Below are 118446 nucleotides of genomic sequence, written 5' to 3' on the forward strand. Positions count from 1 at the left end.
CGTTTAGAAGCTCCACATTCAAAACTGTGAAATGTTTGTTAACCCTATGATTGATCCTTGATGGTTTCTTACAATATTTTGCACACTGTACTGCAGTATTTAGTATAATATCTGTGCAGAGGAATGTCAGTGTGGATCTGTTGTGTCAAGAAGCATCCTTTCTTTATCCGTTTTGAACGAAATACAGCAGCGCAGAGGGTTCTGATTCCCCTGCAAAACCGAAAGAAACGTTTAACGGCTGCAAACAACGTGTTATTGCATATTTTCCTCATAATCCGTTGATGCTGCTCAGCAGCTCACGCTTACCGGCAACCACTGCAGCTACTGTGCCCTCTGTTCATGCCCTCATAGCTGCAGTCCTCAAGGAAAGAGAGACTTCAGCAGTTTAACAGACTGAACCCCTGCAGAGGACAAAATCTGTTTTGTATTTCTGCTTGTCTTGATGAAACACCTGGCCATAGTTAAATGCTGTTTGTACACATTAATTTGCAAACACTCAGCATGCTTCAGTTAGACATGTACAGGCAGGAGTCGAAGATTCAGTGCTGTAAAAATCCCAATTCTTGTGCTTGAAAATTTAAATGATAATGTATTACTACTTGTCTCAATGAATTACCTCTAACCGCATTTGCTTCATCCTTGGACCACCCCTCCCCTTATGATAATGAGCATGAATATGCAGTTTCAGCAAAGCCAGCAAATCAATAAACTAATCATTCTTTTGAGGCAACGCTGTCTTTCACCAAGCACTTAATAATGGAGTTTGGCTCAGACACTGGAGTTCTTTTCTCTAGGTGTAGAAAATAAACAGGTGCTATTCTTGTCAGGTATGCATCATCACAAAGATACCTACATTATGTTTCAGTGCAGTGTCTGCATGAGTGTGTGTTGGGCCAGGAACACTCTCAGCAGAGCTCTCCCCCACCCTTCTGTGTTGCTGCTGACTCATTGTCACAGCTCCTGAATCTGCTGCCTGCTTGCATTATTCACACACACTCACCTTCCTCCGCTAGAGCCTCCTCAGCACCTGGAGCCCGAAACTAGAGGGGCCTGAATCTGGAGGGGGTGAAACGAGAGGGTCCTGAATCTATTGGTGCTGAAACCAGAGGGTCTGAAACTAGAGGGTCCTGAATCTATTGGTGCTGAAACCAGAGGGTCTGAAACTAGAGGGGGGGGGGGGGGGGGGTAATCTAGAGGGTCTGAAACTAGAGGGGCCTGAATCTGGAGGGGGTGAAACTAGAGGGGCCTGAATCTATTGGTGCTGAAACCAGAGGGTCTAAAACTAGAGGGGGGGGGGGGGGGGGGGGTAAATCTAGAGGGTCTGAATCTAGAGAGGCTGAAACTAGTGGGGCCTGAATCTAGAGAGGCTGAAATTAGAGGGGCCTGAACCTAGAGAGGCTGAAATTATAGGGGCCTGAACCTAAAGAGGCTGAAACTAGAGGGGCCTGAACCTAGAGAGGCTGAAATTATAGGGGCCTGAACCTAAAGAGGCTGAAACTAGAGGGGCCTGAATCTAGAGAGGCTGAAACTAGTGGGGCCTGAATCTAGAGAGGCTGAAACTAGAGGGTCCTGAATCTATTGGTGCTGAAACCAGAGGGTCTGAAACTAGAGGGGCCTGAATCTAGAGGGTCTGAAACTAGAGGGGCCTGAATCTAGAGAGGCTGAAACTAGTGGGGCCTGAATCTAGAGAGGCTGAAACTAGAGGGTCCTGAATCTATTGGTGCTGAAACCAGAGGGTCTGAAACTAGAGGGGCCTGAATCTAGAGGGTCTGAAACTAGAGGGGCCATGACCTAGAGAGGCTGAAACTAGAGGGGCCTGAATCTAGAGGGTCTGAAACTAGAGGGGGGTTTAATCTAGAGGGTCTGAATTTGAGGACTCTGAATCTAATGAGGCTGAAACCAGAGGGCCTGAATCTAGAGGGGGCTGGATCTAGGGGGGTTGAAACTGGAGTGGCCTGAATTGAAAGGGGCTGAAACATAGAGACACCCTTTTATTGTATTTGTTGTGTACTTTTTCTTATCGTATTGTATAATGTGTACTGTTTTACTGCCAACTGTTATTGTCCTGTCCAGCTCTTTTAGGGAACTTTGGTTGTTCTGAATGTGCTTTATAAATAAAGTTTGATTTGAATGGATTCAATAAAAAAAAAGGCCCAAAATGATTTGATAGTCACTTAACATATAAAGACAGATGTCTTTCTTTCTTTCATTTGTCTTTATTCTACATTTTTGTCGGCCCATATTAATACAGAAATATCATGTGTGTATTTAATAACTATTATATTATAACATTTTGAGTGATTTGTATCAAGTTTCTTGTATTTTGGGTTCCTGGTAGCTTAATATCTGTTAAATTGACAAAATGCAAAGTCAGCCACCACGCATAAATGAAGTTGCAATTGTTGACAATTTGTACATTAACAAACACCTAAAAATGTATTATGGTGTGTTATCAATCTAAATGTCTGTATGCTGCTTATTGCTTTACAATGCTTAGTTTAATGTTGGAAATTTGGTTAAATATAAAATCAGGGCTCAACTTCTAGCCCACAGCTAACTGACTCCAAAGCAACATTACACTTCCTGCTTACATCCTCCAAACTCCCCCAAATTCTATGAATGCAGTAGTATTCTTCGTCAATTGGTGTGGTACTATGTCAGACTTGTGATTAAGCATAATTACATTTCAAATCATGTGTATACGGAGTCACCTGATTCAGATATTCAACGGTAGAAATAGTGAAGCCACTGTATGAGTATCAACTGTACTTCTTTCTACGTCTGTGAGAAGACCCACGGGACAAAAAAATGAAAAAGTCTCTGCTGCAGGTATCTACTGCTGCATTTGCAGAGAGTGCAGAGCTGAAAACTGAAGGGCTGTGATATGCACACATGCCCCCACTTAAAAGACAACCCTCAGGCACTGATAAATGTGAAAACACCTCATTCCTACCTGCACCACAGTTGCATTACATCAATGAGTATGCCTAATGAATACTTGGAAGTGTTGAAACCATTAAGTGGGAAAAACAAGGTATATTTGAAAAACCAAAACATCAGTCATTGTGGAACCTTGTGTGTGTGCTTGGTTGAAGTTTGACTGCAGAGCTTCATCACTGACAGAAAGTGTTCCCCCTAGTGGAAGACATTAGAATGACAAGCAAAGAGTGATTTAGAGTTTAAATATTTATGAGTGCACATGTTTGAATCAAGGTGCTGAGAACACAACATTAGACAAACACCAGCTCTGAGTTTTCAGTTTTATTTAAGGTTCATTTTTCCAGACCTGCAGAGGACAGTTCACTTCCTTTAAGCGCCTCAATTGTTTTTTTTTTCTGCGCAACATCATGTTAAAACCCACTGAATGACTCTGTATTGGCTTCTCCTGGATGAGTTTGTTCATTTTTGTGAAATACTGTTAAATAGGGAACAGCAGGAGGAATGGGGTGGGTGGGGTGGGGGCTGGGTAAGAGAGAGAGAGAGACAGCGCAAATATGGATGAGAATTAAGACTTAAAAAAAAAGAAAAGGCGGTGGTTGGAGAGGTCGAGAGCTCCATAAATCACTACTACAGTACTTGGTATTCTTTCTGCCCAATCCTTTGGGAAACACACTCACATACAGTTGCTGAAGTCACATACAATATTGCATATTGTTCAGCAATCATTTACGCCTGGCTCCTCCAATCATGCAAGCTCCTTTCTCTCACCTGTCCATGTTAAGGCCTCGTTTAAGCCCTCATGGGTCGAACAAAGGGACCTATTAACCCTGTTGCTGCCCTCTTTAGTATTTTTGACATATCCTCATCCATCCAGTCATTGTCCTATCTACTTGGTGGCTGTCCATGTTAGGGATAGCTACTGTAGGTACCACACAGTGGCACTGTGAGTAAGAGTCTAACCCTAGTGCTCAGGATGTGTGCCACAATCTCCCAAAGCCCTGGCGCCCCGCAGTTAGGCAGTGCTCTATCCTCTGATACAGAGGTTCAGCAAAATGTTCCCTCAAGCAGGACGGGGCCAGTGGGAGCCATCCACTAAAGGGAATGTGGGCCAAGTGGCCTCTCAAGCAGGCCATCTGTGTCCCTACCTAACAGGGAGCCCATGCATAGCCTGTGCCCTCAACTCCCCTGTCATCTGCATTCACTCTCTAATAACCAAATCTCAGCTTCTTTTTAAACCGTTTTCTTTTTGTTTAAAATCACTCTCAAAAAAAAGCAAAGTGCCAACCCTTTTTTCTTTCTCTCTCACCTCACCCTTTTCACAACTCAGCTGTAAGGGTTAACCGCTTCACAGTCTCCTGTTCAAGTGGGGAGGATGAGGGTCTTTGGGGCAAAGCTTTAAGAGCAGATTCACAGCTTGCTTCATTCCTCAAAAACTTATCGTGACTTCATCTTTCAAAAACACAAATGTTGTTCATGCTTAATCATTAGTTACGTTTAAAAATATCTCCCTTCAGCTAATTTGTTTGTCGTCAGTTTGTGGTGTTAACTCTTCGTGTCACCACTGGGCGCTCGATGCTAGACCGTTTCTTGCGCTCTCTGTTAAAAGTGAGCTACACAATGAATCCCATATTACGCCCAGAACTAGGTCTAAGGAGTGGTGATGGTAGCAGGTTACGGGTGCGGATAACTTGTGTGCCACAAACAAAAACAAATAGGCCTTCAGAGTAGACAAAAAGGAAGGAGGAAGAGAAAAAGAAGAAAGCATGTTTGTTACTTTGTTAATAATTTTCATACTCTGCAGATTGGTGTGTATTGCATTGGGGGGGGGAGGGGGGAGGGTACAGGATGAGTGGGTATAGAGTGGTACTGGGGGAATGGATGGGTGTCTGCTGTAGTCTGTGTTCAGTGGCGGTCCACGGCGGCACTCTGTAGCAGCTCTGTGGCGGGCTGTCCTGCGGGTCTGAAGGCGGTCTGGAAGCCTGGGGGAGGGGAGTGGAACTGACTGGAGGGGTTGGTTGTGGGAGGAGGCAGGTAGGGAGCCCAGCCGCCGGCGGCTCTGTGGTGGAGGGGGTGGTGGCCGTCGAGGAGGCCACTGTGGAGGGGCTGGGGAGGAGTGGGCACCGCTGAGCTGGCCGGGCCGTCCATCTCTGTGAGCGCCTGCAGGGACTTGAGCCAATGTGGTGGGTTGTCGTCCTGGAGACAGTCTAAACTGTTGCCTGCGGAGGCAGGGATGCCTGAGGAGGCGGGAGGGGGGCACCGAACAAATAAATAATGACAAAACACAGGGGAAGAAATACACACATTTCAACAGCACTGCAATACAAATAATGATGATTTAGTTTTGTTGACACAATGTGGCCTTCTGGTACTAGAAGTGACTTTGTGTCGGACGGATAAAGCAGATAAATACTATTTATCATTACTGAACTTAATAAGAATCGTAAAAGTGACTTCAAAGCTGAAACGATTAACCAATTATTCAATTGACTGAAAAGTAACAATTTTTCAAGCAAACATTCACTGGTTCCAGCTTTTCAACTGTGAGGATTTTGTGTGTTATAGCTTTGTAAATTGATTATTTTAGTCAGACAAAGAGATTAATCTAGATTAAAACAAAAAAGAAAATAATAATTGCAGCACTGGCTGACTTTTCATTGGGATTAACATTAACTGGTTGTACTGAAGGTGCATTATTTGAAGAAACTGCACTTTTGTAATGTACCAAGCAAAAATGACTTGAAAAATAATCCAGTTTCCAAAAGTTTCTTGTTGAACACCTCCTCCATATGCTTCCTAATAACCTCATGAAGGAATAATTCAGTTTTGTCATGCAAATGAGCTTTAAACCAATAATAGTTTTTACCAAAACTGGTTTATTGTTATTATAAATCTATTAACGATTAAGAAAAAATACCCATCACTATTGTCCAGAGGCTAAAGTGCATTTTAGAATTGTTTTGTTTGTTGTGAAGTCAAAAACACAAAACTATAATAGAGCTGAAAGGATTAATCTATTAATTAACAACTATTGCCAAACAGCTGATGGTCTTAACTTCTCCAGTGTGAGATTTCTTTGTCTTATATTTTAGTGTACAGAATACAACTAGCAATTAAATAAGCAGCAGTTTAACTGAAAAAGACAGCAGCAAAGACATTTTTGCTATATAAATGGCATTAACAATGAATCAAATATCAAAGTTATTGTAAATTAAATTTTTAAGGATGACCTTACACCTGTAAGTCACAATTTCTACCTGTGATGATAGCAGGGTCCATCCAACTGGCTGTGCCGTCCCAGCTAAGGCTGTGTGAGATGCCTGCTGGCCCTACCGGCCCACCGATGTGGTTAACACTGTTGGAGGATGAGGAGGATGAAGAGGAAGAGGAGTTTGGGAGGCCCCCGAAGTTGATATTGATGTTAGGCAGGAGAGCTCTCAGACCATCCTGCCACTCTTTCACATTTAAGCCGTCTATAGAGCCACTGTTTTCTGCAAGAAGAGAGGAGAACAGGCATGTCAGTTACTCAAGTGTTAACTAGTGGTTAGTGGCAGAACTGCATCTACCAGGAATCCCTCCGTCAGGACAATAAACGTTTATCAAAACTAGTATCAATGCATCGACAGCAATTACCACCATTATACAAGCTCTGTTATAACATTGCTTTGACAGGTCAGAGAAAGATGCCACAGTGATCCAGGTGTACCTGAGATAGGGATGCCTCCCAGGCCTGTGTTGTGCGGAGGGGGCAGATTCAGGTCCAGAAAATTACTGTGTGAGGCAGCACTGGCTGAGTGGTTCAAGTGTGTGAGGTTGTTTCTTGTCGGGACGCCCATCCAGGGGTGTCTGGCGGCTGGCTGCTGCTGACTGGCCTGGTTGTTCTGACTGCCGGGGAAACTGAAAGAGCTGTAGATGGCTCTGTGGTGGAGCTGGGGGAGGCGTGGCAGGCCGCTGGGGAAGTGGTGAGAGGAGCCAGGGTTAGGATTGAGAGGGGGCAAGCCAGGTCCATGGTTGCTCAAACCATGGGAGAGGAGCCCTGGGGACAAGGGGCTCTGATCCTGCACTGACAGCTCCTTCTCGATCAGATCGGCTAAGGCCTTGCGAGTGACGTCGAAAGGATCGAAGCCCAGATCGTCATCCTGCTGTTTGCTGGACGAGCCAAATCCAAAGGCCGCCTGCCAGTCTGTGGAAGAAGACACTGGTATTGTGTCTGGGGGGAAAGAAGAGAGATGCATTAATTGAGCTGTCCTCCATGTGATCCTCTTAGTTGACTAGCTGATTTCTTTGACTTAATGATTAGTTGGCTGGTGACAAGGGGCTTTGTGATTATACATTTTTCCTTTTAACTTTGATTTCAGTCTTTAGTATTAGCAGTAACAAGTTTATCATATTATTGATTTAAATGAACACTCAAACTGTCTCTCAAACTGATTCATTGTTCTTCTTAAGATGAACGGCATCATGCAGAAGAATCGTTTTGAAACTGAAGTGTAAGAACGCATTGTCAACACTACAGGGATGCCAGAGATGCACCATTCAGATATGACTGGGGATATTTTTCTGTGCAAGTTTTTTTTCTTTTCTGTGCTCTCACAATGCAAAAAATGTATCAACCAATTATGTTGTGTGAAAAGGACATATTCTATATGTAAACTTACATTTCATAACAACAGGAGGCTCCGAAGTCTGGACAGTAAACATTATTTCGCCTTTCATCCTTGGAAAAGGCAGCATATACTAGATCTACTCCTTCCATTCTTACCTTTCCCAATGAAAGCCTAGACAGATGCACTGTACAGTTACAGGTACACTGTAACAGTTTACCAGACTCTGTTTACCAAAATTTAAATTAACTTGCAGTATTTCGCTAAAAGGAAACTCAATAAAATAGCTTATACTGCTCTGTGTCAATAGGATCCCTGTAGTTGGTCCTCTGCCTCCACAAATCTATTCAAACCTTTTATTGAAAAAGTTCTACAAAAAGTGTCATGCATTCGCAGCGCTATCAGTGTGAATTGTTGTTTGCTGAGGATTTTGCATTTTTGTGTCATTTATTCAACATGTCCCTGGTGTATAAAGGCCTTTACAGTACGTGTATTATGAAAACACTGTGGGTTGCAGGTCAAATCACTATTTGAAAATTGATAAAAAACACAGCCAATCAAGCACTAAAGACATACAAAACGATTAAATAAAATGCCACAGTACCGGACGTGAAGAGGCTCTGTGGTTCAGGAGTCATGGGCCAGTCAGAATTGCCGCGGGGGGAGCTGGGGAAGGGGGGAAGGCCCGCGGGGAGAGGGTTAGGATGTCTGAAGTTACTGTTGTCTGAAAAGAGCGACTGGGACTCAGCTGCCGCGCCCTCGAAGGGTGAACGGGCTGTGAGGTCAGACACGCTGATGGGGACCACCAGGCTGGGCTTAGTTAAACCCGGCGGAGGAGAAGGAGAGTCACTGGTCGGCATCTGGAAAAGAGAGGAGTCTTTGATTTGATTGTCCCGATTGAGATTAATTTATATGTAAAACAGAGAGTTGAGGTTTCTGACCTGTTGTAAAGTCTCTCCGTTCACCATACCAATCGACTCTGGAGGTTTGTCACTGGGACTGCAGATAATGACACATTTAGATACATATCAATAAAAACACACAAACATGAAAAACATAAGTCAAGTTATTTTATAGGATATGTTGGTGCTATTGTCTATATTACCTGTTGCTGTCACAGTTAGAGGAGAAGGGAGACAATGCAGTATGCTGACCAGGAACCATGTCTGTTTCTAGACCATCTGAAGTAAGAACTTCTTGATCTAGATAGTCTAGCAGCGGAGGAGACTTGCGGTCCTCTGAAAGCCCGTTGACCAGTTTGCTATGTCCGGACAGCGTCGGCCACCCTTCTTTACCATTGCTACTGTTGGTTCTGTTACAAAATAACAGAACAATCAAGCTCAGCATGAGTGGAAGTAATAAGAGAAAGAAGAACGGAAGAAATATATTTAAAAGGAAACAACCTTTGTGCGGAGCTGGATTTACTCTTTGACTTCTCTGTTCCACATGCTGGAGGTTGTAGAAAGCTGGGGTTAATTTTATAGAGGTCTTGGAGGAGTTTCTGCTCATACTCTTGATGTTTTCCCGCCTAAAAAACAAATGTATCATCATTATCACATTTATTATCAAATGACAACAATTACCGCACAAAGCAAACGGCAATAAATATAGTCCACAATTCAGAAAGAGAATAACTATTTTACCTGCATCTCCTCTTTAGTAAAGCTAGCTGCTTCATCCCCCAGCTCATGTAGATACATACAATCAGGTTTGGGACACTGCATACTTTTAAGGAAGTAACTGCAGTACTTTGTTGTGCCTAAAGAAGCCTGTGACAGAGAGACCAAAAGAGCAGTGAGAAATGATAGTTAAGGACTTTTCTTTCAAAGACATTCAGTTTAATCACATTATTTTACATTGTAGGTTGTTTAATAAAACGGATCTTTGTCTCACAGAAAGGAAAACATACAGAATAATGGTTAGTAGATAGTTATCACATGGTTTCAAATAAAACTTATAATCATAGCCACATACAAGCTCAGAAGTCGATAACTTCTCACCTTGAGGGTTCTGCCATCCACAACCACATTGTTCACACACTGTATTGCTCTTAAAGCATCTTCAGAGCGGATGTAAGTGACATAAGCACTGGCACTCGGCCCCTGAAAAACCAGAAAATAAAGTAAACAAACAAGGCAAACACATCTACTGGAGTGTAATTCTTAGCCATGTTTGTTCTAGGTAAACAATGAACAATAATTTCCATAATAGTGATAACTAAGAAAATAATATATGTAACTGGTATCCCTTGATCCGATCTCTCACCTGTGAACCTGCGTAGGATGTACTATTGTTGATGACCACTTTATGGATTTTCCCAAACCTCCCAAAATACTCTGGTCGTTTTAGGACCTGGGGGAATAATGCAAAAATATTTATACCAACCATCACAAAGTGTGGGGTACCCTGTTAACTCTTATACACAATATTCCAACACAAACGTTTCACTTTAGGCTTCAGAGGGGAAAAGACATTTAAAATGTGCATTAAATACTTCCCTATCAATGTTTATGGGTTTCAGTGTATCCGTCAGAAACATTCAAATTAAACCTAGCGGCAAGCGCCTTCAGTTTGTCCGGTGCAATTAATATTAAATAGAGTTGCAACACTCCAAAGCCACAGATTCCAGTTCCATGGAGACACTGTACCCACCTCCGGGTCGGCGAGTCGCTGTGAGAGTCCCACCACAAACACCAGGTTTCTCTGGACCACTCTGACACTGGCCAGATGCTTTCGGTTTTCTGTCACCTTCTGCTTCTTCTCATTCTGTTTTTGCTTCTTTTCGTTCTTTATCCTTTGGATCTCCTCCTGTGACAGAGGTTTATACACGGCGGGATCCTCTGGGTACGGCTAAACAAAAACACAAAAAATGATGATGGTGATATCCACCAATTGAATAAAATGTTTGTATAGTTCAAATAATGTGGCTTTGTAAAGGATAATGGGTAACTGAGAGCTTTTGGTTGTAAATATGGAAGTTGAGCAGACATCACTGTCCAAATTGCTGAGACTGCGATTGTAAATGATGATGAGCTGATGTTGACCTCTCTATATTAGTCAGTTGTGATCAGTTTCTCTGCTACTGTGTCCATGTCATCATTGCCTCACCTTTCTGCAGGCGGGGCAGAGGCCGTTCTCATCTGTGCGGATGCGATGCCAACAAAAGCGGCAGATCTGATAGCCGCAGGTGCAGGGGAAGAAGTTGACGTCATCAATCTCCAGCGGCTCCATGCACAGAGGGCACTCCATGGGGTCGTCCTTCATTTCAGGGCTGTGGGACATCCTGTGACGTGGCGAGGGTGAGTGTTGAAGCTGGTCACAGAACACAGCGCTAAGAAAACAAAGGCTAAGTTGAAGAGATCCATAATGACATGATTGACAATAACATCAACTGAAAAAATAATTTGTAACAACTTAACATGTAGCAGGTATAGACTCTCAAAGTGACTTTATGAACACCAAGGTCACAGTATCAGACTGAGCACACTGAAATGTATGTATAGTATACACATGTTTTCAGCAGCAAAGGAAACAGTACACTCAGTTGCCAGTTTATTAGGTTCACCTCGCTAAGCTAGTGCAGTCTACTGCAATACATTTAACTTTAATGATGGATATAATGCCCAGAAATGTTGATTCAACTGCATGATCCTTTTGGAAGTTGTAGTTTGTAGTGATGGTGAACTGCATTGTACTGTAGGCAGAAATGTTTATAATGTTTAAACCACTGAGGGTAGATTAAATGCTAGAAACTGCCTCAATATATGTCAGAGCTGAAACATATCACAAGCAATTTAAGTATTTTGAAAATCAATTAATCTCTTTACATTAATAACTGTCGCCGAAGGAGGTAACACAATTACGCCTATGGCCGACTAATGAAAGTATTGCAATATTTATACATTTGCAGATGTAAAAACTGGGTTCATGTGGTGACATTCCCAGAAAAGAGATGCTGTACTGCAGTTTCTCTCCACATTATAGGCACAAGAAAATGGAAGTATGCACATCATTCGGAAAAATTTAATCTAATGTATCAAATGTAACAAAAAGTCCCCAGACTGCTAAACTCTCAGGACAATGCTATTTTTTAAAAACACAAATAGAAATTCTAAATGACCAGGTATGAAATTTTAATTATAGTCATTTTAATTCACGGGTTCTTATATTTTACATTTTTAATATTTGGTGGTTTTTAAAGTCATTTTTGATAGTAAATTCAATATGTTTTGAGTTATTGACTCTATGTAAACAAAAAAAGAAAGAAATTTAAGGAAGTCATCACAGGAAACTGTGATGGGTGGCAAACTACAGTAAGTGCAAATGATCAAATGTTGAATCAATGCCTCTCTTAAATTGTTCCAAGAAAAACGGAAAATGTAACCTCCATGGCGGTTTGAGTAAGAGTTATAACTATGTATTAGACTGCATTAGTTTAAGCTACATGTCACTGATAAAGGGACAACTGACAGTTCATCTCAGAAAACAAGTCAAAACAGTTGTCATTGTGTTCATGCGGACATGGTAGTATCTTTCAGGGGTTGACAGATTAGACACATCATCATAAGGGAAATGCAACAAACTGCGTTTAGCGACCATTGAAACCTCCCGTTGTTAAGCCAAGGCAGCTAAAAGCCAGCCTGGTTTCTACGTGACAATACCCCTGCCACCAGGCGAACTCATGACAAACCCAGATTAATAAAACCTGACAGTGTACAGTGGAATTAAGACTAAGCAACAGAGGACAGAATCCCAACAATTCAAGTACTTGGCAGCATTGTGCTGACAAATTAACACGTACAGTGTCATCGTTTTGCGGCTTCGCCTACAGATACCAGCTGATTGGCAAAAAAGTAAAGTCGTGTATGAATCCAGAATAACCCACGTTAGTCAGCCAGGTTGATAACTTTAGCTGCTTGGTCTACCGGATCGTACATTATGACAGATGTTATTTGACTAATGTTAGGCTAAGCTAACATTAGCCACGAATTGTTAAAAGAAGCCGGTTTCACTAATAGCAAGTCTTGTGGAGCAATTGTGTGTTTAATCACAAAGCCAAAATATACAGCGGTGAATATTAACTTGATATTGACACTTACTGTTTTGAAATATGTACGCCACAACGGTACACCTTCTTCTACATATAAACTGACAGCTTGCTTTATGCTAACCGCTAGCATCGGCGTAGCTAGCATGCTACATTATCATCAAAATGTACGGGGTTTTGGAGCCAAGCTTACGACGCGGCCTCCTCAAGCTAACGCTGCATTGGGAGCAATTTGTTGGCACTATAAACAACTGACATTGCTCTCACGACATTATGATTACCCGCAGAGCGATCTACTAAGCTCGAGAATACTCTGATGTTAGTCTGTAAAATCGTGACAGACACAACTGCCCTTCATTTTAATAGAGAATGGAAGATGGCTAGCACCAACTAGCACCTTGGCTACATTAGCGTTACTTACCCTGTCCGTATTTAGCTTTGGATTCCACTCCAAGGGAGTCACACCAAATTGGGCGGGGACTGCGAGCCAATGTGTCTGAAATGTCAAAATTTCTATAACCGGTCACTTAAGATAACCGTTGTTATGTTGTTCTGTTGTAATTAAAAGGCTATAAAGATGTTTGCCCCTTTCTTTTCTTGGTATTGTGGAGACAATTTACGCTCAAACCACCATCTTAGCTAGCATTAAAGTAGGGAGGAGGGAGTGGGGCAAGTGTTCAGTGCGACTGAGTTTGCGCAGATGGACAGATGCTTTGTGGGAAATACAGTTTTCGGCGATTTTAAGCTAGGACCTGGGACACATACAGACGTGGATAGGGCATCTTAATTAAAATACCTAAATGTGTCGTATTTAATAAATATTTGAGGTACTTATTGAGGTACTTAAATGCATTTAAGAGGGCATTGTTGACCAGCTTATACATATTACCTTCTGTCAGTAGTGAAACACAACAGTATTAATAAAATTAAATGCATGACTTTCATCCATGAGTATTTTCCTCCACCACTTTCTTCATTATGAGAAATTAAAATACCTTGTTATAATGTTAAATAATTAATTCACAAGTGAATTTGTGATCATAAACTAAAACAAAGTTTAAGAAAATGTGTTTCATTTATTCATCAATTATTATAGAACAATTCAAAATATTAAATAAAAAATTGGAGAAAAACTGTGGCATCTTTTCATATACATTTACTCAGTCAGTACATGTTGGATTCTCAAGAATACAATCACACATTTTAATTAAATTAAATTATCAATATATAAACAAACCAATACATAATAGACCAAATCTCTCCAGCAATATTATTATAATATTTTTAATTTATCCACATGAAGTTGGGTTTGGGCCAGTACTGTCTCTGGACTTTGTTGGGATCCACAGAGTCTAAAGTGAGTGTAGGGGCAATGGGGTGCGATGACACCAGGGACAACCGTGCAGCCAGGAGCCCCATCCGTATACAGTGGTCTGTGTCTCGCCACTGGAGAATTCCAGCCATCAAAGCACCTGTGAGACTACAGACAGAGCAAGGATGAGTGTTGTTTTGTTTCAAACGTTAATGAGTCACAACGATATTGTGCGTGAAAGAAAGTGTGACAGGAACAGGAAGAGAGAGAGAGGTCATGGGAAATAACAACTGGATGAAACTGAAGCAGATAACATTTGGAATTAAAATAAGAATTGGGAAGAGGTTGGTCAGGTAAATTTTAGCACCTGTCTCCTGCTCCAGACACATTCATCGTCTCCTCCGCCGTCACAGTCAGTGCTGGGTAGTGGACAGCACAAAGCTGCCTCCTCTGCAAACACAGATGCAGTAAACATCTTCACTCTCACTGTCTCTAATCATCTTCATTATCAGTTTAGGTATAAATTGTCCTTACCCTCTTCTGTTTTCTTGGCTGCAGCTTGACCGAGCCTGCATCATGCTCTCCACACACCAGTACCCCATGAGCCCCCAGAGTCACCACCAGACAGTGGAGATGCTCCAGTAGGGGGCGAGAGAGAGCCACAGCAACACTCAGCATCTCCCCGAGAGAACTCGGCAGCACTGTCATCCCACAAGACAAAACCACATCCTCAATCACTTTCACAATTTGTTTGCGTTATGTGTGTGTGTTTGAGAGCATGAGGGAGTAAAAAAATAAGTTGAACAACAAAATGATCATAGAGTTTACCTTCTGGTGTTGGGAAACCCAGTGTTTTGTTCATGGTGGACAACTCTGCCAGGTTTGGAGATGAATAGGAAAGAGACTTCCAGGCATCAGAAAGGAAAGGCTTACAAGCCTTTTCTGAATCTGTTGGCTCATACCAAACTGTGACACACATTGACCTTGTATTAAAATCAATGAAAGCTTGTGATAACAATCATTCAAAGTAACCAGGTCTCCACGCTTACCATTGATGTTGTGTTCTTTGGCAACGGAGCAAACATAGTTGATGGTGGGGATGGGAAGGTTTCCATCAAGACACACAAGAGTAGCTGATGAAAGCTGTTTCTCAAACTGTGACACCTACATAAAGATATTCAAAGATAGCATTAAGAAATAGTAATAAAGTAACCAAACTATATTTCTATTGCACCATTCAAAAGAAGAGGTTCAACAATAATTTCAGGGAATGGCAAAATCTAGAAAAATAAAACAAAATCTAAAACAATTTAGGTGTGCAACTACTAATTAGTCTATTATTATGGAATAATATGTGTCATAAATCCAAGAAAATAGTACACTTGACCAGTACATGCATGTCCTGTCTATTCCAAGGCTATTCAAGGATTATATTGTCAAATAGTTAATATGCAGTTCTGAACATGGTATTGGAACCCAAATATTGGGCTGTCCTTGTTAAGGCATTCATAACTTTGTCAGTAATACTTACATACTGCTCTGTGATCTGCTGATGGACGGCCATGTCTCCCAATCCCAGACTCAGTTCTCCACTCTCAGTGAAAACAGCACAGTAAGTCGCTGTGTTTTGCTCTTTTAGTCTGAGCACGGCACTTGTGTTCTTACAGAAACAAGACAAAAAGTTAATAACTTTAATTTAGAAATGGAGTATAATCATGCTTGGTAATACATAACTGTTTATGTTCACATACCATATGTGTACAATTGTTTAATACTGCTTCGCTGTGTGAATCAGCTCCAGTAGCTGAGAGGAACAGGGGGTTATGGCCTAATCGACTCAGAGAGTCTGTGAAAAAAGCACCAAAGTGTGAGTGTGACACAATCAGATTTGAAGTACCGATGAAAAAAAGGGCATGTACATTAGGGAAACGCACCAGCGATGTTCCGTCCTACACCACCAAATGACTGACAGACACTTCCTGGGTTGGTCTGTCCAAACTGAAAGAGACAGCAGGTTTACTCAGAAGTAACCTACAATAATAAGCCCTTACATGATATTCAGTAGTGTGGGTAAATCAAACTTACATGCAGTGTTTTGCTCTTTCCTTTTGCAATAAAATCAACATTGATTCCCCCTATGACAACCTGTAAAAGAAAAGCATTATGGGTACTGCATAGAGTCAATAATATTTGACTGAACAAGTCCATCATTTGTGTTTATACTCACAATATCAAATTCTGAGTCAGATGATTGTTTTCCATGATGATGACTCTTGCCTCTTAACTTTCTCTCAGCCATTTGTTTTGACAATGCACAGGCTATGTGACTGCCAACTTTAGCATTGTTACGAATGAGAGCAATATCTAAGAACAGGTTAAGGACATTTTAGTTGTTATATATAATATATACTACATTGTAACATTGCCTGGCCTATGAAAAAACACCTTTCTCAGTCTTATTTATGCCTTTAAGTTAGAAAGAAATTGATGTGCTCATTTTATTGGTGATTTAGATTTTCAGAAGGATACTGGCATGAAGGGACTTTCCTTCAGTCAGCTCATTGACTTTTTGAAGAATAAACGGCGTCACATCTCTTCCTGCTATTCCTTTAGCACTGAATTCAAAAAAAGAGAACAGAAAGGGTTAGTTTCTCCAGATGAGATTAACAGTTCATTAGATACACTTTGTCATGACCACAAAGAGATCCAGACAGGAATTCTCCTCAAATGCTATTGAACTAGTATCTCAGGAGTTTAGAAAGAAAGAGGACGACAGATTCAAAGCCACAAAACTTTCTGTACCTTGCCTCTGTCACTGCAACCTGTATGGCTTCCTCTATCAGCTGGCCGGCTACTGCATGCTGCTCTGGGATGGGCACCGCTAACAGGACACCACTCCGGAGACCCAGCAACAGAGTGCTCGCTGAACGCCACAAAAAAAACCCAAAACAGATCAACATTCGTAAGTGTTGGTTAATATTGAATCTTGACCTGTGTGTTAAGGGTCAAGGATGTAAAATGTTGATGTACCAATTAGTTTTGCAGCCTCCTCAGGGTTGCAGACTTGGTATGGAGAAGTGAATCCGCTTTGTGGAGAGTAGAAGCCTGGGAAATTCTTTGACGGTCCATAAGTGGCCACGCAGACACCCTGCGTCTCCTAATAAAAGATACAATCCATTTCTGCTTCATTATTTAATTCATTCATTTTGATGTGACAAATCATATTCATCTACTCTCTTCTCGCTTTCCTTCTATTTATTATTGATTGTTTATTTTTTAAATTTCTATGAAAGGAAATCTACATCAGTCTCAAACACATATAAACTAAAATGATAGGACATTCGGCACAATGTCCACTTCACCTTGCACTGAGGCCCTATCGTACGTCTTTGTGATGTAAAGCCTGTCTTATTGTAAATGTTCTAAGACCCCTAAGATTGGTGAAGTTTTGGCTTCACCAATTACATCAGAAACAAAAACTTTACTGCGGTGTAAAAATCTAAAATAAAGTAATTACAAGTCAATATGTTACATAAAGTAAAATACTTCTAAAACATATTTGGCTGACTAAAGTACACACTCAAATGGCAAACATAGTATCAGTGTCATTGCACAGTGAACATCAATATTCTTACGAGGAACTCCAAGGTCCGACCGATGTCCAGAATAGACTTGACACCAGCACAGACGACGACAATCGGAGTCCTGCCAAGCTCTGTCAAATCTGCACTGATATCCAGACCTGGAGGAATAATCATTTACAATCATAACTTGTAACATGAGACTACCTTATTCCTCCCAACATACCAAAAAGACAAAGTTATTGTCCTGACAATTTTGGTGTCCATGGAGGCCTCACAGGATTGTTCACTCTCCATTTGAAAGGAGGCCAAAACCATCCAGTCAGTGAGTATGTTGTCATGCTTTGTTAAGAGTAAGTCAAATAAGCGAGTGTCAGCATGTGTAAAGTACTTATCAGTCTGCTTACTGTTCTCTCCATCTCTGTGAACTCCCCCGATGCCCCCTGTGACAAACACAGGGATCCCGGCTTGATGTGCTGCTATCATCGTGGCCGACACTGTCGTTCCCCCAGAGACACCCTGAGTAAATAACGCACAGGACAGCAAAGCAAACGCCATCCTAAGTCACAGACTCAAATCAAAGTGGCTGCCGCCATTATCAGCCTCCGTGTTTTAGAAGATTATTTAGAGATGAGCGTGTTATGGTCTCACTTTGCTCATTACATAGGGCAGATCACGACGGGACACCTTCAGGAAGCTCTTGCAGCGGGCGAGGTGGTCGAGCTCTTCTGGTGACAGACCGACACGGACTTCACCCTCGATCACTCCAACCGTGGCTGGAGTGGCTCCTTCAGCTCTCACGATGGCCTCCACCTCCTTCGCTGTTCTGCATTAAAACATTCATAGCATATATCATTAGTGATTTAAGCATATTTTAGCTGCAGTTATCAGAGTTTACCAACATGTAAAAGGTACCTCAGGTTGTGTGGATACGGCATGCCATGTGTGATAATCGTGCTCTCAAGGGCAACCACTGGTTTGTTGTCTGTCAGCGCCTGCGATACAGATGGATGAACTCTGAAGAGGTCATCTAAGAGAAGGGGTGCCATTTAAAATCATAAATTATCATTATTATTATCAGTCTGTTATGTAATATGTTGTACTGATAAAATGAAAAGATGGATTTACCATTTTTCCAAATTCTTCTATTAAAAGTTGTAATTCGTCTTCTAAAGATGTGTGCAGAGACTCTCTTCAGGATCCTCATTGTGTTCAGATTTCAAGGATAACCCTGAAAACAATTGTTTCAGTATTTAAAATGAGGAGAACCCATGTCAGCTGATGCTCTCCTTGGAAGCTGGATGAGCGTGTCTGTTTTTGGGGGGGGTTTGATGGCTTGTTGCGATGATTGTCGGTTCTTTGATTCACTGAATCGTTTGAATCGGGTGTCGACAGCAGATGAGTAGGATTTTTGTCAAACGTACAGTTCCCTTTCGTAGAACGAATTTCCGGTTCTAAAAAGTAGTGATAAACGGAACCGCCCGGTTCGCGACAGGAGTCAGGTAACCCATCGCTAAAAGTTTGCCGGCGATACGGTGGCTCTGAGTGGTCAAACAATTCGCTAAACGCCTTTTGCTCAGGCCTCGGCATTGAGAGACAGCAACATATACTTTTATTGGTTAATTATGGTTAAATACATGTCCCATATTAATTTACTAAAACAATGTCTCAATCAAAGCGTACTATTCCACCGTTCTTCAGAATAAATCTCAAACAATAGGATTATTTATATTCCCAAATTCATGTAAAACATGTCATATGTATACGGTGTGTCTTACTTTAATCTAATGTAGACCAATCTTAAACAAAACACTGAGAGGATCAGAAAAACATCAACAAATCATTTAAATTATAATGAAAACATATGAAAGGCAGCATCATATAAAGGAGCTATCATACACTTCTGCTCACATGCGCTCTACAGAGGGAGGTCATTTACTTGCGGTGCAAATACAGACTATTACATTAAATATATCCAGCTTTGTAATATTAAAAAGTTCATCGTGCATTACATTCAATCAGCTCATTATAGCATATAGCAGTATGTAATTATAGTGTCCCGTTAACACCCGGTTTTATTGCTTACCTTCTCCAGTGCAACCAAACTTTGCCCTGAAGTGCAGGCCTACACTTTGCCCTAAACTGTGTTTACACAGCCCAAAAGCAACAACCACAGATCACTGGACTCTAAACTAATCAACATTTACGCACAGGGGACATAAGTCACGTGCTTGAGGCGCACTTAATGAGAGGAACGGCCTATCGATTAAAGCCTAGTACCGCCCTCTACATGCACGTACGTTTTTTTGTGTGTGAATGGGTGAATGACAGTCATTAATGTAAAGCTATATAAATGAGGCCATTTAGTGCTAGCTTTGAAACTAAATGCTAAAAATGGTTAGCTTTTTGATGGCTGCCTGGCATGGGGATGGTTACAACCTTCCCCATATGTTGACATTCTGTACTGGTCTCCTGTTTACAGCATGCCTAGGCAGTGGAAGCGTAAAACAGACAGGGGTGTCCCTGCAGAAGTTCTCCAGAAGGCAGCAGCTGAAGTCATCCAGGAAACATCTGTGAGAGGAGTCGCCAAGGCCCACAAAATCTGCCATGTTACCTTATACAGATATTGTAAGGCTGCAGAGAAGCTAAGAAAAGAGGGTAACAGTGAGATACCCCATGTAGGCTACCGTAGCAGCCAGAAGGTCTTCAGTGAGGAACAGGAGGAACTTGTGGCTGAGTACTTAAAGTAAGCAGCTGACCTGTACTATGGCTTAAACCCTCGAGAGGTAACAAGATGTTTAAGTGCTTACACTTTGCAATATGATTCACAAAAGAGCAATAGTAATAAATAATAACAAATAAATAGTTGATAACGTGTATTTCTGATGTGTGTCTTAGGTCAGGAAGTTTGCCTACCAGTTGGCAGTTCAATACAACTGTAAGCACCCCCACTCCTGGGATGAGAACTCCATGGCAGGACCAGACTGGTTTTCAAGTGTGGATCAGCTGTCAGCATTGTAGATTTTGGGCCCATGAAGCCTGCACCCCAGGCAAGGACAACTACATTTGCCACAACTGCCTATCTAATTAAACATATGTGCCTTAGGCAGTTTGCTATCTTCTGCACCTTAAAAACACACTGTTCAAAATAGGCAGTTCAACTATTCAAACGCCTTTTAGTACTTACTAAGTAAGTCTTCTAAAGATGCTGTTGCAATACTGTTCAAAAGTGGTTTGTTCCACAGAAATTCAAGTGTTCAAATACTTTTTCACATTAACGTGTTTCAGGCTACAAAACACACAAACAACAGACACCAGTTTATACTTTATTATTCTTTATTTCATGTTATATATATGTATTTATTTTATTGTCTTTATTTTAATTGTATTTACCTTGTACCTTTTATTTATTTGTTATCATTATTTTTGTATTCTGCCAAGTTTATGGTTCCTTCTTTATTATTCATTAAAGTTCTTGCATACATTTTAAGTGTAGATCTTTTTTTTTTAAGTATAATAATTTAATTGTTACATCCATCCTCAAGTAGTGTTACAATTCACCCCGGTATTGGGGTAGGTTGTAACAACATACCTCTTTGTGTTTGACATTAATTTACATAATCTGTGATGGTGTAGTAGAAGTCAAGTGTATGTCATTCACAGCAGACAAATATGGGTACCACATGTCAAAATTTGAGATCTCTAGCACCAACAACCACTGAGTTACACTTGCTTAAACAAAAGGTGTTACTATCATCCCCGGTCTCCCTATAGGAAGAGAAGCAGGTAAAATACACAAACCAAACCACTAGCACTGTTGCCTCACATCGAGAGGGTCTTGGGTTCAATTCCCAATTCTGGTTCCTTCTGTGTGGAGTTTGCATGTTCTCCCTGTGTAAGCGTGGGTTCTCTCCAGGTTCTCCGGCTTCCTCCAAAGACATGCAGGATGGGGATAGGTTCATTGACGACTCCAAATTGCCCGTAGGTGTGAATATGAGTGTGAATGGTTGTCTGTCTCTACATGTTGGCCCTGTGATAGACTGGAGTCCTGTCCAGGGTGAACCCTGTCTTCGGCCAATGTCAACTGAGATCGGCTCCAGCCCCCCGCGACCCTGAATACAGCATAAGAGGTAGACGATGGATGGATATATTTTTTTTTTTTAACTTTTTTATTTCACATTGAAAACAGAAAGCTGATTGGTGAAAAGTTACACAGCTTAATTTCATTTGTCCATTGCCCCATTAGTTGCATGAGTTTAATATCCGCTTTATATCCACTGGTGATTTCTCTCAGCAGATTTCTGATGCTCCTTCAGAGTTGTCATGAACTTGCAGAACATGAATAACATCAAACTGATTGCCTGCTTGTGACAGTTTCATCAAACAGAGAAGATCTTCAGTGACATCTCAAAACACTAACGCAGTATCCAACTGGCTGCATGCTGAACTCAACTGAGTTGCACGTTTGACTCTCCAGCCATGTAGTCCAGTTGAGTCTACAGTGAACTCATGTTCTTGTGTCTTTGCATGACGTAATTCCTCTTCAATTTCCAGTAATTCCTCCTCAAACCATTGTGGATACTCCAGCTGGTATGCATGAAAAGCCTCTATGGCATCCCGCAGGGCTCTACCCGAGGGACAGTGATAGTAGTCGTCCTCTGAAAGCCCTTCAATGTGATTCACCCTACCAGGTTCGTGCTTCTCAGTGTCCAGGATCCTGAAAAAGAGCTCCTCAAACTGTTTCATAAGGTTGTATCGCACTGTAACGTTGAAAGGTGGAGGAACATCTTCCTCAGAGCAAACATCATCAAAGTAAGCCACGATGTATTTTTCAAATGATGCAGATCGGATAAAATGGGGGACCATGAGGCTGAGGGCTGGGCTGAGCATGTCACCCACAGAAGAGCTGGCATCCTCTCTTAGAATAACCTGTTTGCCACCACACATGGCTCTCCATTTGGCTTTTACTCCTCGTGAGCACAGGATTAGTACCTTATCTGAAGACCTTTCTATTTGTTCTCTGTGCCAGTCCAACCACTGGATGTTTCCCAACACTCCCAGTCTTGTAGAGTCCAGCAGATCCAGGACTACTTCGGTACCACATTTGATTGCCAGGAAGGCACAGAGCTTGAGGACAATGTTTTTGTATAAAGGGTGGTCGAGGGAGTAGATGATGAGGACTCTTCTTCTGTCCTGTACTTGAAAACTTTCTGTTTGTTCTTTGGCAGCAGATGATGATGTCTTCACAGAATCTGAGAAAAAGGTGAAGTCTTTTTTTTATCAATTCAAGTTGTGTTTTTTATTCAATATTTTACATTCATAAGAGGGCAAACCTTTCTGAGAGGCTCTCCACAGTAAAAAAGCAAGACCACCAATGACAAGCAGCCCCACAGTTGCCTTTATAATTAAAGTCCGTGGTGGATAATCTAAAAAAAAAAAAAAATTACAAACACACACACACACACACAAAAACATATGATTAGCTAAATAATAAATAATAAAATATTATTATGACAGTGATTCCCAACCTGGGGGATCGAGACATCTCCTGGGGGTCATAAAGTAAATCTGAGAGGCTTGCAAGATGATTAAAGAGATAGAAGTCTGCTACATAAATTTTCATTCGTTTTTGGTATTTCCTCTAAACTTTGCTTATTTGTGAATTATGGGATTATTTGGGTGTGAACATTTATTTAATTCAGATAATAAACATTTATTTAATTCAGATAATTTATAATAAATAAACACCTTCAACAAGGGGTACACAAGGAAACACTGCTTTATTTTAAGGGGTCACAAGCCCCTCACAAGAAGGTTGGGAACCACTGCTTTATGTTTTGGACCGTATGGCCGTTGAAAATGTATCATACTGCATATATTTAAAAGATGTGTCTTACACGAGCAGAAATCGATTATTTTCTCAGGGCGCCAACAGTCATTCTTGCATCGAACAAAATACGGCTGAATCTTTGAAACAGAAACAGAGTAAGGTGAACTTTTAATGTTATTTTCTTCACATAAGATTTCTCAACTGTCAGGTATAAGACATTAAATTGAAATAAAACTCACCACTAACAACATTTTACACTGTGAAAGCTGCCACCAACCAAACTCAAATGACACATGCAGTGATGTTCTGTTTCCTGTTTCCTATGGGGGGAAGAACTGACAATGTGATCATGTGTGCATGTGTTCTGAGCGAGCAATAAATCATGTTATTCGTCTCACAACATGGTCACTCTTCTGCCATCATCATTAATAATATAAGTGAGAAAATTGAAAAAAAAAAGTGTAATTACGGCCGAGACATTCTTTGAGCAATGGAAATGATGACTCTGGATGGAGACTTGGTATCTCTCAGAATACTGTGCTGCCTCAAATCCCACAACAACCAAAAACTTTTGAAGTTTCTTATTAAGAGACACAGGAGTGGACACATGAGGATCCCACAGACTACCTGAAATAACAATATATGCAGAACAGATGTTAGATGTTCCTGGATCCCTTCCAGTAGTCCATTAGAACCTGTGAGATGTAAATTAGGGCTGTTGCAATATCCATTTTCATTATATGATTATCAAAACCAAAATAGTTCATGGTAATAATATGATTGTGGGAGATTTGGCCTAAAAATAAAATCTAAATTTTTTTCAAATTAATGGACAATTTTCGATTTAAACGATTTAAATTCAGTTTTTCTTTAAACAAACTAAAAAGACCAAGGTAAAATGTACATATTTTTTTTATTAACACAATAAAAATAAATGAGATTACCAAGTAGTCTAGGCCTATGTGAACAAATCAGTTGTTCAAGAATTAACAAAAAACAGCACCATTTGGCTGTTATTTTTTTTTTATTAAATTAAAAAAAATGTCTCTTGGCCTAAAAATCCCTGAAAAAACTTGTAAAATGAAATACAATAAATACTAATATATAGCCTGGGTGTAGAAAGCAGGGATTCAAATAAATGAGTTCCTAAATACGTGCAGTAATAAATCCGTAAGATAGCTAAACTAAAAGCCAATTAATCAATTAAATCGCAAAAAATCACCCAGCCCTACTATGAAAATTGTTTTACAAAAATATAATGCTGTTAGTCAAATTCATCTTCAATTTTATTTATTGTAATGTTGTTGTTTTTTATACTCAAAATATGAGTGTAAGGAGGTGGAGAGAGTCTGTAATCAAGACGGCGTAAAAAAAATTAGAACAGAAAGAAACTGTTTGAGGCACTGGATTATTTACACAATATTATCATATGTGTATTATTAACACAATGTAAATGATGTAAGGTGTAAAATTTTACCATTTTCCTGACACTCTTGGGCTTTTTGGATTCTCCTGTCACCACATCCTGTCCATGACAGTAAATAACGATGATTAAAACATTTTTTTTACAATATTAAACTGATAATTTTGTTGGAACAGTTTATATTGTTACTACTTCCTGATTCAAGAGTACACATCTTTTCACATGGCTTATTCTAACCATAATAGTACATAAGCACAGAATATAAGTACACACTTGCATAGACTCAATATAACTTATAACCTTGTTTGTACAGCACACTTATATAACTTATAATACATTTCTTTCTACCTTTTTTTTCATGCAGATTTCAGGGAACTGGAGGTAACTCACCTGGGACAATAACTTGCTTTCTAATCGTGTAGTCTCCAATCTCAGGTTCTGGCAGATTAACAACAGACACCATATATGTATGTCCAGGCTCTACCACGACTCCATTCAAGGAAAATGTCCACTAATCCAAAAAACAAAAAATATGTAACAGCTAAACTGCATGCCACTGTTATAGAAGTAGTGAGAAAAGCAAAATGTTTACAATCTTACCTTCTCATACTTAGGATGACCGGTATTGGGTTGGCTGAGGTTGTAAGAAAACTGCACACACATACTTTCATTTGTACTTTCATCGAGAATATTTATCTCTGATCCACGAAGGGTTAGTGCACTTCCTGTGAATAGAAGGGTATTTATATTTTTTATATGAATTTCATCTCGGATGCCTGCGTTTTTATTTTACATTTGATTGGTTGGTTTACTTGTATTTGATGCATTTTAAAATGTGAGCTACAATAAATGTACTGTTAAAATGCAACACAGTGCTTTATTTGGTCACAGAAAAGCAGATTTTAGGGATACTTACCATCTGACTTTATTTTCCATGTCACATTCACAACACAAACAGGCCCATGTTCGTCCATCCAGACTCCCACATGCTCAGGATCCCACTCTGGGCCGGTAGGAGCATGTTCTCTAGGTACGACCATGTGTTTGCTTGAGCAGTCATCTGACATTTAGGAAGCGGTCTAGATATTATATGGTGTGAATATATTCAACTCATGCATAGTTAAGTATGTGGGCAGATGGATCACATGAATGCCAAATTAAAATGTAAAATTGAAGTGATATTTCCCTGCACAAATCATTCCACCATGCTCACAATAACACAAGTTTGTTGTTTAAGTTTTGGAATTAAAACAGATGCAAAATATTGCCACCCTCAATATATTTGTTGAAGTCTTTTCTCTCTATCTATATATATTCTATATATCTATATATAAGTATTTCAACTTTATTCTACTGATTTGACAAATACAATACTTACTAATTTTGCAGTGGTCAAGACCCTGGAAAAAAGTACAACATAAGAGTAACTTGATGAACTGAGAATTGTAAATTCCCCTCAGTTTACTTTTAGATGATTGCTCATATTTATTTTTTAATAAATTCAATCCTGACCTGTTGGTTGCAGTCCAGACGCCTATCCAGAATCTTCAGAGAAGACGACACTGTAAATCCAGCAGTCAAGCAAAAACAGAAAAAAGCAAAGTGGATCATTCTGTATAGCTCCACAACACGTGGAAAAGCTTTTAAAACTATTGAGAATACAAGCACATTAATACACCCCATTTAGAAAGACCGTTCAATGGTTTGCTTGAACAAACCCACAGAAGGCTCACTGTGATCTGCTCTCACGCTATGTGACATGTTTATCAGGCACTGACATCGGAATATACAGGAAGGATGCGCATATCAGAAGTGGGTTGTAGTTTCCATTCTTGCAGAGAACATTTCAGGAGCTGAAAATCTTTCTTTTTCTCCCTCATTGCAGTGTGCATGTACACTGTAGATTGATGCCGACTGCAAACCATGCAGAAAGTCACTAGGTGGTAGCAGTTACCAAATATACAAGGAGCTAACGTTCCTACGTTTCAAACATCACATTTTGGTGGCTGAATACAGTTTTACAGTTAAGTTCCTCCAATAATTTTGTCAAATTACAAGTTGTTGTATTACAAACCCAGAATGGTGCTTTAACTACTTAAAAAAAAAAAAAATTGGGGGCGGGGGGTTATTAGACAGCAAACACTGGAAAGTTAACAGGAACCGAAGGGAACGAGAGACAGGCAACAACATATAGAGGCCACCAGGGCACCTCTCAAAGCACTTTTTAACATCCAACCTGACCTCACATAAATAAATATACAGATACCAGAACATCTCGGTCTAGCGGATCAACACATGAAGGCCCAGGATTATGATCCCCAGCTATTCACTGCTTGCTTACTAGGGATTATGTTCTACAGGACAAAAATGTGGCAGTGGCAGTGTTAATTCCCGTCACTGTGTCACAGTGTTGATACATTTCTACTGGACATTGAGCTCAAATATCAGTTTACATAACACTAAAACGGACAGACATGTGCCACTGAAATCTGACCAGAATAGACTACATAGGTTGTATTTAATCTCTGCTTTGTGTGAGAGAATTGAGTTTCAGTCGCAATGATGGTTCTTGATCCAAATATAACAAGACACACTGTCAGTTGTGTTGTTTTCAGGATTTAGCATTAATAAGCAGTAGATGAATAATTAATGAATGGTTTATGACACAAACAAAATAGGTAAGTGTGGTGTGTGGGTGTGATCAGATAAGAACATTTCCTCCTATAAACTAAGCACAGATACCTCGGATATGTGTCGGCTTATAATGTTGTAGGCTTGTTTTTATGTTATCTTTTTTACAAGTTTTCATATCATTTATGCAGTATGCTCTATACTAACCTTTACATAGTACAGTGTAAAGAAGTTATGCTATTTTCCCATGTGTTCTTTTTTTATTTATTCAATTTATAGAGACTGCAAACGTATAGCCTTTTGGCTTAATCATAAAGATACTGATTTTAATGAATGCATGTTGATGAATAAATGATTAAAGTAAGTAACTAAGGACATCCCCATCAGCCTCATCTATAATTTGTGTTGAGTGCTAATTGGGCAATATTAGCATGCTAACATAATTAACTAAGACAGTGAACATGTTAAACATTGTTTCTGCTTATCATCTGCTTCTCAGGACACTGATTTTAGCATTAACCTAAAGCTTCACACGATAAATGCAGCTGTATTTTAGACAATACAATTATGAATAGAGCTTAAAGTCTTGTTGGTAAACTTCAACAAGTCAGGTTTTTAATCTGATGTTAAAAGGCACCTTTAAAACAATTGGTTTTTGATGTTAGCCTTTGCCAGGACACCCCATGACACAAATTCAAAAAGCAAACAGGCAGGGCGCCTGATATCTCCACAGAGGATAAGGCAGCTGTCAGTTAGGTGAGGGACCCGTGACTTGTGCAATGCAATCACATGAGATAAATGGGTCATGGGTTGAGGGCAAATCAAAAAGGGTTACCCTGTGATGTGATGTGCAGCAATTGTCAGATGGACAGGGGGTCTATTTTAGCGAGCCATTCACATGAGACTTTGAATACATAAATCTTTCACTAATAATCATGAAGCGCCTTCTCTTTTCCTGACTCACTACTGTCGCTGCCCTCTCCTATTCTCATCTTCAAGGTAAGTTTCATCATGATCTTTACAATAAATTAAAAGTGTATTATAGTGACTCTTTAACCTGACATTGCGAGATTAAGTTATTGTCCTGCTTTGACAGCCGCCCAGCTATCTAATTCTCACAGCCATGTTTGGTTGGGTAAAGTTGAGTCTGACTTTAACGCAGGAAGTAATATAGACTTAATATCAGCATGCCTCTGACACATTTAACGTGGTCTTATTTATGTGCGGTCACCTCTGCTACGTTGACACTTTTGTCAAATGTCTTAAAGTAACTTCTGGAACGTGGCTTTCCAGTTTTGGGTTCTACGACACCTCAAGCTCCTGATGCTCTTTTGATCCTCGTAACCTGAGGCTTGAACTGCCCGTCAAATAAATGGCAGCTGCCAACAGCACATTTGACCCGTCGTTGTGTCCGAAAAGCTGGTGTGATAAGTGATGATGGCTTGCTCGTATGAAGCGATAACCTGCCAGTTGAAGGGGCAAGGCTGTAGGCTTTCGGAAATTGTCTGGTGCTTGGCTTGTTTACCTTGACTTTCGCACCCTGTCAGGCGGGCTTAATCTAAATTGGACATATGTGTTATGTCAGAGGCACTGACATGTTTTCATCCATCTCTAACACCAACATCTATTTATCAATATGGAATGCTTTGGTAAAAGTATTGTAGCTGTAACGCTCATGTCACAAAGAGAAGGTCAAAGAAAGTGGAGGAGATAGCTTATTACACTACACTACAACTCATTTTCACTTTAGCCCTAATCTGGAACTTCACCTTAGACGATAGATGTACACAATTAACAACCTATAGAAAATTAGCTGAGTTGTGGATGTTAAAGGATTAGGATTGAGAACTGCCTAATTTACTCTCACAGTCTCTATGTGTTTGATGTTGTTTGTGTCTTGGCTGCCAAACCTGTCTCTGACACCATCAACGCCACAGCAGCTGCTCAGACAATGTCGCTAAATATAGCTGTGCAACAGGCTCTTTGTCAGGTCTTTTATAACAATAGGAAGGAATATCTGGCCCTGGAGGAATATTTAAATGTATCTGAAAGTCTCTGGGGACAATTAGACTTATTCGACCCACTCAATTTGAGCTTGTTGGATATATCAACATTACTTAGAATTGAATAAATACTCATGATAATCTAGGAATAATTCAAAAGAGTGAATTAACTTTGTTTCTGCTACAAAAGGTACCGTAAACTGCAGCCATGTCTGAAGGGTGAGTATTGATTGACAGGGAACCACACTTATGTACACAAATTGTATATACATAAAAAATAACATATCTGTCTATATTTTGTCTACTTTTCTTTCTTTTATTTTGTTGATGAAGACCGGTGAGTTAAAATTATGTATTATCACCAATATTAATTTAGAATCATGCATTTTATGCTTAGAATAGAAGATATTTGAAAATGTTTGCTAATGACTCCATTTGATGTATAAAGCATTCTTATCTTTCTCACAGAAAAAGCCAGTATATTCAGCAACACGCCGACTGCATTTAAAGGTAGGTCTTGCAGATCTTGAGATGTGTGAGCAGTATGTAACTGTATGCCACATGCTCTAAAACCGATTCAGTTTTCATCCAGATTTATTAACGCTGTACTATCTTACAGTCCAAACTGCTGAAGAAAGCAGCTTCGATGCTGGTGGCTGAAAGTCAAGCCAAGGAACTAGAGAAAGAAAGAGTTGTGAATGAGTGCTTCCCTCCACTGAAACTGCCTGGTCTGTCAGTCAAGGAGCTCCAGGTACTGCTGACACTGCAAATGATGCTGAATCACTCATTATTATTTCACATCATCTTGACAGTTTTCCTTATCTTCACAGGATCTTTGCAAAGAACTAAATCGTAAAATCGACGTTGTAGATGAAGTTCGTTATGATATGGAGGTTAAGGTAGCCAGAAATGAGACGGAGGTACAGTGAAACTTAATTGGAAAGTCACAAATTAGCATTCATATATTTAGTCACCAATAAAGATGTTGCTGAAGTGTGTGTTTGTTGCACAGATCCAGACACTGACTGAGAGGATCGTTGGGCTGAAAGGCGCAAAGAGGCCCAACTTGAAGAGGGTGAAGAAAACTACAGACGACATGCTGGGTGCATGCACCGACACCTCCAAACTCATGAAGGCGGATTTCAAGGCCAAACTTAAGACAGTGAAGAAGGAGGAAGAAAAGGTATAGCCGGCGACTGAGACAGTCGACCACAAAAATACAGCAAGGTATTGCCTTAAAAAGTAGATTACAATATTTTATCTTTGCAGAGGGAAGAAGTGACTGACTGGCGTAAGAACGTGGAGGCCATGTCCGGTATGGAGGGCAGAAAGAAGCTGTTCAACGCAGGGCAATAATAAGGTGCTATGTCCGTAACACATCTTTCTTCAACGTTTGTTGAGTTCTTTTTATCCATCCATCGATTGTCTACCGCTTATCCTGTATTCAGGGTCGCGGGGAGTTCTTTTTATATTAAATACATTTGTTTGTCTTTATTTCAGAATCCTTCATTCAGGAAGAAGTTTCCATTACGGGATGACATAAAACTGGCTTTGTCAAGATCAACCACAGGCAATTGTAAAAGATTAAATAGATGCGCTATTCAGATTATGCAGAATTGTAATTGCTTCAAACTTGATTTAATGTAAACATGTATGTAGAAAATACTGTATGGATGTAATAATTTAAACTGTATACTATACAGGACCCTTTGAATATTGAAATTGTGCTAAAGAAAAAGGTGATTATCTTTTTGACTTTTCTTTTAAAGTGCCGTATTTCTATCATACAGGTGTTGGCGCTGTAAAACTACTCTTTCATGAATGTGTGCTGATTAAATGACCACAACAACTTTACTTTGCTTTGCTTCTTTGGTTTGTTTAAATTTCCAGATTCAAACTTTTTCAGTCTCTTACATGGGATACCTGGGATATACCTGGGATAATCATGATGAATTATTCATAGATGTTAATCACTGGCTGTCCTAACATCATCTACACTAGGTTTTGATAAGCAGTAAGAGTATAGTGGTGGTTTACCAGGTGTTGGGGGATGCCATGTAGAAGTGCAGTGATACACAGTACAATATACACGCAGGCAGGACAGAGAATGCTATTTCAGTTGGCCACTCACAGAAGGCAATAGGAGCCACTCAATTTGACAAGTTGTTTTCTTGTCAGTTAAAGACAGACAGTGTTCACCTCAACAGGTTTTCGGCAGAGATTAAGAAAAAAGAAAAGGTATGTTGATTTTTCTGATGATGCTATTGTGGCTTAAGAATATATAAGATTAATTATTGTAACAAGACGATTTCACCTGTTGCATTTATCTGGAATAATTTAAAGAAAAGGAGGGATCTAATTAGGCTGATAGCATACATAAATGTGCAAATTTACTGTTAAAGATTTAATACACTTTGATCTTTAAGAGACCAAAACAAGACAATTATTGTTTAAGTTCACTATTTAGGGAAATAAAAAGGTTATGTGCACTTTAGCTCACTTTCTCATTAAAAAAAAAGTTTTTTAACAAATGCTCCTGGGAAATAGTTTTTATTACAAAGATGATCCACTTAGATTTTCTTGCATGTATTTTTCCTTTTTCCTTCCTTTTTGGCAAAACCTAGTTCTGATTTTGGTTCTGATTCTGTTAAATGGATTGCTGTGTTGTTAATTTAAAGGCTTAGCATTGGTATCTTACCATACTGAGGCCTGGATGGCTCTTCCAATTAGAGGTGAATAAACAGTATGACAGTGTCTGGTTATAATGTGTTTATAATACATCTTGTACATAAATGTCAAACAGGAAGGATACTACTATACTGCATGTACTGTTACTACTGCAACTAACACGGTTACCGGAATTCGCCATTGAATTAGTAACTCATTATTTTATTGTTGCAGACAAAAGAAAATCATGTCTGAGGGGTAAGTTATGTTTTTTTTTATTTAAATTGATAAAATTAGTAAAAGTAAAATTAAAGTAATCCTTTGGATGCTTATCATGTTGATACTGACTCTTATCTTATTTATTTTCCCTTTCCAACATCAACATTTCCCCCACAGACAGGTAAATCATCTATAATTAGTGTAGATTAGCTAAAGAAAATCTACATTTAGATACCATACAGTATTTTTGTAAAACTGGAAACATCTTTTCTGAACTGCTTTTTTTCTCTCCAGAAAAAATCAAAGATCTCTGCATCTCGCAGACTAGCTCTCAAGGTATTGCCGACTCTATCTTTACCACTACTTACAATAATTCACTGCAAATAAAACTTTATGATACAGAAAACATGTTTTTAAAATAAGGGTGATCTGTGCCACAAAGGTAACCATTCCCTGCTTTTCATTAAATTTAGACCAAGCTGCTGAAAATGGCAGCTATGATGTTGGAGATGGAGAAGGAAGAAAAGAAGCTTGAGAGAGAAGCCACTTTGAGTGAGAGGGTCCCTCCACTTCAGCTGTCTGGTTTGTCCATACAGGACCTTCAGGTATGTGCAGGTCACTGCATGAGCCACCAATCATACTACAATGGAACACCTTAGCTAAGATGCTACACACGCAAGCATACCTCTGATGTATATAGATGACATGATACAGTATGTTCAAGTGTAGGTAAGGTGCCTCGCATTCTACATGATATCCTCCTGGATATTTAGCTGGCGTTCTTATTTAGACCTTTATTAACTCACACTCTTAGAAATATTATTATTTCAAATATTAAAGACATAGCAAGTAACTACTTATCATACGTGCAACAATAAAACACAGTAGTAATGACACCCTTGTGGAGTAATAGAATAGAAAAAACATAACCTTTGAGTTGGATTGTAGGGTTCTCATTAAATCTTCAATAAATATGATATGATTGTCTCTGTCTGCAGGCTCTGTGCAAAGATCTGCACAATAAGATTGATGTGGTAGAAGAAGAGCGTTACGATATTGATGCCAAAGTGGCCAAAAATTGCAAGGAGGTACATGTTCATATTCATTTGACTTGCATGTGGATTTAATTATGTTTTCACTTTATTGACGTGAAAAAAGCCTTACTGAGTATATTTTTTAACATTTTAAAAAAATCACTTTCATTGCTATCCATTGGCGTATAGTGTGTACATTTTGCTTACATGTTTCCTGCAGTTTGAGAATCTGTCACTGAAGATCTTTGAGCTGAAGGGCAAAATGAAGCGACCGGCTCTGAAGAGGGTGAAGATCTCAGCTGATGCCATGTTGGGTGCTCTGCTGGGCACTAAGGTCAAAGAGTCCGTGGACTTCAAGGCCAACCTGAAGACTGTGAAGAAAGAAGAGGACAAGGTGAGTGCAGCAACTATAACAGCAGATTCTTCATGATTATGTCAGACTCTGTTGACGCTTTGGTTTTTAACTCTTGGTATATTGTTAATTTGTTTAAATTTCTTCTTACGAACAGAAAGAGGAGGTGACTGACTGGCGTAAGAACGTGGAGGCCATGTCTGGTATGGAGGGCAGGAAGAAGCTGTTCAACGCTGGGCAGTAGACTTGTATTTCATTTTAAGTTCTGCAGTGCAAGAAAATAGAGAGGAAAATATAGTCACTGCCGTGATAGTTACAGTGAATGCATGCAAGTGTGTGTGTATATAGATTTCCTATTTGCAATATGCAGAAAATATAAAGATTCAAAGGAATTGTGTATATTTGGCATTATAATTTACATGAGTTGCATACTGTCATTGTTTTGTGCTGTTCATCACATATAAGCATAAAGTGAGATTTGCTGTGTGTCTTGATTGAAATGCCTGGAAAATACCTTTATGTCCTGATAATAAATACTTCTGATCAACACAGAATATTGAGGCTGCACCTTTCTTTTTAAATATTTCCTTTATTATCCACTAGGCTGGGACCAAACATTAGCCAGGCAGTATAATAGTTACAGGTTGTCAACAGTAGTAGCTGGGATTGAAGTTGTTAAGTCATCTTTATGAATCAAACCAGACGTAACATTCACATTAACTGTGAATGTCCAAAAATAAGAGAGGTCACAGATTCAGGACAGCAATAAACCCCTCAGTAAAGGAACAAGGGAGGAGTACGAATCAGCACCACAACTACTGCTAAAGACAACAGTAACAACCTTAAACAATTTGTTGAGTAATGCCAAAACTGCTTTTAGATTTAAGGCATTTCTTTGTCTAACTAAATGTGAATTTGGGACGAATCCAAGACATTGAGTCACTGAAGACATTGAGTCACTGAAAAGCTTTCACTGTTTTCTGATATTTTTTCAAAAACCAAAAGATTAATCGATCAAACCAGAAATTAATAAGCAGTTTATTCAGTAAAATACTTGCAATCATAACACTAAACTCCATCCAATGTGTTGGAAAAAGGATGCCTTTTAGTAAATGCCTTTAACTGCTGCCCAAAATTATTAGAAACTCTCTCAACACTTTTAATGTGTTAAATCATTCCACTGACTTACACATAAAAGTCAGTTAACTACTTGGTCTAATTATACAGTTATACAATGCCAAGTGTTCATGTGTGAGATATTAAACCATGAACATGTCATAGTGATGTCATCAGGGTTATCTCAGTTTGAGATTGGGAAAGTCAGTGTGTTACAAAGTGGAGATGCAAAGTTTCAAAGATGAGGGATTTTATTAGGCAGGGATCTAATGATGTGTTCACGTTCACATGTTGTTTGTAAGCCTTGTGGTTGAAAATTTCTAGAATTTCTGACAGCGTCAATTTTTCCTACTTGGTGAAAAGAACTATAGATGTGTAAATAATTGGCAAAGTACTTTGATCATAGCACTGTTGTTCTTAAGGTATGTTTGCTGAACAGCTATTTACTCAGACAAGGACCTAACACTTAGCTCTTACAGCAGTGATATGTTGTGGTTTCTTTCTTTTGACAAATGTACTTATTGTAAGTCGCTTTGGACAAAAGCGTCTGCTAAATGCCCTAAATGTAAATGTAAATGTAATAAACACTAATACAATACATTCAGCAAACTTAAACAAAGTTATTCAAATATCTGTATTTGTTTTTATCTGTTAAATGGATTTAAATACATAAGCTCACAAAACGAGATGATTTATTTTAATGATGTGAGGCTAGCAGTGGAGATAATGAAGCATGAACACTCTGAGGTCAGAATGACAGGAGGTCCTGCTGTTATTTTGTGATTACTGCATAACAGATTAGATTGGATGCATTATGGGAAATGTAGGCTGCAGCGTTCTTGGAGCTCAATCCATGTGAGTAAGTATATCTTGGCCTCTTCTGAATAGGTTTTGACTATGAATTGTCTAAAATACTAACTTGCTTGAGTATTATTTTAAAGCAAGAACTGAGAGTCACCTAAAATAAGGATTTGACCCATGGTTTGGATTCTAATCTTGTTAGTTCGCTGCCTATCTGTCCTTACATGAGGGCATGAGTCACAGCCATTTGAGCCATTCGACTCCATGTTAAACAATGACGCGGATTGAACTGGCTCAGTTTAGAAACAATCACGTTCTGACCAGCACCTGTCCTTGTTCCTCTGCTCTCCTAAATAAAAATAATTTTAGCTTTGTTACCTCCAACGTGGTACTGTAATGTGTTATCAGGCTCTAATAGTTATTGCTTTTTGCGAAAATGTGGTGTAAGTAAGTAAAGAGCTCCATTAGAATTGATGCAAGGAAATTAAACTAATCATTTTGAGACTCAAGTTCTCAACAAACAAGCAATGGCATTTAGTGGATGTGGCCACTAGAAATGCAGATTTGGGAACCTCTTCGGTCTCAGTTGGTGACCCTATTATATGCCTATAGATGGACATCTGGAGATGCCAGATTCAAACTTGGACTGTGCTGTTTGTTCTATAAATAAAAGGAGCAGAACAAATTAATACTGACACTCCAGGTTGCTTTCTTCCTTCTGTTTGACTCCTCAACAACTTGATCCAAACTCCAACAAGTCAGCCCAGGTCAAATGTGTGACACTGAGTGGGACAGTGGGTAATGGCTCTTTAAATTCTCACAGTCTCACACGCCACCAACAGGTGTTGTCAAAATTACACAAGATACTTAAATCTTTGAGCCCATAAATGAAGTGTTATTACCTCCTTTCCTGTCTGATATTGTGGGGATGCTATGTGCAACAATAAATGTCACTGTTGGTGGACAGACAGGGGTCTATTTTAGTGAGCCATTCACATTCACACTGCCGCTATAAATCTGATAGATCTCAAAAAGTCCATTGCTGCCTCTCTCACACACAGTTTTCTTCAGTTTGGAGGCTCAAGGAGCTGTTCAGATTCAAAAAGGTACAGTTGCTTATATTCTGGTATTGTGGATTAGAGTAAACTTCTTATAGAGCTTAGTTCTGTGAATAAGGAGTAACTTACTTTACTTTGTTGTTTTATTTGGATATCGTTGTGAAGAAGATTAACAGCAGGTTGAACATTGTCAGTTTACATTCCAGTGGATTATCTGGCCATTCAACTTTTTTGTCACCTATGCAGAGACACTTGTGAGTTATGTTAACGCGAACGCTGAACCAGCACTTTAAAACTTTGCATACGACACAGATGCTTTTAAAGTTATAGTCATTTTTACCATTGCATGGCACAGCAAACCAAATTCTGCACACAAACCTATATTTGAAATTTAAATAATATTTAATTCTTGTGAATTTCTATTTGAATGAATAAAATGTAAGCCTTTTTTCAATTAAATGTTAAAAAAACACATTTTCTGCGAAAAGACATTTCACTTTATTTTAATTTTCCACTTCTAGTGTGGGAATCTAAGACAATCATGGCTGATTCGTGAGTACTATCACTTCTGATTTATTTCAAAGAGTTCATTGACAGCTTTGAAATGTATTGTAAAACTATGTATTGATATTTATAGTAAAAGTCTTGACATTTATTTTCTCTTTCTTGTTCACACTCCAACAGATCTGTGAGTATCTATGATATAGGTTGCAATAAGTCTGTTTCTCAGTTTACTATTTATCTATTAATACAATTTAAAAATATAATTATATATGCAAATCTACAGTCCATAAATAGTATATATGGAAGGTAGCAAATGTTTTTTTCTGTGTTAATTATAGAGAAAATCAAAGATTTCCTCCTCTCGAAGGCTGGGTTTGAAGGTAAGTTCTAATATATTTGAGCTGATTTTTTTATCAACCTCAGAAAAACAGTTGTGATGTGTGTGTATAATTGCATTATACATACCTTATACATACAGTATGTGTTACTTATTGATAAGGCTCTGTCATATTTATGGTCATGTTTTAATCAAGTATGTTGATGAAAAATGCTGGTATGTATGTGGTATATTACTCTATTTGGTCTGGATCAAATTACACAAAATGTTATTTTTTTTAATTCATTTTTTTTTTTTTTTTTTGTTATTTTAGATCAGACTTTTGGCAGTTGCTGCTCAGATGCTGCAGGAGGAGACGGAGCAGAAGATAAAGGAGAGAGAAGCTGCTCTGGCAGAACGAGTTCCTCCTCTAAATCTGTCTGGTCTGTCATTGCAAGAGCTTCAGGTTTTTAATTCATTCAAATCTCTCTCTCTCTCTCTCTCTCTCTCTCTCTCTCTCTCTCTCAATATTCAATATTATTCTTTATTGTTATATCCTGATGACCACTAGAGGGTGTCTTTTACTTATTTACAGGATCTTTGCAAAGACTTGCACCACAAGATTGATGTTGTAGATGAGGAGTGGTATGATATTGGCCTCAAAGTGTCCAAAAACACCAAGGAGGTGAGCTGCTCAAGAATGAATAGGAAGAAAAGGCTGAATGTTGAATGTATTGCTCCAAGTGGCGGCACAAAGACGTAACAGAATCTTATGCATAAAGCCTGATGCACTCTTGAGTTTGTTTTTTGTTGTAACACCAAACAACCCTCAAAGATTTTGGAACTCAACAAAGTTCACATTTGTGGTTTATAACATCAACAGTAAGCTGGGAGGGAACCGTACATTTTTCTGTGAGCACATACTATGCTCCATTCTAATCCGCAGCATTTTATATCAAGAGTCACATTATCCAACAGGCTGAAACACTGCAAACTTTGGAATTTGATTACTTAAACAAACATGTAGAGACAAAATTGAATTAGTTAGACAAAGAAATCCTAACTGAAGGTCCTTTTATTAGCTTTGTCTGGAGCTTTTAACCACATCTAGCTTTAACTCCATCAGCTGAGGAAGACTGCAAGATTTGGTCAAAAGCTCCAGAGAAAATGGACCATAAACTAAGTTTTTAAAAATTAAATTACTAGGTTAAGAGTTCTCAATTTTGAATTAATTACAAATAGACACATTGATAAAGCTCAGTGTTCATAAATCAATATATGGATGTGAACAGGTTGGAAAACATTTTAGAATCTTCCCGCTACACTGTGGGAAATGGTGTACTTAACTCACAATGGTAGCATGGCGAAAGCATAATCCAATCTATCATTTGATCCCCCGGCCAGATTGATAACATGAACCTGAAGATCATTGAGATCCAGAGTAAGTTCAAGAAGCCCACCCTGAAGAGAGTGAAGATCTCAGCTGAAGCCATGCTGAGCGTTCTGTTGGGCTCCAAACACAAGGAGTCCATTGACTTTAAGGCCAACCTCAAAACAGTCAAGAAAGAAGAGGAAAAGGTAAGCCTTTGCCTAAGTCTTTGCTTTAGTATCTCAGAAACCTTCAGGTATTGTCTATTTTTCGTCAGAGGATCTGTTGTATCTATCTATGTCTACGTCTATGATATGTTTCCAACAGAAGGAGGAGGTGACTGACTGGCGTAAGAACGTGGAGGCCATGTCTGGTATGGAGGGAAGGAAGAAGCTATTCGACGCCTAAAGAAACATCTACTTTTGTTTAGGGATTTTCTTCTTATCATAAATTCTTAACATTACTTACTGTCTTACCTATATTATATACATTTCTGAATAGCAGGTAGGACAAACCCTTAAAAACCAGGATAGTCTTAGCCTACTTGTTGTAATCATATAGAAATAAAGGGAAAAGCAGCATGCATTGTTTACCGGTATTTAAAGAGGGACTTCAAGTGGTCTTTAATAGAGTTTAGTACACTGATTTCAACCTACATCAATTTTCTTTTCGTTATCAAGTGATGCAGTGACTGTAGTTCTCCTCTGCAGCCTTGTGATGGCAGCATAACGCTTTCAAAACCACCACTGAGTGGGCCTACAGAACAACATGATGACTGTGGAGAAATGTAGTTTGTGCCTCATAAATGAACAACTGCTGGTGCGTGTGTTATCTTCTGTGACAAGTTTCCATTTAGCATTTCAACATTCAAAATGTATTGACTATTACAGATATAACACTAAAAGTGAAGTAGCCTGATTGCACTCTTTGTAAAGGTTATTGCAGTGAAATTGTGTTATCGTCATTGTTTTATGTACTTGAAACTTTAACTTCAATAAAAAAGTATAGCTATCCTGCCTTTGTTTTGCTCCACTATGTGATCTAACAATCACTTTTGACTGTATGTGGGATCAACTTTAATTTCACAAACATAATATTGGATTAAAGGTCCTTCAAACTTTGTCCCTGTCCTTCTTCGCAAGAGTCTAAGAAAAGCATTATAGATGCACAGTTCCAGTTAGATTTCACACCCCATGTGGGATGTAAGAAACGCAGTGCAAGAATGGTGAGAACAGGGTGTCTATTTTAGTGAGCCACTCACATGAGCGCTGGAATCTATATATCTACCGTCTTTCTGTCCTTCTCGTCTCAGAAAAAGAAGCCTGTGAGTATTTGTCACCAGCTGTATTAGGTAAGGTGTTTCATTTTGAAATATTACAGAACATGAAGGGATAAAACAGCAAATTAAGAAGTTTATGACAAAACTCCTGCCAAGAATTGAGAAACATTATGCAACTTGAAATTATTTTTCCTCTAAAACAGGATACTCTGTTAGCATTTCTTACAACAGAATGCAATTTAAAATTAAATTAAAGCTATCTCATTTAAAAAATAGATGTCTTCACATGTGAGTTGGGTAGGAGAGTTTTTTTTATTTTATTTTATTTTTAGATTAGCTGGTTGAAGTTGTAAATAACAGAGCATTTGATGTATGTCTTCTTCTTTGCAATCCATTCACATTGCTTGTAATTTTGTAGTTTCATTTCCATGGGTCATTTCATTTTAATTATCTGAATGTAGGAATGTTTGCTTTTTAAATTAAAAGTTATGAAATATTTATAGTGAAAAACTACCAATCCTGGCATTTTTTATCTTGATGGATTACTTGTCTGGTAATTATTATAACTTTAGGCTTTGTTTTGAGTATTTTTGTCATTTGACCTTTGACAATATCGTTTGAGACCTGGTATTGAACTGGTTTCTCAATCAGATGTGATGTTATGTCCCTGTTTTTGTTCACATAAATTAGCTAAGGTGTATGTGTATTACTCTTTAAAAAAAAAAACACACACACACACACACAATATATAATTGCCTTTTTCCTTTATTTTTTAAATAGATTGATCAGGGGAGACGCAGAATTGCAACCATGTCTGAAGGGTAAGCACTCATGTCTCATTTACTTTCACCGCATCATAATTCACATTTTATTATGAGAAATATAACAAACTGCACCTTATTCTTTTCTCTTTTTGAAATACGGACACCACCTTCCTAAATGGATAGGTCTTCGGTGAGTTATTGATCCATTGCATCAGTTGTGGTACTAAAAAATGCCAATATTCTACGTGTTCTGAACTCCAAATCCACACATACGCTACATGAAATTGATTAACATGCGTATATTATATAATGCAAAGAAATCATGAAAGACAATGTTAAAATAGAACGGAAAAAGTCAAATTCTACTCATGTTGTAATTTTTGCGTTTGTTGGATCACACCATGACTAATGTGCAAAACAGTACACTGGGAAATTCACTGTGTACTGATATTTTAAATGTTTAGCCAGAAATCTGACATGTGTAATGTTTACTTTTCCAGAAACCAAAGCCAAAAATCTCTGCTTCTCGCAGACTGTTCTTGAAGGTATTTTATGTGTGACTGTACGTTAGTCTTGGATAGTAATGCTATAAAAAAAATCCTATTCAAGAATTTACATTCTTTAAGTGCTGTAAACCATCCGTTGGGACTGGTTGACTGAGGTGTTATTCTGTACACGTATGTGCACCAGACCAAACTGCTGAAGAAGGCCATGACTATGCTGGACAATGAAAAGCAAGCCAGAAAAGATCAACGAGAGAGAACCCTTGCTGAGAAAGTCCCAGAACTCCAACTATCAGGCCTGTCTTTGCAGGATCTACAGGTACATTTATCATAAAAGTATTTAAATCGTATTAGTTCTTGTTTGTTTGTTTTGGCTCTATAAAGTCAACATTAAATCACAAAACTGTCTAAATACTTAATGCAAATCACTTTCCCCCATCTCCTCCTAGTGGTAGGTATGTAGCCACAAACAATTACTTTTGGTATGAGATATCTGTAACTGAGACTTCTAATGCCACCCAAATACAAGTGAATGTTATTTAGTTTGTGGTGCTCAAAGCATAAAAAAATTACTTTTGAAAACGTCAACAGCAATGCCTCCTGCCAGTCTTAGTCACAATAATCCACAGACCTCAATGTCAACAGTTTTAAAAGGACCATACTTCAAATGAAAACCCTCCATTACAAAGTTTTTGGATCAATCTACGGATCATGCAAACAACTGCTGCATGTATTTATATGAAAATAATATTATGATATATTTCTTAAACAATGTCCTTGCTTTGAGAGCGCACATACACAGCAATGTCCAGACAATTGTAGCTTCAACGCAAGTCTATCAAATTGTAATACAACACACAACTGCTCTCCAGTGGTACCCAGAAAAAGTTTGGTGTACTGGAAAACGACTTTTGCAACGTGTTTTGATATTTCTATAGGGTCATTCCGTGTCATTTCATCAAATTTCGGAAAATCTTCCCACCTGACCATCTCAGAATGTCCTGAAAAAATCCAAGTACAAAGACACACTTGTTAAAGACATTAAAAGCTTCAGCATGTTCAACTCACATTCAAGGACTTATTGCCTCTGTAACTACAACTGTGATACATTTTTATGTTTTCCTAAAGCTTAATTTATCAGTAGCATTTAGTCACATGTAAGTCTTTGGTAAATGGTAAAAAACACAATTGAATTGCCCTGCTGTGATGTTAGTGGGTGGTTAGGACATGCAGTACCCAAAACGGCCACAAAACCCCCACCAATATCAGGATTTTAAAAAATCACTGCGACAAATTGAGGCAAAACACCCTCACACTTTTTTAATATGATTTTAATAAGAATTTGATCTTTCAAAAAAGTAAATTTGGACCTGATACTTGTTGTCAGTTTTTTGGAATATGACTCTTAATATCTGTGAAATTAATCATCTAAGAGAAACCATATTTTGTAGAATGTTTAACACCAGAGATAGAGGCAGAAGTGATAGAAGTCTTTTATCTGCAAAAATGGGAGCTCAGCCACTCTTCAAATGTGCTACTTTATTTCAACAAGCCACATTTTAAGTACCGGTACCTACCATACTAGGTTATCATTGAGCTACACCCCTGATATTTCATGTCTGGAGGCTATTAGTAACAGATATACACTGTAGAAATTTTGAAGGCCACAGGTGAGATAGTTTTCCAGATATTGCTGTTTAAAAATGGCTTTTCAGAGTATGATGCCAAAAACTGTCTAAACTACCCTTCATTCAATGATGTTTCATGAGAAAACTGTTGACAGTAGAGACCTAATATTTTGGATTTTTCCTATTAACAACTGTGTCTTTGTACTTGAGGACATTCTGAGATGGTCAGGTGGGAGGCATTTGATGAAATGACACGGAATGACCCTATAAACAAATCACTGCCCATACACATTTTGCCCTTTCTCCATGTATTGCTCCTTACCATGTCAGCATTTCCATGACGGTGTCCAGACCAGTTAATCTCAACAATTGATACTTAAACAAGTTTAATGGATGAATGGTTTCTGTGTCCACAGAATATTTGCAAAGAGCTACACCAGAAAATTGATGTGGTTGATGAAGAGCGGTATGACATTGATTCTAAAGTGTCGAAAAATACCAGGGAGGTTTGTGAACAACCACTTAAGTTCTAACTTCCATCGAACAAATTTAACGGATGAATACTGTATGTAAATAATATTAATAGTTAATGCTGAGGATGGGTTTGTGCTGGAAAAAGATACAGGACCTGTCTCAGAAGATCTTTGAGTTGAAGGGCAAGATGAAGCGACCGGCCCTGAAGAGGGTGAGGGTGTCCGCTGATGCCATGCTGGGTGCTCTGTTTGGAGCTAAGGTCAAAGAGTCTGTGGATTTCAAGGCCAACCTGAAGACTGTAAAGAAAGAGGAGGAGAAGGTAAGGGCAATAAAGCAGCCTGAAACCACAAACAATTCAATCTTTATTATTTCCAATCTCGTATTAGAAAGTCACACTCTACCGATACTTGTCTGCTTTACTTAACTGATCACATCAAGAAAGAAGTGGATGAAGGACAATACTGTGATATGGTTATGTTAGATCTTCAAAAAGCTTTTGACACAGTTAATCACAATATTCTGTTAGCTAAACTCAGGGCCTTGGGATTTAACAATTCATCACTTCAGTGGGTTCAGTCCTATTTAGAAGGCAGAGAACAAGTAGTGGATGTAAATGAAATGATGTCAAACCCACTCCCAGTGTCATGTGGTTTACCTAAAGGAAGCATCCTAGGGCCTTTATTCTTCCTGCTTTATGTCAACGACATGAAGTCAGCTTGTGACTGTAACCTTTATCTTTATGCTCTATATAGGAAAGCTCTGGAGATACTGCCCTAGTACAAGGCCACTTTGAATATGCCTGCACTTAATGGTTTCTAAACCTTCCTAAAATACCTAAAAATAAGTTACAAACATAACAAAACAAGCTTGTAAGGCTGCCCCTTAAGTTGCAACCTCTAACTCATCTCACTCCTGCTCATTTTATTAGCCTTAAGTGGCTGAATATAGAGGATAGAGCAATATAAACTATGGTGCATATAATTATTACAAACAAGGTACATAAATATTTATATTGTAATTATGTTTACTCCACAAGGAGAAGCACCACTGATCTAGTATTATTCAGATTTAGAAGTTGCATGGGAAAGGGCTCTTTTATATTCAGCTGCAGTTTTATGGAATGGGTTACCTGCTATGGAGACAATTGTATCTCTTGACAGTTTTAAGGCAACCTTAAATAAATGGTTGAGCAGCAGACAGTAATAGGGTTATTTAGCATGATGTTTCTTTTTTTAGTTTGTTTACTTTAACCATGTTCCCTCACATGTATGTACATTACCTTGAAGACACATACATGCTTACACTGCCAAGGGACCACAATGGAAATAAGCCTACAGGCTTTTTGTGTTATCCTGACGACACAATGTACATGTATGCTTATCTTTGTATGTGTCAATAAAGAATATTATCTAAGAGGAACTAGCGTAGACTGCCACAACCTCAGAAGGGCTTCATTTGTTTAAAAAATTCAGAGGAAGTAAGAATGCAGATGTACATTATCTGCAGAAGGAATATACAGTAATGTTTTATGTTAACATGCATGTATATTCCCCAACATTGTATGACTATGAACAGAATGGCTACAAGTACTTCTGTTTTAATCGGACAGAGCTGATTAAAAATAATCATAATTTCACCCAACAGAAAGAGGAAGTGACTGACTGGCGTAAGAACGTGGACGCCATGTCTGGTATGGAGGGCAGAAAGAAGCTGTTTGATGCTGGGCAGTGATTTTTTATGTGAATTGCTTATATTTGCTGCTCTAATTTGACTGTTGTTCACTCTATAATGACACTGAATGATGTGAAGACTAGGTTAACAAGTAGGTTTTTGGCACATGTTTCAAGTGTTTGTGGAAATGACAATAGTGAAGGTGTTTAACTTTAAGGTAATTCAGACAATACATAGTGTTGTACATCATGTACAATGTATCATGAAAAACATGTATACATTAGAGCGCTATATTGCCTTTGTAGTTTTTAGCATCCATATGAATTCATGAACACAGCCCCACTCTCAGCTGTTCAGATCACCTGTAGTAATGTTACTGGATTGCTTTTTGATCTGTATACAAAAATAAACAGGAAAGTCTCAGAGAAAACGCAGATTTGTCTACAATTCTGAATTTTTTCATGTATTTGTCCAATTCATACTAAGGTGTCTTTTGAATCATGGCCTTAGATGACAACATAAACACAGAAAAAAGAGAAATCAATGATCCATTAAACATTCCTCATTTGTTCTTCCTAAAAATGTATTAGCCTATATCAATATATAAAGAGAATGTTAAGAAATAAAAGTCACGTGACACTAGCGCACCTGCTCTTTGGAGTAAAAAGGTATTCCCTATCAATTGCCCTTTTCCCATTTTTTGGGGTTGAGACTTGACTCGTTAATGTAGCGTTAAATCAATATATCCTTTAAATGACGAAGACAAGTTAGTGTAACGTTGTGTGAAATGATGCAGCAACATTGACAAACTTTAACGCTAAGTTTTGAAGTTGTTTTACTGTAACTAGGAAATGTTGAAGAGAACACCGCGGCAGTATTTACATCGGTTTGCATAACTACGTTCTCACCACTGTTTCCCCACAAACCTGCATCATTTTAGTTGGGTATATCGTCTTCATAAGCTGCCCCTTCCCTTTGCCTGTTGCTAACGTTGTGTTAACTGCTGTGCTTCACTTAAAAACACTAAATATAGCTAGCTAGCGGACTGTACCTCTCGAATACATCCATGTTTAAGAGACAACGGCCGGGGAACGGGTTGGTGGCCACTCCCCTTCTTCTCTTCCTTCTCCTCCTCTCGCTTTACGGTGAACGTGCCTGCCCGTTCCAACACTTCCAAATATGGGCATAGCATTTGACAAGGATACCGCCTACTTGTGATATCCGCCCTTCCGATTGGACGAATGGAATGCCAGTCATCAACGTCCACGGGAACAACTGCTGTACATGGCCGGCCAAATACTGTCAACACTTACGACTGCATCTACTTTAAAGCCGGATTTAAAACCTACACAGGGTAAGACCACATATTCACGATATTCTAATCATTTTGGGATTGCGTTGCCACATGACTGTAGTTCTGTTTTTAACGCTGGTTTTATCTTTGCCTTGGTCTGGGCGGCATAATATAAGCTGTATCGTTACGTTACGTTTACATAGCAACGCGTCCGTCCATCCATCCATTCAGGCTTGCTAAGAAGCTTTGCAGTAGTATCCAGTGAATATTTGCACATTAGTTAGCAAACAGCTATCTATCATTGTCTTGTGTCCAGCCTTTGAATGAAGGTAACTCATACAAGTAACTGCTGCCTTTAGCCTGTTACTCTTTGAAGACAACCTCTAACCTTTTGCTGTCACTGCCTCCAAGAAGTATCTGCTCCTGATCTCAGATCATATACACACGTCCATGGCTTAGTGATATTACACACTGTAAACTGAAGGTTAATGGTATTTTATTATGTATTTACAATTGTGTTATCACCAGATGTATACATATTTAGTTAATTTATGCTTAATGTGTGCAGGTTTCTGCTGCTGGTACTTCGGATGTCCAAGTACAGACTCTTTCTGCTGAGACATGGGGAGGGGGCCTGGAACAAAGAGAACCGTTTCTGCAGCTGGGTTGACCAGAAGCTGAGCGAGGATGGGGTTAAGGAGGCCCAGGACTGTGGTAGGCTCCTGAAGGAGCAAGGCTACAAGTTTGACTTAGTATTCACCTCCATACTCAGCCGCTCCACCCAGACAGCATGGCTGGTGCTGGAGGCTATGGGTCAGGAGTGGGTCCCCGTTGTCAAGAACTGGAGACTGAATGAACGCCACTATGGTGCCCTGATTGGCCTGAACCGGGCAGAGATGGCTCTAAAGCATGGCGAGGAAAAGGTGAAGTTGTGGAGAAGGAGCTATGACATCACTCCACCACCGATTGATGAATCCCACCCTTACTTCCTGGAAATCTACAATGACCGCAGATACACCACTTGTGATGTGCCAAAGGAGAGCCTTCCACGAGCAGAGAGCCTGAAGGAGGTGTTGGACAGGCTGCTGCCATACTGGGAAAGCACGGTGGTGCCAGAGATAAGGAAAGGCAGGACTGTGCTCATTTCTGCGCATGGAAACAGTTGCAGAGCTCTGCTGAAACACCTGGAAGGTATGCTTCCAAACTGGCCCAAGCTATTGTAAACGCTGCTGTCCCAGCTTTTTTGCAGTGAATACATCCAATTGAATTGAGCAACAGCTTCTGGCCTCTTTCTATTCGTCCCTCGTTGAATGTGGATAGACATATTTCAGTTCCAGAAATGGAACGTTGAACTGGTGTAAAAAGGCCAGTGAGTTTATGTTACATTTGGCTGTGGCTATTAAGTCCATGACCTTTCATCACACTCATACGCTTTGGAGACTCCTTATGCCACAGTGCACTCCTTAAGTTAACACATATTGACTTTTACTTAATATGCAGCATTAGGTTACAGGATTTGATTACAGCGTTCATGCTTATTAGGTTGTTGCCAGTTTGCCTAGAGTGATCTAAATATTACTCTCCTTTTTCCAACAGGTATATCAGATGAAGATATTGCCAACGTGACTTTACCTACAGGGATACCTGTACTACTTGAGTTGGATGAAAACCTCAAGCCTGTGAAACCTCGACAGCTCTTGGGAGACCAGGTGAAGATACAGGCAGCAATTAGAAAGGTGGAGAACCAGGGAAAAGCCAAAGCATCAACTTGAATGCACTTAACTTGCTGTAAGACTTAATATTGTTTGGTTCTGGTTGCCTGTGCGCACTTTTATTAGGTACATTGAAACTCTTGAAATATTAAAATAATAATATACGATATCAGACAATAACAACAACAACAAAATTGTTATTTATACAATATAAATGATAGGTGTGAAGTTGCTGTATGTATAATAGTAGCCTGACCTGGATACAGAAAGTGTGTCACTGGTAAGCCTGAGGAATTCCTGTACTGTCATTGTTATTGTACTGTGTTACGTTGTATTGTGTGTAAGCACTGATGTTAAGATAACTGTCCCTACTGCACTTGTGCCTGTGTAGTGACCAAAAAGTGGCTATTTGTTTATTTACTCATTGACTCTACCTTGCAAATTAATAGTTATGAGGTGACACTGAAAAGTCCTTACATATCATATCCGGTAAGAAGAAAAAAACGTTCAAAAAGATGCTTTTCTGATACATTGATAAGCATTTCAACATGTGCCTTCAGGATAAATGTAATGCTCAAATTCAGCTACTTTTTTAAAAGCTTTCAGGGGCATGTGGTGATTATATTTCAAAATGAAAGAACTCCATTAACAAATCTTACCTGTTAGAAGTTGATGGCCAGGCTGTTCATTCCAAGAATTGGGGTACATGTGAGCCACAGAAATGCTGTAAATATGTGAAACCATTTAACTCCTCTACTGTTACACGCATATGAGTTACTCATACTTTTAACCAGCCTACTCAGGAAGAGTAAGCAAGACACAAAGTAAGTTGGAAACACTGGGAACGTGGTGATAACTGGTTTATGCGTTGCACTTTTGGGGGGATTTACTGAGTATTTTTAAAAATGAACTGTGAATGAAAAAGTTTGACTATTAAATAGGACTTTTGGTTTTCATTTTAAATTCAAAATTATGATCATACATGTACAATTTTATGTTGCTTATGTAATGTTAATAATGTGTGAAAATGTTACAAACAACTCAGTCTGCACATTATGTCCTATACCAGCACTATGTTACTTGTCATCCTATGTTACTACTGTGTGTGGCAGAGGCTTCTTCTTTGTATGTTGTATTATGTCCGATAGGTCAACGGGGTAAAGGAGATGCATTAATTACATGTATTTGTAGCTACTAAAGAGTAGAAAGCACTGATATATTTGTAATTTCATGTAAGGTTATTTAATGTCTACCCTGCTCTTCACACCTACAATATGATGAGTGCATGATGAAATAAAAGGGAATTCATCTTTTCCTTTTCCTTTTTTTTATTTCAGTGTTTTGTATGAATTTAAAGCTTCATTTTAGAAGGTCGGTCATTTCACAACAATAAAGCATGTCAGATGTCACCCTGACATCATTCAGTTATAGGTTGCGTAACGGAGCAACAGAAACAAATTAGAAAACAATGCTATTCGGGAAGTACGGATATGCCTGTAATTGGGATTCTGGTTGCCTTGAGCCCACAGGACTGGCTCCTCATTTCTCAACAATTTCTGTTATTTGGCCAAACCAGTGGGTCTGAGCCAGGAAGAAACCCTCTAACTGGATGGAAATGGTCTTAAATTGACACAATGATCAACATTGTTCTTATTCCCATCTATGTGGCAGCGATGATTCTATGTATCCTGATAGATATTACAGTTAACTGTATGGATCACATTGTTCATATGTCATTTCATACAGACATCCGAAAAGAAACCACTCTGACACACAAAGTGTATCATTTTCTTTAAAAGACTTATCCTCACTGTCTCTTCTAAAGATTGAATTGAAACTACATTAGGTTGATGATACCAAGTGTTAAATAACCTCAGACATAACATTGTTTATAAACTAGAGGAATCAATGGAATTACTTTAAATACATGCCTAAAGTTAAACTGGCTACACGCACGCACACATTTCAGCCCTGTGTGAACACCACTGAGTTGCAGCTTGAGCAGGCGGGGCCATGCGCTGCATTCTGTACTTATAAACCTCTGGCTGCTCTGCCTCTGCTGATTTCTAGCAAGAACAGTCACTTTGGTCTGTCGGCCTGGTAAGTTTGACGATGATTATGTGTGATCTTATAATTTAAGTCATTGCAGATGAAGAGGAATGTTATTTCTTTTGTGTTCAGTAACTTATGTGGAAGAATTAGAGAATTGTTATCAGAGTTGAGCTGATGATTAATTAATGAAGTTGTGCTGGTTGCTATACATCACTCAACATGACAAGTTAGGTGTGTGGCTCACTAACGAGTCTTAACCTTAAGCAGCTGGTTCAGATCAGGAACCGATCTCTTCAACAGACTAAAACTTTGACAGAATTTCGGTTGTATGTTATGGAGATACCTCACTCCTCTACTCCTCTTCGGAAAACCATTTTATATCTAACATAATCTGGATACACCTGTCTCAGATTAGACCTCTGCTTTTAAAACCATGAAAGTGAATTATTCATATACGGATCATGAATCTCACTTTAAGAAAATTCACCGGAGAACAAGCAGTGAAGAAGCAGATGTTGATAGGACTGGAGAGGATGTTGACATGTCGCCGCGCTTTTTACAAATGTGTGCACTGGCTTGAGAAGGGTCATCCTCATGCAGAGGAACAGCTGGACATGATGGCATGGAATTTTTTATTCGCTGCACAAAATCTATTAATACTGACAACTAAGCAACCATTTGTGTACTGTAGCTAATGTGCATTTGATTGTGCTTTGGATATAACTTTGTTATCAAAGCATTCTAAAGTGCATAAAATGTTGCTCGATTTAATGCAGTTAAAGTCAAGTAATCCTCTCAGTGGAAAATATAGCATGTAGTATATTTCTGCAGAGTGATTAGAATTGGAAGGTGCTGCATCCAAGTCACATACATCAGTACAAATGTTTGGAAGACAGCACTTGCATGAAGGAATTGTAAGCTGAAACGGCTGCATTTTGTTTTGTTGGTATAAGCCTCTGCAAATTGGTGTCCTTGAAGGACTTGCATCTGCTTTGTCCAACACAGCAGCAACTACTATAATTTGACTTTAGTTTCTGTTTCTTGTACGCTGAGCAGACGTCTGGTTGTGGAAAAGCAGTTTGGCGTGGTGGACGTGCCAAGACCGACTCCTATTCCTTAGATGGTATTGAAGATAAAGGCTACAACCATGGGTTGGAGTGTGTGCGTTTACGACCACAGACTCTTTGGGGACTGGATATGTGTTAGTTTGGGTTTCGGGAGCATCCTCTCCCCTTCTTGGTTAGTTGAAATCGGTATAAATTGCGTCATGAAAGAGAAAACTGCTGTTTATTCACAATGAAACTTTTCTACATGAAGCAAAAAAAGCTATTTATGAGAGATTTGATTTCAAGCATACATGTGAACACACAGCCTGAAGACAAGAAGGAGAGATCACAGATTTGTGATGACATGTTGAGCTGTGGGTGACTTATGATCCCCTTTTAAAAAGCTGCATCATATAAGCTTGATCCAAACAGCAATGTCTGCATGCTGCCCATGACAAGAGACAGTGGGATAAGAGTTGAGCACAGAAGACTTTGTAAACAGTTTGAACCCAAAAGAGGGTTTTTTGTTTGAATTTTCCACTCCTTTTCAGCTGCTGATGTTTTCTTCTGAGCAGAAATGAGCCTTTATAGCTTGTCTGCCCTTAAGTTGTGCAGGTGGGAAACTCTAAAGAGTAGAGGAAATGGTTTTCCACATGAGCAAATTGCAGGAGGGTAGAGGTGAGTGTTAGCTGCTTTGACAATAATAGAGTCATTCATCAGCAATCAGTCTGCCATCAAGTCCACATAGAAGTAAGCAGAAGTAACATTCCTTACATCAATACTAGAATGATTTAGATGTTGGATTTACTTGTGTAAATATCCAGCCGTTCCTACTCCACTGTGTTTGCCTTTGAATATTATAAGACCTTCTAACAGCCATAGTTTTTTTTCATCAGCAGTAACTATGATGATGCAGCTTTCCTTCCAGTAATACCTTCTGTCTCCCTGCAACATTGTGGAAAGGTGATTATTAGCAATCACAATGGAAATAAGTTATTCTTGGATTGCCACTTTGTATAGAAGCAGGTATTTCCTAGAGTAAACCATGTTCACTGTCCATGGCCTTGCACCTTGCCAAGCAGGGACACTACAACTAACACTGCCTGTGTACTTCCTTAAAAGGAGGTCGGGTACAACATCTCAGCTGAAGGGATGCAGAACAGGGAGTGAACATAGCTGCATCTATTTCCATTGAGTCCCCGGTTGAGGAGGGAAACTCTTGTGTCACCAGCCATATTTTATTGCAGTTTCAACAATCACCCAGACTCTCAAGTTGTTAGCATGGATAAAATATAGCAAGATGGCAGCAATTTCCAGTTTAAGGTACACCTGTCAGCATATGATGCACTCTTTGTTTCCCTTTTATTATCAAAACAAAGTTAAGCTGCAGGGCCCAAGTCAAGAGCTGAAGAGCCTGGTCCAGGGTCCTGTTGAGCCTGTTAACTCTGCATAGAAATTATAAAATGCTTCCAAATCACCACTTTACCAGTCAAAGCCTATCGGCAACAAAACAACACACTCCCTTTCAACCAAACTGCACACAAACATGTTAATGTGGAGCAGAGAAGGTCACCACTACAGTATGTTGTGCCTTGTAAACTTCATGGAATTTGTATTCTGGTCAGGGGCTTTTTCATATACGTGACCATGTTTGGTCATGTGGAGTAAGCAGCTGTGGCTTCTTGATTGATTGCAAACGCCTTTCAGGCAACTGTTTATCTATAAGTGTGTTGAAGCACTTTCTTTACCTTTGAACTAAAACCTTGTCTGGTTTTAGGCGGTAGACTTGTCTGAGGACCTACATGTAGGCTATATTTTGTATATTTAGCCTGATGCTGTTATTCAGTGCCAATTACAATGATATGGATCTTTCTTAATTTCTGAATAATCAACTTTACAACAAAAAAAGTTTCCAACTGTTCTCCATCTTTGTACTAAGCTATAACTCTCAAAGAAGTATTAAAAGCCATACACAGCAGTTAACATACACACAGAGTCCACAAGTGTTAAAATAACCAGAGTAAAATGCATCACAGTTAGCACAACAGTAAGCTAACCATAATCAGATGGTTTGATTAACAATCACATTAGCCTGAGACAACTAGTAAAATGGCTTAGTTAGCTTGGAAGCAAACTGTGCGATATAGTTAGCCTAAAAGAGCCTAGAGACATGGCTTCAACGTGGGTATTTACGAAGTACATTAGATGAATGTGACACAAAATGATGGATATAACGTCAGTTAAACTGCATCTGCAACAGCACTGTGCCAGCAGCACCATTTATGTATTTATTCTCCGCTTTCCTTTTTGTTACGACCACAAATTGTATCGTAATTATTTCAAGAGAGAGGCAGAGCTGAACTCTTATATCCAGCTGCATGTCTTTCCTGAACATTTCCTGATTGAAGATGTGAGGCCTACTGTTACTTGCCAAACCAAATGTAAACCATGCATTAGAAACAGTCTTTAACAGCACAATGCTTCACTCTGCCTTCTTGTGATGTCTGATTAATACAATGGCACTCACTCTGTATGGAGGCCTTCATCGAGCCAGTAATTACAAAGCCAGACAATATACAAATAGCACATGGTGTGTACACAATGCTGGGATAAATAAAGACACAAAGAAGTACCATGCAATTGATGTAATTATGGGTATTTTAGTGGAAGGCTTTTAACTTTTGTATTGCATACCGAGCACTAATGTCTTATAAGACTTAGGCTATTATAACTTTCAGTGGACCACTTGAGGAATTCTCAGCCTAAATCCTAGTTTGGCTTCAGAAACAAAGGACTCAAAAGTGGGCTTAGTGTGATTTAACTCCTTTTGATGGGCAACGCTGGATACTTCCAAAAGCAAACTGTTTCTTTTTTTATAGCCGTATCCATGTGTTACATTTGATAAGTAGTAATAAAAGTATGGTTCATAAATCTATGGCTCCAATATTAGGTCACTACCTAAGTATGAACTGTTTGTCATTCAAATTATAGACATCACATCATATAACAAATAATATATTCAGTAGTTTTTCCCTAAATATGCCAGTAATGTTGCTCTTACTCCAAGTAATCTCCATGTAAAATGACTTAAATAAGAACACTTGGCAGTGGTAAAAGACAATATTTTAATGCCAGCAATTGTGTCCATTGAAAGAACAGATCAACATTTTGCTCAGTAAGATCATTTAACTTGAAATATTTTTTCAGTGCTCCAATGACGAGGTGATTTGTCAACCAATCACATGTTTGTTTCACCCTGTTCCGTTCCGTCAAAAATAAATCGCCACAGACAGGAGATTAGTGGTATCCTCTAATCTGATGCTTGGTCTAAAAATGGGAACAAGTGCATTTTACAATGGTGAATCCACTCCTTTAAAAGCCATTGTGTCATCATGTCCTTGTTATATGAGACTCCAATTAAAACTTGATCTGGATAGGATACTGCCAAATACTCAAATGTAGATGTAATATTTTGAAATTTGACAGAATACCCACAGTCTACATTTCATGTCAATGCAGGGTGACCGGTCGTAGTCAGAAAGCCAGACTTGTTTCCTTGTAACAACATATCTCCTCTTTGACAGCTGATTTGTTGCAAATGTCAATAAAGGAAGATTCATGAGCAGTGTCCGTGTTAGGGGCAACTCTTAGCTATTGGAAGGCCAATGATGAGTTTCCAGTTGCATGAGAGCCGAGTGACCCTGCAGAGTTATAAAGAATAAATGTGCCTAAAAAAATGTGCTGCACCAGCTTTTGATTCCTTCAAAGTGGAGAGCTTAACCAGATGAGCCAAATCCGTTACAGGTGCGTTAGAAACTGTCCTGGGCAACCGTCATGTGGGAATGATTTGTGACTTAATTCCAATGTATGGCCGAAAGACTATAACAACCTATAACATGCTTTAAACTGAAAACGTAGCTAGAGGCAGACATTTCTGTCTACATGAATTACCTATAAAAGCATATGATTAGTGCTTTCATCTCAATGGGACTTTGTCTTTACATCTTGATTATTTCAGTGTTAGAGCAAGAATGATTCACCCACCTCTAATCCGTTCAAATAACCTGTTTGGTGACTGATGGGGCAGCTGTTATGTCGTAGTGATTATCTGTGCTCAGTGTCTGTGCATCCGCATGTGTGAACAAAGTGGGGGGTAGAACGGTAATGTCTACATGAGTGGTGACTTCTTAAACTTTAGAAATACAGAGCTTTGTCGGCCCCGCTGGACCAGTACCAATCCAAACAGGGCTGGATCACCACTCTGACATGTCTGAGCTGTTAGCCTGCAGGTCAGTCAGTCCGAGTACTTAGAAACAGACCAGCTTTTGTCATCCCCAAACCTTAATTGGTCCCATATAAGAACAGCAGTGAGGGAGCGTTGCTACCATCATAACTACTCTAGCAATGCAATTAGCAACTAAGATTAATGCAACACTTAGCTGTAAAGTTTACCTCGAATTATGGAAACCAACTTCGTTAACAGCTTCACTCCAGAAGACAGATGGAGCCAAATGCAGTAAAGCTGCCGCTTGGGATGCTGCTCTGCCGCTGATGTTCGTCAGATGCACCCATTGCTCCTCTGTAGTCCAAATATGGTCACTTCCATTCACTGGTTGCAAAAATGTTAAGATGGCGACAGCCTACATCCAAGATGATAACAGCCAAAATGCCAAACTGTTAAACGGTTCTTAAGTCATTCTTAGTTCCTAATTCCAAAGGTCAGCCCATCCTTTCATATTTAAATGGTGAATAAAAGTCAAGTATTAGACAAATTAATATGTTGGCCTGAACGTACTGGATGAACTAACACATCATAGATCACAAGATTTGGGTTTCAAAATATCCTTCTTCCATATACCGGTATGTAAAAATGTGAATGTTTTAGAAAAGGCCTCTTTTGGTCCGTTCTGGAAGCCCTTGTGACTGTATATAGTTTTGGCCATTGTAAAAGCTAAACTGGTGACCAACGGCTCAATGTTGGTGGGCTCCTCTCCAGAAGAACAAAGGGATGATACTGAGTGGCCCTCTTTTTGAAACTACAGTCTTACATAACCTCATATGATCAAGAGGGATAATACTAGCTGTGTGAAAGTGCTTGGGACATAAATATATTACATGCGTGTTGTATCGAAGTGAGGAGAGAAATAACACAAACGATATGAAGAAAATAAAGTGTGACGTCAACTTGAATCTGTGAGCTCACGTCATCTGAAATCCCTGCATTCCCAGACTAGACATTTCCCCTGTATCATAATTCTTTTTAGTGGGTTCTCAAATGTCAAATGAATGTGTGTGTGTGTGTGTGTGTGTGTGTGTGTGTGTGTGTGTGTGTGTGTGTGTGTGTGTGTGTGTGTGTGTGTGTGTGTGTGTGTGTGTTCACTTTAGACTCATTTTTCAGACATCTGGGCTAATTGTTCATGGCTCAGGATGACCAAACCATTGATTTAGTGTTGGAGGGCTATTAAAACTACTTTACTTACGTTATGTTACTTTAATTTTGTGTACAATTCCTCTGTTTACCCAGAGAGGAAGCTTTTTGGATGCCTTTTTATGACTTGGTGTAGTTTGAGGGTAGATGTGAAATTTTCTCATTTAGTTCAGGGCATTGATGCAGCACATTTAAAGTAAAGTTTTGCACTTTGTGGCCCTAACAATAATATCCTTATTTCAGCCTTGGACATCCTAAGCAGATTTTCCATGTTATTAACATTGCTGCTACAATTCGTCCTTCACCACTTTGGCATATTGAAATGCAGTAATGGATCTAAAGATGCAAATCTTAAGTCAATAGAAACACATCTGTTTGTCTCAGTGACTATTCTTAAGTACTCTTTTGTAGTCACTGCACTAGAAGTGAATGTGTTTCATGGACTTCATTGCAGCAGTTATCGCCTCAATCATATGCTGCTATTTTGTCTCACACAATAAAAAACATTTCTGACTGTCATCAGCTGGGATATTTAAACAGAAAATTGTGAGCATAAAAAAAGGGAAACCCTACTTGTGATTTATTTTCATCAGATTTACAGAGCCAAAAAGTCTGGAAGTCTTTGATGGATTCAAGATGAATGATCTTGTTAATCTTTCAGCCCAATGGCATCTACAAATACAAATGCACTCCACTTTTCTTTTTCTTTTTCTTTTTTTTTTGGCAATAAGTAAGCTTTGGGGAAAATACCAATTTTCTCTTCCCTAATTAGAGGCTTTCGGGTTATGGATTGATTGTTTCAGTAGACCACCACTCCGGAGTAGAGGGAATTATGGGATCACTGATTATTGTGTTGAATGTGTGGCGCTATCAAGCCTCTCCTGCTGAGTCTCTACAATTCAAAAACAGCAAAAACAGAACAGGATTTGCAGAAAAAAACAGAACGGGATTGATTAAAAGTGAGGTCAGGACATAAATCTGCTCCAGGTCAATATGACACAAATGCTTTTTTACTCACCAAAAAAAAAAAAAAAAATCACCATAGTAATCTGGTCAATGGATCTGAGCCAGTTTTACAGTACAAATGCTCAAGCCTTGAGATGCCAGCTAAAAGCCCACCAAATCTTCAAGTGATCTGGTTTACCGACAGAATTCAAGACAACAGAGGAATCTGTGCACATGTTTTATTAGAAAAGTAAAATCAAATCAAATGATTTTGCTTTACTGCCCAGTGGTTTCTGGCAAAGATTGACTGGTTTATCAGATGATGGATTTAACATTACATTGCAAACAAAGCCAGAGTGCGCCAGACAGAACGAGGGAAAGCAGGATGACATACAACAAACCAAGGGGAACCGTTGGAGAAAGTCTAAAGTCGGAGATCAGGGAGGGGAAAGTGAGACAGAGGGAGAGAGCAGGAGTCATTTTGAGGAGGAGGAGGGAGGCTGAGGGAGAAAGAGAGAGGAGCATAGAGGCAGGCTTTGCCTTTTCTGGTAGTTAAAGTCGCTGAAAGAACAAGCAGGAATTCTTTGTGCTGCAGAAGGGCTGAGATATAAACCAGACTGTAGAGGTTGATGAAGAGAAGGGGGAAACCACTGTCCATGGACTAAACTTCAACCACTGCTAGGTATTATTGCTCAACAGTTTTCACGTTTCTACCCATGTCATGAAGCTGTCATGGGGAGTCCCATGTACTTTGATGTGTTACTGATTTGGAGCTGATTTATGAGCTGATTTATGACTTGATTATTTTAGCATGTTTTCTTTGTGTCAGTGATGGTTTGTTGCCTTGTGGTAAACCTCACAAAGTTGTGAAATTACTGTGATGATGAAATTAGATTATTTTAAGGTTGAACGAACTCAATGTACTCTTAAAAAAAAGTGCAATATACTACAGCAATGGTATGCAAGATAAACCAATGAGTGATTGACTGATTGTGCTGTATTCATTGCACATGATCTGATATCGCAGTTGTGTTTTTCAGTGAAGAAGTGAGGAGAATCTTTTGGGCATCATGGACGATGACTTTGACCGCCGCATGGAGCTGAGGAGGCAGAGGAGAGAGCAGATGCGTGTCGACACTGACAAGTGAGTGAACAAATTCAGGATATATAAACAAATATGCAAAAGAACACATTCATAAGTTAATTTACAAATGCAGTTATAGACGCACCATCTTAAATTAAAGCCTCATTAGTTGTATCAGTGTTTGACTGTTTGACTCACAACTCAAGCCTGATACATTTTCACATACACATAAACCACATGTGCCAAAGTTATGAGACACTGTGTGGTTTAATGAATGAGTTAAAGCCAGTTTGGCTATAGAATAAACTTTACCAGAGCAATGATCCACTTTAGAGGAAGATGGGTTTCCTCTAATCTTGCAAAGTCTTGGAACAGATGCTCTGTGATTGAGGTTGACTGTTTGCATTTGTGTGTCTGTCTCTGATTTTTTGCAATTTTACATGAGGGGCCTGTGTGTCTCCACATGGAGCAGCAGCGTAGAGCAGACTGGACTTGGGTGTTTCCGAGGCGATGACGGCTTAATGATCTCCACTGCCTTTTCCAATCACAGTCGGCCGTGCTGCTGTTTGGATGAGTCAGTCGCTCTCTGTCGTCTGTCAATATTACAGTATATTGTTAAGGATTCAGACTGAACAGTAGCAACACACAATACAATTCAAGTAGTTGAGCTACTTTGTAACACAATATGAACAAACAAGTTATTTTTGTAGAGGACAGATATTAGCTGAGAGGTCCTGTGGTGTCATGATCCCAGGTGAAGCTTAAACACCTACCATCTCCTGCTTCTGCCTCTCATTTGTCTTAGATCTAAACCACTCAGCAACCAATTTGTCTGTTTTTGGACTTCGAAAGAAATAAAACCATTTGAAAATATACAGTTGGAACAAAGTGATATGAAAGTGTCATCTCCATCCCTCATTTATTGACTGCTGTTGTTAACTCTGTCATGAACATGGCCACTGCAGTTTGTTTGTATTCAATTCTGCATAAATGTGTATTAATGCACAGCTGAAAAGGTCGTCTTTTTACTTCGATTTTAGTAGCGCTTGCTAAAAACCACAGTGAAAAAACACCTCCTTTTTCAGTGGGAATGAATGTGCTTGTGGATGACACAGGTTAGAAAAGTCTTAAGAGACAGACTTAAACATTGTTGGTTTGGTCTGTTCGGTGGATTTCTTAAAACCTCAGTTCCAACCTTTAAGGGATGATGGTGAATTGATTTGGCCGTGACCAGATAGTCAAGATGTTCACACAATTAATGGCAGCGCAACACATTATTTTCCTCCAATTCAGAATTCAGTTGCTGTCATATCAAATGGCCAATCATTAGAGCCCTGTGGAAGCATTTTTTCTCACAGTCCTGCAGCCAGCTCTACCAGCAGTGCCAACCCAGTCTGCCTCGCTGCAGCCTGCAGACGCTGGAATGTTTTGATTGCCATTTCTATTTCAGCACAAGATAGCTTGCTCTGAATGCTTCAGAATGCCACTTTGAGTGGAGTTTTCAGTCTCTTGCTCTCATTATATTTCCCTCCATTTATAATTCTTCTCGTCCCTCGGGTGGCTCGTCTGGAAATGTAGCTGCAACATTTTGACAGCACTCTCACAGCAAGCTTTGTGCTTTGGGTTGCGTAATATCTAATTGAATTACTTCCTCAATGATTTGTTGGGGCGACCCATGCCATGCCAGGAAAGCCTGTGCCTGAGGATTTGTTGGACTTCTGCCTCGTTTGTTTCTGCTTTAAAGACAGAAAGGACTCTTGTGGTTCCCATCACCTCTTCCTCTCACAACATCTGTAAATCATTGTGTTGGGGGAGAGCAGTTCTCTATCAATGGGTCATTTCAAACTCTCTCAGTGCCTCATAAAGTCTGGTAATGCTTGGAAGGATACAAGCCTGGCATGCTCCGAAGTCTCACTGTGGGTGTACTCACAGTCGGGTGAAGGGCAGGATGTGAGCGAGATGAGGAGGATTGAAAGACAAAGAGGGTAAAGATGTTAATGTCTTATGTTGGGGATTTTGTTCTTATCGCCACATCTTCCTTTCTTCCTTTCTTTTTTTATACCCATTTTCTTGCCAGCATTGTCTCTGTCTCTGATGAAATATGTTTTTTACTGTAATACATTCCAGGGGGGGGGTCATTCCTTTGGAGTTACTCTTGATTTCTTCGATATGTTTCTTATAATGTGTTGTATCAATGGTTCACAACCTAAATGTCAGAGGCCATATGTATATTTACTTTCCTGGACATCTAATATACGCATTAAGGTCATAACACAAGCAGATCTTATTTCTAATACACATATTTCCAATATTCATAATATAACTTTTAATGGCTGCTGATCACATGCTCACATACAAACACAGTTTCTGGTGAAATTAAAATGTGTAATCATGAATGCAAACGCTGGAGTGTTACATCCCTTTTGGTACATTTTTGCTTCTTGAAGTGCATTAGTCAATAATACTACAACTCAAAAACATACCTATATTGAATATATAACTAAAACAAATCTGACTGCTTAGTGGAACTTCAATTGTCTTACGTAGAAACAGACATTTACATGTGCTATGTATCTGTATGTGTGATATTTCAGGGTGGATTGCACCAACGATGATGAGGAGGAAGCTCGGGAGCAAAGGAGACGTGCAAGAGAGGAGAAGAAGAAGATCAAGGACTCAGATGAGTCTGAAACCACCTATGAGATCAACACGAACAGGTATGATGTAAATAAAGTGTCTGGGTAAAAACAAGATAAGGAAAAAAAATGTGTTTAATACTTCGCAGGACAAATCAGGAAAACAAGAAACAAAAACCTCCCATGATTTTTTTCTTTCTAAACAGCTGTATAGGCTAAAGCAGGCACATATATCTGCCACTGAGCTGTGGATTTACAGTATTCTCTCAGTTCTTGATTTGTCAGGTATGTTCAGGACCAAGAGCCTTCTGTGTGAAGGATTTACAGGAAGTTTAGTGTGGCTGCCTTAGTTCTTAAGGTGCTAACAGAAATTGAGGCGTCTGCATTTTAGTGTTGTAATGTTGTGCCTACTGGTAGCTGATAGCCACCACTCTGCACTGTGCTTATATGGTGGTTACCACTGACAATAACGCTCACCCAGCCGTCTCCATGTTGAGAGCTATGTGGAAGCAATACTCTGAACATCATACAGAGAACCTTTATGCATTCAAAGTAGAGCTGTCACTCCATTAAAAAATCACATTAATCACACGGTAGCTGTGGATTAATCACAATTATTTCGTAAATACATGTGAAAAGGGTGAGGATCAGTGTGATTGGTTCCGTGAAGACATACAGCGAAGAGCCATCTCCATCTCCTGGTTCTTGCACTCCATCGGGCCATTGGTTGGAACCCGGAGGACAGACTGACAGTCCCTGAGCTCCCTCCAGAAGACTGACGTGAACTGAGGTCCTCGGTCTGAGACCTGCACGCCGACGGGTAGACCAGGCAGAAGACGTGAAGGAGGATCAGGCTAGCAGTCTCTTTGGTCTAGTGGCAGGTGAGCTTGGAGGCGTGGGCCATCTGGAGTTCATCAGACCTCAGAGCTAGAGGACCACAGAGAAAGTCTGGGGGGGAAAGCACTGGCCCAGGTTGGTCCCTGGAGGCGGACCTCACCCTCTGCTCGGCCCCCCAGGTTAAGGTGGCAACCACGCAGGGGGCTGAGATGATGGCAGGAGTCTCTTCCCGGTGGATCTGATGAGATATCTGGCATTATGTTGCGGGAACCAGGGCGATAGGACAAGGAGAAGTGGAATTGGGTGAAAAACAGTGACCACCAGGCAAGAGTCAACTTGACAGCCAGGAGCTCCCGGTTGCCGATGCCGTAGCTTCTCTCGGCTGGTGAAAGTCGCAGAGAAAAGAAGGAATAGGGGTGGGGGGTGGAGCTTCTGGGCGGTGGCAGGACGGACCCCATTCCCATGTCTGAGGCATCCACCTCCACAACAAACTGATGATCAGGATCAGGAACTTGGTGGGGAACCTGGACTTAAGTGTCTGAAACGTTTCCTCAGCTGATTGAGTCCAGAAAAAGGTGAGGGCCATGAGGGGAGCGGCAGCAGAGCTGTAGCCGTGGATAAAGATGCGGTAAAAGATGGCGACCTTCAGGAATGGTTGAAGCTGCTTGCGGGAATCTGGAACTGCCGGAGGTGACCTATGACACTTCAGTTGGGTCTATTACCCTGTGCCACAATGTACCCAAGGAAGGAGATGGAAGGGGCGTGGAACTAGATGTTGGTCCATCCCACTTGTTTGGGCAAAGCATTTAATTGCATGGAAATCTGAGATTCAACATTGATTCTTCAGTATTCATTGGTGTTCATGTGAATTGTATTACAGTGTGACAGAGACCACAACCAGCACTGAAGGTGCAGATGATGACCAGGTTTTGCTGGAACGCCTGGCTAAGAGGGAGGAGCGCCGGCAGCAGAGAATGAAGGAGGCCATGGAGAGACAGAAGGAGTTTGACCAAACCATCAGCAACGACAACAGCACCGACAGCACACTGGAAGAGCAGTCCTCCATCAGCGATGGCAGACAGCAACATACAGAGGAAGAGAAGGAGGAGGAGGAGAAACCAGCCCAAGAGGAGGTGGCAGACACGGATACAAACTCCTGGAGAAAAGAGGAAGAGGACAAAAAGGAAGATGAAGAGGTAAAATGAAGATTTAATATCTAGAGGGACTGTTTGGGGTGAAATGATTCTGTTATGGTTATGTTTTCTTTCTTGCAACAGGAATCTGTTGAGGAATCAAGAACAGTGAGCACAAGCAATGAGGTATGGTCTCCTATGTTAGCTTCCTGACAACTTTTGAGTTATAAGCATAAATTAATGCAAAACTGTATCTTATAGGTTGAGATTGAGGAAAAGGCTGCTGCAGCAGAAGAAGAGGTCGAGCAGCCAGATGTAGGAAAGATAGATGTTGAAGAGCAAGCTGTTCCTGATGTGGATGAGGCGGAAGAAGAGAGAAAGAGGAAAGAAGAAGAGGAAAGGCAGCAAAAAGAAATGGAAGAGAAGCTGAGGATAGAAGAGGAAGAAAGGCAGCAAAGAGAAATGGAGGAAAAGCTCAAGAAAGAGGAAGAAGAAAAGCAGCTAAAGGAGGCGGAGGAAAGGAAGAAGAGGGAAGAGAAGGAAAATCATCAAAAGGAAATGGAAGAGAGGCTGAGACAAGAAGAGGAAGAAGAAAAACAGAAAAAGGAGAAGGAGGAAAAAATGAAAAAAGAAGAGGAGGAAAAACAGAAAAGGGAGATAGAAGGGAGACAGAAGAAAGAGGAGGGGGACAGACAAAAAAAGGAGATGGAGGAAAAGAAGAAGAAAGAAGAAGAAAAACAACGTAAAGAGCTGGAAGAGAAGAAGAAAAAGGACGAGGAAGAAAAGCAGAAAAAGAAAGAGTTGGAAGAGAAGAAGAAGAAAGATGATGAGCAAAAGCAGAAAAGAGAGGCTGAAGAGAAGAAGAAAAAAGAAGAAGAGGATAAGCGGAAGAAGAGTGAGATGGAAGAAAAGATGAAGAAAACGGAGGTAAATGAAAGTATGAATGTTCTATTTTGTAAAGTATCAGAATACAAACATTTATAATGTTACAAAATTCGTAATACTTCAGATTAAGTGACTTTGGGGGGACCACAGTATATCATCCAGGCTTTGTTCCCGCTTTGCAGATATTTGATATGGTTTTGTGGTGCAGTCACAGATCACTGAGGAGTCACAGTGGTTTGTTTGCCACATGGATGAACACATCCGTGTTGCATTCACTGCCCCAGCCTTTGACTGTATCAATGTTTTAATGACTTTTTAGTGAGTTTCTACATTATGTTTTTTGAGTAAGCCTGCTGTTATTTTATTATTTGAATAATTTCCATCCCTTTCTGTCTTCTGTGTAAAGGAGGAGAAGCCAAAGAGATTTGGTTTTAAGGAAAAGGTAAAAGGAATTTGTAATTTAAAAAATATGATATTCTTATAAATAATAGTATTGGTATTTTACTTTTTTTTTCCTCCTTTTTTTTGCCAGAATGAACCAGCCAAACAGAATGGAGGGCTCTTTGAGAATAAACTTAAGAAAACAGAGAAGACAGCCAGGTAAAGTTTTTAAAGTCATCAGTATATTTTGAGGGACACGTGAGTTTGTATAGATGTGTATTAGTCATTACATAATTGTGTGTGTTTGTGTGCAGAGACAGTGTTCCCTCCACCAAGGCAGATGTAGCAGAGAGACAAGAGGCCGAGCGCAAGTTGCAGGAGTTGAAGCGCCGGCGGAACAATGCAGAAAGTGAAGATTTTGAGAAGATGAAGCAGAAGCAGCAGGACGCAGAGGCCGAGCTCGAGGAATTAAAGAAGAAGAGGGAGGAGAGGAGGAAGGTCACGGAGGAGGAGGACAAGCAGAAAAAACAGGAGCTGGAGGACAAGAAAGCTAAAGAGCAGGTGAAGCTGAACTCCATTCAGGGTGTAAAGCAGCATTTTACTTTGGTTTGATTTGGTTAGACGTGACAGAAAGCTTCCAGCTCGGAGTGATTCATTTGTGGGGAACAAGTGTGACAGCACATGTGGTTTTCATAACAGGAGGAGAGAAAGAGGATGAAGGAGGAGATCGAGAAAAGGAGGGCGGAGGCTGCAGAGAAGAAGAAACAGAAGGAGGATGAGGCTCCAAAAGCTGCCTTTGCTATCACTCCCAAAGGGTCGTCAAAGGTGAGGTTTTTTTTGAAGCAGAGGTTCAGACATCTTGGAGTTGTTCCCGAAGGTTTCCAGACCAGCAAATAACAGTAAAATTGCACGTGTCATTAACAAATGTCATTTTTCAATGCTTTGAGCATCACAAAGAAAATCCCATTTGCCTCCGAAACTCTGAGATGGATATCAAAATTGAAAACAAACATCTGAAGCTTGCTTCCTCTATGTGGATTAGTGAGAAATTGTGTCGTTTTAAAGTACAAATTATCCTAAACTAAAAGAAACAAACAGCTATGACTGAATGTTACTAGGGAATGCTTTGAAACAAGAGGAAAAATCCCCAACACATTTCACACTTTCTTGACAAGAGTTAGATGAGAAGATCAATACCACTCACATAACATGGGAGTGGCATTGATCCATCTGGAGATCAGATAGTGTATTCATATTATTCCATTAAGCATTGCTAACAGCTTGGTTTTATAGTTTAAACAGTTAGTTATCTCCAGTATTGAGACATGATGTGTGGTTGTTTGTTTTGCTGTTCCTATTTCAAGTGCTCTGATGTTTCCCTTTTAATGGTCCTTGACAAGAATAAAAAAGACACAAGCTGCCGTCTCCTCGCTAAATATGGCTGTTTTTGTACAAGACTGTGACTGGGTCATTTTTCTGGAGTATTTTCGGAGGAATGATGAGAATTGTGTGTGTAACGCTGCACATACTCGGGAGGTTCAATTCATTTTGAAAGGTACTCAACGTGTGTGTGTGTGTGTGTGTGTGTGTGTGTGTGTGTGTGTGTGTGTGTGTGTGTGTGTGTGTGTGTGTGTGTGTGTGTGCGTGTGAGCAGTGTGTGAGTAGTGTGTACTGAATATGTATATCCTGGCTCCCTGACAGCCAAACTCTCCAGTTGAATCACTAAGGCAGCATGTACAGAGAGACCTTCCCAGGGACAGACTGGTCTGCCCCTCGGTGAGCTAGACAGGAAGGAAGCCAGGACAGCTTGACCATGTCAGTGTTTATTTGTCCATGTCAACCACAGACTGGTTTATCACATTAAAATATGCTGTTTTTTACAGATCGGGGCAAAGGCAGAATTCCTGAACAAATCAGCTCAGAAAAGGTGAGCCACAAAAGGTATTTTACAGTAAAAATAAATAAGTTTGTAAACGCTGTTAAAACAGTGAGCAGCATTAATGTCCCGTGTATTGTTCATCCACCCAGCAGCACAGCCAGAGTGTCTCACACTCCAATTGTCTCCAAGATAGGCAACAGACTGGAACAGTACACCTCTGCCATCCAGGTGAGACTCATATTTACATAGTAGAAATACAAATACTCAAATACATGTAAAAGTCCTGCATTCAAAATCTTACTTAAGTCAGAGGAAGGACGTATTTATTTAGCAACAAAAGCTACAATTACATTTGTAGCCACTGATGCTTCGGTGTGTATTAACCATTTTACTGCTAGCTGCTGTAGGTAGAGTTGGTAATAATTTCATTCAATTAATCAGTTTTTTGACATCGGAATCAATATTAAATTTTTGTTAGACATTGAATAATCAAACCTCTATACATTTGATGCTGAATTATTTTGTTTGCGTGGCAAAGCATTGGTATTTTTACATACGGTTTTACGTATGTTTTAATGTAAAATCGTAATCTGTAAGGAAATTATTATAGCTGGCAAATAAAAGTTGTGAGGAAAAATATCAATATTTGCCTCTGAAATGTAGTGGAGTAGAAGTATAAAGTAATAGTACAAATATGTCAAAATGTTACTTTCAACCACTGATCCCCAGTCAATGTAGCACTGTCTATGTCAATGTAAAAGTAGTTACATCTATCCTCTACCTCCACAGGGAAACAAAGACATCAAATCCCCAAAGTCTCCGATGGTAGATATTCCCACAGGAGGCGCACGCAGCATCAAAAGCATGTGGGAGAAAGGCAACATCAGCAGCACCTCTGAAAGTCCAGCCCCCGCCAACAAAGTAAAAGAAAGAAAGCAAGAGGATAGAGATATTTACTGACGATTTCAGTATTTAAAATGTCTTTTTCCCCTCCAGGATGTAGCTGCCATCAAAGGAGGTGTGGCTGGACGTGTCAACAGTTGGATGGCAAAGCCTCCAGAGGTGGAGAAGACAACAGCACCTGCCCCAGCAGAAGCATCACCAGCACCAGCACCAGCAAAGCCAGCAGTAAGACCTGATAACTCCTTGTCTTGATCACACATACACACTATTGTAAATTAGACACCAGTGTTATTCACGAGTGTAATCCCTTGATATTCCGCACATGCTAATGTGCTGCTGATGCTCATTTGCACATCAACATGCCAGTCTGTTGTTGGCTGCAGCCTTATTTATCTGTGCAAGGCTGGAAACCGCTACAATCTGGAGTGTAGTGACACCTCATGGATGGTTTGCTTAACAACATCTGCTACATAATCCCTGATAAGCCTCTCTGTTATTCTGAACATGATGTGAAAGTTTCTAATATATGCATTTAGGCCTAAATCTGTTGGATTGCTTGATGACTCAGTGGATGGAATAATAACTATATTCTTATTGTTGGACAACAGTCCAACCACAAAGCACTGAGCAGCAGCAGTTATGTGTCAGGTGGCTGAATGCCAACGTGCCTCCTTGAACAGCCGTTTCGACACCCCTCCAGCCATCAATCACTTTGGCCTCTGTAGGTTATTTGAAGGTTATATTACAGCCCATAAAACCCATATTTTCAAACAGTTATATTTTTATTGGACTCACTTTAAGACAAAAACAATACATTTAAATGTCACCGTCACTCCATATTTAAAGTCTCCTTCAGGGAAGGGTCAAATGGTATATCTCTTCACAGTGGTCTCTCACAAAAACATGATTATCTTCTTTCACAACACTGACAAACAAGTTGGTTGGTTTATTTATTGTCATATGGCGCAGATAAAGACATGAGGACATTTGTAACTGTGCACTTGGTGTCCCTCCCTGAAAGTAGGACAGCAGCTGCTAACCTTACCAGGTCTTCTGGAGACACTACACTATGTCCACTTGCATTGCTGGAGCTGTGTGACATTGTCCAAACGGGAAATTTATGAGTGAGATATCTTTAGTGTCAAACGTCTTGGCCAGCAGAGGAGTCGTTGTAACCTTGGCCTCACTTATGTGGCAACAACTCCCCCTGATGGGACGAAGCTGTACGACGCAACTCATTTCTGACGTCTCGATTCCCCCCACAATTTCACTCAATTTCCCAGTGTGACTCACTTAAACTTCCCCTGCTATTTTTTGCCTCTTCTTCAAACTGGTAAAAGCAAATAAAAAAATATATACATAAGGTCAGCAGGGGGCGGGGGCACTGTACTAATATAACCACAGACTAATAAGACAATGGTTGGTCTTATTTGTGACAGGATGTGAAACCAGGTGACATCGGTAACAAGCGTGGGATGTGGGAAACCAAGAAGAGCTCTGCACCTGCAAAGGTAACACACACACACACACACACACACCAACCTACCTTGACTGTGAAGGAGATGTTAATGTTTAAAAGACCCTGTAGTGACATGGTCCTGTTTGTTTGTTTCATTCAGTCTACCTAACAGAAGGGTGAAAGAGGTAATCTGCAAATCTGTGGCGATGTCACTCAATGCACGTTGCACTGACGAGGAGTGATGGGTCTTTGAAGTGTTTACACTGTTTTCATGCTGTCCTATATGCATATGATTGGGATCAGTGTTGCCAGATTGGCCAGTGTTATTTGGGCAACTCTTTCATTAGCAGTTTATGGATTCTGATCGGGCTCCTGTTTTCTCAGTCCAATCTGGCAACACTGTTGTTGTTTCTTTCTCAGTTCAGTGACTCAAAAAACATGATTCAATTACAATCTGTATACATGATTTTTTTTAGTAAGGGACTTTTACAAAAAATACTGGGGTATGAGGTGTGACAAGGGGGAGGTTATTTATTATTTCCTTTTTGTTGAAGGGAGGGTAGGCTCATTTTTGGGGGGTGAGGACAGGAGTGTCTTAAAGGATTAGGCTTTTTGTGAGCAATGAGTCATAAAAGGTGTGTTAGGCTATATGCAGATGACACCATCTCCAATTCTTTATGTAATTTTATTTTTCATGGTAAACTAATTGTGCCAATTCAGTATTGTAGATCATGATAATACTATACAGCAGGGATGTAGACACTGTTTCAGACCATCATGGTGAAGAGGGAGCTGAATGGGAGGGCAAAGTTCTGGATTAACCTATCCATCTTTGTTCTGACTCTCACCTATGGTCATGAGCTTCTGGTAGAGATGGAAAGAATGAAATGAAACAGGAGAAAGTAGCTTTTTTCATATGGTGACTGGAGTCAGCCTTAGAGACAGAATGACTCAAAGTAGAGTCACTTCTCCGTCGCGTCAAATGGGCCAGCTGAGGTGGTTCGGGCATCTGATCAGGATGCCTCCTAGTCGCTTCCCTTTAGAGCTTTTTCGGGAACATACAACTGGTAAGAGGCCCTGGGGTACACCCAGAACACGTAGGAGGGATTACGTTTCTGGTCTGGCCTGGGAATGTGTCGGGGTTCCCCAGGAAGTGCTGGAAAACGTTGCTGGTGAGGGGGACGTCCGGAATTCCCTGCTAATATTGCTCACATGTCCCCGGATAGGTGAGAAAGATAATTGATGGATTATGAATATAATGTAGACCATAATTCCTTTTTTTTTAATTGGGGAGAGGGTATTTAACTTTTTTCCTTGGTCACAAAACTGGGGGAGGCCCTTGCTTTTTTGTACAGTGAAGCATGAAGTGAGGCCCCTCCCCCACCCTAATCATTTTCATACAGTCCCTTACTCATTAGTCTGGCAACGATGATTATCCCTTGTTTAGAGTAGGGTGTTGCCTACTTTGAATTAAAAATCTGATTTTGAGTTGACTGAACTGAAGTGGAATTACTGATTTGTAAATGAAAATGTAAGTGATGCGATGAAGGAGATGGCTGCCATCCGTGTGGATTCCCCTTCCTCCCCCCTCTCTATTATATGTGAATGCTATCAATAGCTTCCACAATGGATTTGAGGATATAAATAATATTCCTTGGCTCTGATGTGGTAGTTAATTTGCAACATGGATGACTTTCATACATCAATGTGATCTATTGCCGTTACAGGACGTTTTGGCTGCCCTGTGCACAGCTTTAGGAGGATATTATGATTGAGTGCATGTGCTTTGTATGATGTATTCTTTCGAGTTTGGAGTGCTTTAAAAATACTTTGAATTTCACTTCATTTTTTCACATGAGTTTCTAACAGTATGCTATTTGTGGGAATGCTGTACAATACTGTACATCCATCTTTATGAGCACATGTTTTGTATAGTATGATATATATTTATGACATTGACTCCTCCCTTGGTCTAGAGATTTATCCACTAATGAAAAAAGGTTTCTATGTGATTCCCTATTGGGATCACCATTAGCTTCAATAAAGCAAAGCTGTTAATTATTGAACAGAAGTTTACAAAAAAGGAATTTTTTGAACATCAGCTGACCGTATAAGGCAATTTTGTCGATTTTCTTTCTTCCCCCTTTCCTTTAATTCTTCCTTGTTCCTTTGGCCCTTTTTGTTCATAGATGGCAGTTGGAGGCAAGAGCAAGTTTGTCTCTAATGGTAAGTTTCTAAAGTGACTCTAAATAGGATTTGAATGTAAATGTTCTCAATAATTGTACTAGAACATGTTTGAGGTTCTGCACATGAGTATTCGCAGTTGTATTCTACTTTATACCTCTTCTCCATTACATATCAACAGAAAATATTATAATATAGTCAAGAATGTTTCAGCTCCTGACTGATTTATAGCCATCTTAGGGCTCATAACAACCCCAGTATAACCCACTAACCTTCAATGTGCCAGAGCAATGTTTTGGGTGCAGGCTCAGTTCTGTGGCAGTGTGGTCTATATTTAAGAAAAACCCTCACCCTGACCTTGCGTCCCAGTATAAAGAGCCTTCCAGGCTCCTGGGATAGCTGTCATGTCTTTGCAGTGCACTGTTCACCCGGTGCCACCTGGGCTGTCCAATGCCACGGTACTGGCGAGTTGTTAGGCATACCAGAGTGCAGCTGCTTGATTTTCACATTACAACGGACTGCTGGGGAGGATTACTAACCGTTTAAGCAGCAAATAGGGCTCTATCACTAGGCTTATTCACTCAGTGCTAACAATAAGGACCTGTCATGTATCCCTGCAGTCTCTAGGTCTGAATGCATTCACCATGAAAACAATACTAAACATCTCATGTAAGCATCCCAAAGCTGTCTTTCTTCATTGTTTTCAATTCACATTTCTTCAGACTTCTAGCCCCTGAAGCTTGAGCAAGATCGTGAACAATAGGAATGGAAAAGTGTTTGTCGAGTGTCAGCTCTGACCCTAAATAGCGGTATCCTTGTTTGTAACCTCCCCGCTTCTTCATCAGAAATAGACCACTGAGGAATGAAGTGAAGGGCAAATGACAAAGTTAGAGCTTTCATTTGCACAACAAAGTGGCCTGGCTTTGAGGGCAGTGTACGTTTCCGCAATAGAAGAACTGACTGTGATGTACAAACACAAATAGTGTGGATGTGAAGGCATTGACTATCTTAGTTTTGAGTAGTGATGGTGTTTTATAGGTTCTAAATACAATATTCAGAGCATTAATATAGCAACAAACAACTATTGGCTTTGTAAGGGTGAAGTGGAATATGCTTCTAACTAATGTTACTGTGACTGTTGGCGTTGTTTGCGCTGTTAGTTCTGTTCTATTCTGAATGCAATGAGATGCAATAGAATTGTTTCCACTCTCGTAGTCAGCAGCTTTAAATGCAACATTGTCGTATGCAGTGGCTAACAGATCTTTAATGTCTCTCTCTCTCTCTCTCTCTCTCTCTCTCTCTATTAGCAGGCGTGCGACCCTAACCATTGACATCCCATTTAAGTCAAGTCTCATCTGATCGAACACAAGGCTCTGCTAGTGTATGTGCATCCATTTCCCTTCAATGTCCCTTAGTCTCAAATGAAGTTCACAGCGGAGCGAGGAAAATCCAAGGGACCAGGATGGGTGACTCCAGCATCAAAGTCTCCAGAGAATCACATGTATCACATGTTTCATGCTTAATAGATAATGGATTGTGTAGTATCCATCTTTTGAAATCCCATATGGCTGACAGGATGCTTCAGTGTTATATTGCTTTCAAGCCACATTGACATGTCTGCTCTTCGTGTATTGTCATATAGCTTAAATCCAATTATAAGCATTTGTGTTTTATTGTCATACACACTCACTGCTTTTTGGGATTACAGTCACTATTTTGACTCCATGTGATATCCGAGGCTGTTTAATATTCATCTAACCGCTTGCATTTGAATCGTTAGAGTATGCTACCGCTAAGCTAGCTTTTGGTCGATTAGCCTGTACATAATTGAGTCATTTCATAAGTAGATACCACTTTGTAATAAGGCATCCAACATAAATGGTTTAAATAGTAAATATTGGTTAAAATATTGTTTTATAAGTCATTAATGATTGCAAGTTTTTGGGTTGCCAGGTTATAAAAAATCCCTTTGTAATGCAACATTAACACGTGGTGTGTAGCAAAGTCAGTCAGTCCTATGGATGCATTGCCACAAAGTTTGGTACAGACATTCATGTTGACTCTCCCCTTACTTTTCAACTTGTCAACATTCTCACTTATCCTTATCTAAATATCTCAAAATCTACAAGATCGATTGGCACAATGCTTCCTATAGGATGAAGTTTAGTGACTTTAGTGATCTTGTGGCTTTTAGTGAAATGTCTTGACAGATACTGAATGAACTGCCATTATACATGTTGGGTACACATATTGTGTTTGTTTCCCTCAGAATAGATTGCAGTGTCTTTGGCGATCCGCCCAACTTTTCATTTTGGTCATCAGCTTTAAATTTAGATGATGACCGAATACCTGCAGAAATAACGTTCCCATCAGCCTCAGCTGTACTTTGTGTTTAGCAAATGTTAACATTTACAAATGCAAGCTGGATTATTGTAATAAAACACAAAAAAAACCTCTTTATTATAAAGGGTGCCTTATTATAATGTGGCAAATTCTGCCTGGGACTGCAGACAGAGAAACACAGTGTGCAAGCAGTTCAGTGTTTCTGTCAACAACACGTGGGTTTGATACCTTTATGGCTTTTGTTAAGTGTGGCAGTTTAAAAATCACATTATTATGTAATATAAGCATGAATAAAGTCTATCAATATGTGTGTAAGTGGGTATCCACCGTAACAACTATTCAGTGACCAAATGCAGTTTTATTTAACAGGCTATCATCAGTTTACATGCCACTAACGTTGCAGTTTAGTTGCATTGGAGCAGCAGCTGCAGTGATAAAGGTTATAAGTATAAGTTATAAGTATAAGTTTTAACTTTAGATTGCACCCTGGTGTTCCTGTTAATCAGCAGTGCACATGAGTTGAATCCTTCCAAAATATATTGTGTGTCAGTGGTGGGTTGCATCAATTGAATATTTGAAATTATTTGTACTTGCTTCAGCAATAAAAAAAATATTTAAAAAATGTTATAGTTGTTTTGCATTGCTATAAGCTATTCGGAGGAAATGTTGCTTCAGGTCCCTCCTAACCACTTGTTAAATCATGGAGTGTTGAAATGTGAGTGGCTGCTGAAAAGCTTGAATGGATAAATTACATTTGACCAGGGCAGGAATGTACCTGCAATGTGTGTGTGTGTGTGTGTGTGTGTGTGTGTGTGTGTGTGTGTGTGTGTGTGTGTGTGTGTGTGTGTGTGTGTGTGTGTGTGTGTGTGTGTGAGACAACCCTAATATCCAGCTGTCTAACAATAAACTGACCAGCCATAGGGTGCTACAGTCACATGAGTATGAAGGGCTGGACTATGTATCCTTGATGCTCAACCTGTTGGTGAAACTCAAGGAGTCTGTTGCTCTTCTCTAAGCTCCCTCTGTGTGAGTCACAGGTAAGGTCTCTCCTACGCCGGTGCTGCTACTTTAAACTAAAGCCTTGTTTAGTCATACATCTTAAAACAAATGTCTAACAACTGTCTCTTGGGAATAACTGGGCAAAAATATGATGCTTTATTTTAAGGTCACATTTACTTACATTTGTTCTCACTGCATCCGTAACCACTCAAGCAAATGTCTCACTAGTGGTACAGCTGTTAATGCATATCTTGATATTTAACCTGATACAACATTAAAACTAAATATTTGTTAAGTAGAGAAGCATTTTCTTATATGTGCTACTTTATAGTCACATTTAAGAGGAAATGTTCCTTTTTATCCCACCAAATTTTTTTGACAGCTGTATTTTAGTATTACAAAAAAAGCAGTAAATGTATTTGCATACTGTACTTGAGTTGTTTACTTTGATGGGTTTTGACTGCAAGAATTTTACTATTGTTTATTGTGACATCGATACTACGCCGTAAAAAAGATCAGAATACATTTTTCCACTCTTGCCACAGTGACCACAGATATCTGGATCAGTGCTGGCACTCACTGTAAACAACATGAACTGTTTCCATGTCATGCTCTGCTATGGTGTTAAATGATCAAAAATATTTGCCAATCTAAAAATAGGCTAATAGGGATCCATTTTGCAGAGCTCATCCATAACAAAATGTCGGACACGGAAGAAGTCCTGGAGGAGGAAGTTCAGTATGTACTCATTTTTGTACTTTAGTATTTTCATGTTATTACTGTTAATATTGATATGAATTTTCCACTTTATTTATTCATTCTTGATTATTTTTATTCTTTTCGTCAACACTTCTGAAGGGAGGAAGAAGGTAAGAACGTTGCATCTTACCATGTTTTTATGGACTTTACCTCATTTCATTTCAAAAACGTTTTACTTTTATCATTTATGTCCCTGATCATCAGCGCAAGAGGAAGTGACAGGTGAGAGAACTCTAATGTTTTTATCTTTTTTTGGTTCAAACACAACAGTTTGTTAACGACATCTTCCTACTCACTCGTCACAATGTCTTCTTTTTTCTATTCCTCATCCCAGATGAGTCAAAGCCCAAGCCAAAGTACGTGTCTCAGCCCTTTTTTAGTTACGCAGGTAGAAAATCAACTTAAAATACATCATACAATAACAAACTGTTCACTTCCACAGGTTCATGACAAATATCACTGCCCCAAAGATCCCCGATGGTGACAAAGTGGATTTTGATGTGAGTCAGCCTCATTAAAAGCCGCCTTCTTAATAGAAACATCCATTTGGAACGACATTCTGATTTCCCCGATATGGTTCTCTGATGGCAGGACATCCACCGGAAGCGTCAGGAGAAGGATCTGTCTGAGCTGCAGTCTCTGATCGAGGCTCACTTCATCCAGAGGAAGAAAGAGGAGGAGGAGCTCATCGCCCTGGTGACCAGAATTGTGAGTGTGTCAATCGAAGAGACATTATTATTGCGTTTCTGTGCGGTCCAAATCACTGTGATGTCATTCTATAGGATAAACGTCGTGCTGAGAGAGCTGAGCAGCTGAGGGTCCGGACAGAGAGAGAGAAGGAGAGGCAGGCTAGACTCGCGGTATGATCATGCATGAACTCATATGTCGTACCCACATGATCAGTTTCTCCTCTATATGACACGCCTGTGCTGCATACAGGAGGAAAAGGAGCGGAAGGAGCAGGAGGAGCATCGTAAGAAGCACGATGAGGACGCCAAGAAGAAGAAGGCCCTGTCAAACATGACCCAGCAGTACAGTGCCGGACAGAAGGTCATTCAACTTCCTCTCTCTTATAGTGTTTGTATTCATAAGCTTCATGAATAGGGATATGATTGGTTATCTGAAGTTCCTACCAACCCACAAACTATGAAATAAGAAAACCCAGTCAGTTTTTGTGGGCTGCCTCAGAAATCATGAGTCAACAAGCAGATTGGAGATTTTTGGCTTCCCTTTCGATGTCACATGCAGATCAATTGGAATATAAGGCTGCCCATCTGAGTATGTCCACTACTATCTGAGTATCTCTCCACGACTACAGGTATATTCAGACAGACAGAATGAGAAAGATCATGTATTTTTGTCTATATGTAAACATATTCTAGTATGAACCTGAAAATGTGCATATTATGGCTTCTTTAAAGATAGATAGAACAACATAAATCATCCGGTTTTAGAAGAAAAAACGCGCCTCTACCTGCACCTAGAGCTTGTTTGTTTTGCAAAAGTCCACCGCGCCCGTATCATCCTGTCCACTCAGCGCAGTTCACAGTTCGTGCACACGCCACAGATCCCGCCTCCCCCCTCACGCATGTTACAATATCACAGGCACACGCCTCAAGCTAGGCATACGCTACATGACGTTAGCAGATGCTATCTATGAGTAAGTTAGCCAGCCTACCTCTGTGTAGCGTGTACTCCATGCCATTTATCGATGAGAGAAGACACGAGCGCGTTAACAGAAATATCGATGGGAGGGAGCGGAGGAGTTCGGTGGTAGAGGGGGAGGAGCGTGAGTGTTGTAAACATTCTAAATTTGAGTCAACTCGATCTGCCAGACTTGCCGACTGCAGCTTAAATTCAATTAAGTTAAGCAAACTGCAAACCAACTTGTTTCCCCTCACTGTAGGTACTTTCTTTCTTACCTTTCTAAAGTCCAAAATGTACATGAACATAAACAAAAATGGAAATAGAATCAATGGTGTAGTAAAAAAAAAAAAAAAAGGAATATAACTACTGGTAAGTATATTAACACAAGTTTTGTATTTAAGTACACTTTTGAAGTACTGAGCTGACCGTACTTCAATTAGATGCGGCTTTATACTTCTACTCCACTATATTTGAGAGAGAAACAAACTTTTCACTACACTGACTTGACAACTTTAGTTACTTTTGGTACTTTAGAGATATAAATGACCCTACCAAATATGAAAATGCTCCATCACCATGATGCTAACACATACTGTAAATGCAGCAATACAGATAATACAGTAATACATATCGTATAGTGTGCAATACTACAACAATAACTATCATTTTATTAATGCGGGATGTTAACTTGTAATGGTGTTGTCTTACAATGTTTTACCACTTTACTTCAGTGAAGGATCAGAATAGAATAGAATACCACTGTAGTATTCGTTTTCCTAATATGTTTTTTTTTTTATCAATTCATTGTAGGAAAAATATGAATGCAAAAACACAATATAAAAAAAATCCACATTTTTGTTGCGTTCAGACTTGAACGCAACAAAAATGTAGCTATCAAAGATGTAGCTATCTTTCTCCTCTATGACCGACACAGAGTGATAACAGGAGAGGAGCTAAGAAACAAACTGAGAGGGAGAAGAAGAAGAAGATCCTGGCGGACCGCAGGAAGGGTCTCAGCGTTGATCATCTGGGCGAAGATAAACTGAAGTACGTCAAAGCTGTACACCATGAATAGGAACTTGATGACACAAATCTTTGGTATGATTGGATATAACATGGTTATCTCTAAATATGACCTCTGGGTGTTTGTGTGTAGGGAGAAGGCCAACGAGCTGTTCCAGTGGCTGATGGGGCTGGAGGCTGAGAAGTTTGACCTCGGCGAAAAACTCAAAAGACAAAAGTACGATGTAAGTCATCCAGCATGCCAAATAATAATGCAAAAACATGATTCGGCGATGAGGTCCATATACGAAACAAAGGAGGAAGATCTCGACCCACACAGCACCTGAGACAACCTTGCACGACCCTGTACAGGATCAGGATCAATTATGTTCTCATGTGTTTGTCAAGGATGTGATCAAAAGAAAGTTTCTGCTGCCTCCTCTTGTCTCCTGACACAAGTGCCACAGGCCTTGCCGGTTTCAACAGAGGGCTTTGCACTTGACAACCTGATTGACTTAACGTGTCATATTTATAAAAGGTCTTTGTTCTTGCAGATTAACCAGCTTCTTGCTCGAGTCCAGGACCACCAGAGGTAAATACTCTTACCTCATCTACATAGATCAGAGATCACAAAGCACAATCACTTACAGTAAATCATTTTAATGTTAAAACTCACGCTTCAAACTACAGATTGGCTATACAAACCCTCTCCGAGGTCAACCATTCTCTCCACGCATCCCTAACACTGGCAGTCTTTACAAACGTCTTCACTCCCTTTGTTCATATAGCATCATATGTTCTATGTTGCTTCTTGCAGGTTCTGCATGGTAATCTAATTATTTTTGCAAATTATTCAGGACCTCATACTTTGATACTTATTGAACCCATTGGTTGCAGTGCTTGGCATTCATTTTCCCCTGCATCCTTTCAGTGCCAAAGGACGCGGCAAGGGCAAGATGGGCGGCCGGCTGAGGTAAAGGCCCAGCTAGATGAGGACGAAGCAGACCGCAACACCAGTGATTGGCCCATGTGTCTATTATACGTGCATTCATTGTTCTGTTGTGTTGGGTTACATGTCAATTATCATGATAACAAAACAATAAATAAGTCATTACATCCACTCAAACTAAGCAGATTGTCTGTTTCTGTGTAATATATTCCAATATACAGTACCATAACACATTTATACAAAGACTCAAACAGCCAGAAACGCTCAGTAATGGCTCGTTCAATGTACTGAAACCTCTAAAAATGTGAACAGAACTAGTGGAAACATGTAAACAAAAGGGACAAATATGGGTCTGATGTAGAATAGTTTCATGTCGGCATTAAACACAGCTGCTTCTAACAGAAAACAGTGTGTGTAGAGATGGAGTGGCATTTTTCACACCATAATACCTAAATTAAGTGCATTTCTTTGTAACAATCAGCAGTCGACACATTATTTTATGAACCTCTGATAAGATAATTTGTGTGATAAAGAGCGTCTACATGTTGCATTATTAATTTGTCAGTTCCAGCTTTACATCAAATCTACATGAACAGCAGTAGGCTCCACACAGTGGCGATGCATAACGTTATCTATTTATTTATTGTTTCAATTACATAAGAAAAATATAATAACTAGGACAGAAGTACATGTGATGCCGACGGTGAGGAGCTGATATGTACTACCCTTCTTTAAATCCTTGTCCTTACTGTACATTAAAACTATGTTTCCATATACACATATCCACACCAGTGCATTTTCAAGTTGTTCTTCTCTGCAGTGCGAGGAGCTGGGAGTCACAGCAGGAGCGTTCGGATGGTCCATGATGGATGAAGAGAGCCTGCTGACGAGTGGCCGCCCTCACCACATGTGGGTTTCTCTGATCTCCGCGATCACTTGGCTGGCTTTCTGCAACGCCTGGACACAGAAATGAAAACAATTTTCAATTAAAAAATTCCTAATAGGAGGGAATAAGAAGACATTTCTTATACCCTCAGCTCAGCCTTTTGGGTACACATTGGCATCCCCGGATTCTACATCAACTTGTGTTTATACACCAAATGTACGACATTAAGCTACTCTGAATGAAAACACGAGTCGGGTGCCCAACACTGAAATAGGTTTTGCCTGATGTTATCATTCCCCCCGTTCATCATGAGTATCAAACGAACCCTTAGTATTGTGCTTACAATAAAAGTGATGGAGAACAAAATGCACAGTATAGGCTTCCTGTGCAAAAAGGCACTCAAAAGTATTGATGAAGGCAACTTGAGTGGCCCATATTAGTCATATGTTGTCCAATGTTTATGTGGTCACATGACTATTGTTTTAAGAAGGACTTGAACAATTGTGAGCCTATCCTTTCAAGCTAAAAAAAACCCTATATATCTCAATTCCTTATCATTTTAGTGAGTAAGATGACTTGGATCTGCTCCTTTGGTATACTACAACAGAACATTAATGAGTGGTGAGCATGTCATTGATACAGGATCTTGTTTTGGGGATCAATTGTGACCGTTGATCTGAATCTCTTACCTTGAGCATTTCAGCGGCCTCGTTACGTCTCTGAGCCATGTCCTCGGACTCTGTCAGAAGGTCGTCCAGCAGGCCCGCCTTGTATAACTGACCCACCAGCTCACTCTGCAGGCAGTCCTTCACATGATTCACCAAGAAGTGCATCACAGCCTTTGGTACACTGAGGTCAAACAATAACAGAGGGTGAAGAGACAGTACAGCACATAGGAAGGGACAAAACATGCAAATACTTTAAACGTTGTATCATGAGTGAGGCTGAGTACACGTGTACCTGTCCTGGATGTTTTTCCGTACAATAAGGAAGTATGACTTGATGAGCCTTTCGATGACCTCACAGTCCCTCTGCTCCCGAGCAGACAACTTCCTAGACACTGGAACAGGCTGACAAGGAAAAGTATTAACGTTGATATTATTACTACACTTTTACTTAAAAAAAGGATTGCATTAAGTGGGATGTGTCCAAGAAAAATCAAACATAAAAAAACTGTAAAAACGAAGGTTTTTTTCCCATTATAAGGTGTGTTTGCCCACTACAGAAGAAAACCACTTCCCCTAAAGCCTTTTATATCTTTACTTTACTTTACTTTCCTTTATTTATAGAGCACTTTTCATACAAAAACATGTAACACAAAGTGCTTTACACACATCAAAAAAGAAAAAGAAAAAACAATTACAAATAAAGCCCCTCCCTCCCACCCTCCACACTACACACGCACACACACACAAACACACACACCTGCACACTCTCACTACTGACAATAGGGAGAAATGGCATGACACTGATGATTGAGGAAACACTATCTATGGGGCCATCCACACTGGGAGGAGTCGCAGGCTGTGCCACAGGGGCACCAGTGCCCAGGCCCCCCGACACCGACAGACAACAGTCAGCCGAGCCAAAGGGACCCAGGGACAGCGCCCCCAGCAGCAACCCAGACACAGCTCCCAGTGTGGAAGACCCCCCTGAGGAAACACTGGAGTTAAAGCTAAAAACTAAAACACATGAAAAAATAAGTGACCAGCTTAGTAAAAGATAATAAAGATAATAACATAAAACAATACCAATGATAAGTAAAACAACTAAAATTATTTAAGATCAATATCATCTAAAAACAAGATAGAAGCAAAAATATAAAATAAGATAGAATCACATAAAATAAGATAAAATCACATAAGAACGTTAAGAAGAATTTAAAATACTAGTTAAAAGCCTGATTAAAAAGGTGTGTCTTTAACCTTCCTTTAAAAATATCAACTGTCTCTGCGGTCCTGAGGCTCTCTGGCAGGCTGTTCCACAGGTGGGGGCCATAGTAGCTAAATGCCGCCTCACCATGGGTTTTAGTTCTGGGTTTTGGTATGGATAAAAGGCCGGTGCCGGAGGACCTCAGGGTCCACGAGGGTTGATATGGTAAAAGCAGGTCAGCTAAATAAGAGGGCGCAAGGCCGTTAAGACATTTAAAAACTAGTAAAAGAACCTTAAAATCGATCCTGAAGCGTACAGGGAGCCAATGCAGCGACGCTAAAACTGGTGTAATGTGCTCCCGCCCTTGTCTTGTTGTTCTCCATATGATATATGACTGTAGAGAGATAGCTTAAGTTTTGACTGTTCTTTATAACCTACAATACAGAAAGTACACATGCTTTAAATTGTGGAAATTATTTTTGCAACACGCCATGGTTTGAAGCTGTTATAAAAGCACCAGACCACGATGAGACATGGACGATCGAACATATATCATGTCCACGAATGCAGAGTACCCACCACATCTAGCAGGTTGACAGCGTGGCCCTTATGTGGGCTTGCAAGGACCATGGCTCTATCGCCAGCTTGTCCGTCCTCTCCCTTCCTCAACATGCCCCTCCAGTTCCCCGTCCCTCCGTCTGTCTGCTCGCTGACAGCGCCGCTGTGAGAGCCACCGGCTGTTGCCTACATGAGGAGAGAGAATGGGATTGAGGACTAGTGATGAATCCTACACACACTCAGGCACTCAAAAGGGCTGGAAGTGCACCATGTCGATGTATAATTCATGTTAACTTCCAAAACAGTTTCAAATTGGAGCATGCAAGAGGAACTGTTTGACTTCACTGCAAATAAGAGTATTGTTCATTCTACATGAATGTAAGAAGACTACTACATAAAAGTAAAAAGACTATCTGAAAGCACTGAGACTGAGGTAGAGATGAAATGATGATGATATAACCCAGGTTTAGGATGATATCTAATAAGCAATATTAGATTAGTTGTGAACAATAAGCATGCAGCAAAAAAAGGGGTTAGTCACAGATAGAGTGAAGATGAAAGGTTTTTCAGACCAGGTTAATAGAGGGTAAAAACTGTCCCTCAAATCCCACTGCATTTCCAGGACATTAAAGCCTCAACCACATGCTGCAACAAAGGTTTGGGTGAATTTAGAGGAGTACAGAACTTTCGAGTGGGATCTGAGCATGGGGTAAACTGGGAAATAAGGACGAATGTAGGGTCTTGGGGGTTAGATTAAATGTGGGCAGGCAGTGAGTAAATGGGACACACCTTGGTGGCCTCGCCCTCGAGGGCAAGAGGCTCAGAGGGGGGCAGAGGGTGCCCACCTGGGCCTTTAAAGGACTGGAAAAAGACAACACCAAGAAGAAAATAGTGGATAGAAAACTGGCAGGAGCTACAGGCAGAGGTACAGGAACTGAACATTATGGGAAGAAATTAACTGTGTTAGCTTTCTTATGGAAGAATTTTGGAGTTGATAAATGTTGGACTGAATCTTTATGTGCAAGAGTTGTAGAAAATCTGTTTTTGCCTGCAACAAGAAACTTCAAATGATTCAAATCATGGAGACTGACTGTACCTTGTCTCTGGGGACCGCAGCGGGGAGGTCTCTCATTCTATTGCGTCTCTGCTCCTATGAAAAAGTACGTTGGAAAAATACAACTCTGTCAAATCTCTGAAGAGGAAATCTAGAAACCATTTTCCATGTCTCAAAAAACTATAGCAGGTAAATATATATTGTATATAATGAGAGCAGTGAATCAAAACTGTTGCCAGCTTGAAGCTAAACAACAAGCTGAAACTAACTCAATAAAGCCGGAAGGGAGTGACAGTTCATAATCCTCTGTACGCCCATCATGATGAGCAACCCCTCTAACATTATCACATTGTTCTCACTTTGTCATTTGGTATATTATAAAACACAGAATTAACTTAACTTCCATTCAAAGAAGTGTAGCATTGCCATACCTCTATATTATTATTCATGAGGCCACAGGCATCTGCAAAGTCAGGGTGCTTAGTGTTGATATAGGCCAGCTCAATGGCAACCAGGTTGTGAACCTGAAAAAAAATAAAAAATAAAAGATGATTAATCGCTACTCAGATGCCAATAAACAGTGACATCCAGTGTGAGCAGGTCCTGACCATTTCATTGGTGACTGGGAGTCTCTTTCTGAGTAACGAGGTGACCACTTCTACTATGGCATCATGGAGCTTTGGAAACCTCAGTAACTCCTGCAGAGATAAACAATTGCCACGATAAGTGTTTGTTTATATTTAATACACTACCAGAACAGAGATATGGTTAGTCCAGAGCTTGAAAACAGGTAACTCCTCACCTGTGTGCTGTAGTTGCTGCAGTGCTGGATAATCCTCTGCATCTCTTCGTGAACCAGCTCCACGCAGCGGAGACTGGGTTCCTCCAGGCGCTTGACCTGCCGCTTCACCAGCAACTCAAATGAAACCTCAGGCACAAATAAGGCAGGCCTCGGGCCCTGTCAGATACAAAGACACTATAAGTCCTCAAAAAGGTTTAGAACTCTGATTGCAAGGTGAAGAGGAAGAGAAGACCCACCGTTGCATTTCTGATTGCTGTGAGTACGTCGATGGTTGTCAGGCCACCCAGAGGATCTACTGACTCCAAAGTACGGCCAAATGTTTCATGAAATATATAACAGATTCTTGCTCCGCCACATCTGAAAAAAAGAAGAGGAAACTTTACATAGAGGAATAAGTATGATACTAGCACCCCTTAGTGGTGTATGAAGGTACAAGTAATTATGAGAGTTGCATAACTCACAGTTCAGCAGTCTCAATGTACTTGGCTGTGCCCTCTATGGTGTGGCAGTACTCTGCAGCAAACTTGGTGATGAGCTGCAACAACGTGGAGTTCTTGTCATCGACGGGTTCGCCGTAACTGTTGAGTAACGACTGGTACTGGGCTGCCAGCACGTTGATCCTCGTCTTCAGCTCAGGAAGACAGTCTCTGATATGGTGCATGAGTAACCTATGACAATATTAAAGAAACAATTCGGGGGAACAAAGAGGAAGATTTGATACAACAGTATGCTGTTAATATAGAAGATTAAGAAATCCCACTTTATAGAGGGAGTAACAGTAAATATGCAATGAAAACATTGAATTTGTTAAATTAAAAAAATAAATAAAATCTAAGTAATACATTCATTTAGAATCCATACCTATTCAATGTCCTGGCCAGATATTTGGTTCCATTTCTGTTTGCAAGGGAAGGGTACTTCTTTTGTAAGAAGCCATATTCATCACGAATGGCATCCGCCACCAACTTCTTCTGATTGATATCCAACTGACTCCTAAGAAATTGCACAAACACGCACAAAATAAATACTGATACTGGTAAGTTACTCTTAGACATGCCTTTTTAGTGAATGACCACCATCTCCCACCATGTGATTAAAGTTGAACATTATTGACATAAACTCTCCGATCAAGGTAATATTACAGGAAATGGTGTATAAAAATCTGGTGGCCAGTATTACATTGTTTAACATGATCACATGGTTTGAAAATCAGAATGTTAGGAATGAATTTAAACTGCAGAGAGTAGCAAAGCATATGACTATAATACAGTATGAAGAGTGAAGCTCTCGAGATTATAAGCGATCTTCCCTAGCCTCTTACCTTCAGGAAGGGATTCATTTTAAATCACGTTTGTTGGTACTGTGTCCCTGCCATTAGACCTCTTGTATCGTCTTAATACATTTGTATTGTTTATTATTATTATTTAGTGGTGAAGCCAAAACCACTTTTCCAAAACATGCACAAAACATTTGTTTGTTCCTTCCTTAGTAACTAGTGCAGTGTTACCTGTTAACAACTCCAATAATGCCCAGTTTGACAGGAATGACCCTGCCCATCAATACATCCATAGCATCTGTGCCAGCATCCATCAGATCCAGCTTAGTCACCACCGCCAGCGTCCTCCTGCCTGAAGACATCATACACGCATCTTCAAAAAAACACCACTGAGGCAGAAAATGCACATGCACATGTACATGTCAACGCATGGCAGTGCTGATGATATAGAAGTTAAAAGAAGTTAAAAAAAATAAACAGAAGTTCAGTTTTTTTTTGTAGTTTATACTGCCTAATATCACAAATCTGGCTCACAGGACTTCAGTTTTTACATCATACAACACCCTTCATCCTTAGACCCTCAATTCGGTTCTGGATAAACTCCCCGGAAAAACCTTTAACGGGGAAAAAGGAGCAACGGAAGAAATTAATAAACAAGAAGGCCATTTACCATCTGGGTCAATTTCGCGGGCTACTTTTAGGGCCTCTGAGGTTGCCATGTCTGTATTGGCAGCGGTCACAGCCAGGATGATGGAGTTGGGGTTGGAGATGTACTTGAAGATCAATTCTCTGATCTGGATCTCGATGTCTATGGGCTGGTCTCCCACCGGTAACTGTTTTAACAAATACATACTTTTTGACTTCCAAGATAATAAATTCATCTGCAGGATAATTTTGAGTTCATAGATCACTCAGTTTTAGAGGAAAAAGGGACACCTATCTCACCTTTGTAATGCCAGGAAGGTCCACCAATGTGAGGTTCACAACATGTGGTGAGAAGATTTTCAGGTGAATGGGTTCATCACTAATACCCTGGGGAGGAAAATGTTTGTCACTTTTACAGGCTCAGGTTCTCAACTGTGTGCTGATTTGAGCATGGATATCATTTCTTGTTTGGCAACGTTTGATGTTCCTTGATGGCAACAAATAGCATACCTTGTTATTGCCCGAAATCCTTTCTGTTTCTGCTTCAATTTCTTGCCTGATCTCCTCAAATTCTGTGTAGATCTGAAAGAGTAATACAACCATGCCAGCTAAAGACTTCAATATGTTAGCAGCAAGTAGTCATTTTTGATATTCAAACAACAATAACAACATAGTGAAAGAAAAGTACACATAAGAGTTTGTTTTCAAAGAGATTTACTGTCATGAGGCTACCAGCGCATCAAAAGGGTGTCTTTGTGCAAACATAATGCACTATGTGGAGGTCAAGACACACAACCTGGGAGGACATTTACCCAACAGCCACACAAATATATTCATGTTCTGAGAGGGTGCATGCCGGTCCCCATTGCAGATTACAGATCTTGCTGCAGAATTTAACTAATCCATAAATGGCAGTGAATCAATGCAGGATAAAGAACAGAAGTATTCCACAATCAGACACAAGTTTATTAAATATTCAGATGTTTCTATATATATATATATATATATATATAGTACAGCAGTGTTGGGAGCATTGAGAGTATTGTTTTTCTGGCAGATAAGATTGTGGGGACATGAGGGTGACAACTCTACCTTGTTTTTGGTGTGTAGAAATTTTCCCCATTCCTCTCCGTCGATGCCTGTAGAAATCAAAAAGTTGAGGACAGATGTTTCAGTAACTGATGTGGCCTTGAGATCAGTGTTACTATTATTACTAGTGCTGGGTCTCATGGGATGATTTCTCTTGGCAAAGATGGGATGGAAACTCCTGAGCAAAAATCCACAGCTGAAGCGTAAATAAAATCACACAGTGGACCCACTGTTGTCGTTTACACAACAGTTATGGAAGCATTTAAAAGCCTAAAGCAAAAAAAAAATGGGGAAGCAAGGATGTTTAACAAACAAAGCATTTATCTCAGCTGCAATAATCAGCATTGCAACAAAACAAAGGAAACAATGTTACATGGGTGGAGTCTGTTAGTGATCATAGAGGAAGCTGGTATTGAGGACATCTTAAGTGTCAAAGGTGGATTTTTAAATGTTAATCCAAGCACTATTTTTGACAGGAATCCACTCATTTTCTTCGTCTTACTTCACCTGACAGAGACCAGCCTCAAATAAGGGGAAGGCTTGAGCTGAATAAAGGGAAGCCATGTGGTTTGGTAGCTTTGAAAAGAAAAAAAGCTACACAAATGCAAGGCAGAATGGGACACAATAGGCCAAAGAGACAGGGGAGGGGATGTAATATACAAACACCGTGAGGTAAGGAACAAGGAAAAAGGAAAAGGACCTCTGTTAAGGCGTCCAATTTTCTTTGATTCTGTGGTTAAAGAGAGATGACAGGAGATAATGGGTTAGCCTAGCTCTCTGCAGCTCCTGCATGACACTGCAGCAATGCAGATAGGCCAGAGGCTGTTCCCAAAATACTGCATTGAATACACACAGAATCGTGAAACATTTCTCCCTGTTTTTGTCACTGAGAGGTTGATGGTATCAGTGCCCAGTTAAACTGCTGTTTAATGATTTAACGCAATATAAAAACATCCCATGGTTAAATAAATCCTTATTATACCTCGTGACCTTGGAAAGAGTATGTTTCCATCTAAGAAAAGATTCCAATTCTCAGAAAGTGTTCAGTGAAAGTGCAGCATAAGAAGGCCAGAGTTAAATGACTCTTCACGGCTTCCACTCTGAATCAATCCTAACTGCGACATCCCCATACAATCCCTCAACAAAATGTATTGGGCAAGACTTAGTACACCAATCTGTATCTGCTTAATGTACGGTGACCAGATGTACCAGTTTTCAGTTGGGTGTTCTGAGTCCCAACAAATATCTGTAAAAGACTCAAATATCCCAGGTTTCAACAGTCAGTACCAAAGTGTCCCGATTTCACCACAATTAAAGGTCATATTGATAACACTTTTGTTTAAACGAATAAATTAAAATTTAACATTTTAGAAAGGTGCAGAATCAAAGTATCACATACATTTTTTGATTGTGAATTAATCATTTTAAATTTGTTTGACAGGTCCAAAATTAATGTTTTGTTTACCTCTGCGTAGATGTGCGACATGTGGCTGTGGTTCTAGCAAGGCTTGTGAGCCAATAGAATAACATGAATATCAATATAGAAGATCACGTGGTATCTCTGCGTAGTCAGGGGTCAAGAGTCTTTTGGGTTGCCAGTTAGTGTGGAAAAAACGGGAAAATGGCTAAGTTTGACGGTAAGCAGGCGGCATTTCGGTATCAGTCCCAAGTAACCCAAATGTATAGCTACATGTTGCAAAATGAATTCATACCACGAAAGATTCATCACTTGACATGACTGAGTCTGTCCAAGTGTCACTCCGACCATGAAAACGCAGGCTGTGCTGCTGGCAACCCATTGAGGGCGCATGTGCTTCGAGTGAATGCAATGGAAGGGGGGGTGCGAGTGAGACATCTAGTGGCTGGATGTTATCAATGTTGTCAATAGCACCTTTAAAATCATTATAATAAAATATGATGTGTGTTTTCAGGACTTACATGGACGCTTATCATATTCTGTCCAACTAATTATTACCTAACCCAACAATGCACCATGAGTCTGAATTCAACTGTCTGGTAGATTGTCTCTACCAGACAGCACTGAAAAGTTATTTTCCAACCGTAAACTTTCCGGCTCAGTATGAAACCCAACACACATTTAAGACATCCATATCAAGATTGCTTGATTATGTTTTAAAAAATGACTAGCAGCTGCTGCATTATTATCAGATTTTATAAACACCCAAATATTAAATTCACCAATATGCAACAACTCCATAGATACATAAATAACACAGGTGACTATGATGTTACCATTCTCTTCATTGGTTTTCCTGCGGTCCTCTGGATCGATGTGCACTAGCTGTAGGATAAGGGGCCGGCGAGTGACGATGCCAGTGCCACGTGGCAAGATGTCCTTGCCAACCAGGCTCTCTAAAACCGAACTCTTCCCACTGCTCTGTCAACAATAATAACAACAACAACAACAACATCATCATCATCATCATCGTCGTCATCATCATAAAAAAAAAAAACATTGGCGGGTCGATTTGTTAAAGAAAGAAATATGTCTCGACTGCATTTTGACCAGAGGTCTAATTTAGTTGTAGGCTCCAAAAAGGTTCTGCTCTGGGGATTGGCAGTGCTGAACATCACACACTGATCATACACAAAACTTGTGGCACCTTCAACTGTACAGCTTTAATTAACCCAAGCACTGAGTGCTATTAGGAGGACATTTCTGGTTCATTGGCATGCGTGGTGGAGTAACTCCTAATAAGATCTGCTTAACCGAAATACCTCACGTAGCTCATTTGGGTAGCAGATTCCTCTTAACTGGACTGGTACTGATGACCTCACTAGGAGAAGACGGCTACACATGTAATCAGTTACTTCCTCTGCAGCAGTAAACCAATTCTTTTCCTGTCTGATAGGTACTATGTAGGGCTATTAATAGACCTGACAGGGGCAACCAGTAACTGGCACTAGTTCGTATAACAGCTGTCCCTAACTGAAGGTCTTTGAAGATATGGCAAAGAGAAACATGAAAAAACAGACACTGCCCTCTGGCTAGCCTTGTTTCAGTGTAACACCATCAGATGCCTGCCAACATGTCTGAGACAGCCACATCCTATTAGCTGACCAGTGAAAGTAAATGTGTGCAGACAAATACCTGCCACTTTAAACCAATTAGGATTTAATGTGTGTACACACAAGGTATTCGGCCAATTACATGAATGAAGATAGACTACATACCACTAATATTATATTCAAAACTTCAACAAAATTGATCTAATAGACTGGCAACTGGGAGTCGATGTATGTGTGTGAATGGAAAATTGAAAAACACAACAGCATGTTTTCCATAGTGACAGGTTCGTAGTATAGTGAATCGTTTGAAGAGAGGAATGTGTTTAATAATCGATATCTAATCTAATCTAAATTGAGTTTGATTTAATTTTAAGGGTAGTGATTTTAAACTTATGTGGATACTTGCTCTTTCCCTATCAACCAAAAACATTGCTAGCTACGTTGAGATTGTAAGTGAGATCACATGTAGCTAATGCTAATTTAGCTGCTAAGAAAGTTAGCTTGGATCTAAAAAGGAGATGCGTGTGTGACTCTTCGCAGTTATACAAACTACAGCTGCACAAAACTGAAAGTAAAACGGAGGTCTAACTAAGGAGTAGCCAAAACAATAAGCAGGCGCAGGCTAACTAACTTGCTAGCCTTGAAGCAAAGTGACGTTTCTCACCTGAGTTCCCACAACAACTATCTGCGGCAGTTGAATGATATCTGCGCCGACCGTGTTAAATACATCCTGCAGCTTGTTTATGACAGGTATGAGGGCCTCCATGAGCTCCGATAACAAATCCCGACCTGTCAAATAGACCACTTTCTTTACCCTGACACTCAGCGGTACAAAGTCATTCAATGTCTCTCGGCTAATGCTACTGGCGTCTCTTTGGAGCTACAACTGCGCACACGGTTGGTCTAAGTTGAATCATGGGAGTTTGAGTTCACTGCAGTCTCGCTCAACAGTCCCGTGATAGGGGTTTGACTCTTGCTGAACTACATTTCCTTGCGGCTGACATCATACGAATGAAAAAAGGCAAATTACTTTTCCTTTACGCCACCGTAACCACGGTGGGTACCAAAATATTTATATGTGGAAATCATGAATATAGACGAGAATGAGCCATCTGGCGAATTCCTAGTGGGCAAACGTATGGACACATATTGGGGTTTTACAGTATACACTGAATGGTAGCATCAGAGTTGTGCTCAAAGCAAAACAATGTACTATAAGGCTACAATAATGTTCATTGCGGTTATATGATATCTTATCCAGACTATCAATAAACACAGTTTCACTCTTACATTTTTTTTCAGTAAATAGAAGGAAGCTCAGTTTGATCTTGACTTTTTATTTCTCAAAACACATTTTATACAAAATTGAAAGTGCCATTGAATATTCACAACACTATCGTAGGAAATAAATATTGCACACTACAGTGTAAAAGGAGCATGTCACTGTAACTAGTTCAAAACATAAGAGGTAACAGATGATATGATAACAGTAATGTAGTGTACTTGTCAACACTGGTGGATCACAGCATTCAGAAAATATGCTGAACACTGATGCCCGTATGCACGTCTACATACAGTATTTCTTCAGCATTGAAGTACTGCAGTATTCTCACACTTAGTGTTATTGTAAAAACGCAATATTTTACACCTTAACACTTTCCATAAAAAAAAAAAAAGCTTGTGACATGAACGCTATAGTACTATGGTCTGCAGTTTAAATTGGTCCTCTGCAAGTTATTTTACATATAGATCATTCTTTGTAGCTTATCGGACGTGCCAGTCAAAAGTTTTTAAATACCTATATTTGAGGCTTTCTAATTAAAAGTAGATTCAGGTTTAGAAATTACAAGACTATATTAGTAACAGTGTGATTCAGAAATGTTTGTGACTTTTTATGTATTAAAGATGTCCAGATATCCTTTGCATTACAAATGAGCCAAAATACTGCAAACACCATGAAATACAGGACAGTAAGGGTTTCAAATTTGTGATTCATGTTTTCATTGAAAGGCTAGAGTCACAAACATGTCTTACATATCTTTCCTACATTATAGATATTTACAAATACTTCACAAGTGCACAAAATGAGATTTAACCACAAAGTCTCCAATATATGACATTCAAAAAATTGTAACTGGCAGTGTTGTGTCCATGAATATTTCAACAAGATGTAGCACAAACAACACTTTCACAAACCATGTGGAGGGTTACAGATTTGTGTTGACATTGCTCCCCATTCTACAACCATAAGCAAAACTCCACTGGCTGCTATTGTTTCTACCTTCAGTTGTGTTTTGAGACCCACAATGGCAAAACCTATACAAAAGAAACTAAAACCCTGTACAAAATAACAGGGTGGAACTATTGAACTAGTGGCAAACTGAGGTGTGCAAACATGGGTATTCCTGTGCCAAATTCAGTAAGATATTATTTTTCCATACAGTACAATTCTACCATCAATGAAGATGTTTAAAATGTACTGATAAAATATCTGTCAGCTTATTTCAACAATAAGTTAAAAAAATACTACAGTCATGTACAAGTCGATGAGCACACACACAGGGAATAGTTTGGTTTACAAATAACTTAATAAGCTAAGTAAATTGAGTGTCACTGTTAAATCATTCTGTGCCTGAATGTCAGATATCAATGTCACTGCACAAATTTCACAGCATTTGAACCAAGTGGCTTTCTGTTACCGCAGCAATACAACAATATTGTATGCTTTTAAGGCAATTTTGAGTCAGAAGTCATTTTACATCGCATCTTAAGATGCAGTGCAGTCTGTGTATGTGGTTACCATATTTCCTCTGCGCTGTGTCACTGTTCTACAGTGTTGTTTTGATGCACCGTGAAACTTGTTGTCAGTCTGTTTGGTGTGCCTATCAAAGGTAAACATTCTCTCTATGTCGTCATACATGTCATCAAAGATACCTGCTCCGAGACCTCCTTGAAAGTGTCTCTTATGTCTGCTGTGTGACTCCTTGTGGGACCTGGAGTGTTCATCAAAGTGTCTTCGTTGACGGGCATGCCTGTTCTGGCTATAGATGTCAAAGTCTTTGAAAATGTCATTAAAGTTGAAGCTGAAAGGTTGATGGGCACCCTGTCTATGTCTGCCCCCAGTGAAGTATGAAGAGGTGTCACTAAATTGGTCATATTCTCTTCTTCTGGTGTCATCAGATAACGTTTCATAAGCTGCACAAAAAAGAAAAGAAAATCAAAGGTATAGAGTTAGATCTTTAAAAAGCCATGACATGGGTAAAATATGGTAATGTACAAGTTCAGACCTATCTATCCACCCACCAATGTTCTTGAATTGATATTGAGACAGGCTAAAAAATACTTTAATCTCAATGCTGGACCAAATATGAAACTAGATATAAGAATGATTTAATATGTCCATAAACAATTAATTTTTCATACCCAAATCAGAAAGAAAGGGTCAACTGTACCTTCAGCAATTTCTCTGAATTTCACTTCAGCGTCCGGGCTCTTGTTCTTATCTGGGTGATGTTTCATCGCAAGTTTGTGGAAAGCTTTCTTTATCTGCCGCTCAGTCGCATCTTTAGGAACTCCCAGTATATCATAGTAGTCCTTCTTGGCAAGTATCAGCTCCGTTATCACGAGGATGCACACTGCAAACGTTACAGCAGACTGTGCAGTTGCCATGGCGCTGATGACCTCTGCATTGAGGAGATAGAACATGTTAAGGTGTCAATTTAAAGTAAAATGTGCTGAACTGCATGCAATGAAGCAAAGGTGTGCTAATATATCTGGAGAACGAGGCACCTTAGGTAATAGCTAGCTTATAGGCATGTCATAATTAATATATAAGCTAGATGACATCACCATATTAACTTCGACAACAAAAATGCTGCTCCCCAACTCTCATGTAAATGAACGTTAGTTCTAACATTATATTTGACTGTTTCGCCGCCGTCAACCGTCACCCCTAAAGCTAGCTGACGTTGCTAATAGAAGGTACTGACCACGTAACGTTAGTCTCCTTTCTTTTAGACTTACCTTTCTGGAGAACACGGGTGCAGCTTAGATGGTGTATTTTAGTGGTGCATATAAGATAATTTACCAAACATTAAACATAACAATGTTCCGGTGTTACTTTACGTGAGTGTTATCGAGAAGTAGCGTTAGTGGTCAAAAGCAGCATCACGTCCACGTCTTCTTCGACCCTGCACAGAATCAGGGTAACTCGTCATGATTTAGTGCACTTCTGCCCTCTGTCGGTCAATGCGGGTAATACGCTCGACAGCTTCAACCAATCAACAGACTCCATTTAAGAGGCATGCGATAGTCATCCAATTGCAGAACAGATCAGTCACGTGGTCATTGTTTTTCTTTTGACTGACGTCGCACGTCTTTCTGGGAATTCAGTATCAGGTCGAATGGTACATTCATCGTGTTGTCGTAACTTACGTTGCTGTATTTTGGAGTTAACGTTAACGAAGGTTGGCGACTCAATGAGTATATAAAAGGATATCTTGCGTATATGATACGACGACATAAAAAGGTATGTTTTGTTGTGTTGCATTTATGAATCCTGAGTGAGTTTACGTTAGCTAGCTGCACTATAGGAGCTAACAGCTAACGCAGTTGCTGATGTTGAAATATGTTATTCTGAGAAGAAGTTAGCTATTTTGTTAGGACGTCCTCAGTTAGTATAATTTCCTGAAGAGATTTTACTTCTGAAGAAAACATTAGTTATCAGAAGCCAGTTTTAGGAGCTGTCGGTAGTTTTATTCCACGCCATGACATTTTCAGCATTTGCTTTCTTACTGCTTTTTTTCTTTCATGTATTCATAACATTTTGTTGTTTATCACTAGGTGAATGAAAACGGATAGCATATAGCCAATATTGCTGCGGATGGCGCAAACATCTGACCTCAAAGAATGAGTCATAAATGGGCTTCAAATACCTGGGTGAAAGTAAGCAGAGCATTTCAAACGCATGCTCGCAGGTCAGCAGGATTACTTCTCTCGTCTGGTTCCCCTCACTGCAGTGTTCATGCACAACAACCTTATTGCTACAAGGTTGGATATCTCAGCTGGTGGCACCCCCACTGTAGGATCACTGGGCGTAAGGGATGGCTCTGTCAAGCTAGCCAGCTTAGACAGAGGTTTGGACTCCACACCAGCACCTTGTATTTGAACACTTCAGCCTCACGGTGGTCTGCTGGTCTGAGTCAACACATGTCACGGGTCAGGAATACACTGGACACAGTTTCCAAAGCTGTGAGTGGGACACACACAGAACTTCTCTCCAAAATTGCCAGACTGAAGCTTAATACTTTAAAGGGTGGGGGAAAGGCTGCGGCAAGTGTTGAGCCAGCGCTAAAAGCTGAGGACAGTCCAGCCACACCTACTCCTACTCCCACTCCCACTAATGCTGCTCCCACTTCTACATCTGCTGCATCCGAAGCTATATGTAACTCATCTTCTGCCAGTCCTTCTATTCCTACTTCTACTGCTCCATTTGATACCAGTGCTTCTGCCTCCACTCATCCTCAAAGTTCTCCCCAGGGGACTGCCACTGCCGCAGTTCTGACTGTGAGTGAACCTAAGGAGAGAAGGCTGAGACGCATTGTTCCTCCTGTCAAAGCCAGTTCTTCCAGGAAGCAAGAGGAGCTTAAGCCTTCATTGAGTGATGCTGAGAGCAAGAGCACAACTTCCGAACAAACCACAGCACTTTTCCATCCCAGCACCTTTTCAGTCAGCCTGGATGAGACTTACAACTACCTGGCCCATCACATCAACTCATACTTTGGCAGCAATACAAAGGACAAGAAAGTGGACAATGTTGATGATTCCTCTGCTTCCTCTCTCATGCCAGTGTCTGATAAAACGGTGTCTGCTACTCCAGTTACCCCGCCTCTCACCAAAAAGGGTTTAGGACACTACCTTTCCTACTCAGCTCCCACTGTGCAAGCCTTTGTAGGAAGCTACATTTCTCCCTTGGTCCCAAAGTTCAGGACAGCAGAGTCAAAAAGTGCTATAGTGGAGGAAAAGAAGTCTGAGGATGTGCCAGTCAAGCAGGTTGAGGCCATAATGAGTAAGGAGCAGAAGGCTGCAGATGAGAAAACCAAGAAGTTACTACTTCAAAGGGAGAAGGTAGGTCTACACAAAAATGATTGCATCAGATAGTTCTGATTATCAGAGCTGTTGGTACTCCATATGTCTTCAGGGTTGTATAGTGTGCTCACATGCTGCCTCAGTTCTGAGAATCTGTTTTCAAAAATAACCCTCTTGTGGAGTTGGAGGGCCACAGAAGGTGTTTATGCTGTGGACAATGCAACTGACATTCAGCTAAAACCAAGGCTGAATTGAGTATTTAAAAATACCTGATGAAGCACAGAAGATTTTCATTAGTCTGCTCATGATTTAACCAAGAAGAGAAATTAGTTATTTTTTTAAAACAAAAATGTATATAAAGGTCCACACACTGTAGCTCCCTGAAGTGTGATTTATGTGATGTTTCGAGCAGATAGCCTTCTTCAGACTTACTTTTTAGATGATCCATAATAAGCTGGACCTAACTGGTTGTTTGCACATTTTTTGTCTCCAGATCATAGCCAAGGTCAGTGTTGACAATCGAACTCGGGGCCTGGTTCAGGCTCTCCACAGGGCATCAGATGTAAGGGTCTACATCAACAGGGTGGAGGACCTCAGCTACCATCTCCTGGAGTTCCCAGAGACTAGTGGTGTTGCAGTCAAGGTGAGAAATCTCAAAAGGCTCACATTTTTCATCCTTCTCACACCCTGAGGTTTGTCAGAAACATGTCTGATGCTGCTAGCATGTCAGAAGCATCAGCTCTGATATGTGGCACTAGGTCATGATGTTTATTCATTTATTTTGAAAATGTTAACCTTTTATTTCACCATATAAACCAGATTTATATGTATCAACACACTCAATGCCAACACCATCAAGGGTGTTAATCAAGAGGCAATGAACCTTAGACAATCACAATGTTTACAGTAACAGGTTTCTTACGCATACATAATCATGTTAGATTTGGCATAAATTGTAAACGGCTGTAGCGTGTAAATAATGTAGAGAATGACCTGCTTGTGTTTGGAATTTCCCCATGCCAGGCAAATGTCAGTTTGTCAGCATTGGCAGAAGGTTACATGTCCCTCTCTGTTTAATGTCAGAGCTTAACAACAACTGTACATGCAGACGACATACTGCCACATTTATTTATGTCTCTGCCTTATCTGTGATGGTGTCAGGAACGTAGTTACTGCTAACCTTTTTAAACCAAGGCCGCTTTAACTGGTGTGAGGAATCTTAATCCTCTGAAAAAGGGAGAACAGTGTTGAGCCCAACATATATTTGGAAGAATACATTTAGGATGTCTTTGCAAATGGCAACAGAAATAAAGGAGACCACTGTGGTGACATTGTGGTGATTGACTAACCTGAATCCCGTCTCAATGTAGTTGTGCTGCAATGAAAATATATCCTCTCACACCGCACGCACATTTATCTCAATTCTATCATTCAATTTACATCTTGACAGTTTCATGTCTACAACCAAGGTCTTACAGGTGTGGTATAGCCATAAAACACTTTAACGCAGCAGTCAAACCATTTTTTCCTCTGGTTTTATTTCATTTTATGTGAGTTTTTGATATGCATTAATTTTCATTGCACATGATTAGTCGCGATAAGCAATAAATCAATTAATCGCATTATAACTTTTCATGAGCTCGGTAACTTTGCCAGCCGTGATAATCTACATTTTTCCTTGCGTCTCTCCACCAGAGAGTTTTCACTCCGGTGCATCACCGTCTAGTCCTCGTCACGTGTTGTGTCAGTTACCTGTCAGCGCACAGTCTCTGTGTGGGGAGACGGACCCCTGGTGTAGCGTGTAGCATCGGAGCCCTGGTAGTAGCAAACACGCTAGTTGAGATTTGGAGTTTTAAAAAGATGGAACTGGTTTCAAAGCCAAACACGAAAGCTGGCGTATATTAAAAAAAAAAAAAAAAAAAAAACGCAATTAGTTGCTATTGTTTTGGTTGTAACGGTTGCTATGGTAATGGTTACCATGGCAACCGTTACCATAGCAACCGTTACCATGGCACTTAAACCAAAACAATAGCAACTACATGCGTTTTTTTTTTTATATATGCCAGCTTTCGTGTTTGGCTTTGAAACCAGTTCCATCTTTTTAAACTATGCCTTGCAAAAAGGCCAAACTTGTTAGAGCCCAGCCAATTTGAGAAGGACAGTGGGAACGACCCCTAATTTCTGTTGAAGTCCGGTCTGACCGCTCATGTTGTAGTGATTGTGTTTTTCATTTCCATTTCTGAGTGCCGCTGTATGTGTATGTGTATGCGTTCATCAGGAGCAGGTTATCCCTTGCCTGCTGCGTCTGAAACAGGCCAGTGATCCAGGCCTGAGGGCTGCCGTTAGAGAAGCCCTTGCTCTGGTGGGCTACCATAAGCCTGTGAAAGGCCGGGGCATACGGATTCTGTCCATAGATGGAGGAGGGTTAAGGTACGAGTTTGACTCTTCTTTTTTATCTTCTTTCATGTAAGATATGAATCCATTTATGTCAAATCTCCTCAAGGTGGCGCTAAATAGCATTTATTGCAGTCAAGGCCATGTTTAGAGAAGCAAGTCACTGCTTCAATTAGCACTTTAAATCATTCAAGTAAATTAATTCAATTAAATGGATGATATTTATTTCCTATTTGGCTTTGTTATCTCCTATTTGTCTTTGTTAAAATCAAAAACTGAGACTCTTAGTGGTCAACCTGTATGCTGTGGTTGTCATCTTATTAATGTATTGCTCCGTGCATGTCTGACTTTGTACTTTCAGAGGACTTGTTGCACTTCAGACGTTACACAAGCTGGAAGCCCTGACCGGAAAACCCATTTACAAACTGTTTGATTATGTTTGTGGTGTCAGCACAGGTGCGTTGTCCTCTTGCCCTAGTGTGTGTGTGTGTGTGTGTGTGTGTGTGTGTGTGTGTGTGTGTGTGTGTGTGTGTGTGGCTTATTTCAGCAGCGTGGAACATTGTGCAACTGGCAGCCATGATGACACACTGACCTATTTTTTTGCCTTGATCTTGTTTTAGCCCAGTTTCTCCACCAACACCGCTCTGCATATTGAATGAATAGTGTAAAGAAATAGTAATAGAATAGTATAGTAATATTAATAAAGAAAAAATAGTAAAGAATAGTGAAAAGAGTAGATTTGTATGTTTTCCCCTGTTCCCTAAAATCACCACAAGGGGGTGCTATGTCTATGGTGCTATGGGGGGGGGATCCCAGCTGACAGTGGGCGAAGTTAGGGTACCCTGGACAGGTCGCCAGTCCATCGCAGGGCCGACACGTAAAGACAGACAACTATTCACACTCACATTCACACCTACGGGACATGCAAACTCCACACAGAAGGAACCCAAACTGAATCGAACCCAGGACCCTCTTGCTGTAAGGGTGACAGTGTTCCCCACTACACCACCGTGCAGCCCCACCTGCCACTTCCTTGTTTTAATTTCACAGCAAATTGAACAAATATTTGCAGAGCAACCTTGTCACTACCAGAGGTTCCCATTTGTTCCCAGTCTCTATTGGTTCTCTTAGTCTGAATCTCCACCAGTTGAGGGACAATCATTTGTACTTTTAGTGAATGTTGTCAAAGCATAATGCAGGTACACCCCATCTCTGCCCTCATAGCACTGCTGTGGCGTGGTAATCCTGTCATTGAGCTTTAATCATGGAGAAGAGGTAGTCGAGAAGTGTTTGTCTGTGTTGTAATAACCACGTTAATCTCATGGACTTCCTATGAATGGATCATCCAAGGGAATGATCCTTTCATCTTCACAGATAATCCTTCAGGCAATTAGTGTCATATCAATTCCAGGCCTTGAGAATAAGAACAAGCTGTACATAATATGTCCTTTATTACCTTGTTCCCAAAGGAGTGACTGATGCTCTTCTACTTCCTGTTTACAAAAGCATGCCGATCGGTGGTTCATTTACCAATCCTTCTCAATCACTTTCCCTCTTTGTTTTCTTGTTTTTTCCCTCAGGCGCTATTTTAGGGTTCATGCTAGGTGTGTTCCAAATCCCACTGAATGAGTGCGATGATCTTTACCGGAAGTTGGGTTCAGATGTCTTCAAGCAGAACGTCATTGTTGGCACTGTAAAGATGGGCTGGAACCATGCTTTCTATGACAGCGAAGCCTGGGAGAGCATCCTCAGGTCAGTTTCTTTGTCATTTATGGCAGAGTGGTGCTTGTGCTTAGTTCATTAGGAGCCATGTTACAATGCCATGAAATTGTGAAAAACAAATATAAGTATGTTCAATGTGATTGATACATTTTTTTTAGATAATTTCAATTGTCGCATGATATAGAAAAGTGAATTATTATGCCGTATAGAAATAACAAACAAATAACTGGTTGGGAAAATTGTAAAATTCTAATAAAGAATATAAACCTCCCTACATGCTTAAATATGGCCAGTAGTCATATAGAGTATACAGAAATGAAAAGTAGATGGCTTGAAAATAATTATGATGGTCAGAAAATTATATCAAGTTCCATAAATGGATGGGCAGCAGGATTTTGTGAAGATTGCAGAAATAAATCTGCAATAACTCATACTTCTGTCCAAAATTCACTAGAAAATAACCTAATCCTCTTTCTTTCCACAGAGAGAAAATGGGGTCTCAGCTCTTGGTGGAAACTTCAAGAAGCCCTGAATGCCCCAAGGTGAGCTTTAGAAGATGGTTTGATTCATCGGTGTGCATGCTGGAAGCTTTCACAACCTACGTCCTCCTACAATTCCTACAACCTAGGTTCTCCTCCGCTGTTTCTATGTCTCACTCCTGCCACATTTTTATTTAATATAGAAACTTCATCCAAACATCAAATGGTTGTATAAATAATAGTAATGTTTTCTTGTTGAAATGAATGGATGGCATGTTCAGATTTGACACAAATGTATGCATTTTGATGCATTTCAACTGCTATGTACTCATTCATACAACTATTATGTTCCACATCTTTAACACATACAGGTATACATCTCTAAGAATCATTTTTAATGCCTTTCTTATAACAGAGTATTAGGGCCATTGTATGTTGAAAAAATGGAGCGGGGAGAATATTCCAAGAACATTTTTTTAGATAAAAGTGATACATTTACAAGATTAAAAACTCACTTGCCGTATATGAAGCCTGCAGTGGATGACTCAAATAGTTCTTCTGTGGTATAGACCGTTGCCATCCAGGGTTTTCACAGATCAAGCGATTGCAAGGACGCAGGTTGACAGGTCTTAAAGACAAAGTAGGTCATCAGATACTTTGACTTTGAACACATCACCGAACCAAAAATCTGGCCCCCCTTCGTTCAGACCTCTGTTCAAAGCCGCTCCCCAACGAGTGCTACAGATCGGCAGAGTGCATGCAATCAGGAAGTAAGCACTGACAGACAGGCAGGCTATTTTCTCCGGCCCAACTTTTTTGATTGGACAGGGTTTTTATGTCAGATCATTTAAATTATTCATTGCTATCTTTATGTTACGAGGATTTCAAGTAATATAACAGAAGGTGTTTCTGAAGAATCACCTACCAACCTTTAAGTTCCTTTAATTTCCTCTTTTATACACACTTTATACACTCAGCCACTTGGCAAGTCTTGGATGTCCGTGCGTACCACGATGCCTGCTAATGTGCATGGACCAAAGCCTCCCCTGCCTCGGCGTGTTCCGGTCTCTCTCGCTGCCTTCTGTGGAGTATAATAGTTTGCTAATCAACCCAGATCACCTGCAGCTGCGTCGATCAGCTGACGCTGCTCATGTGAGCTGCCCCCACGCACCTCTCTCTCCTGGAGCCCATTTAGCAATAAGAAAATCCTTGCATTTTAGCTCTGAATCACCATTTTATCTGCTGGGAATTGGGACTATTTAGATAAAAAACACATACTTATTTGGATGAGGTGATAATAGGCCAACAGGGAGCCTTTAGTTAGAGTGAAGAGGTTTCAATTCTTTAAAAAACATTTTTTTTAACTTGGTCTCACTGGCTCAATAGTCTCTTCATACATCGTTTTTGGTCATAATGTATTGTGCTGGTCGCAGACATATAACCATGTTATACAACAGACTTACACATTTGGCCATAAGCTTGAAAGTATGGTTGAAAATCTGAAATAGAGCAAACCATACCATATTCTAACCTGCTCCCATGATCAAGTTTTTACACTACACACACAAATCTCACACCATGTGATCATCAAAGGGTCCTAACTCCTCACGTGTATCATATGTGTGCCTCAGCTTTAACTCTATGCAAAGCCTTATCTCACGAAGCATCATGGCAACCTTTGATTACTGGTAGACAGGAACAGGTGATTGAGATGAGCTAACACAAAAACACACACTTTTTATGGAACAAACATACACAGTCCATTTTATTTTTAAAAATAAACATTAAACCAGGCCTACTCTGAAGCCATATAAGATGCTGTGGTTAAAGACGTTTACAGGCTTTCATGTCAACACACTTCTGTGACAGAACAGGGATGATATTAAACTGATCTAGAATGTCGGTCTAGATATTATGCCTACATTTTACATCCATTTGTAAAATGCTGCCTCATGCTGAAAAAGTTGTGTGTCACTTCCTTTACCTGTAGGTGGCAGCAGTGAGCACCATTGTGAACCGGGGCACTCCTCTCAAGGCCTATGTGTTCAGGAACTACAATCTGCTGCCCGGGGTGCGCTCTCACTACCTGGGGGGCTGCCAGCACCAGCTCTGGCAGGCCATCCGGGCCACATCAGCAGCCCCAGGGTATTTCCAGGAGTTCAGCTTGGGAAATGATCTCCACCAGGTCAGTCCCACTCAACCACAGTAACAGGGTAGTGGAACGGGTGGCACTGTTGGTTATGATTACATCATACAGTTTAACTCAGAAATATCTCCTGTCACCGTTGGTTACAGAAGAGGGGAAGTGATGGGACTATATGGCAGTGGATTTAAACTAATTTAGGTTTTAAGCTTTTATCTAATGCTTTTACTGAGGATGATTGTAATGAGCACAACTGTTACATAAGCTTAAATTCCAAGAGAACATGTGGCCACACATAATAAATATTGAGTGTTTTTATTATAGGCATTTTGGTTTGGCAGCCCTCAAAGCTGATGGGTCAGGTTTTAAAACTACCCCCACACACACACACACACACACACACACAAATCTGTTGGTCGACTCTGATTATGTCTATTCTATAACATTTAAATAGACAAAACTGTTATGATGCATGAAAAGAATGCCTTAAATCCTCGTCTACGGTGGTGTACACTACCTTGCTTGGCCAGTGAAATGTTGTGATATTTAATGTTCATTGTAGCTGTGAAGGCTTATTTACTCGTGTTCTCTTTCACACCCTGCTTCACATTCACATCATATATTTACAGACCTAGTGACAGTTTAACCGCAGTCCTCTGCTACAGTAATCCAGGGCTTATTATTGTTGGGGTGCTGGGTTTAAATTCCCTGTACAGTCAGTGTTGACGGTGGAGAGTCTGAAGGATTTTGAGAGCCTAATGAGGAAAATTATCTGCACAGCAAGTGAGAGGGAGGAACTCCATTTCCGTCCTGTCAGTGTTTATTTCCAGGCAGTTACATCCTGACAGGAGAGTGAGTCGCTGTGAGACACACTTTAATCCATATCCTCCAAACGGGTATGCATTAGCTATCGGTGACAAACTCTCCACTCCTCCACTCTACCGTTTTACTGATCAATATGTATGGCTACTTTCTCTGCCTTTACCACTTCAGTAAGGGCTTAGTCAGTAACAACAAACCATGTGATGAGGTAGTAGATCCTTTGAAAACATGTTAATTGTGTATTTTATTTTGTAAAATATGATACAAGATGCAAGTCATTATGCTGTAATTCTGTTTCAGCATTCAGTTGATGTAGCCTGCGTTTTACCTGTCACATCCAGATTTCCATATCCCCTTGAATCGACATTAATAAAGGAGATGCGGTGTAAAGACGTACTAACTCAACGTAGACACAGCACACGTGGTTGAGCATGTGTTTGTATCAAAGGCAATATCCCATGCCGGCACGCTCCCACACTCTTAATTGGAAGCCGTGTTAGTTGTGTAGGTGAAATGGGGAAGTTCAGGGGCAGAGCATGAAAGAGACTGGTTGATGAAAACCCACCTGTGGTGGAAGATTTCCCCAGCTTGCGAACTAGCAGGTTTCAGCCTACTCTGAGATGCATAAATTAGCACTTCCTTCATCACAGACAACTGATTCCCACATATGCCTTGTTAGAATGAAAAGACAGACAATTCAGACAAAAGACAGTTATTCCAAACTGAAAGCAGGAAATATCATACTGTGAGAGGATAAAAAAAAAACTTCCATCCATCCATCCATCATCTGTAATCGCTTATCCTATTCAGGGTTTCATGGCTGGGGGGTCTCAGCGCTGGAGCCGATCCCAGCTGACATTGGCAGTGTACACCCTGGACAGGTCGCCAAAGGGTTGATACATAGAAACAGACAACCATGATGACACACCATAAGTTAAATATATGTGACATAATAAGATAGGATAGTTAATAGGAGTAAAACATGAAGTCCCCATTGTCTCAACCAGCGTGAACCCAGAAAGCAACATTTTCCACATTAGTAACATAGCATTGCAGCATTTCTCCTTCTGTTTTTACCTTTAAAAATAAGAGCCCAACTTAAATTCATCCAGCATTTAGCAAAGAGGCAACTCAACAAAATAGCGTAATATAGAAAATATACTTCAATGGTCATCTCTCTGCCATTCTTGGTTGTATTTTCTAGTTTCTTCAGGATCCTGAAATCTCCAACACACCACTGTTCTTGTGTGGAGTTAACATTTAATCAACATCCAGCAAAAATCACACACACTGACATTGATTGCAGCAGAATGATTCCGTTTCCGTTTGCAACAGAAGGCAATTTGAGCGAAGGCACCACCAGTTTGCTGTCGGCAGCTCAGGTTCAGGAGGGTTCCAGACGATCATTTCCTCTCCTCTGCAGCCACAGCTCCAGTGACTCTCTTCTGAATTTCGTCAGCTGGAATTAATATATTTTGGATGGCTTTTTCACGTTTGGAAGCATAACTAGTTAGGCTTATTTATATAATTGAACTTACAACAGGATTAGGAAGTTGTGTTTTTGAGCAGCATCTAGAGAACACACGCCCCCACATTCCTTTTTTCTTTGATAAAGTCAAAAAACAGCATTTATTATAAGTTCCTTCTGTCATACATTTGCCCACAGCTGTCAGCCACTCTACTTTCCATGTGAACCGTGCCAGCTTCAAAATGCCACCCTGCCTTACGGCTTTATTTATTGGCTACTTGAGCCACTGAAACCGGTCATGAGCATAACATGCTGTCTGTGTGATGTCAGGATTCCCTAGAGAGAGTCATCTCGCTCTTTTCCACAAACGCCCACAGAGTTTTCCACTTAATTCAAGCACTAGACAATCACCCTTTTGTACGGTGAGTGCAGGAGAGTCGCTGTGCTGTATGCCGAGCCAGTGCTGGAATTCTCGAGCAGTGTTTCAAGAAAGTTGTGATTGTTCATTGATGTTTTTGTTATTGTGCAAGCTGCAAACTGAAATCTGCCAGAGACAGAAATTTAGATTCAGACTGGTAACGCAGGGGAAATTGTAACTTGGAGCAAGACCTTTGAAGCAGAGCAGCCCTGGTGTTATCAAAGCCTCACACTTGCTACTATAGCCATGGTGAGTTTGCCTTAGTGAGGGAGAACAAGGGGAAAAGAAGAAAAATATGGAGGAGATGAAATGAGGGTGGTTCCACATTAAAGCTGTCTCGGTTATCTCTGCTCTAAAGAACACAGAAGTAGAAGACTTCAGACGTTTCACAATGGATGCCAGGGCATGCGTGGAATGGCGAGGAGGGCCCGATTTTCTCCGCCTTGTTGCCATGGCGTCTCCTGAGGGGATGAGGAGGAATGGGAGCATTTTTTGTACCCATCTCTGCCAGCATTTGATGGGAGGCATGGGATCAGTTGGCCACCACCCTCGGTGTGATGTCACATCAGCACTTCCATATTTTTTTGTTGCTAATAATTGACGGAGGGAATGAGACGTAAAGGAGTCGTTAAGAACTCATTAAATGTGGCGGCTTTCGGTAAAGAACTCAAACTGTTATGATTCTGTGTGAGAGAAGAGGAGAACGAGGCATAGAGTCTTGCATAATTAAGTGCCAATTCAACAAGCCAGTGTGAGAAATCATAACCTTTTGGATCACCTCATAAACGCCACTGGAGGTGGACTTATTGGTCATAAATGGCATGCTCAGCACCGCGGTGCTTCTCAGATCAGGCAGAGAGGAGGAGAGGTTGGTGGATTCAGGAAGGCGACAAATGGTATAAATCTGAGCTTTTTAGCCACTTCATCATCCCAGTCTGCTCCTCCTGTGTTAAGCCCTGAGAGCTCGGCCTGGAGGCTATTGGAGGATGGAGATCAGACTTTTCAGCCCTGCTGCAGACAGCTTCCTCCTCCTCCCAGACAGACTCGGGATCTTTGTCCCTCGAGTATAAACATGCACACATTCTCTTGCTTTGATTCTCTCTTTGTCACTTTACCTCAGTGTCCTCCACTGGCTGTTCCTTTTATTCTGTTGAATTCATACGTTTCCACTCAAACACTTGATTGCACTGCCACACTTGTTTGGGGATTAGGCCAGTCGACTGATTATGTTGACTGACTGCTGGGTGAAAGCCTTTCTGAATCTCCCTGTCTCTAACCACCTTGTCTTCTCACAGTGCACCGCTCTTCGCAGGCTTCTCACTGCAATGGCTCCCGGTGATATATTTTAGAATAAATCACAGCCTTGAATCTTGCCTTCCATTGATGGACAGAAAGCGTATGCCTTCTAATTTGAAGTTGTCAAATATGTACGTAAAGCCTCAAGGGAACCTAGAGGGAGTAAATATATGTGAGGGTGTTCTGCAACCGTTTATATCACTGCAGGAATTGTCAGTTTAATCTGAATGGCTACAAACGGCAGGGATGATTCATTGCTTCAATACTGGTTATTCGTGTGTGGTCATGTATTCACTAAAAGTGTGGGAAAAAGGTACCCGTGAACAGTAGATCTTAATTTCCTTGCTTGCCTGGGGCAAGGTTGGGACTCTCACAGATGGGTCTCTCCTCTACTGACGGCTTGAGAAGACGATTTGAACCTCAATGTGTCACTTTTGGCCTATTAAAGCAGAAAGGCAAAGAGGAGAACTGGTCGCGGTAATCGCATAATAAGGCATGAAGACCTCTGACTCGACCTTAAGAGTGACTCTCACCACACTGACCATGTTGTCATTCTCATCCTCGCTGGCGACAATGGTGGCCTTTATGGAGCTTGGATGCCATTGAGGCAATTAATTTTACTCAATGAGCATATTTATTTTGCTGATTACATAGAGTGGCTGCGACAGCTTGCTTTTATGTGCAGGCAGCGTGAATTGCTTTGGAATATTTGTGGAAAGTATTGCAAGTGCACAAGAGTGCTTTTATAGCAACCTAATTATCTACTTTATCGATTGAATGACCATCTCTGGAAAACAGTCTCGTTATTGTCACGGGCATAATCAGATGTCCATGCCTTACATAATGCTTCCCTAATTAATCATTTGAGAGAAGGGAGCCTCATTGGCAGAGAATAAATCATGACAGGGCTCTGTGCCCCTCAGTCCAGCTTGTCAAAGAGGCCAAAGAAGAATCTTAATGACTACAGCTGCTCTTTGGGATTGTGATGTGAATGCTACGCCAGATGTTCATCGAAGACTCACCTCATTTAGATTTGTGTGAATTTCTGTTCTTGTCTGTGTTGTGCCCTGCTCATCATGACCCTCGCACAGGACTGCATTGAGCCTTACCGACGGGTTAGCGAGGCAGTGAGAGACACAGAGGCACAAGGGCTGAATGAAAAGGAGGACGTTGGCTGTCCTGGCTAATGGGAGCTAACGTACACTGGCGCGTGAAATGACTTTTACTGATCCTGACGATAGCACCTCGTTCCTATTCAAATCAGCACTCGCTCTCCAAGACAGCTTAAACTGGCACAGTGAAGATAACCTACGAAAAGTTAATGGCAGAGGAAATATTTCAACAGCAGAGCGAGGGACATATGAATCCCACATGTCTTAATTTTGTTTATTTATCACGGCTCATAATCTCAGTGGTTTTAGCTCAGAATATACTGAAACAAGAATAATAATAATAATAAATAATAATAAGAATTTATATAGTGCCTTTAATGAAACCCAAGAATGCTTTACACAAATAGAAAAAAATAAATAAAAAATAACAGTTATAAAAGCTATATTTCAGTTTAATTGGCCATTGGAAGAAGTGAAACATGTTCCTGAATGTGCAGGAGCCCTAATTTGTTGAAAAAGTAGCTTTATTCAAAGCTACAGGAAAATAAGGAGCTGATTTGTGAATCAGTAGTTAGACCCTGGAGGGCAAAGGCGAGGCCGGTGGAGCTGTGATCCTCTGGAGTATCAACAAACAGGCTCTGCCGGAATCAAGGAACTCTGTCAAAGGAAATCATTAAGCCCTTCAGGAATCAGAATTCACACTCGGTATTTCAAAATTCACTTTCAGAAGGAGGTTAAACCTCCCTCATATGGTCTCAACTGACGGATGTGCGCTCTATGGACATCCAGTGATATATATGACACCTTTTCTCATAGTGAGATTGAGTCATTGTCACTGTGAGCAGCATTAAGGCTCTAAATCCACTTAAATGGAAGTGATCTTTGCCTTGCATCATGCTACGTGTTTGCCAGACAGCTTGAGTTTGGCCATTTTGTATGCAAAGCTCATTTGCATTTGTCTTAAGTAGATCATTGTTTCTAAGTCTTTGTCCAAAAATGCCCCGGCCTCAAGAACCCCCTGTGAGAGAATGTGGTAGCCAAGTGTGGATATCTCCCTGAAGTTTTAAAGCGCCCCGGCTCTACTGCTGCAGCTTCGACATCTGCCAAACTGTGTTCAGTGTAGGTTGGGCATGTTATCATCTTCCTCGAGCGAGCGTGTTTGTTCATGACAGCCATGGAAGGAGATGATGGGTGCAAATTATCTTTATAAATTATTGATTCTTTGACAAGTTCTGACTGCCACACACAAAGAAAGCCTACCCTCCGTCTTCCAGCGGCACCGCAAAGCTTCTTCACTGCCAGAAAATCAGAAAATCGGGCCTCAACTACGCTCTGAATTGCCCGAGCAGGTGCACTGAAATGGAGACAAGTTATAGCATTCAACTCCCAGCTCACAGGAGCATTGTGCAGTTGGCTTCTAATGTTACATGCCTTAGTCCTGCGTGCAAGGCCGGCCACTGTGCTTGTGAAACTTGCCCCAAGCTATCAGCACAAAGAACCTGTGACTGGGCTCTGACCGTTGCCATAATTGCCACTGAGTTCAGAAAATGGAGCCTCTCACAGTGGTGTGAGTGATAAGAAAACTGCTTAGTTGTTTTGTTTCCAGCTGGGTTGGTTTGGTGCTCTCCACAGCGCAAGTCCCTCTAAGTCTCCATTAGGAGCAGCTCCAACCCAGGCATTTTTCTCCCCTTTTTTCCGTGATTCATTTCCTGGTCTGCCAGATACCCTACTGGTGCATAATGTTGTGCTTTGGACAAACGGCTGCCTCAGCAGTTCCTCCATGCTTTGTGGCAGAATGAAACCCTTTTTGTGTGACCTCCATCTGAGCCAGTGAGATGGGCGCCTTCTGAGTCTCGCACGGGAAATTCTTTGAACTATCTACAAGGTTTGAAACGATTTATACAGTTAATTATCGCAACGGATTACTTCTTTCAAATTATAGAACATTCGCCTACCACAGTGGGATCCAGGGACCCCCAAATGTCCGTGGCACTTTGTCAGTGGGTTCACAAAATAATTTGCTATAAATTATATTTATAAAAAATGTACTGTTAAACCACCTTTCAGCTCCAACTGTACTTTGTTGGTGGAAGATAAACATGCTGAACATTATACTTGCTAAACGTTAGCATGTAAGCATGTTAGCATGACCATTTAATGGCCATGCTAACAGCTTTGCTGTGATCATGTCTAGTCAATCTTAACAGTGTGAACCCTATAGTCCTGCTTGACTATTATCTAATGCTCTCTTTAGTGGCCTGCTTTGAATTCCCTCTAATTTCTAAATACAGCTCAACATTTTCAAAGAGAACTAATATATATATATTAAAAGCCATAAAAAGTGATTCACGAAGTATCTGCTATCATGGGAGCCATAACTTGTAGTTGCAGTCTGACCCCAATCTAACTGCGTTTCCTGATCTTTGGATTGATGCTACACTTTCTTAGTCCAGGTCCGTGATGATTAGCAGACCTTTGGTTGGCAGCCCTCATACACTCAATCACAACGTGTGCTGCGACACTATTAAAGCGTGCTGAAAAGATGGGGTGTTCCCGCCCCTCCCGTCCCCAATGTGTGCGAATCCATGATATATGCTGTCAGAAACCCGTACCCACATTATTATATGCATTGACTCTAAGCAGGCATGAGCTTTCGATCAAACACGCACGTACACACAGTCACATAAACAAGCACTCTTCCCCCTGGTGTGTCCCTCGACACTTGGGGCCCCGCGGCTCCCACCCCCCCAGCCTGGCCTCTTTAATGAGGACTGGCCCCTGTGTGTTTGATCCTGCTGCCAGCCCACAGCCCCGCGGCCCCTCAGCCTCATGCCTATTCAACAATCCCCACAGCGCCCCCCCCACCCCCCACCCCCACCCCCACTGCCTTGGGTAGTCTATGGATCCAAAGCAAAAGCACTCCTGGGCGGTTGTTTGATATCAAAGCAAGTGTGACTGAAACTGTGAGGGAAGAGGAGGAAAAAAAAAATAGCGTTGTGCTTTGTAGACTTACAAGCAGCTCATGCACATCGATCTGTTCTATTTGTTTCATCAGATGTTCTTCAGAAATGTCATCTATTGACTCTTAAAGTCCTTGAACGTTTTTGAGGTTTCAAATGCCAATTAATTGGTTTCGCTGACTGTGGTCTTGGCACAAAAACATTCACAGCGTGAAAATGAATTCTCTAACATGGCACTTCTTCTGTTTTGTGCACAGGATGGAGGTCTGCTGATTAACAACCCCACTGCACTGGCTATCCATGAGTGTAAGTGTTTATGGCCCAACACGCCCCTGGAGTGTGTGGTTTCGCTCGGCACAGGCCGCTTCGAAACTCCCGGCAAGAACAGCACTACCTACACGAGCCTCAAAACCAAACTGACCAACGTCATCAGCAGCGCCACAGACACTGAGGGTAAGCACCCTGCGATGTTAAAGTTCCACTTAATAATTTAAGTTTCACAGATTTATTGAACTGTAAATGTGCAGCCATATTCAACCTAATTGCATCTCGGTTTACTTTACAATTTGCCTTCCTATATTACATAATTTATGTTTTTATGCAGCCTTACAGAAAGTGATGCTGAATAAATGACTAACAAAGCTCCAGTGCCATTTTTTTAGGGGAAATGATTCCCGGTTGGAAAGCCGCATCACCATCACCCCTACGTCATTGCCATAGCAACCCACGCAGATCGGGTTGTGATGTGGTGTTATCTGATCTGATAACTTGCAAATAACAATTCCAAACACAACAGCAAAAGAGGGTTGCATATGGTTGATTCTAAAAGTGGTCTGGCACTCAGAATGGGAGCTTTCAAAGCAACGCCCAAGCCCACTGGCACAGTATCAAAAATGTCTGGTTACCTTTGTCCAAAATGAGGAAACGCTACTTAATATGTCCCAAAAATCCTCACTACAATCCAAACACAGACAAGCTACATCAACAGACTACATCAACAGAGAAGAACGTGAAACTGGGGATAAGCCAACCTAATGTTTCTCACCATCATTGTTTGCGGTGCAGATTAAGTTATCTTCATGTTTTGTCTAAATAAAGCTTAAATTAATACACACTGTCATGAAAATGTAGAAAGACTTGAATAAATGATTCCCTTTGTTTCTGTGCCATTTCGGAAGGAAGGAATTGGGCTTTGATGTCAACAGCGTAGAAAATACTTCACTGCAGGTTGACTTAGTTCTGGATACGTCCCATTGTGGCCCTTTGTAGTGGCAACCTTCTTCCGTCTCCTTATCACCTCTGGACTTGGGCACCTCTGCTGTGCCTAAATTTGGCTCGGTCCCCTCCCCGCTGTTGCTGCGATGGTGCAGTGGGTGACCTATTTGCTTCTCTGCACTTGTTCCTCCTGTATTTGGGATTAAGCCTTTCCCCAGCTATCCAACAGGCTTTGTTAATTAGAAATAACAGATTAGCAAGAGTCTTTGTCACATATTTTCTCTTCCCTTCTGCCTCAGTATTCAGCCTGCTGCGTTGTCTTAGGTGCACCAGTAGAGCTTGGTTTGTTGTAGACAGACAAGGCTCATCTGATGGGGTTGTGGATCTAACAGCCCCTGAGGAAAGTGGCTTGTACGCACTCACTCATGTTTAGCAGGCCACAAGTCTTGTCAAAGTGTCCTTGAGCCCCAAGTTTCCGCCCACTGCTCCTCATGCTTAGTGTGGGTTAAATGCAGAGGCCAGATTTCATGTAAGTATATTTAGGAATGAAATAAAGTTTTTTGAACGTTGCCGTTACGTCATGACATGTACGTTTTGTGTCGCAGAGATACAGGTTTGGAACACAGAATAGTGGCTGATATCGTCATGCACTTACATGAATGGGACCGTGTGAAATTATAACTAGCACACTCACAAAACATTATCGCATATGAGACCATGAGTCTGGGGCTTTGGTAGAGCCTAGAGTGTGTCAGCTCCGTGAGACGTATTACCTCCAGTTAGCTTGAACTCAGCCAGTGCAAACCCCAGCAGCAGGGGTCTGATCCTAGGGGAATGGGACGCCCGCTATGACTCCTAATGCTGGGGTTTATGCTAGCTGAATTCAGTTACTGGGCATTCGTCTCCTGGAGCTGTCCAGATGGTCTTCATTTTATTTATCTTTTAGAACTAATGATTTTGATGTACAAACCCAGTCAAAGAGGTCAAATGCTCACCCTTGTTTGTTTGAAGCATGTGGCGAGCCTACATGTTACACCTTTTAAGCAAGCAAGCTTGCCTCACCTCAGGAATTTAGTAAATATACTTACTCTCTGTGATAGTGCAGTCCAACATTGACTGGATATATAAAATACAAGAAATAAAAGCCAGTACAACTCTCCAAATAACCTTTAAATAAACTACTCCTTGTAGAGTTTTGCTCTGCAGCTTCAAAGGCCTCTAGTTTTGATTGAATCCTTGTCTGCACTGCTGAACTACTGTGGGAAGACGGGCACAAACAACCTCCGTCAACTTTTTGGATCCTTCAGGCAAATTCACCCTGTTGTTGCTTCTCGCTGCCCGTTTGAATGCATTTGCGAGTCGTTGAATTTAAATCTCTCAGACGTAGCATTTGAAAACAAGCATGACAGACAAGCCAGACATTCTCACTCGGTATTAGCCCACACCCGTAGCCCTGAGTGCTTACTCTGTGTCACGACCCATGTCATGCTGTCATCAAGGTGCTGACAGACATGACTTTGCACCGCCTTTCTCACTCTTAACACAATATTTGAATGTTTGTACATGTTGAGACTATTAGGAAGTTAATTGTGTGTTTATGAATTTGGTCTGTATGTTTGTTTTCTGTGCGACCTCACTCTCACCTCTTTTCCCTCCAGAGGTTCACGCCATGCTTGACGCCTTCCTCCCTCCCGACACTTATTTCCGCTTCAACCCCTTCATGAGCGAAGACATCGCCATGGATGAGAACCGGCAGGAGAAGCTCAACCTGCTGCAGGCTGAGGGCGTCTGTTATCTGGAGAGGAACGAGGAGAAGCTGAAGAAGGTCGCTCGCCTCCTCACCCGAGAGAAAAGCTCCGTCCAGATGATGACAGAGTGGGCCAGGCTCAGGGCTGACATGTATAACATGTCCTTTAAATCCTCCAAGCTCTAGATGCAACACAAGCTACCTTTACCTCACATGTTAACTCTCCCCATATTCTAAATGGCCTAGAATATGTCATATCACCATTATTGGAGTGTCAGAGTTGTTGACTTCTTGACCTGTAGCTTACAAAAATGTGTCCAACATGACAAACACTACCTTTCTTCCTCACTCCTATTTCCCATTTTGAATGTGTGTGGTTCCCATTGTGGTTGGCAGAACTTGACTTAGCACTCAAATATAATGTGTCAAATGACATGCGGGAACAACATAGGGATTCACTGTCGGCTTGCTAGCGAATGCAGCTTTTATATCTAAGGGAATAGTTCGATATTTTGGGAATTATGCTAATATGCTAACTTGCCAAAAGTTGAAGTGAAGTGAATGATATCAACTTTATCAACTAACTTTCGTCAAGAATGCAAATTAACATATTTTCGAAGATGTCCAAACTATTTCTTTAAAAAGCAGAATACTGTAAAGTTCTACAGTAGCCAGACCGTTTTACCAAGCATGCACTTTTTAACATGTTTTTCTTTTAAAAGATATTAAGAAAGAAAATGTCGAGGTGTGATGTATGCATTATTTAAATGAAATATTTGTCCAGATAAGCCGTCAGTCTGTAACAGTATAAAACACCAATACTGTATCAGGTAATCTCACAAAAAACATGTACACAGGTCAATTAGAGCCGCGTACATGTGCAAGTGACATCCATCAAACGTAATGACATAAACCTGTTATCTGTTTAACTGCGTTCATAGCAACATAGCAACATAGGTACACTTCAGGCATCACAGTACTGTATATTTGTATGTAAAAGCATGTTATATTTAAGATTTTACACACAAAAGATTTACCTCAGTATTTCATTCTGAAATATCTACATTGATGACTAATAATTATTAAATATGAATAGCAAATACCTATAAAAAAGAAAAGGCTCTGTGTTATAAGGATCTAGCTTTTATGTGTTATTTTAGCCTCGGAGAATCTTAAATTCACTAGCTTGAAACTCTTTTATCGTCATGTGCTCGATTGTCTGGTTTGCTGGCTTCCCCACAGAAGCCAACCCCCCTCCCTTTGATGCCTCTTCTCAAAAGCCTCTTTCACCCTTTACTACCTTGAAGCGCTGTGTGTACTGGGATGTTTATGAAAACCATGCAGGTCATAGCCGAGGGACTATAGTTTAAAACAGATTGCTTCTTAATTGATTTGTCATGGCTCTAAAATGAGCTTCATGACATGTACGGCAAAAAGAAAATGCACTGTAGACATTCATGCCTCACCTGGTCAAGTACTGTATAACTGATACGGCAGCAATGTGTCGGTCACTCCCAGAGGACCCGAGGGTGGATGCAGATTATTGCCTAGATTCATGTAACCCCACTGCTCTCTTGATCCTGTGTAAAGACTGTTTGAGAATGTATGTAATTAAAACCCGTCACTGAACCTCGCTGCATCTCGCCTCCTAATTATATGAAGATTTGCTGATTGTGATCTGAGGAAACCTGCTGTTTTGCTCACAGCTTGTGTCTTGTCTGAGGCAGAGGAGACGTGCGGATATTAAGTTGGTAATTTGTACTTACAACGCTTTCATTACTCCGACAGAGATCTGGACGGATATGGTACCTTCGCTGCTTAATTCCCAAGGCGATTGGCTTGATTAGAGGCAAATTCTGGATGAAAAAAATTAACTACTGCAGGCATGTTCTGTATTTACACATACCAGTGTATTTTCTTTTTCTGTGAAGCTCATGTTTAAAGGCAGCGGCATATTTTTCATGAGAAGGTAAATTGCCTTCCCCGAGCTGCCTGTCATGAAAGAGAGGAAGGTGAGATGCGATGACGGTGCAAGGCTTTGCTCAGGCACCTAGGTAACAACCCTGGCTGTGATGGATCGCGTTTCCCTCCAGCGTAAACACCATGCACTGACACGGCTCTGCTTACTCGCATGGAAACACAGCGATGGCCACAGAGAGCAGAGTACACAGCACCAACTGTGGTCTACAGGGTGGGGGGTGCATTCACAATAATATCGTTTTAGAATTTAAAAGCAAGTGACAAGTGTGACTCATGCATAAGGTTGACTTGAAGAAAAGATCATATTGTGTGGCACCGGCTGAACCCTGTTATCTGAAGATGTCCGTTTGATTGTTCACTCAACAAAATGGCATCTTAATCCTGGCCATTCAGATATTTGTGCTTCTAGCCGGGACTACCAGATAACTGAAAATAACAATACCATTGCTGGATGATGAGCCTTTATCAACCCTTTTAAAATGATTGTCATCAGCCTGTTCTGTTGTAAGCCAATAAAAGCACAGGGGGAAAAAAGAGGATGCTGTTGATGCTGTTTTTATTGTGTTGGGGTTATCAACACACAATTATCATTCTGTTCCAAAAATTCTTCTTATGCAGCAAGTCAATCAGGTGTTATGGGTTTGGCAGTTCAGTACATCTAAGCAGCAACTGAGAAATGTTTTGTCTGTACCCACTTTTAGGTCTGCGAGCGTATAACCATAATACCGAATGCTGCTCTAGAATACAGCCTTCCAGGCTCCAGGGATTTGTAGGGAATTAGGTCCCACCTCTTCGCTGCTAACCTTTTGTGACCATTAGAGGCCGCTGCTGAAACCCACGCAAACCATGAATGTCAATACGTTAAACTGATGGTTCGGAGTAAAATGCACCCTAGGTCATTTCCATGACATCCAGCCAAATACCCCCTCAGAAGTATTTTTAGCGATGGTCAGCATTGGTCAAGATAGGGCTATCAGCTGAATGGCTTAGTACTCGCGCTAATGGTACATTTTGTATATCTCGTAAATTTCCCCACTAATAATGCATGGAATGTTACCAAACTTCTGCAGTAGTACACATACGGTCTGTACTCACAAAACAAGTATTTGAAAGTTTGTAAGTACATCAGGAGTTTATTTAAAAGAACACTTGCCTGATAGCTTTTATCCTCTGCTGCTAAAGCTAGTGCTGCGCCGACGCCACTTCCGTGTTTACCCAGTGTATTGCAAGCAAGTAGTAGTAAGGACTTTACTGTTTACAAATGTCTTTGCACTGCTGATGGCACCAACACCACTAACTAGCTGTTTGATGACCTTAGTCTTATGACCTGTCTTCCTCTGAGACAATCAGGTACGGCAGATTTTGAGGGTTTGGATGCAGTTTGTTAATCACAGGGGCAGATCTTTTAAAGTCCTCCGTGGTTTGGAGTTAATATAGTACTGTAAACTGTTCCTAAACATTATTTGCTTCTCTTCACTCAGCTACTGAAGCGGATTACTTTAGCTTTCAATGTTGACCCTTAAAATTGGTTGACCGTGTGGTGCAACTAGTTTCTTTCAGAGCAAATTCGTATTCTGGCACAGAAATGAGGATCTTTAACCCTAGGATGTGACACATTCTCGGGGTGAATGGTGTCATCCAAACACAGCCATGGTAACAGAGGCCAAACTCAAATTTGTCAACAGAAAAATCTTGCTTTGCTCTTCACTGGTGAAAGATGGGATTGTGCAAAAGGCTTCAGTTTACAAGCATTGCTAATTGTTTCAAAATGACTTTGAAATAGTGTGGGAAAGAACTGAAAAGGCTCATGTAAACGTATCACTGGAAACAGAGAAATGGACAAAAAACGCCTTTGCCTGGGAATGCAACAGAGCTGCTCCATATCTACTCACCGTGCTGTATTAAGTGGATTCGTGTCATGCTTTTGCCCCCTGTGTGATAACACGGTTAGGCAGCAAGTGCAGGCTGCTCCCACTCAATACAGAAAAGTCATAATGTAATTACAGAGCAGACTGAGAGAGGAAATGCATCCTCCCCTGATGTAAACAGATCTGACTCATGAACTTGTCCCGAAGCAGTAATCACATCAATAATTGGATTTCTTTTGCACCTTTGGCCAAACCTCGGGACTCTTGTGTATAAATACGCCTCTCGTGTCGGGAACCTACACTCAGGAAGTGTGTTCTCCCATCTTTGCTATGGAACTGTTTATCCTTCGGGTGGCTGCTAGTCGATTACACCTCACATTAAGCTGCAACAAATAAGCCCAGCTCATTATCACTTAATTAGTTTTGAAGCGAGCTGCAGACATTGAGATAAGATGTGAAGAGTTTAATTGCGAAATGTGATTGCCACTTTTGAAAAGAAGTGACAGAAAAAACAAGTGACGGGCAATGAAATCCTGCCAGATTGAATGGATAATGAACGATGTGACTTACTGTTGCTGACAAAGTCACAAACCTAATCATCACCCCCGATGGGAGGCAGGTCATTTGGTGGATGACTCGCTGGTGATGCATCTGTTATGAAGTTTGCTCTGAAAAGAATCAAATGACATAACAGTGAGTCAGTGAAAGAAACTGGCCAAGCGAGGACCGTCTCTCCTGCACAAAAGCCGTGCCATGAGTGAAGTTCTGCTCAGTGAGCAGAGGACTTCAAGGATGCGCCGCAGTAATGGGCACGATAATTGGAGTTAGCGACGAGGTGGAGAA

General features: G+C 40.4%; 12 protein-coding genes across 23 annotated transcripts; 7 read left to right on the forward strand and 5 right to left on the reverse strand.

Moving 5' to 3' along the window:
* Window positions 1–3248: 3248 nt before the first annotated feature.
* cnot4a (CCR4-NOT transcription complex, subunit 4a) lies at window positions 3249–13258 on the reverse strand. The gene is made up of 13 exons (XM_084016692.1): window positions 13010–13258; window positions 10650–10872; window positions 10194–10391; window positions 9807–9893; window positions 9542–9643; window positions 9185–9310; window positions 8945–9069; window positions 8647–8853; window positions 8483–8540; window positions 8146–8401; window positions 6644–7147; window positions 6195–6428; window positions 3249–5174 (listed from the first exon to the last, which is right to left on the reverse strand). Exons 2-13 carry the CDS (start codon window positions 10821–10823, stop codon window positions 4843–4845), a joined length of 2403 nt encoding a protein of 800 aa, XP_083872818.1. The 5' UTR covers window positions 10824–10872; window positions 13010–13258; the 3' UTR covers window positions 3249–4842.
* A 473-nt stretch (window positions 13259–13731) lies between these two features.
* On the reverse strand, window positions 13732–19606 carry LOC311019245 (uncharacterized protein). The gene is made up of 19 exons (XM_084018522.1): window positions 19568–19606; window positions 18610–18712; window positions 18397–18511; window positions 18133–18307; window positions 17889–18000; window positions 17536–17642; window positions 16931–17057; window positions 16703–16823; window positions 16430–16515; window positions 16128–16264; window positions 15986–16045; window positions 15835–15898; window positions 15652–15746; window positions 15432–15560; window positions 14950–15064; window positions 14729–14866; window positions 14435–14601; window positions 14268–14350; window positions 13732–14068 (listed from the first exon to the last, which is right to left on the reverse strand). The coding sequence occupies exons 2-19, from the start codon at window positions 18686–18688 to the stop codon at window positions 13873–13875; spliced, it is 2106 nt and encodes a 701-aa protein (XP_083874648.1). The 5' UTR covers window positions 18689–18712; window positions 19568–19606; the 3' UTR covers window positions 13732–13872.
* Window positions 19607–20936: 1330 nt separating this feature from the next.
* LOC311019209 (interleukin-17 receptor A) lies at window positions 20937–33594 on the reverse strand. Of its 2 annotated transcripts, XM_084018475.1 has the most exons (12): window positions 33496–33594; window positions 26247–26296; window positions 26113–26134; window positions 25651–25794; window positions 25335–25459; window positions 25125–25245; window positions 24789–24836; window positions 23781–23938; window positions 23551–23631; window positions 23379–23448; window positions 22815–22907; window positions 20937–22733 (listed from the first exon to the last, which is right to left on the reverse strand). In XM_084018475.1, exons 4-12 carry the CDS (start codon window positions 25772–25774, stop codon window positions 21889–21891), a joined length of 1665 nt encoding a protein of 554 aa, XP_083874601.1. In that variant the 5' UTR covers window positions 25775–25794; window positions 26113–26134; window positions 26247–26296; window positions 33496–33594; the 3' UTR covers window positions 20937–21888. The 2 variants fall into 2 exon arrangements, with proteins under 2 accessions (XP_083874601.1, XP_083874600.1); XM_084018474.1 differs by lacking the exon at window positions 33496–33594 and having other exon boundaries at window positions 26247–26460.
* Window positions 29577–31233, forward strand: LOC311018838 (troponin I, fast skeletal muscle-like; the record flags this gene model as incomplete). Its single annotated transcript, XM_084017907.1, has 8 exons — window positions 29577–29587; window positions 29702–29705; window positions 29837–29878; window positions 29988–30119; window positions 30199–30288; window positions 30381–30551; window positions 30638–30728; window positions 30869–31233. The coding sequence occupies 7 exons, from the start codon at window positions 29577–29579 to the stop codon at window positions 30722–30724; spliced, it is 537 nt and encodes a 178-aa protein (XP_083874033.1). The 3' UTR covers window positions 30725–30728; window positions 30869–31233.
* On the forward strand, window positions 32005–45275 carry LOC311019210 (troponin I, slow skeletal muscle-like). Of its 3 annotated transcripts, XM_084018477.1 has the most exons (7): window positions 32005–32297; window positions 32549–32590; window positions 32728–32859; window positions 33253–33342; window positions 33509–33682; window positions 33798–33888; window positions 33929–34159. In XM_084018477.1, the coding sequence occupies exons 3-6, from the start codon at window positions 32743–32745 to the stop codon at window positions 33882–33884; spliced, it is 468 nt and encodes a 155-aa protein (XP_083874603.1). In that variant the 5' UTR covers window positions 32005–32297; window positions 32549–32590; window positions 32728–32742; the 3' UTR covers window positions 33885–33888; window positions 33929–34159. The 3 variants fall into 3 exon arrangements, with proteins under 3 accessions (XP_083874603.1, XP_083874602.1, XP_083874604.1); XM_084018476.1 differs by having other exon boundaries at window positions 32006–32297; window positions 33798–33935; XM_084018478.1 differs by lacking the exons at window positions 32005–32297; window positions 32549–32590; window positions 32728–32859; ... (2 more) ...; window positions 33798–33888; window positions 33929–34159 and adding exons at window positions 41270–41392; window positions 41538–41669; window positions 43395–43484; window positions 43598–43771; window positions 45097–45275.
* LOC311019211 (troponin I, slow skeletal muscle-like) lies at window positions 35469–40566 on the forward strand. Of its 2 annotated transcripts, XM_084018479.1 has the most exons (7): window positions 35469–36663; window positions 37137–37171; window positions 37458–37499; window positions 37770–37901; window positions 38031–38120; window positions 38840–39013; window positions 39132–40566. In XM_084018479.1, the coding sequence occupies exons 4-7, from the start codon at window positions 37797–37799 to the stop codon at window positions 39210–39212; spliced, it is 450 nt and encodes a 149-aa protein (XP_083874605.1). In that variant the 5' UTR covers window positions 35469–36663; window positions 37137–37171; window positions 37458–37499; window positions 37770–37796; the 3' UTR covers window positions 39213–40566. The 2 variants fall into 2 exon arrangements, with proteins under 2 accessions (XP_083874605.1, XP_083874606.1); XM_084018480.1 differs by lacking the exons at window positions 35469–36663; window positions 37137–37171; window positions 37458–37499 and having other exon boundaries at window positions 37527–37901.
* Window positions 45276–46372: 1097 nt separating the features above from the next.
* Window positions 46373–63391, forward strand: bpgm (2,3-bisphosphoglycerate mutase). Of its 2 annotated transcripts, XM_084017176.1 has the most exons (4): window positions 46373–46477; window positions 46986–47608; window positions 48014–48220; window positions 63380–63391. In XM_084017176.1, the coding sequence occupies exons 2-3, from the start codon at window positions 47008–47010 to the stop codon at window positions 48187–48189; spliced, it is 777 nt and encodes a 258-aa protein (XP_083873302.1). In that variant the 5' UTR covers window positions 46373–46477; window positions 46986–47007; the 3' UTR covers window positions 48190–48220; window positions 63380–63391. The 2 variants fall into 2 exon arrangements, with proteins under 2 accessions (XP_083873302.1, XP_083873301.1); XM_084017175.1 differs by lacking the exon at window positions 63380–63391 and having other exon boundaries at window positions 48014–49450.
* Window positions 58075–73211, forward strand: cald1b (caldesmon 1b). Of its 4 annotated transcripts, none has more exons than XM_084017153.1 (17): window positions 58075–58282; window positions 58641–58744; window positions 61279–61401; window positions 63038–63353; window positions 63435–63476; window positions 63552–64217; window positions 64582–64617; window positions 64708–64775; window positions 64871–65117; window positions 65256–65381; window positions 66440–66483; window positions 66588–66663; window positions 67225–67356; window positions 67432–67563; window positions 68778–68849; window positions 70987–71023; window positions 72289–73211. In XM_084017153.1, exons 2-17 carry the CDS (start codon window positions 58671–58673, stop codon window positions 72303–72305), a joined length of 2208 nt encoding a protein of 735 aa, XP_083873279.1. In that variant the 5' UTR covers window positions 58075–58282; window positions 58641–58670; the 3' UTR covers window positions 72306–73211. The 4 variants fall into 4 exon arrangements, with proteins under 4 accessions (XP_083873279.1, XP_083873278.1, XP_083873280.1 ...); XM_084017152.1 differs by having other exon boundaries at window positions 58076–58282; window positions 66585–66663; XM_084017154.1 differs by having other exon boundaries at window positions 58076–58282; window positions 66585–66663; window positions 72292–73211.
* A 2024-nt stretch (window positions 73212–75235) lies between these two features.
* Window positions 75236–79161, forward strand: tnnt2d (troponin T2d, cardiac). Its single transcript, XM_084017749.1, has 10 exons — window positions 75236–75304; window positions 75417–75438; window positions 75525–75582; window positions 75674–75790; window positions 75865–75942; window positions 76022–76132; window positions 77664–77776; window positions 77886–77976; window positions 78286–78323; window positions 78663–79161. Exons 3-10 carry the CDS (start codon window positions 75529–75531, stop codon window positions 78706–78708), a joined length of 648 nt encoding a protein of 215 aa, XP_083873875.1. The 5' UTR covers window positions 75236–75304; window positions 75417–75438; window positions 75525–75528; the 3' UTR covers window positions 78709–79161.
* A 142-nt stretch (window positions 79162–79303) lies between these two features.
* Window positions 79304–90768, reverse strand: dnm1l (dynamin 1-like). Of its 4 annotated transcripts, XM_084017745.1 has the most exons (20): window positions 90557–90768; window positions 89116–89260; window positions 87563–87592; window positions 86866–86912; window positions 86284–86355; window positions 86074–86160; window positions 85799–85961; window positions 85360–85480; window positions 84714–84845; window positions 84314–84520; window positions 84089–84209; window positions 83853–84008; window positions 83659–83748; window positions 83482–83574; window positions 83093–83146; window positions 82786–82857; window positions 82018–82182; window positions 80527–80636; window positions 80256–80415; window positions 79304–79637 (listed from the first exon to the last, which is right to left on the reverse strand). In XM_084017745.1, exons 1-20 carry the CDS (start codon window positions 90656–90658, stop codon window positions 79581–79583), a joined length of 2184 nt encoding a protein of 727 aa, XP_083873871.1. In that variant the 5' UTR covers window positions 90659–90768; the 3' UTR covers window positions 79304–79580. The 4 variants fall into 4 exon arrangements, with proteins under 4 accessions (XP_083873871.1, XP_083873872.1, XP_083873873.1 ...); XM_084017746.1 differs by lacking the exon at window positions 87563–87592; XM_084017747.1 differs by lacking the exon at window positions 82786–82857.
* A 1872-nt stretch (window positions 90769–92640) lies between these two features.
* On the reverse strand, window positions 92641–94073 carry dnajb9a (DnaJ heat shock protein family (Hsp40) member B9a). The gene is made up of 3 exons (XM_084017750.1): window positions 93916–94073; window positions 93345–93575; window positions 92641–93087 (listed from the first exon to the last, which is right to left on the reverse strand). Exons 2-3 carry the CDS (start codon window positions 93559–93561, stop codon window positions 92660–92662), a joined length of 645 nt encoding a protein of 214 aa, XP_083873876.1. The 5' UTR covers window positions 93562–93575; window positions 93916–94073; the 3' UTR covers window positions 92641–92659.
* Window positions 94074–94290: 217 nt separating this feature from the next.
* Window positions 94291–115404, forward strand: LOC311018063 (calcium-independent phospholipase A2-gamma-like). The gene is made up of 10 exons (XM_084016812.1): window positions 94291–94420; window positions 94735–96018; window positions 96473–96622; window positions 98258–98409; window positions 98735–98829; window positions 99954–100125; window positions 100580–100637; window positions 102565–102759; window positions 111051–111246; window positions 113667–115404. Exons 2-10 carry the CDS (start codon window positions 94801–94803, stop codon window positions 113939–113941), a joined length of 2511 nt encoding a protein of 836 aa, XP_083872938.1. The 5' UTR covers window positions 94291–94420; window positions 94735–94800; the 3' UTR covers window positions 113942–115404.
* Window positions 115405–118446: the final 3042 nt, after the last annotated feature.

Source organism: Eutrigla gurnardus (genome assembly GCF_963514095.1).
Source record: "Eutrigla gurnardus genome assembly, chromosome: 9".
Taxonomy (NCBI): Eukaryota; Metazoa; Chordata; class Actinopteri; order Perciformes; family Triglidae; genus Eutrigla; species Eutrigla gurnardus.

Coding starts and splice junctions, on each gene's coding strand:
- LOC311019245 (XM_084018522.1), bottom strand. CDS start 18,688: ATGAGGATCCTGAAGAGAGTCTCTGCACACATCTTTAGAAGACGAATT. Junction 15,899..15,985: donor GAAAGAGCAAAACACTGCAT/GTAAGTTTGATT, acceptor TGTCTCTTTCAG/TTTGGACAGACCAACCCAGG. Junction 14,602..14,728: donor GGGTTTCCCAACACCAGAAG/GTAAACTCTATG, acceptor GTGGGATGACAG/TGCTGCCGAGTTCTCTCGGG.
- bpgm (XM_084017176.1), top strand. CDS start 47,008: ATGTCCAAGTACAGACTCTTTCTGCTGAGACATGGGGAGGGGGCCTGG. Junction 47,609..48,013: donor TCTGCTGAAACACCTGGAAG/GTATGCTTCCAA, acceptor TTTTTCCAACAG/GTATATCAGATGAAGATATT.
- cnot4a (XM_084016692.1), bottom strand. CDS start 10,823: ATGTCCCACAGCCCTGAAATGAAGGACGACCCCATGGAGTGCCCTCTG. Junction 8,854..8,944: donor AAATCCAGCTCCGCACAAAG/GTTGTTTCCTTT, acceptor ATTTTGTAACAG/AACCAACAGTAGCAATGGTA. Junction 6,429..6,643: donor GGGAGGCATCCCTATCTCAG/GTACACCTGGAT, acceptor CTCTTCTTGCAG/AAAACAGTGGCTCTATAGAC.
- dnajb9a (XM_084017750.1), bottom strand. CDS start 93,561: ATGGCAACTGCACAGTCTGCTGTAACGTTTGCAGTGTGCATCCTCGTG. Junction 93,088..93,344: donor ATTCAGAGAAATTGCTGAAG/GTACAGTTGACC, acceptor TTTTTTGTGCAG/CTTATGAAACGTTATCTGAT.
- cald1b (XM_084017152.1), top strand. CDS start 58,671: ATGGACGATGACTTTGACCGCCGCATGGAGCTGAGGAGGCAGAGGAGA. Junction 65,118..65,255: donor ACAAGAAAGCTAAAGAGCAG/GTGAAGCTGAAC, acceptor TTTTCATAACAG/GAGGAGAGAAAGAGGATGAA. Junction 67,357..67,431: donor GTCCAGCCCCCGCCAACAAA/GTAAAAGAAAGA, acceptor TTTCCCCTCCAG/GATGTAGCTGCCATCAAAGG.
- tnnt2d (XM_084017749.1), top strand. CDS start 75,529: ATGACAAATATCACTGCCCCAAAGATCCCCGATGGTGACAAAGTGGAT. Junction 76,133..77,663: donor AGTACAGTGCCGGACAGAAG/GTCATTCAACTT, acceptor TGACCGACACAG/AGTGATAACAGGAGAGGAGC. Junction 77,777..77,885: donor CTGGGCGAAGATAAACTGAA/GTACGTCAAAGC, acceptor GTTTGTGTGTAG/GGAGAAGGCCAACGAGCTGT.
- LOC311019209 (XM_084018474.1), bottom strand. CDS start 26,417: ATGGGGTGTATTAATGTGCTTGTATTCTCAATAGTTTTAAAAGCTTTT. Junction 23,632..23,780: donor GCTCAAAGAATGTCTCGGCC/GTAATTACACTT, acceptor TTCCCCCCATAG/GAAACAGGAAACAGAACATC. Junction 23,449..23,550: donor AGTGTAAAATGTTGTTAGTG/GTGAGTTTTATT, acceptor TCTGTTTCAAAG/ATTCAGCCGTATTTTGTTCG.
- LOC311019210 (XM_084018477.1), top strand. CDS start 32,743: ATGGCAGCTATGATGTTGGAGATGGAGAAGGAAGAAAAGAAGCTTGAG. Junction 33,343..33,508: donor TGGCCAAAAATTGCAAGGAG/GTACATGTTCAT, acceptor TGTTTCCTGCAG/TTTGAGAATCTGTCACTGAA. Junction 33,683..33,797: donor TGAAGAAAGAAGAGGACAAG/GTGAGTGCAGCA, acceptor TCTTACGAACAG/AAAGAGGAGGTGACTGACTG.
- LOC311019211 (XM_084018479.1), top strand. CDS start 37,797: ATGCTGCAGGAGGAGACGGAGCAGAAGATAAAGGAGAGAGAAGCTGCT. Junction 38,121..38,839: donor TGTCCAAAAACACCAAGGAG/GTGAGCTGCTCA, acceptor TCCCCCGGCCAG/ATTGATAACATGAACCTGAA. Junction 39,014..39,131: donor TCAAGAAAGAAGAGGAAAAG/GTAAGCCTTTGC, acceptor TGTTTCCAACAG/AAGGAGGAGGTGACTGACTG.
- LOC311018063 (XM_084016812.1), top strand. CDS start 94,801: ATGAGTCATAAATGGGCTTCAAATACCTGGGTGAAAGTAAGCAGAGCA. Junction 102,760..111,050: donor TGGGAAATGATCTCCACCAG/GTCAGTCCCACT, acceptor TTTTGTGCACAG/GATGGAGGTCTGCTGATTAA. Junction 111,247..113,666: donor CAGCGCCACAGACACTGAGG/GTAAGCACCCTG, acceptor TTTTCCCTCCAG/AGGTTCACGCCATGCTTGAC.
- dnm1l (XM_084017745.1), bottom strand. CDS start 90,658: ATGGAGGCCCTCATACCTGTCATAAACAAGCTGCAGGATGTATTTAAC. Junction 87,593..89,115: donor GAAAACCAATGAAGAGAATG/GTAACATCATAG, acceptor CTTTAACCACAG/AATCAAAGAAAATTGGACGC. Junction 79,638..80,255: donor AGGCCGCTGAAATGCTCAAG/GTAAGAGATTCA, acceptor TTCTGTGTCCAG/GCGTTGCAGAAAGCCAGCCA.